Here is a 144,179-nt window from a genome sequence, read left to right on the forward strand (position 1 = left end):
CATTTATATGTATTTAGTTACATACATTTAAAGTGTTTTGTAATGCATTTGTCAACAACTAAACTCCTCTCATATCTTCCTGACACTGTATAACATAAATCTATGAGTTGACACATGATCACAATTGATTTATTAACTGTTTACACACATGTGTCTCTATAGGCTATTTTTATTTTATGTACAGCACTTTGGCTCGACCAAAAATCGTTTATAAATGTGCTATATAAATAAAACTTGATTTGATTGATTTGATTTGATGTACACAAATGTAACTAGATTGTAAACACTCATTAAAGTCTATATACTGGGTATCATTACCACTGTTGTATAATGTTACCAACTATTTTTCCAGTTATGAAGTGTTTACAGGAGGAATTGTAGAGCTCATACCTTACATTAAATAATGATAATTTTCAAATACATCATCAACCTGCTCTCAATTAAGTTGTTGTGTGCTTTATTTGTTTATGTGAGGAGCTGATAATTGGTGCAATATCACAACAACTATAAGAAATTGTTATCTAAATCTTCTGATTTGGTTTCAGATAGACAGTAACATGTCACACATTCTCTATTTGTGTAATGAACACAATCATTTACTCTATAATAAGCAGTACATTCAAATTGCAGACTAACAAATCACGCTTGCCATCGCTGACAGATGTAGTGTCACATACTGTAGTTGTAATTTGCAAATCTATCAAAAGCAAAGTATAAAACTTTGGATTTTATCAACATGTAATGTTTTTTCTTTATATTTTAAAGGCACTATAAGGCAAACATTGTTCAACTCAAATTGGATTTGAGTGAATAGGAGGTGATTCAAGACAAAGGTATGTTTGGGAATCAGTGATTTTAGTTGCCAATTCTGGCAGCCAATTAAAGTAGCAACTCAGTACGATATGTTATATACCCCAAACACTTATTTTTAATTAAGATTTGTGAATTATTACACTGTTGTGTTTTTGTAACCTTGTTTATTTTCCCCAAACAGCCAACTGCCCAGATGTTTACCGTAACAAGCTCATTTACCGTGTGTGTGTAAAGTGTGGAAGTGCTGTGTTAGTGACACCAGACCGTTTCCTCTTAAAAAAACACAACAGTTTTCTGTAATCAAGCTCGTACTTTCAATGAAGGTGCCATAAAAGAGATTTGTATGTTAATAAGCAAATGTATGCACGCATATGTCTGTGTTTGTACATCACAAACAAAGTGAGGAGCTACATGTAAATGCAGTGCTAACAAGCATGAGTATTTTCCTTAAATCTAAACAACTTGAGCAGACTTGTCTCTGTCTATCCAAACAAGCAGTCTTTTATCACCCTCTCTCTTTCCATCTCTCTATCTTATCACTTTCTTGGCTTTGCACATACAGCAACAGATCCAGAACAGCTCTTTGCAGTCACCCAATCATATAACTAGAAATAGATTTGACTCTTTCACACAGAGAGCTCACAATACAAGCTTCTCCACTCTGACATGGGCTCTAGACACAGCCATTTTCATTTCTGCCCGTGTCTAGTTCCATTGAATCCATATCTGTTCTCACAGTTCTGCACCATAAGTGGCATGTGCACACACAAACCCCCCCCCCCACACACACACACACACACACACACACACACACACACACACACACACACACACACACACACACACACACACACACACAGACGGACACACATGGTCAAGCACGTGCAATTCACCTACATGAGACAACAGTGCATTATTTCCCCTGTGACTTTGAATGGCAGGGTTGAGTAGGAACATTGAACCAGATGCTCTTTAATCCTGTAATGAGAAAACCAGCCAACCACACACGCACGCACACGCACGCACACGCACGCACACGCACGCACACGCACGCGCGCACACACACACACACACACACACACACAGGCCCAATAATCTGTTAGACACAATGAAACAACACAGTCTTTTAATCCTGATCCCTCTCTCCCTCTTAATGATGACACTAAGACTCCCTCTTCTCTATTGCAACTAATCATTTATCTGTTTATCTCACTACGCACACGGAAACACAGATTGCCTTTGTGTTGCAGTCTGTTCCATTCCAACAGGCTGAGAGCAGGACTGACAAGCTGGTTAGCAGAGTGACAGACAGATGTGCAGAGAGACAGCTGCACCCTGATCTGGAGTCGGATTGCGCCAGGGCGACCATGGGTACTTAGCATTCAGGATTAAGTTTGGCAAAGTAAATTGGGTATGTTTTACACAATGTCCATGCCATCGGAACATGAGAGATGTTTGTATGAGCATGTAAGTGTTCATACATTTATAAGGATGGGGTTATATGTCTAAAATGGTATGCATGCAAACTCCAGTAACCAGGCAACTGATTCACTTCTAAATCTTTTTAAACCTCAGATACGATTGTCATTGTTTTAGAAAGTGAGCACACAAATAAACACAATCCCTATGTGGCAGGTGTGTTTCACTTAGAATAAAAACACACCATTTCTAAACTGCAAAGCATTTGAAAGATATTTTCTCATAGACATGCTGGCATCCAGAACTAAACGACAGTGAGAGCACATCACATGCTTTGTTTAGGCCTATAACGATTGAGACGGGTGAGATGATGGACGATGGATAGATACTGCATGTATGCTAAGTGAAAGGGTAAGGGGGGAGAGAGAGAGAGAGAGAGATGGGTGAGAAAGGGTGGCAATCACAGTTCCACCCAAACAGATCTTTCTCTAGCATGGCTGGGCTAAAAATCAATAGCACTTCTCCTTCTCCCTCGCTCTGTCACCAATGCTGCCCAGAACAAACTTCAACCACACACATGCAATCGCACGCACAAACATGCACTCACACACACATTGTTGACAGAAAGAGATTAAGCATGCATGCACTTAGACAAATGCACACGTGCATACGCAGCAGATGATACACAGATCACTTTAACACGCTCACACACACAGTCACGCCTGTGGGCCATCTAACTGCCACCAGATATGAGGGTTTGATCAATACAGTAATATCAGTGTTTACCCCAGTCACACTCTGCTCCAGCTTCTCTTTCCTTTTCACCTCTTTTTTCAGAGCCAGAAATAAAAAATTAAAAATCATACACCCACATTTATCATAAATTGCTGTTTAGTTGACACACGCGTAGTTAGCCTTGTTGCATGTGTATGTACCAAACACACACATCTATATATATATATATGCACATACAGAAGTAGTGGAGAGAGTCGGTGTGAATAGGAATGGGTTGTTTTCTGTTCTGCCAATTGCATACAATCATGCACATTAATGCTCAGTTTGTATTATACATTTACGAAAAGCGAGCCTTTGTGCATCTGTCTTTGCATTTATCCTGATGTGTCTGCATCTCTGTGTGTGTATGTGTGTCAGGATAATGGCTTGTTTGTTTATTTGCCGTTTGACACCGGTCCGCCCTCTCCTATTGATTAGTGCTCCTGCCTCTCTCTTTAGAACTCCTCCCAGTTGGCTGGTTATGAAAACACTATTGTTGGGCAGACAAGTACTTTGCCTAAAGGCTCCAAACGCTCTGCGCTGTGATTTCACAGGTGGTCATAGCAAGGCATATCCAATATCCATGGGTGGAATCGACCACCAATCCCTAGTTGTGATTTCACTAAACCAGTACTTAAAGGTTAAGTCAGTCGTTCACGAGAATTACTGTTGATATTTGAACTCATCACCCAAACAGATATCCCTCTGTATGAACGCCACCTGTTTGACTGGAATAGGGTTCTGTGGCATGGTCTGATCCTCTGTGCATGTTTCCCATTTACAGAGCCAGGGCTGAGTGTGATTACCAGATTTATTTTTCAGCACACAACGGACAGCTGGTTGACCATGTGTAGATATTTGATGAATTTGACAACAAATGTATTGGATTACAATTGCTAATTCCACCTTAAATGTCTTCCTGCGACTCACATTAGTCAACCTTTTTTGTTTCAATACCCTGGCTTTGTCATTACCATTCTTCTCCTGCACACATCACATCCAGAAAGCCATTCATACAGATCTGGTTTTAGGTCTGATGTCTGTAGGCTGGTTGAGTAGGTGACATATTGCGACTTGTCTCGTGAGTCTAAAACAAAGTACCCCCTGGTGCTGCCAATAAATCTATGAAAACCATTAGCTGGTGGCTTGGTACTCAACCTCATCATTTAAAGACACACATACACACTCACACTCACTCACTTACTCAAACACACTCCAGCCCAGCACAATCCAAATTCTGCAGACTTCCATTGTGCTTTAGCTTGATGTTTCTGAAAGCCCCCTGCTTTTAGCAATAGATTATAGCTAATCTCTTTATAGCCTTACATTTGTTTCATCAATACCTGCCATCGAAACCTAGGTGTTCACCCTGTGGCCCACAATGCAACTGAAACACAAAGATTGCTGTGAGCGCAGAGGTCTTCCTTTATCCACCTTGTGTATTAAATGCTCCATCTATTTGAGTGAACATTTGAATGTAAACAAATATAGTCAGAGCTAATGGAAAACAAGTCTTGCTTGTGTTTATATTCCTAATATTTCCCTTCTCCCATCAGAGGAATAAACACCCTTTTTGGCATTCTCTCCCCCCGTTAATCCATCTATCTCTACCTTCCCTGCATCCCCCACTCTATGGTATCTCCCCACCACTCACTCCTATCTCCATCCCTCCATCTTTCCATTTCCTCAACATGGTTACCTCTCTATCCCCTCAGCCTCCCTCCAACCCTTGAGGAGAGAGATACTATCTGTTCAGCCCTCCCTCCGACACCCCTGTCCTCTTGACCCATCTGAAGGACAAAACAGCCCAAGCCAGCAAACTTAATGTAGCTAAGGCCTAAACGCTTTAGAAAAATCTCCTTTTTTTCTTTGTCCTTCCTTGAAACATGCCTGCAGGACAATTTTTCCTGTCGCCCAAAGTCTTTGTGCACCTCTAGGGCCTAATTTTTTCGAGTCATTAGCACGTATTACTGTCTCCTTTGCTTCTAACTTCAAGTGAAACTCATCTCCTGAACTCCCTATCTATCTGTCACAGCTCCATTAAAAAAAAAAAACATCGTCAGAGGGTCATGTTAACATACAACGAAAGACTGAAAAACCTATCCAATGACCCACTAATTTGTGAGAGAGGAATAGAGACAAAGTGAGGACTTAAGAAAGGACAATCGCGAGCCAGAGAACTCAGCCAGCAGTGAAACCCAAAGTGATGGTTTACTAAATGCGACAAAATGAGGAGAGACCGTGATTAATCAAACTGATGAATGACAACCTCTGGGCTCATGAATCTTTAAGGGAACAAGGGACGGAGATTAGAAGAGAACTGTAAATGAATATGTGCATGTTTCCAATGTAAACAAAAATAAATAAATCCATCATCCTGCATCTATCATAACAAGCTATGTTTTGACCGTTTTACGTGTCTCTGTTTGCTTGTTCCAAGAGCATACTGATATGTACACTAACTACCCGCTCTGCAGTGCCAAATTAAATTAATCTGGAGGCAGCACAAACACAAAAAGATTTAAAAAGTGTGCAGGTTGTTTTGGCAAGCGAGTGCTGTGCATAGCAGCTAGGCTGCCTGCTACTTTGTCAGCTGACATCTAACAATCTGTGGGCAATGTAGGCCTGGTTGTTTAAAAAATAAACACATCACTGCCAGGCTGGCCTAAGTACAAAGCTTTCTCATTCATACTTGCATATCTCAAGAAAAGAGGAGTATTACCCACACACAAAGAAAGTCAGATGCACAAAATAATACCTCCCGTGAAATCAGGAACACCTGCATCGTCCATTGAAACAAAACTGTGGGACCGCATTACCTCACCTCTGACTACAGTAGGTCAACTGCATCTTTATTCCAGAAATCAGCCCGATTAATAATTCACCCAACTCCATCAATATTTTAGTCATAAGCAGTCATATTTCTGTCCTGCCTGTAAGACTAAATCATTAATGGCCAACGTAACTCTAAGAAATAAGAGAGCAGCAGAGAGTTGGTGTACGGGTGTTTCTGTCTGTCTATCTGCACGTGAGCTTCTGACCCGAGAATGTCAGCACGCTCTCATCACTATATCTCATCCGCCATCCTCAAATCACTTCTGCAACAGTGATTTAACACTCTGGGCGGCGCAGTCTATGCTGCTGATTAAAAGGAAATTAGTCTTTATTTTTAAACCGCATCATCAGTTCAGACTTATCTCCAGGCCTCACTGGGAAGTACCGTGATTTCATGCTGAAATTGCTTTTTTTGTGCAGCTATCAAGTTTTCAAAGCAATTTACTGGAAGTGTAATGGCTTTCACATTGTTGTGTAGTTCATAAAGTATGTCAGGCCTGACTTAGGGCTGCAGTGACCACGCAGCGTTGGAGCAATAAACAACACCAATATCCCCAACTGCTTCTAAGATGAGGAGTCAGAAGGAATTGTTCTCCTTGTATTTCAGCAGACGCACTACACTCAAGCAATTAACCTGTATAAAGATTTGAAATGTCTGCATCGTTTAACAAAGACCTACAAAAGGATAAAGATGCTGCATATCATTTAAAAAAAACATTTTAGAGGTGAATGGGGCAGGACTGCCAACACATGAAAGCCATACCAGCGTCACTAACACGAGAGCTTGCAAAAAATCTTCACAGCTCCCTGGTTTCATTGTCATCAGTATTCACTGACCAGAATGGATGAGAGTAATGGCTGCTAAAATGGTCTGACTGTCACAGAGCAAATTACTTTCATTTTAACGCGGCACCATCAAGCAGTGAAAGCCACTGACATGTAAATAGGAGACGAAAAAAGAGAAAGGCACTTACACAGAAGTCATTGGCATGTAAATACCGTCGGAGTGAGATGAGAGATGAAGGAGAGAGAGAGGGGGGAGACTCAGAGAGGGGGAGCAAAAGCGACACAAGGCTGTTGAATTGTGAAGTGCAGTAATGGTTCTCATTCTCATTCAGGTATAATTTAAACGAATAGGTGGGCAATTTGATTGATAGAATCTTGGATGAGGCTTTCAGTTCTGAATGTAACCCATGAAGAATGGAAATAACACTCTGCTCTTTATGAGCATCCCTCTCCCTCATGCTATCTCTCCTCTCCAGCCAAGTGCAGCGCCACCCATGTGAGACAGAGTTGTACATGAGTCACATAATATCCTCTCTTTGGACCGAAATGGCTTCCTCAGCGCGTCAAGCTCTGTGCTCCATTGGCTGTCTCTGTTGCATCTCAGGCCTATGCTGTATGAGTGATGACAGGGAGCAACTGGCTTCCATTGGGATCTAATCAAATGTGAGGGCCCATGCGGCTGCAGCCTGATAGAGAGGCGCTTTAACAGAGCTGCTGAAGGGAGACTCATCCATCAACCTGCAACCAACCAAAGAGCACCGGGCTACCGCTGGCAATGATGGAGAGTTCGCTGACTGACTCAATGGAGGTGTGTGTGAGTGTCTGTCTGCACGTGCATGCATAAATATGAAGGGGCAACAGATATACAGTAAGAGCGAAGATAACCATGTCATCCCCTGCTTTAACCCAGACTTTAAAATTAGCTATGTTTGATGTATATCTGATATCTGACAAGATCAGATAAGGCCTTCAAGAACAGCAAAGCAGCATGGCTCGTGAAATGTAGTGTCAGTATCACTGTCATATCATTGAAGGAAAGTTATCAGCCAATACAGATAGGGGTCTTTTGTTGTTCCTCAAACGCAGCACGTTTTTACGATGCCCCCCCATCATTGATTTATTTCAGTCTGTGTCTTAGGTGAATCAGCAAAATGGCATCAGCAAAATCCAGATACGGCAAGTTTACCTTGTTTGAACTTAGTTTTTAACTTAAAAAACATTCCCAGTGGAGTGGAGAAAATGAACATGCATGAACAATAGATTATGAGAACAGATCATGACAAGATTATCTTTTTTCTTAGCTTTTGGAAGAACAGATAGAAAAATGAAAAGCTGGATAACCCGGAGCGAAAGAGAGAAATGAAATGAATGAACATCTGATAAGAATCAAATGGTTTACTGGGTTCAAGATATGGCATGGAGTAGAGTGTGTGTGTATGTGTCTTGCTGTTTCTTTATCAGTGGAGACAGCAGGCCCATGAGGTCAGTACCTAATCACAGTGGAGGTTAGATTTATATCCCCCCCATTCTCTATCTTTCCATCTCACTATTGGCCTCTCTCTCAGCTCCTGTCTGGGATCCGCTATGGGGCAAAGGATTCAGATAATATTACTGATTAGGTTTCCAGGTAGTAGCACACAAATATAAATAGAGTGGAAAGCATTTGGATTGTTTTGGCTAAAGTAAGTAAGCAGAGGAGGTTTAGCCAGGGCAGCAGCAGGGGTTGTGTTTCTAATCAAGCATATCATGGGCGTTATGTTTATTTATTGTTTACTTAGTCACATTACCTCTCTGCTGTGTCCCTTCAGCGACACAGCGATAATTCACTCCTATAATTAAATATCTGGCTGAAAACTCAAAAGCCTGATTTTCTCCAATTGAATTCCCAATTCCTCACAGATACGCTGCATCAGCTCACTGAGACCCTGGGTTGGAAGATGTTTGGAGGCAGGGAACGAAAGTGAAAATTGAGAGGGAGGGGAAGATTGAAAAGGAAGTGGGAAGAAAAGTTCAGGAAGGGGGATAGGAAAAGAAGTGGATAGAGAAGGAATAGGAATTCCGACAGGAGCGGAAAGTAAATTAGAGAGAGAGATTTAGACCAGAGAGAAGCTGAGAGATGTAGACTTGTGTGGCAGAACAACATTTGGCCAACTCTATCAATCTGGCAGTGGTCCAGGCACTTAGGGATGAGTGACAGACACCATCGTGTGTGTGTGTGTGTGTGTGTGTGTGTGTGTGTGTGTGTGTGTGTGTGTGTGGTGTGTGTGTGTGTGTGTGTGTGTGTGTGTGTGTGTGTGTGTGTGTGTGTGTGTGTGTGTGTGTGTGTGTGTGTGTGTGTGTGTGTGTGTGTGTGTGTGTGTGTGTGTGTGTGTGTGTGTGTGTGTGTGTGTGTGTGTGTGTGTGTGTGTGTGTGTGTGTTGGTCACTGGAGTTTAGAGATTACCGCGAGAGGTGATGCCAAACTGAACAGCTGTTGACATACAAACCGTATGACATTGATTTATTTTTTGATTCCATCTTAAAACCCTTTCCTCACCCCTTAACTAACACACTCTCTCACACACGCAGTTATAAGTCAGTATGATTGATATAAAAGCTGTCATCCTCACTCCCTTGCTGTCAGGCTTCTCTTATCTCCATGTTGACACAGTGACAGGGCTCCATCTATCCAAAACACTATGACATACACTCACACACACATACATATTGGTTCACGCAAACACACACATCAATACTCATGTAAACAAATGTGCACATATAAGGCCTGCATGCAAAAATATAGCACATTTATATTTGTTCGTTGCAATTATTTATTTCCTCCGTTCAACTCTTTTTTGCCTTCGTCTTATCTTTGAGGCTGCCAAAGGGACCCTGTTTCTCCACACGGATCATTTAACTTTCTTTTGAAATCTTACTCACACACACACTCATGCCACACTTGAAGGCCTGTGATGTTTGAGCTGATTCTACCAAGGCTTCCACCAGGGCACATCTGTCATGCAGAGTCTGGGAGCAGAGATTTTGAGGGAGATTTAATAGGAGTTACAGCTAGATACTGGGCCAGACTGACAATAGCAGCCTGCCTCCACACAGGAAACTTCAGGAAGCCACACACACACACACACACACACACACACACACACACACCACACACACACACACACACACACACACACACACACACACACACACACACACACACACACACACACACACACACACACATTTGATATTGCAAGATCTTTGCATCAGAGCTTTTTAAAGTTGAAACTTTAGTCAACAGGTCCATCAGCTGTTAGTGGAGGCAGAAAAGCTAGAGTAGGGGTCTTCACATTTGTCATGCCATGGAACAGAAAGATAGACTGAGCTGGAACCCAAAGTCTTCTAGAAATGTATAAAACTAAGTAGCATATTATGGACTACAATGGGCATGTTTAAACACTCCTTTTCATGTTGCATGCAACACTAAACTATTAAAATAATATTACATTACCACTATTTTTGCCAATATGGATAGGTGCCACAAAGTGATTCAGTACATGTTGGCTAGCTCACATGATTCCATGAGAATGAATGAGTAAGGCTAAGGCTATCAATGCTGTTTGAATAAAGTGGGATGGATTTGATTTATAATTTGTTTCGCCATTTTACTTTAATCCGTGATTTTACATTTACAAAGCAAAGAAAATAACTAACATTTGTTTAGAGGTCCCCCAGCAATTAATCTGAGGACCCCCTTGGTATCATGGATCGAGATTTAAAAAAATGAGAGAAGCATGGGGTGACCAGAGCCATTCATTATGGATTACTACTACCCTCTAGTGGCCATATGAGTAACCTGCAATATAATTCTGTCTTCACTTCTATGTGCTTACTCTCGTAAACACATGGCATGGTAATAGTTACTAACATCCTAATATGTAAGGTAACACAACAGCACCAAGTTCAGGGCTTCCGGAAAAAAAGCATAAATTGTTGGCTTTAAGAGCAAAATAGCCTACATACTGCACTCACTGAAGCACCTTGCTCTGCTGTTAAAGGACAAGCCAAATCCCCACATAATTAGAATCTAGGCTATTTTTGTCCAAGGGAACAGGGCTGTTTTTTCACCTCGTTTTACAAGACAATCAAACAACGCATCAGGAAAATCTCACTCGAGATACATTTGATTATTTTCCATTTTGTACTGCACTGTTAGTGTACAGTTTTACTATTATGCTGCTGTGTTTATTGTATTTTTGTAACTCTGGCACAACAACTTCCTTTGGCATAAATAAAATCTTATCTTATCTTAGGAAAGTCTTTCAATCCTCACAAACATGTTGCAAAGAAATATGATATCCCTCTCTCCATAGGTAGAGCTCTTATATATTTGCCGTGACAGAGATGAATGGAAGGCCATCGCTCATTTATGGTTATATAAGCTAAGTCAACAATTTCAAAACTGGTACACACCCTTGGGCATTGCTCACACACACTACCACGCACAAGCTTGGTCAACAACGTGGTTAAGTCCACACATGCAATCCCCACTATATCCTTTTAGCCTAACCCACACATGAAAGAGTGTGGATGTCAGTTAGGAAGATTAGACCAAACCCTGTTGTCAAACATTTGACAAATCCATCACTTAGATCTTGTGCAGAGAGGCAGGACTTTTAGTCCATGAAGTAAGCCCACTTAGTCCAACACAAAGTGGTTAATTGCTCCAGATGATTGTCTGCTGAGGTGGAGAGGAAAGGTAGATAATAGGCACTTACAAGGTCTGAGGAGGGAGGGATGGCTGAGAATGAATGGAGGATGTCATGAATGATGCCTGTGCTTTCTATGATATCAGATTCCTCATCAGCAGAGGCCTGTCCTCTATTCCTTCCCCCTTCCTGTCTCAGTTAACAGAACGGTGCCTGATTTGGCAACCAGCGACAACAAAGAAAACAACTTCAGGAATGTAAATTAAACATACCTGCTGATGCTTCTGTCTGACTGTGTGTGTGTGTGTGTGTGTGTGTGTGTGTGTGTGTGTGTGTGTGTGTGTGTGTGTGTGTGTGTGTGTGTGTGTGTGTGTGTGTGTGTGTGTGTGTGTGTGTGTGTGTGTGTGTGTGTGTGTGTGTGTGTGTGTGTGTGTGTGGACAGCGGGCCCCTGCAGGCGGTGTGAATAATTAACAGGGCCGGTGAGCGAGGCCGGTGAGCCTAGCCTCACTCAGCACGAGCATTCAGCATTAGATAACCTTATCTATCCACCCGTCTTGTGTGCATGCGTCTGTGCAGTTGGCTACTTTAGATGATCCTACCATCTGATACCTACAAAACCTCTTTGCTGCCTGGTAACAGATTCCCGACAGAAAGCCTATACATCCCCTATCAAACTGAGACTGTCAGCATCAAATGCTTCACCATCTGTCAGGACTCAAAAGTATGCACTGTATGCCCTTATCTGTTCAATAAGGTATACTGATAAAATGCAACAGTAAATAGGAGAAGCAAAATATTGATCGACCATACATCAGAAACTACAGTACAACTTCTCCCCTGCTTTTCATTTACTATTTCATCAGTGTTCTTTAACTTTATTTTCTCAAAACTAAGGACAATTGAAATACCTTGGCCACTTTTTTGAGGAAAAGAAGTATCAATCATCTCTGCAAACAAAATATGTAATTTTTATTCAGCATTAGTATTTTGTTTACACTGTTCTATTTACAACATGGACACACATGACAGGGAAATTGAGGACTTTGTCATTTGAAAATAAAATTGAAAAGGTTTTTGAAAAATAAGCGGAGACATCTGATATTTAAGGCGTGAGAGGAGGAATGACACAAGAATACAATGACACCAGGAAGTGAAAAAGTAGGACAAAGAAGTGGACAAATGGAACAGGCAGTGCACTATTGAAGACAGAACAAAGAGAAATTCAAGCTGATGAAATGCAAACGCCACAAGAACAGAGACATGTCGGACTGCAGGGAACAGACGAGTAAAGAATGGGCATGGGTGGACATTTAATCAGAGCTTTAACATTTATACTGAAAATAATGAAAAATTATGTATATTCACAATTTGTGTTTTTCTCTCTCCAGACCCTGTTCATAGCTTGTGCAGCACTTGCAGGCCCACCTTGCAAACCCATCAGTTGAACTTTAATAGAAGATGATTATAATGACAATGATTCAAGTATAATGGCTTGTTTTCAGCAGGGCTGGGTTGGGTTGGGTTGGGTTGGGTTGGGTTGGGCTTTGCAAGTGTAGTCGTAGCTCACAGAGAAAGGAACACTTTGATTTATTATCATACAGGATATGTGAATACACATGTGGTTTCAATTATGATTGCATCTCTCAGTCTTTGTTTTGTATGTTCCACTTTTAGGACGCACACAATATTGTAAAGAGGGAGTGTACAATTAACATAATGCTCTAACACCATTGATACATGTCATACATTAAAAATAAGAATAAGAGGTTAAAAAGGTCCTTCATTAAAAAGCTTTTTTACAGTAATAAATAGATGTTTTCTCTATTTACAGTTCACCAGACATTTGAAGAAGGAGAGTTTTCAGTTAAAGACATTAAATCTAACTATTTCAAAAGTTATCTATTTGTTTTCTAAGGAGTTGTTGGCGCTCAGGATTTCTCCTCTTCATCATCCTTTCACTGGTAATGAAGGCAGGAAGACAACAGAGATCATGTAGGAGAGACAATTTCCTGCTAATGTGTCTTTCCTGTGTTTCATTCTTAATCACTTTCCTATTTGGTGTTGTATTGCTGTAGCTGCTTTTGTTAAGAGTTTTTGTTAAATTTGCCTCAGTGCACACATGCACATACAAACACACAAACACAGATTTTGAGCACCCGATGCATTGTGTATCCTCTTTCACGCTTTGAGTAGCAGTTGCCATTCGACACAGAACTAAGAAACTCTTTCCTTCAAAGCTTTTATAAAATCACTTAACAAAACCTAGAGCTGAGTCCTTGGGGCAACTTCCTCCTCGTCCTTCTTGGCCATTTGAAACATTAGTTAATCTTCTTCTCGTTTTTCAAGGAGCCGTTGCGTTTGTGCTTCCCATTGGCCAGGCTCTCGCTATGACAATGTCCGTTGGCCATGTTACCGTCATCGTTGGAGACGCCATCTCCTCTTCTCTTGTCATCGGTCTTCCCCCTCAGCATTCGTACCAACCGTCGCAGTGCAAAGACAAACAGAGCCAGGGCCGCTCCTACAGTGAACATCACATCCAGCAGGAAGTACTGGTAGGGGGACACGTCGTACACAGCGGAGCGAAGGTGGTCGGCACCGTTGTGACGCAGGATGTAGCTGATCCAGTAGACGGCCCTGGTCACTGGATGGCCTGGCTGGTCTTTGTGAATGTTGGAAAGAGTTTGTGCTTGCTGGCGGTACCTAGGTAGGAAGAAATGTGGAAACAACCTTTATCTGCAATCATTCAGCAAGCTAAAGGGCTCTATATCTGGTCAACAGATGGCACTAATGAACCATGACACTCATATACAAAGCATTTGTGTGTGACAGTGCATACAAGACTTCGAAATCTAACCTGCTGTCTTTGATGACGCTGTTCAGGGCTGTATAAAGGTCTTCCTCGGTCATGTACTTCCAGTGTAGCATGATACCCATACCTTTGGCTGCCACACGAGTCATGGTGTCATAGTGGTCTCCAAACAGGGGCACACCTACCACCGGCACCCCGTGATACATGGCCTCGTAGATGCTGTTCAGACCACCGTGACTCAGGAAGGCCTTTGTGTTAGCGTGGCCTGGACGAAAGGAGGGATGAAGGATGTTCATTTGCATGTTAGGTGTTAAGTTCACAAGTCATTTTTCGGTGCATATTTTGCTAGGTTATTTACAGTTTAAAGAGTAAAGCCCAAAAATGTCTGCACACTCTGCAGTACTTCACTGTTGCTCTGCACACGGAGATCGGGGTAGGATGGTTTACAGTTACGGCCCGTCCACACAGCAGCTTGTACTGTCACATTTGCATAAACGGGATTTGATTGGCTGACGCTTCCACCTCAGCTTCAAAAGTTGAACATTGCTCAACTTTTGAATCCTGAAAATCCTGGAAATCTTTGCTTTGCTTCCCCACAATGCAGTTCGGCGAAAAGCGAGGCAAAGTGACGTCACCCCAGAAGCCCATTGACCATTTTTAACGCTGCTGTGTGGACGGCCCGTTAGAGGAGTACAGACTGTATGTGTGTGTATGAGTGTTTATTTTCTAACAGTATATTTAATCAAATATTGTTTATAGTTTTTATAAAGAAATACATTTCAAAGTAAATGCCCTTCATTCTTTAATAAAAATGTCACCATAAACACGGCCCAACTTATTTTCCGTCTTAATCTGGGCCCTTTATGTTTACTTGCATGGTTTAAGGTAATTTAGCACCTAAATTGATATATAGACAGACTGGTGTATTTTGAAGGCTTGGCTAACCACAGTTCTATAGCACCAATTCATAATATAATGCTTACTGTCAATATCTGATTGTTGTGCATCCCTGACTTGCACAAAGATAGCAAATGTGGCTTACACATTCACATTATACCATCCACAATGGTTCATAAGTAGGTAAGGGAGGAACCCAACCATGAAAAACAGTACACAACACCATGAGTTAAAGCATGTTGTATAAAACACCAAGCATCAGATGTGTGTTAAGAAACACCTTGAAGCAATTCAGTTGCTCAGTAAGTCAAATTGACTGTTGATAATATACACATGATGGGTGGACTACACGTTACAGTAAGTGGTGTTTTTCCTTGAGGTGTACTTACCTAATAGGTCATTCTGAGGCATCCAATCAACAAGCTTGGTGTTATTGCCAAGGTTACTGGGTGGAACTCCAGAGAATCTAAGAAAGCAAAAAAGACAATAATGGTTTAGTTCACCATCACAATGTGTGAACACCAATTAAAATCCCCTAGACGCTATTCACATTGTGTGGCTGGCTTCATTGCGAAATGTGCTCCTGCAAACACCTACTGAAGCGTGAACCACTACGGAGGAGAGCTAGGTGTTTATATGTCTATCTGTTGGTCTGCCTGCGGGTAGATTTCTGCAACACAATATTGTGTTGCAGAAATTTACCCGCATAACTGTTGCTTCAAGGTGTGTCAAAACTGTGCAAGACACAGTTACTGGTGTGTAGTTGAGATCAAAACCATGGGCGAGTTTGAAGATAGGTGCGGTCAGAGCAGGGTGTGGGAGAAAGAGTGTAAGGGGCCATTGTCATTAAGACTGGTGTTATTTTCAGGAGACACTTCGAGCCAGACCTTAAATCTATTTTTTCTGAGATTAGTTTAGTATTTCCTAAACTAGCCATTTTACTAGCTGTCTGAGGGTAATGTGTTTTTAATACAATATTAAAATACTGTTGGGCTAACTAGTTACTGTATTTCACTTAATGTTGATCTTTCACTGGTGATACTTGAGGGACATAGCGAGGGCAGAGGATGTACAGTATGTATAATTGGTCCTAGAGATACTGCAGAAGGCTAAATGCGGAGTCTAACAGTTACATGATGCAGAAAGTGAACAAAGGGGAAAACAAGAGTTGATCTATTTTCCTCAGAACAAAATGAAACGGATGGTAGAGAATGTGTACAACATTGTGTATGTTTGAAAGTGTCTGTGTTTGCATGTGCGGAAGCAATTTCCACCAAATGCAGCACACAATACATTTACATGGAGCATTACGACCCCATCCGTCCATCTCTGTCTCCTTCCCTCCCTAACCCAAAGTCTTTCATCTCTCTTTCTCTTTTCAACAAAGCACCAATTCACTGTCCTGCCAATCAAAGCCTACATTCATGCAATTATCAATGACTTGATTCATTTGACTTGGTTCCTGTCACTTTGATTTGCCCTCTTCCCTTTTCCATCAGTTTGGAAGGACCGAAAGCCAAATTACCATTGAATACCAAATACTAAATCTTGGGGCTTAAGAGGCTCCTGCCTTTAGCAACAGATAACTACATGTGGAGTACCATTTTCTGCTACCTCAGTGTAAAAGGTCGGTGCCTGATGTTGCCTTTGTAGTTTTTTAGACACAAATTAGAAATGATCAAACATTCCTAACGCATGTTGCATGCAAAGTTAAATATATCACCTCACATTCCAACACACAACACCCTTTAACTATAACGTAGGGTTACATATGGTAACCCATGTTATATAAGCACAGCAGAGCCCTCTACTGGACTCTAAGGGCACTCCCCTCGATCCTATCTATGCACGCATTCTTTCACTGAGACTCATACCCGTAGCCGGCCCCCTGGGCGGGCCTCCCTTTACTTTCTCTTTTAGTTGAGTAGCATAGGCAGCAGTGCTCCATAAGTAGAGGGCTCCGCTGTCCTATATAACATGGGTTACCATACATAACCCTACGTTATATCTCTCACAGGCCCGACGTATACCCGCTCTGCTGTCCCGTGAGAATACCGCTCCATCCCCCTGTTTCAGACCGGTTTTCTGTTTAGCAGCCGCTGCGCATCCCTCACCTCTCCCTCGGCCATAGCCAGGGAGAGAAGAAAAAAACAACTGTTTCTTGTTCTTTCTATCCTGTTTATCTCTCGCTCAGTTACTCAATAGCTGCTTAGCTGAAAGAGAAAGGGATAGCAGTGAGCGGGCGAGGCCGCCTCTTATGCAGTGGATGCGCGCGCATTCAGGTAGGCCTGCCCAGGGGACCGGCTACGGGGTTGCGTTCCAATAGTCCATTTAGCTTAGGAACCTTCCTAACGGAGTGAAATGACCCGGAAGTACGTCACTGGCAGCCATGATAAGTGCCGTTCCAATTCTCCAAATGAAAGGAAAGGAGGTTTCAAACTTCCTTTATAATCTCCTTTAGCTTAGGAACCACTGGACCTCCCTAACCGAAAGGAGAGGAGAAAATGCTGCCCCACAATGTCACTCAACAGTCGGCCGTTCACGGAAACAACCGATTATGACCGAGAAATTATATCATGAAAGTTACGGTGCTTATTAAGCATTTTAAAACGTATGTGGTAAGTTGCCAAAGTGCTTTGTTCTGAACGTTAATCAGTATTATAATCAAAAAGAGAAATATGAACGTTAGTTTTTACTGAAATGATCAGATAAAGTCAACATCTCACAGTCTTTACTGAGCTGTGTGGAGTTTGTTCAACTTTTAAAAGATGTTTGAATGGTGATATACACAGTGATAGATGGTAAGGACTAACATTTATAATAAAACATTTGTATTTATTTTAAGATCTTTTCATAGTTCATACAATCATACGTATTGGGATCATTTGTATTAATGTGGACCGGAGGGAGAGGGTGACGAGCATAAGTTTCACTTTCCTTTTTTATTTCAATTCCAACTTTGGTCATGAAGAATATGTTTCTCTGTTGTCCACGTTCATAAAGCAAAGCAACAGCATCAGAGCACGGTGCAGAGTCTCTAGATGAGTTTACAGTAGTCCCTCCTTCTTATTATACATCCATGTTGTAGTCCGCTGTATAGAAAACTGTAGTTTCCATAGTTTCCCCACAGCAGCAGACGCACATTCATGACGTCCGCTGGCGCATCATAAACACGTCAGATAGTGAAAGTGCATTCGGATTCTCTAAAGTACCGCAGTCTCTTCTCCTAAGTCCTTTTGAATTCTCCTATCCACTATCCCTTAACCCCGTGACGTTTCACTCAGAGGTCAAGGAATAGGAGATAGGGTTAGAACTTAGGAGCTGATTTTTGGATAATCGGAACCAGTGGCGGATTTAGGATTGTAGGAGACCCGGGGCTTAGCCCAGTAGTTGTTGGGGGGGGGGGGGGGGTGCAGGGGTAAAGTGCTATTTTTTTACAAGTGGGGGGTGGACCGAACATCCTTTAGGGGGGTCCGGGAAGATTTTTTTTTAAATATTGAAGTTAAAAGCATCAATCTGGTGCACTTTGAGAGCAACATTAACCCTACCTTAATAATACCTTAAAGGGGACATATCATGCTATATTTGAACAATATATTGTAGGGCCATACCTATATAAAGTATATAAATAGTTTTTTTTTCAAAATACCAAACAGATCCTGCATTTTAGCCATGCCTCATTTCGCTCTATTTGCTCTTTCCACCTCTGTTTTTGCAAGGGCTGATTCTGTGAGCTGCACCACGCCCCCCAGCAGGAGAGCGTGAGTTTCACCGCGGCTGCCAGCTGTGTTTACTCGCATCATTCAAAGAAGACGCGCTGGCTCGGGAGCAACTACAACATAATGAACATATTTTACCGTGATTAAATTGTAATACACGTTTCGAAATAATGCCGACGTAACAACATACTAATACTGGTTAGTAAAAACCATGAATTAATGCTTTGACAAGTCTGCAGACAAGACGGCAGGCGGAACACCTTTTAAAATGCTTGTTTTCTGAATGGAGATTGGGTCGACCAGGCTAAGCTAACATTGTATATGCTCACTCCACACTCATAACAACGGCCTACAGACATAAATAAACCAGCGACTGTATTCACCATGACACAGACAGTCTGTGGTTTGTACTTGTTTAACTTTTGTACAGTTTCTGAACAGATATGAGGAGCTGTGATCTCTGTGTGCTCACTGCTAACAGCTAATGGCTGATGTTTTCTGGTTGAACGTCAGTAACGGCAGGCTGAGATCCTCACCGCTGATTGGCTTCCGCGAGAACGCGTCACGTGAATTTGACGCTCGAGTTGAAAAAATTGAACTCTCGCGTTTGACACGGCACAGTTCAATTGCCTCAATCGCGTGATTCGCGCCGTGTCCACCACTTCATGCTCGCCGTCGGAGTGAATTTGCATCTGTCCGCGTCTCTGCATTGACTTTACATGTAATCGCGCCGCCCCAAAACATCGCATCGCGTCCGGTCTGAACGCAGCATAAGAGTCACGTTTCTGACTGTTGCCTGTCAGTTCCGTTGCTATGGTTCCGTTGTTATGTGTACTGAAACGAGAGCCGGTATAATTCCACGCGCGAAAACAAGATAAAAATTGGAATACGTTATTTTAGTGTCTTAAAAGTAAACTGAGGTATGAAGGGTTAACGTTACATCTTAGAATAATTTGTAGTCATGTTCTGTATACATACCAACATATAACGGCCCGTCTACACTACAGGCATCGACAAATGCTTTCAACGCTTCGCCCATTCACTTGAATGGGGCGACGTAGTTGATTTTGAATCTTCGCCGAACTGCATTGTGGGGAGCGGAGCGTGGCTTTGCAAGCATCGCGAGCATCAAAAGTTGAGCAATGTTCAACTTTTGAGGCTCGATGCTTGGCATCAGCCAATCAAATCATGCGTTTGCAAATCTGACAGTACAAGCGCTAGCCAATCAAACCGCGTGTATGCTGGGAGAGAGTACGCAGGTCATTTCCTCATATTCAAAAAAATGGAGCGGTAGTGAATCACCCCGTGCTGTATGATCAGTCTCTGTTCATCTACCGGGATACAAACCGGAGGAGCGAGGCATGGAGGGAGGTGGCAGAGACAGTGGATGAAACTGGTAGGTTTTCGCCTGTTTGGGGACTTTATATCCAGTTTACTTCGTTTTAACATTGCTATTGCTTTGTATGCCGGGGGCGGGCGCGAGATTCCTGATTGGTTGTTGGTCGCGAGAAATAGCCAAGCCTCAGACACGCCCAGCTTCAAGATTTTTTGTTGCCTGTAGTGTAGACGGGCGGTAAGGGTATTGACTTAGTGTGGTTTATCTTTTTGTCGCTGCTTTTAATTGAAACTGAGCTGTTGTGTTCATCAGTAAAGTGGAACTTCTGTGTGAACTTTTCATATCTTAAACTGCACTGTAACTTTTTATTCATGTATTTTTTCTTTTAATGTTTCTTTTATTATCTTTTACTGTTTTTAAATGCCTTTGTCTGAATGTCTTTCATTTTTGTAAAGCACCTTGAATTGCCTTGTGTTGAAAGGTGCTATATAAATAAACTTGCCTTGCCTTGCCTTGGTTACTCCATTTTTACTAGCTATAAGATTAACGTTACATCACTCTTTTTCACTTCTTACTCAGTCAGCCAGAGTGCAGATATCACCATTAGATTTACAAACCTGAAACATCATCCATTTCTTCACTGCTGGTGATGACATTGTTGTCAGCTGCTGATACTGCTGCTGCTGCTGCAGCTTGTGGTGCCTGCTTCGATGAAAATAACTTTCTAATATCCATAACTGTATAGGCTATTAGCTTAAAACTCGTCAGACACTAGGAAGGATCACTTCTTCTTCAGGGCAGCGAAGGCTACGCAGTACGCAGGCTAATGTCGCGCAGCGGCTGCCTCTCTGGTGGACTCCGGTACTGCACATTACTCCCGAGAAATTTATTAAAAAAAAAAAAACATCCGGGGCTTGAGCCCAAGTAGCCACCCCTTAGCGCCGCCACTGATCGGAACGCAACCCGGGTATGAGTCTCAGTGAAATAATGCGTGCATAGATAGGATCGAGGGGAGTACCCATATAGTCCAAGCTTACTGGACCCTGGCAAGCTTACTGACAACCACAAACTGATCCTCCTAAATCACAACAGTGACTCTGCCCAGCCCCAGCTACTAAAAGGCACTGGCTTCACAAACCTGTTTATTCCATGCCACAGAATGCTGCTTTTCATATTCTCTTTTCCATGTGGTTAAATTGAAATGATTGCAGGCACTTACTAGAGAAGCAGTCCCACACCTTATCAACTGTGTTAATGAAGGCATGGTCAAGAGCCAGTAGGATGCTTTACTTAATACATATATACAAATGTGAGCAGTAGGGTCATAATTATCTCCTATTTTTCACCCACATTCTTATCTCCTTTTATTCCTCCAACTTACATGATCCCTCTTCGTAGTAGTAAAATACTGCACCTATTTGCATATCATACTGTGAGACAGGATGCCAGAAAGAAGTTTAATTTGACAATTAAATGTGATATTGCAATATGTTCCGTATATTTTTTATTCATGTACAGCACTTTGGCGCGACCGAAAGTTGTTTTAAAATGTGCTTTATAAATAAACTTGATTTGATTTGATTTAATAAGAATTATTTAAGTAAAGTTTTTACTAAGTAAAAGGAGAACTTTTTTTTAAAGAAAATTCAGAGTTTAGTTATCCATAACACAGTTTGGACTTTGAACAGCAGTGCTGATGGTCATTTGAAAAATGTGAGCTAAATAGAAACAGAATTGAAATTAAAATCAAACAAAAAAAGCTAAAAACATTAACTACAGCAAAACTGGAGTTCAATGCTATGAACTAAATAAATGTTTTTATTGTAGAACATTTAATCTAATTGTATCATCCCTGGTGTCAGTCGTGACATCATTGTAAATTGTGAGTTTCTACAAGTGAAGACCTGTGCACATGTATATATGAACTAGAATCAAGGCTTTGTTCCTGCAGTCTACATAAGTAATGCCTACATGGACATCCTAGGATAGATTGACCTAAATAAACACATTCTATTGTTTATAAAGGTTTTGCAACTTCAAGCCAGACCGTTTTGATCTCTAATTAACTTTTCTTTAGTCATCTATGGGATACAAATTACACAGAAACCATATACGTGATTGTGGTAAATTATTCACCAACTCTAAACACACAAATATGAGAGTTAAGGTTCAACAGGTTAATGAATAACATTTGAAAACATTCCTCAATCAGCCCAACTTGCCCTCTTCTTATTTGTTGTGTTTTCATATTCAGGTCATAGTCAGTAGATCATACCCATGAGACTCTATGTAAATGATAACCACAGATTAGATTATAATCAAATCTTTGTTCCCTTTCTTGGCAAGCACAAACATTATAGATAAGGTTTGCCATGGCTCAGGAGGTAGAGCGGTCGTTTTGTTATCAGAAAGGATCCTGGTTAGATAGAGTCAAATCCATAACCAAAGTCACTTATGTCAGCATATCAATGGGTGAATTGGTTGGTTGGTATGTTTTGCTAAGCACTTTGAGTGGTGGGTAAACTAGAAAAGACCATTATAGATGCCGTCCATTTTAGATAACTCTGAAGGCCCTTTGATGTAGTGATGGGAATTCCGGCTCTTTTTAGTGAGCCAGATCATTTGGCTCGGCTCACCAAGAAGAGCTGGCTCTTTCGGCTCCCAAACGGCTCTTCATTTTACCACATATACCTTTTATAATTCAGTCAAATGTAGCCTGTTTTGACTAATGATGTATATGTGTACACATATATCACTTTATTCAATACATCCTTTGTTATTAAGTATTCAAAAGTAAAAATTACATTTGTAATATAAATGGTTTGCTGTGGCCAATTGTTTTCATTGCATTTACAGACCCTTGTAACTCTGATGATACCACCCAAGTGATTGCACTGACCACTGCTACACAAAGCAGATAGCAACACCTATAAAACTTAAGCATAGACATTTAAAAAAAGGATAGCTACTGTATCGACATTTAAAATTGTATTTAAAGAAAAAGCCCTAAAAAAACAGCAGGGCTCTATTTCAGTATAACTAAGAAAAAAAGACAGCGACAGCTGACATCAAATCTTTGCTGAGCCTAAAGATAATCATTTCAAAACGGGAGAGACGTGATGTAAGGGAATACATATTTATTGTTACACGTCATATGAATGAAATGATTGCCATATAATACAACAGGAGAATGGATGGTGTTTGGCAATTAGGCCCCGGTTTGCAGGATATCATTCAGGAGGGGAAAGCACCGCTCCGATGAATCCCCGGGGTCTAGACACTGGTGGTGGTGCTGAGTAGGGTAGGTGGGACCGGTCTGAAGAAGGAAGGTTTTAGCTTTGTCCTGGAGGAGACGGGAGGCGTGAGGGGTGGAGCGGGTTTGCGTGTGGTCACCTGAAATGACAACTGACAGGGAGGAAGAGCAGGCATTAAGGAGTTAGCATGTGCAGCAATTGGCTGCTGAGGGGTGACGCCCCTCGTATTAATGAGGGGGGAGGGAGTCAATAGAGTTGACGTGTAGTGACTCATTGTTAGGTCTTCCTTATTGATCTTGCGCTTAAAGCTTTCATTTCAAACTGGAGAGACGTGATGTAGGAATACATATTTATTGTTACACGTCATATGAATGAAATGATTGCCATATAATACAAACAGGAGAATGGAATGGTGTTTGGCGATTAGGCCCCGGTTTGCAGGATAATCATTCAGGAGAGAAAGCACCGCTCCGATGAAATCCCCAAACCCAGTGAAGTATGAAATGACTGAGATGAACTGAGTTTCTTACCTTGTAGGGTGACTGTGGTGATCTGGGGATGAAATAATAGATTAACATATATATGCGGCAGGAGGCCGGAATCACTGCCGGAGCTTACGGGTCATGCTGAGACTCTGACGGCCGAAATCAGTGCCGGTCTTGTCTGAAAACGACCTGAGGGTCGCCTGCCTGGCTAGCAGGGCTTGACTACGCCGCCCGAAGGTCGAACCTCCTGCCGAAGTAGGGATCTTGTTTTTTAACTGAGACCGAAGTCTACGGTGGCCCACAGTGCACGAGACCGAAGTCTACGGTGGTCCACGAGACCGAAGTCTGCTGGGACCAGCAGTCCACGAGACCGAAGTCTACGGGGACCCCCAGTCCACACCCGACGTCGCAAGGTATACATTTTATACAGACACATTTGAGCAAGGGCCTGGGATTTAGATACCTGCGTGCAGGAGAATGTAGCCCGTTACATGTAGATGCAGCGTGAGATGAGACATTGTTCCCTGTGGGCGGGGCCCGCGGACTAGGACAGGAATGCAGTTTGAAATCCGGTACCATAATGAGATACGTGTAAATGTGTTCTGAACCACCACCAGTTATATGCATAAATACCATAGTTAGGGTCCGAGAGATCTTTGGGAAGCCAGTACGGTGCTGATGTCCGGGCGAATGTAGGTTGTGAAGGCGGAGGAGGACCACCGTCCTAGTTGTTGTAGGGATGAGAGACCTTGATTAGCAGCAGAGGTGGCTGCACCTATCCTGAAGGAATGTCCCGAGTATGATGTAGGACTTGCTTGAGGTAGAAATTGAACAGGCGCAGCGTTAAGGGAGCATTTCCTTTGATGAGAAAAGTGGTGAGGACGGATTGGTGGGGGGTCTGCAGCGCAGGAATTTAATCATGGAATTAAAAGGGCAGAACGGGGAATCGATACGAGCTGCGATAATTGAGGCAGGCTCCTCCGCATTTGGAGTGTTTGAGGCTGAGACTAAAGTGGTTGGCGTTGAAGACTAGGTCGGAGAGGCAGACGTCTTGACTGGGGTCGAACGTGAGGGAAGCTGTGGTGAATTCGCCAGGTCGGAGGAACGCATAGAAGGCTAATAGAAATAGGGCGTCGAGCAGCGCGTTGATATAGGGGGAGAATAATCCTTTCCTGAGTGTGGACAGCATGAGGCGCAGGACGGGGAGCGTGATGGGGAGCCTCGGGTCTTCAGCGCGGGGAAACGTTTTATACAGCCTTTTAAGAATAAGTTTAACTGTAGGGTTTGAGAATAGGCTGGGAAAGCTAGGATCGGAGCAGCGAACATTACATTAAATGCCTGCTAAGAGGCTCCGGATATACTGGGGTTTGAGGTGTCGATCAGTGGTGCAGTAGCCCATGAAGGCGCACACGGTAGAGATGAGGACAGGTTTGAGTGAGACACCTACCGAGCAGCAGAAAAAAGCGAACGTTCTCCATGCGAAATCGTAGGATTTGAGGGACCGCGTGATGCTTCTCATGAATGGCATGATGTCGCTGCACTGGGAGCGCGCCTTGTTGATGATTTCAACCACTGATTGGTTGTCGCACAGCACCGAGATGCATTTACGGAACCACAGGTGACCCCATACGTGGCATGCAACGGCGATCGGAAAGATCTCGTGCAGAGCGGAGGATGAAGCATGATTAGGAAATGACGGGGGCCATGACCCTGCGAACCACTCTCCCTGAAAGAAACCCCCAAAACCCACGGATGGGGCAGCATCCGTGAAAAACCTCATTGAGTCAGAGGAACGCACGAGGTCATCATAGAAGAAAGTAACTCCGTTCCAGTGGGCGAGCAGGAGAGACCAGAAACGTAGGTCTGAGCGGAAGCCTTCGTCTAAGAAAACGCAGTCATGGAGATTGTCGACCGCCGATGCTGTGTCCAGGAGGCGGGAGATGAACGAGCGCCCCTGGGGGATGACGCGCATGGCGAAGTTGAGGTGTCCGAGAAGGGAGAGCAGCTGTTGTTTTGTGATGACTTGTTGCTCGCAGTATGACTTGGTGATGTCCCGGATGCGCTGCAGTTTGTCTGAGGGGAGAAATGCCTTCATGTCTATGGAGTCGAGGATGATGCCTAAGAACTCTAAGCGTGTGTTGGGACCTAACGTTTTCTCTTTGGAGAGAGGGACACCTAACTCCTGGAAGCAGTGTTTCAGCTTGGCCAGTGAGATCCCTGAGCTGTCCTGTGGCAGATCTATGAGGAGGAAGTCGTCCAGTAGGTGAAGGACTGAGGGGATTCTGACGATGTTCAGCAGGATCCAGCAGAGCGCTTCCGAGAAGGAGTTGAAAATGCAGGGGCTGCTTCTGCACCCGAAGGTCAGGCGAACGGCGAAATAGAGTTTGGACTCCCACTTAATACCGAACAGATTCCACTGAGACGGATGAATGGGGTTGATTTTGAAGGCATCGGTAATGTCCGCTTTGGAGAGCCAAGCTCCGTGCCCTGTGAACTTAATCATCTGTATTGCATTGTCCACTGAGGCATAGTGAAGGGAAAACTGATCTGGAGGGATGATGCTGTTGACGCTGCAGAATGGGCCGGAACAGAGAGCGGAGCGGACAGATCGAAAATCAGCCTTTTTTTTCAGGAGTATTTGCGTGTGGCTATTACGATGGGATTTGAACGGAACACTGGGAAGGGGGAGGAGCTAAAAGGACCGATTATATATCCTTTGAGAAGTTCTTTGTCGATGAGCTGGGAAACTATGTTGGGTTCTTTAGCGGCTGACTGTAAATGTCTTGCTACGAAAGTAACTGTGGGAGATGAGAGGACCCTACCCTGAAGCCTTGGGAGAGCCCTGACAGGAATAGTCCACGAACACGGAATCTGGGTGAGTGGATAGCGCAGCTGCTAGCTGAGGGATGTTAATGGGAGTGGAGGGGTGATGTTTCAAAATGTTTTTCCACCACGAGGTTTCTGGCGCAGAGCTACTGTAAGGTTTCGGCTGCGCCTGGGGCACACGGACTTTGGGTGCGCATCCCTGCAGGAACTGCAGATATGGAGAAATGTACAGTAAGGGTGAGTGCAAACATTTTCGTTAAATCTAGTACAGATCTTATCTTCGTGTCTAATCTGCACCTGACGGCTTGGTCTATCGTTTCCAGCATACTGCATGTGGGAGGCTCTGGGCGCGGAGAAAGGCACTGAGGGGCAGAGGGGAGCGATGTGGCCCTGCGCTCCGCAGCTGTTGCATGAAATAGCGGATTGGCCACCGGTAGCCATCACGAGCAGCTCAATGTCCATCACTGACCAATCCAGGCGGATATTGCTATGCGCTAGGTGGAGCGCTGCTTTACTTGAAAAGCTTTTGTGGTACTGATAGAAGACGGATTTCCCGTATCTAATGTTGATGTCTCCAATAATGGCCAAGTACGCATCTAATTCTACTCTTCTCTCAGGGTAGACGGAGCAGAGAACGTCACGGAAGATGCCAAAAGCTACCATGAATTGCCCTAAGCTGATGTCTCTAATAAGCCTGGGGTCTGCGGGCCTTAAAGACGGCGGTGATATTTCCTCCTGTAGCGATGGCTTTAATCGCACTCCGGGGAGGGCAGAATAAGGCTAAGCAGATTAACATCCTTCCCTTCAAGAATTTTAGACCTAAGCCGTGAGGAGATGTTGGCGGCTTGGGAAATAAAAGGCCTACCTGAAGGGGGGGCTGGGAGGGCCGAAGCCAGAGAATAAGGAGGAGCTACTGCTGGAATGCGTGGAACACCCTGACCCGGCAACCCCGGCGGAACTGAGGCAGCAAGCTCTGCTCTGAGTGCAACAGAAGTTGACGCTCCTGTACCGGAGTCTTCCAGGGCCTGGAGGCGAGCATCGATAGCTCTCATGGAGCGAGCCAGGGATTGCAGGGCGCCGGCCACGCTACTCTCCATGGGGGGCGTGTGTAGTGCCACTCCCGGCCTGGCGAGCCTGGGAAGGGGTGGATTTGTGGAGGCGGAACAGGGTCCTGGAGGGCTCGACTTCCTGCCCTTTTTTCCTCCGCGGCTGCGGCCGCGTCCTCGCCCTGGTCTCTCTGGAGAGCTGCCTGGGGCTGCTGCCCCGGACTGGGGAGCTGTGCTGGAGACCTGATCCGAGAGCTCTCGGAGCTGAGAGAGAGTGAGGCCTGGGGCTGTGGGAATGACCTGCTGCAGGAGCCGGGCGATGAGGAAGTCTGCCTCTGGTGATGAGCCGCTGTGGGGAGCCGAACCGGGATCGAAGATTTCCATACCAGGTTCGTGATCCGAATTGTCCGAGTTGGACATCTTGAGCTAGTTCTTTCTTGTGTTTTTTCTCACCAGGAGGAGTCTTGTAGTACTACTACTGCGTATGGTCACCTGAATGACTACTGACAGGGAGGAAGAGCAGGCATTTATGAATTTATCATGTGCAGCAATTGGCTTGCTGAGGGGTGACGCCCTCGTATTTAATGAGGGGGGAGGGAGCAATAGAGTGACGTGTAAGTGACTCATTGTTAGGGGTCTTTCCTTATTGAACTTGCGCTAAAGCTTTCATAAATAAATAACAGTGAAAATAAATATATTGCAATGTTCAAAACAGCAGCATCCAACCGTCCTCTAATCATAAACAAAAACATAATAAAATAAATGTATTGCAATGTGCAAAACAGCAGCATCCAACAGTCTCTAATCCTGGATATTACATGTCACACATGCACGCATGCACGAAGCACCCGTAGCGCGGAGAGCATCATATCATTCTGTCCTTGTATTACTTAACAAAAAGAAAAAAACGTCCTCCTTTCGCGGGCGCGAGCTGGCTCCCGTTGTTCACTTAAAAGTCGTTTGCGACCGACACATCACTACTTTGATGGTATATAACACTATGAGAGACCACAAATGCGCAAATAAATGTACAAATTAATTCCCCCGTTAAAGACCATATTTCCCCATTCCCATGTCTGTAACAAATGACTGTCAATGTTATGTTGATAGAACACTGTGAAAAACTAACCAGCACATATTGGTACTCTGCAGGTTTTAAAAAGTGAGGCACTGAACTTTGTGTTTGACTTAGCAAATGAAACGTTTTTCTTGAGAAGAGAACAAAGGATTCCCACATCATATTGTTTGAACAAGTGGACGACATGAGATTATACCATGGAGCAAAGTAGGGTAGAAACATGAACTTTTGGTCCCATGTCAAAAATTATCACAAGAGAAACAACATAGTCGCTCAGATTCTATTAATGTGCCATTGCACAAGGGCTGAAGGATATGAGGAAAATATGCGATAAAGTTAATAATGATTATCCCAGTAACAATATGACTTGATAAATAAACAAATAAACGACGTTAAAATGATATTCCCACGCCTTGCTGCTGCGCTGAGTAAACCATATTGCAAGTCACGCAAATTGACAGTTCTGCTGTTTACCAGTAAGTGGCCGTGTCGACCTGACCTTTACCTCACCTACCTCTATTAAGCTTACCCAGTGGCGGCGCCAGAGTAGGTTGTTGGGTAATCTATGGTAGGGCTAACCCATACAGTGTGGGGCTCAAGTCAGTATTTGCAATGTAATTACATACACGCTATATCGCCCCCCGTGACAGTGAAACGCCACACGTGAGGATTCGATTATTTCCCTGTCTCAATCCAAATTGAAACTGTATGAAATAAAAAAGGCGACCTGGAGCCAATCCTGCAATTTCCCCACAGGTGAAAGAGTTGACATGCTGAAACAGGGCCGCCCCTGCCAACTTGGGGCCCAAGCAACATTGTGAGGTGAGGTGAGGTGAGATGAGGCCCCCCCAACCGACAGGAGTGCATTTTTTAATTTTGGAAACAAAGTAGGCAACTTTGCAAATATAATTCCTGTTTATTATTATTATCAACACAGTTACTTTTTATACAGTGAGGTAAATGGTAAATGTGCATGTATGTTGTTCAGTATGCGTTTACATGTGAATACGCCTGCATTCCTGCCAAATACTAGCCTCAAAAAGATTAAAATATATGAATGCAAATAAACTACTTCTACTACTAATAATAATAATCATAATCAATTCAAACAATATAATACTATATTATTTTATTAATATAGTTGTAATATAGTCAAGACAAAACATGCTTATGACATGCTCAAAAACTGATATTTCTTAAATCTGTATTCAAATGTAGTTCCCTCTCTGTCAGCAATGTATCAACAACTACACACACATTTCTATCAGTATTTCTCTGTGTTGTGGTTGACATGATGATGACTGTTAGGAGTTAAGAGGAGAGGCTGAACATCACCATGAAATGTGCAAATTGACATAAAAATGAATAAAAGGGGAAAAATGCTCCATGTTTTTTAGGCTGTAAACTTAACTGTTATGTAAGCCAACTAGACAGACAGTTTATCACTCTTCCTCCTGTACATTAGCAGATACAAGGCATAACATACTTGAATGAATGGTAAATAAAGAATGCTGGAAATAACTGCATCTCCATTAGCCTATATGCTATGCAGAGACTTGCCTTCTTCATGTCGTGAATTGCAGCTGATGTTTTAATATGGCAATTGGCAATTTGACTCATACAATAACCCACCTTCGAGTGATGCTCTAGTTTCTCCATGTTTTGTTTTTTTTTTCCCTCTTGCTGAAACTGTCTTTTCACAGACATCTCTTCACCTGCACTAGTGGCTGTATCAAAGCCGTGATTGGTCAGATGTCGATTCATTGCAACAGTGTCGGGTTTACAGACGTGCTCGCCTTGTCACCTCTCACTCTCACTCTCCGCGGGGGGGTTCGCGGAGAACTGAGCGCAAAGCAGCTGAGGCCCTCTGGGCGGGGCCCCCTGCGCAAGGCGGTGCCCCATGCAGCCTGCGTGATTGGCCTGTAGGGAGGGGCGGCCCTGTGCTGAAAACCCAACCCCTGCAGGAGGCCTAGCGGGATTCTCCCCCAGGAGATTTTTGAAATACTAACATCTGGTACTCTCTTGAGAAGAGAAATAAATACATCTATTACTACAAGACATATTTAAAAAAAATGAATGCCATTTTTGTTTTTGTTACTTTGTTCTGAAAGCTGAACCTGCTGCTCCTCACAGAGAGAAGAGGGAAGAGGCTGTGTGAATTACTTTATGTTGTGGATAAGGGTGGATAGCCCCCATTATTCTGTGTGTCAAAATGAAAAACAGCCCACCCACCTATCAATCATCAAACCGTGGGGTCTTATTTCATTACGTGTTGATTTCTATCAACACGTAATGTTTGTATCGATGTGTATAGAGATGTACTACAGCAAAAGTATTCTCCGTCGGGGCTTCCTGCAACAACACCATGTCGTTATCGTGATTCTGATTGGCCAGAAGACATTATCAAAGATGTTTTATTGAGAAGACGACAAAAGTTTTCAAAACCGTTTCTAGTCTTCGGTATTTCCAGACAAGTGGCTACTGAAATCAATCTCACTAACTGCTGTCTGTGCAATTCACTCCGCGCGAGTTGGCGGACTTTATTTTGCTTACTTTAACATCATTTTCATGGTGGGGCTAAGGTGGGGCTAAGACATTTCTTTGTATGGCTGTAGCCTACCCCAGCCATACCCTGGCACCGCCACTGAGCTTACCATTGATAAAAAGATGTCTAAATTGGCTGTAAATAGAAAGGATGTATGTTTCCATCATATCTTTCAGACGTATGCAACCAGGCACTTTTGACCTATGCGCATTAGGGGTCGACCGAGTATCGTCTCGCAGCAGAGAAACTGTGACGCTTTAACTTTCTGAGGCTTGATTCCGGGTCTTGGGTCCTGGGCTCTGGGCCTTGGGTCCTGGGCCTGGGCTTGGGCTCTTTAAGACTGCTTTAGGACATTTGACTTGTGAACCTGTTGCTTTTGTTCTTAGACCTTGTGTCTGTTATTTTTTGGATTCTTGTAAATCCTCCATTTTTGTTAAAACCTTAATAAAACCGGTTTGTACTTTGTACATTTCGACCCAATTTCTGGTCTCTCTCGTGGTCTCTGATGGTATCTGCTTGGTCAGTGAGGTAAAGAACACCCTTCCTTGGAAAGGCTGACATTAGTTGATAATTTGAATTTGAAATTGTTTAAGGGGAATAGAAACTCTGCTAAGGTTAAACTATAGTTTTACATTGGTTACCGTGTTTTTGATTGATGTTTGAAATATGACATATGCTCTGCTGATGTGGTAATATCACTGCTGTGATATTAATATTTAACTCTGGCTGTGTTTGATATTACATTTGCATTGTTTTTAATTGGTAATATCTGGGGATCAAAAATGGGGGTTTAGGGATGTGGGTCCTGAAGCTCTGCCCTAATACCAGGGAGGATCCCAACGACACGGGTTTCTTCTCCTCCAGGGGCGTTTTAGATACTGCTCTGGGGTTCTACCAGCCCACCAACACCTATTCCGCTACACACTCGTTTTGCTATCCAGGCGGTCGGAGATCAACGCTTTAGTGCCTGAAATAAGTGATACGATGGGCAGCATGGTGTTAGAGGCCATGCTGTAAGCGCCCCCCCTAAGCAGATTATGTGATCTTGCGTGTAGATTCTGGGGGGTTTAGTCTAAAAGGATTGGACGGACGTTTTTCTGGAGCCTTATCAGCACCGGATCTCGGTATCGGAGACGGCCTAGATATTTAACATCGGTTGTATCGAAGTTAGATTCCTTTTCAACAGCTCGATGACAATTTAAAAACCGATGTATTGTGCACAGTATAGCTGATAATGGGGGTTCATATAAAGCAATACATTTGCCCCTTGAGTGCTGATTGGAGGAGATACAGTAACTTGAAACCTTATTAGAAAATCATTTTCACATCTGTCACTGTGTAAGTGGTGTCCAGAGTGAGAGAAAAGGTACTTTACCTCCAGACGACACGCTGGGGAAGCCTGGCGAGGGCTCCAGCCAGTTTGTGAGCTATGTCATGGGAAAGGTACTTGACCCCAGCTCCAAACGAAACGACCACAAAGCCATGCTCCGCTGTGTCATTCACCCACGCCTCAAAAATCCTGTGGGAGAAATGAGAGAAAAAGCTATAAATGTTCATTGTGTAGAGGTTCATAAAAATGCAAACGCTTATAAATGTGTTGTTTTAGTGAATAACCCTTTGTTCATCTACATTTTTAACCTCACCAGTCACTTATTTTATAGTATACTTATTTATTTGTGTTACGACCCCCTCCACTCCACTAGGGGTCTCTGCCTTTGTGTTCTGGTGCTGGCTGGTTCTTGTTTGTGTTTCAGGTGATCAACCTGATGAACCACAACTGGGCCTTCGACATAAAAGGCCAACACTAACCCATACTGCTCTCTCATTCTTCTGTTGGACACGGCCGCGTCTTTGTTTCCCGCACATTTTCACACACCCATTCACGCATCATTACTGATAACTGACTTCCAAGTTTATTAGGTTTCTTTGAAGACCTTTGGTTATAGCTCTCACAGGCTCCGCCCTCTACTGGACTCTATGGGTACTCCCCTTGATCCTATCATGCAAGCATTCCTTCACTGAGACTTTCGAGGACGTAGCCGGCCCCTGGGCGGGCCTACCTGAATGTGCGCGCATCTCACCGCATAAGAGGAGGCCTCGCCTCATCACTGCCATCCCTTTCTCTTCAGCAGGCAGTGAGTAACTGAGTGAAGAGACGGACAATACATTTTGGAGGCCACGTGGCGGCAGCCCCCGCTGTCGCGTGACCGCGAGATGCTTGAATATCTGGATAAGATATTCAGGCTCGGGGCACGTCCGGCAGTGGCTCAGTCAGTAGGGGATTGGACTGTGAGCCGTAGGTCGCCGGTTCAAGTCCCTGACCAGACCTAAAAATGGAGTGTGGACTGCTACTTGGAGAGGTCCCAGTTCACCTCCTGTCCTGCCGTGGTGCCCTTGAGCAAGGCACCGGACAACCCCCTTCCCCCCTCACTCCCATTGCTCCCCGGGCGCTGTGCAATAGCTGCCCACTGCTCCTAGTACTAGACGGGTTAAAAGCAGAGAACAAATGTCACTGTGCTGTGTGCTCTGCATGTGTGACCATTAAAGAGGGTTTCATCCCTCCCAATATTATTATTATCATTATATAGATGGCAGCGGCGGCCAATAATCTAGGTGTGTTGGGAGTGTCGCTGATTTCCTCTCAGCAGGAAACACTCGCCTGAGGACGGGGAGTGATTATTTGGACCGCTGCGTGGGCCAGATGAATAATCTGGTCCACGGTATGGCTACTGCAGCCGGTCGAGTGAGGGCCCTGACCACCGTGGCGTTGCGTCACGTGTGGCTAGGTTTGACCGCACTGACCAGAAAAGACAGATGATCTCCTTGGGGCCGCCGTTGCCATGGAAGGGCTCTTCGGATCGATATCCTCGGTCACCCAGCGCTTCAGCCGCCTGGAGGGGGAGAGGGCGCAGCTCAGCCGCATGTTGCATGCTCGCTCTCAGGTCCCTCCGCATGGAGGAGTGCGCCCGGCGGTGGTAAGGCGGAGAGAAGAGAGAGGCGCCGGTTCAGAGCCCCTAGAGCTCCTGGCGCGGCCTCTGCCTCCTCTGCCCGTCCTGAGGTAAAACATCATGGCGGAACGTTGCGTGGTCAAGGACCTCAGTAGAGAGTCGGCCTTTCCTGTGTCGACCCCCCCATGGGCAGAGCTTCCCTTCATGGGATGTTTCGCAGCGGGACGGGTCGCCAGAGAATACCACGGCTTTATTGCTGGGGCCCCACAGTTGATTGCACATCCCCTAACACAGTGTTATGGGGAATGGAAACGCAGCTGCGTGTTAACGGAGTGGATGGACAGGGACGCTGAGACTGGGTTATACACTCCAGTTTTGCAGCATCCCTCCTCCGTCACAGGCATAAGAGAGGCAAAGCTATCATCCTAAGGTTTTCGCTCAGCAGAGGTTCAGGCCTTGGTGCAAAAACAGGCAGTGTCTGCTTTGCGCACGCAAGACAGAGAGGGGGGGGCATTATTCCCTGTACTTCTTGGTGCCCAAAAAGACCGGCGAATTCAGGCCCATTCTGGATCTTCGCAGTCTGAATCTCCACATTGCACGCAGAAAATTCCAGATGTTAACTATAAAACAGTTACTGGGACTGGTGCAGCCAGGCGATTGGTTTACAACGATCGACCTGAAGGACGCTTACCTTCATCTCGGGATTTGCTCCGAAACACAGAAAGTATTTGCGTTTTTTGCCTTCCAGGGGGTGGCCTACGAGTACAACAGGCTGCCGTTCGGCTACTCCCTGTCCCCGTGCACGTTCAGCAAGTGTGTGGCCGCAGCGCAGCCGGAGCATGAGTTTTCTTTATCTGGACGACCTCATAGTTATGGCCAGGTCCAGGGAACGGACAATGTTTTATACACTGATCCTACACCTAACCAAGTTGGGTTTTGCGATCTTATGCGGTGAAATTGCGGGAAGTTGCGAAATATGCGGAAAAAATAAATATTGGGGCCGTCTTATTTATTCTCTCTCACACACAACCTGCCACTAACGTTAAACCCCTTTACTATTCAATTAAACATATTCAATGTTTATTTATTGTAAAAGCAATGGGCTATTTTAATCTCTCATCCGATCAGAGGCTGGAGGACACCGCAATCGCGTTGAAAACAGAGCTGATGTCCATCACTCCAAGCGATGAACGTCAAGTTAAGTTAAAGCCTTTTATTGTCACTATACACAAAGTATAACGAGATGCAGAGTGCAACTCTGTCCCGGTGTGCAAAAAATATACAACAAATATATAACACCAAAAAAACACAGCAATAGGACATACAATCATACGGGGGAATAAATAGTTAAAAAATATTGACATAAAAAAAAAATAGTATATAAAGTGCATTAAAAGTGTGTGTATGTGTGAGAATGGTTACAGTTATTATTATGTGTGGTGGTTGAGCAGCCTGACGGCCCAGGGGTATAAACTGTTTTTGAGTCTGTTTGTCCGTGACTTGAAGCTCCTGTATCTCCTCCCAGAAGGCAGGAGAGAGAACAGTCTGTGACCCGGGTGAGAGCTGTCCTTTATGATTGTGTTAGCTCTGCTGAGGCAGCGGGAGGTGGAGATGTGTTCCAGAGAGGGTAGGGGGGCAGTCGATGGTTTTCTCTGCCATCCTGATCACTCTCTGCAGGGCTTTCTTGTCCGCAGCTGAGCATCCTGCATACCACCCCGAGATGGAGTATGACAGCACGCTCTCGATGGTCACCCGGTAGAAGGACACCAGCAGCTTCTTGTTAAGTCGGTTTCTCCGAAGCACCCTCAGGAAGTGTAGTCGCTGCTGGGCCTTCTTAACTGCTGCAGTGGTGTGTGCTGCCCAGCTGAGGCTCTCCGAAATGTGAACCCCCAGGAACTTAAAGGTGGAGACCCTCTCCACTCTCTCTCCATTGAGGTGAAGGGGGCGTGTTCTGGACGGTGCTTTCTGAAGTCTATGATGATTTATTTTGTTTTTACTTGTGTTCAGATACAGATTATTTGATGAACACCACACAGACAGCTTCAGGATCTCGTCTCTGTATGCCGACTCGTCGTCTCCCTTATGTATTTGGCCGACCACAGTGGTGTCATCTGCAAATTTGATAATGGAGTTAGAGGGGTGAATGGGAGAGCAGTCGTGTGTGTAGAGAGTGTAGAGTAGAGGGCTCAGCACGCAGCCCTGCGGGGAGCCAGTGCTGAGGGTGCGGGTGGAGGAGCAAAAAGGGCCTATTTTCACTGTCTGAGGACGGTCTGTAAGGAAATTATAAATCCAAGCGCATAAGATGGAAGGGAAACCTAGGCGTGACAGTTTTTCCACTAGTATGTCAGGTATGATGGTGTTAAAAGCTACAGATAACAGATAATATGATGCAGAGGTGTTCGTTCTCCTACCTTGTCACACACACACACACACACACACACACAGTTTCATTTACTTGTTCGTTATCTGACCAGCTTTCAATCTTGTCGGCTTCTCACCTCGTTTCTTGTAGCCCTCGAAAGGGTTTTGGAGGTGAACGAGAGTCGTTTGGCTTTCTTGTCCGCAGCAGCAGAAGCATTTTCGAATGTTTGAATGAATCAAAGTGGGTCCGTCACACCGTCGATGTTCTCTTATGCTCCAACACAGTTGCAGCACGGGTGGCAGAATAGTGTTTCCCCCCACTTTCGTGCAAGACATCGGGGTACTCCTTGCGTTTGCCCGGTCTTTAGCAGAAATGTTTGGTTGGTAAATGAGATGGATTAGATTTTTCATCTTGGTGTTTTCTCTCTCTCGTGGGAGCTCCACACGTTTCACTCTACGGTGGTCGGTACCACCTTCTGTGATGGCGCTGAGCTGATGACGTCGCTTCATCACATCATCACTATCACGTAAAGACCGAGTTCACTTTTTTATTTTCTCACAACTTTGGTGTGGAAAAATGCTGGGATTACGGCTCCTTTTCATAAATATGCGGCCTTTTTAAAAATCTGTCTGCGCCATTTTGCGATTATTGCGGTAAATTCTGCGATCGAGCGATAGCGTTTTTCTTCTGGAGGTTCTAACAAGGGTTACCATACTTAACCCCTCGTTTTGGTTATAGTAAATAAATACGCTTTTTCTTAGCACCTTCACTTGTCTGGTCTCCCATTCTTTGTTGTAGCCTATGAGCCAGGCCGTAAGATTTGTATTTTGCAATGGCAGTGAGGAGCCTCCTCACTGCCATACTTTACCTTCTCTTCAGCAAGCAGCATAGGACAGACAGGGCCCCAGAGATAGAGGGCTCCGCCTGTGTTATATATGGACTAGGGTTACCATACGTAACCCCTCAAAATCATCTTACCAAGATGGAGAAAAATAAGCTGATCACTACAATTAAACAGCTGAGGTCAATCTGAGGCTGAGCAGATAAATAGCTGACATCAATGGAACAGACCCTTTAAAATTAAACATTTATCACTGAAGCATGTTTCCACACATGACTTGAGGATGAATGAGTTATAGCTTTACAGACAATTGATAGAACAATGTCATTACACCTTACACAACTTTGCAGAAAAACTCCTATCAGTCATCAAAGGGTAACCATTTGAATAAGCAACGGGTAGATACAAGGAGACTCCCAAACTATAAACCGCTTAACAAGTGTAATCTCTTGTTATCATATTGTGTATAGTAGAGGTTGTATAAATGTCCCCTTCCTTATCTTTGTTAAAAAAAAAAAAACAGCCAAACAAAACAGCAGTGTAGATGTACAGCAATGATAGGAACATGTACAAAACAGGGAATAAATCAAAAATAATTAATCGTTTTTTACATTACATTTAGCTGACGCTTTTATCCAAAGCAACTTACAATAAGTGCGTTCGACCAACAAAATAAAAGCTTGAAGAAAACAGAATCATATAAGTACATCAGGTTTCATAGAGCAAAAACATTTCAAGTGCTACTCAACTGGCTTTAGGTAAGCCAGTCCTTTATTAGTATATAAGTGCTTTGTTAATAGTTCTATCGCTCGAAGTGGAGTCGAAAGAGATGAGTTTTCAGTCTGCGCCGGAAGGTGTGTAAGCTATCTGCTGTCCTGATGTCATGTTATTTAGAAGTATCAGCTATTCCTGTCAAAGCTTAAGATAGGTTACTAAACTTAATGGTAGAATTTTCTAATGATTTTACATCATTATAGACAGAGCCTAAGAACAAGAGTAAAATCTACACAGTATGCTTTCCTTTGTGCAAACATTATTCTTCATCTTCAGTAAATGTGACATACATTTAGATCTCTCCTGAATTGCTGCCTGTTGCACTTTGCTTCAAAATAAACATATAAATGAATCTGAGTGTAGCATATTTGCCATTTGGATATCATCCTCAAAGCACTCATTTGTACCCATTAAAATTATATTTCTGATCAATTAATATAAAATTAGGAATCAAACAAATGCTGGTTTCTTATGGGGACGTCAATAAAAAAAAAAAAAGTAAGCAAACCTGTCTTCAACTATCAGCAGCGCTGTTGAACATAATGTATATCCTGAATCTAAAGTCCATTCGAAAACATTCATACATTCACAATGCACTTACGTCCTTAAAGGGTCAGATCACATAAGTCCAAATGCATAAATACAACGGAGGTCAAATGCATTCATTCTTCTTCAAATTAAACAGCAGTATTTCTCTCCTGAAACCACATACTAGGCATTTTGGGTAATCCAAAACTATTTCCTGAAGAAGATAATAGCCCCAAATCGTGCAGTTGATGGGCTGAAGAGGAGCTATAAACTCATGACATTTCACCAAGTTAGCATTAAATTAGGGTATATCCATGGAAGTTATGTGTCCAGGTTTGTTTGTTTTTAGACACTTCTTAAATCCAGATTGATGTCTGATATATCAGAGCTCCAAGTCATGATTACAACTTGGACGTTGAGGTCAACATCTCTTTGCGGTAAACATCATTATCTCATTACTTTTGAGATGAATTCCCTGAAGGAAGTTGACTGACTCATTAGAAAACAAAGACCCCATTGACCTTGTTACATGATCACATGAATTCCATATTTAAGAAATTACATCTGACATCCATCCTACAGGGCAAATACTCACTAGTATACTGTAACTTTGGTCTATCAGTTAAAAGTTTCCGGAACATTTTAAATGTCAGCACGGTAGTTATATCAAATGAAAAAGGAATAAGTCCTGCGGCACTAATCGGTTTCTACCGACTGACAAGACTTCATGAGGAAGTGAAAACGATAGTCTTGACACGCCTTTGTAAAATGAGGCCAACAATATCCTCCTTCTCTGCTTTTCCTGATCTTAGTTTCATCCAAAGGTGTAACCCACATTACTCTGAAACTAGGTCTGGTGCGTGAAGATGTATGGTCTGACACTGGGGGATCAGGGAGCCTCCATGTTGGGAGTAATAGAAGTGAAGGACATGCAGATGGAGGGAGGCCTATGGTCCAGCTGCGACAGTTGGACCATACTGTGCTGGCACTGGCACGGAGCAACATCAGGGGCACACTGGACTCTGTGTCCCAGCAGTGCAGCCCTACTGTCCCTACAACGCAGTCTCAGTGTCCCCAAAGCTCTGCTCAGAACAATGGCCTCGTTCTCCCTCCACTTCCATTATAACTCCCTCTTCACAAAACGGCACAATGCTCCCCATTGGCTGGAGCGGCATTCCAACACCACCCACAGTAGATACCGACAGCCTGCGCTCTCGGCATCCGATCGCTGGACGAACGCTGGACTAACCCCCCCCCCCCCCATCACCACCCGCCTCTGCTCCCCATGACTCCCCTCGCTCTCTGCTCAAAATCAATCCTCAACCGAACATTGTCTATAAAGGATCGCATTGTAGCAGGATTGATAATACACGTTACCAATACAAGGGAAGACAAATGGAACAAGCAAAGGGTATATACAAAAGAATACTAAAACTCAAACTGACAAAGAACAAAATACAAAGAGAATCGTCTGTGTATTTTGTGTTTGGGTTTTTTGTAAGTGAACTTCATCATATACATTTGTAAACATCAAATATTTTTGCCCTATGGTTAACCATGCAGTAACATTACTTTACCTTATTAGAGTGATGTGGGATATGTTTCATAGCAATGATAATATATGAAAACATTGCATTTGATATGGTGTTTGAGTCCATAGCTTAATGTATTGGGTATGTTTGCTGGATTAGCGAAAAAACTACATTGTTTTCCAGTTATTTTATCCTAATAGTTTCTCACTTGATTTGATATTGATAATGTGATCTAAAAGTACTCTCAGAGTGAAACACTGCATAAACCGTCAACATTTTTCAGTCTCTGAATGTACTTTTTTTCCTGCCTGTGTGTCTCTCTGTACTGACCTGTGGCAGTGGGTTGGGGGGCTTGGTGAGGATGCCTCCTATGTACACCACGTGAGGCAGGGTGGGCCTGGGGAACTCCAAAGCCATGTCGGTGCACAGCATCCACAGCTGGCTGCCCTGTACCAGGTCAGACATGGCCACTTGAGGCGTCACTCCATGTTTCTTCATAATCCGGTCATACTTGGGTAATGCAATATAACGGACTCCAAAGCGCTGCACCAGGTAAACAGCTGTGTTGGCGATCCTCTGGGGCAGAGACATGCGGTCTGTCAACAATGAGTTGAATTCGGGAACATATGAAAGGGGGGCTGGGGCACCTGCCTCCGCGGGGTACCAGAGGCCTGTGCTGAACACCGCATATTTCACACCCAGGATATGAGCAATCACAAAACCACACATCTCATTAGGGTCCACCAGCAGCAGGTCAAACTTGGCCTCCTTGAGGCGGGTCATTACCTCAACACTGCCAACCACAGCATCACAGTTCTGGGAGTAGTGGTCAAGGATGTCAAAAAGTTCAAGAAATGTTAGTCGGCCTGAGAAAATGTTGCTGACTTTGGACTGAAGGAAATTGTCAGCTGTGGTGCTGTTAAAGATCCCTGGGTAGCGCTGTAAGTGGAAGTTAGGGGAAGAGGGTACACCACGACCCTCTGAAATTAAAAAATGGGTCTCATGGCCCTCCTGGTGTAGAGCCTCGGCCAGCGTCTTGAAGATATACAAGTGTGATTCAAACATGATGGGTGGAACCACGATCACTTTAGCAGCCCATGATGCACTGGGACTCCAAGGGAGGAGGCCAAGGACCAGTAGTAGTAACGAGGAAGTAAGCTGCATGGCTGAAACAATAAAACAATAGCAATTGTTACACAGAGACATTCATAAGAAAAAAGGTCATAATAATTAATGATGTCCAGCAGGTCTAGACACATAAATACATTGTATGTTTAATATTAATAATAGGTTTGGCAAATGGGCCAACAACTGTTTGTCTTTCATCTTCAATGAGAAGCCTGACATGACATCACAAGTCTCAGAGAAGGTAAAGAAAGAAGGGGAAGACTTATGTAATTAGTTTGTCATCTTAACTTTGTATCTACAAATGTTTTACATCTTACATTGTTTGCATCAAACTTCATGCAATCTGGTCTTTACTATTTTTTTGTCTGTTTAAGTTCTGGGATGAAATTCTTGGAGCAAAGAACAGGAAAACAAAGAGTACACCAGAGAGCTTTAAAGTTATCTCGGATTTATTGGAAGTTACGGCCAGAGCATTGACATATGCCCCTTTCACACCAGCGCCTTTTCAGCTCCGGCTCGGAGCTAGAGCCTGAAAAGCGCCGGGTTTTCCTGTTCACACCGCAGTGGCGCCGGCTCTTAGCTCCGGAATCCGCTTCATTTCCAGCTCCAAAAAATTGTCGGTGCAGAGGCAAGAGCTTTGGAGCTAAGAGGCGACGTCGCTTACGTCTCTCTTACGTCGAGGCGTGCAGGAAACTAAACCCACCTCTCCTGAACACTGTTATGCCTGCCTACAAGCAGTAGTGCTTATAAACACACTTTATAAAGTCAGGCAACACTAACCAGGCTTCGTGTGATTCTGTTTATTTGTGCCTTACTTTGACCATCCGTTCGCTGTTATCGATCATTGTGGAGAGAGGCAGACGTGTTGTTTTGTATTATTGCAGCTATCGGATGCAAGTAGTCAGTTTAGCTTCGGTTGCTATGCTAACATCACCCGTTTATACCAGAGAAACTTTCATAACAGCGTTGTGATACCAAACAGTGTCAATTCAGACTGACACACATTCACTTAGGCTAAGGGGAACTGGGGATATGCATCAGCTGCTTGTGTGAGTCGGACAGTGAATACTTTAGAGCGGCCGCTGCAGTGTGAGCTAACCACCGGGAGCTAACAGGAGAATAAACTCCCGTGGAAGAGCAGCCAGCACTGCAGCGGTCGGTAAATGCTGCAGAAACACATTAATAAACAATGAACCACGGCACTCTGGAGCAAAGTATAAAGGTTTGAAATGAAATGAAATGAAATAAAGTTGGAGAAGTCGTTATTCCATTTATTCTGGCTTCGTGTGATTAAAAGCAACACGATCATCGACCCGACGCAGTTGTTGTTGTTGTGAGCGCCGTAATGGGTGCCGTTGGGGAGCAAATCAGCGATGTAAACGGTGACGTCATGACGCAGCAGGGGCAGCTCTGGGGGCGCCAGTGGGCGGTGTGAACAGAGCGGGAGCTGAAAAGGGAAACCGGAGCTGAACCAGAAAAGCTCCCGCTCGGAGCTAGAAACTGAAAAGCGCTGGTGTGAAAGCCGCAATAGAGATTTCTGAGACACAGTAGTGACACAGCCTCTGCCTTAACCAACTCTGAAGTTCTCTCCCCTGTCACTGATACTTCACCAATTCTTAGATCATTATCACCATTATACTACAAGATGTTGGAAATCCTGTCCCTGGCAGGGTCAAACATTTTCTTGTTATTGTCTAAAGAAGAGATGTTCTAGATCCTAGAGACAGCTATTGTTGAATCCCAAGCGTAGAGAAAGGGCCAGCTATTTGATACCGGTAGAAATCCAGAGGCTGTTATGGAGGGCCCTATGAGTAATTCCCTATTACAACGTCTCAGTATATGTTTGGTTGCATTGGTTTCTTATCTCAAGTGTACCTTTGCTAATTATCCTTTGCCTTTTTTATCTGCATTCCACCCCTTCATCCCTCCTCTCTGAGCACAGCCATCACTGACTTGGTGTGGGCAGTACCAACGTCATTCTAAACCTTCGGCCTCGCTATTCACAAACACAAACACAAAGAACTATTATCAGGCCACACTGTCAGAGCCTCTGCCCTATGCCTACACTCCCCCTCTCACTTGGATTAATCATTAACAATTGAAACCTCTTTTGATTAATAATTTCTTGACCCATTTACATATTTGTAGCCCACCATGTCCTTTCAAAGCTTACCTTTTGGCGCACTGGAGATAAGAAAATATCTATTTGAATATGCTGTTCCAAATATTCAATTAAAGGCCAAAAGAAAATAATGAATAATGCCTTGTGAACAATTGTTACACATGTGTTGAGTATTAAATCAGCATTAAAATGTGCTACACTTAGTTAAGTAAATATACAAAATTGAAGAGATCCTTGTTAACCTGCGTGTTATCTGTGTGGAGTGTGATTCCACAGTCCAAAGACAGAATATTAGGGGAATAGGAGATTGTAAAGTGCCTGGAGGTGTGGATTTCATTCTGCGTCTGTATGTTTCAGACTGGCAACCTGACAAGTAATATCTCCTGATGTCATTACCGTTACACCTCAATCTATATCAAATGGCACAGCCCATATTGTTTCTGGGGATCACCAGATAGCATCCTAAGTGGATTATATAGTGTATCTGCCACCTGTCTGTCACCAATATGAAGTTTATGTCCGGAAACGGTAGGAAAAGCACTTAAGGTGGCCACCATTTTGTTTAGCAATGTCCTGAAGATAACGTTACAAACACTTCTCAGCCCAGACTGTTGATGGTAACTATAGAAACCAACCACTGTCTATGGAGGACTGCGATGCGTCATGACTTAAATTACTAACAATGGAGTCTGGTTACCCTGCGCAAAGGGAGGGCCGAGGAAATTATCTGATTAAGAGATTTAAAGAATAGAAAATGACACCGACGAGATGAATAAGGCACAAAAGTTCAAAGGAGGGAAACGCATGCTGTTTATGAAGGCATAATATTGTATAGTAAACAGATAAGAGCTGGAGCTACGTAGCCTACGGTATTGTGAAATAATAATTATTTTCTACAGCTACATTAATGTTATGTTACAACACTGTCATATTGTGATGATTTAATCACAATTACCCATTTAGACTTGATTATTATTACCAGTAAACAATACATGTGGACCATATAACAATGTTACACAAGACATTGCCTTGAACATCAAATACATTATTTTATATGATTATGCAAACAGGTACTATACAGATAACTGAATCTATTAAAAACGACATCACAGAAGAGTTTATTGTGCAAAACAAACTACAGTTAAGGCCTCAACAAACAACATTTTAAATGATGGCATAAATAATTAGAAATTCCCACCATATTTCTGCTATCATCTCAAATGAAGTGCCTTGTATTGCAGCTTTCAATTTTTTAACAGAAAGCTATTTTCATCTATTGAGAGTGAGACAAGAAAGTAATTTTACAGTGATTATCATTCTCCAATACCATCATCTGGACTAACATTTTTTAGATTTAGCTCAGCGGGAGGAACACCCTTGCTGTTTCCACAGTGGGGGTCCATTAGCTCAAAGCATCCCGTTGAGAGGGGAGATGTGACTTCCAAGAACTGATATTAAGTCAAACACAAGGCAGTCATGCAAATGATGATGCCTCATATATATAATTGAGTACAGTATGTTACACTGATCTTGGGTTTGTTTGCTGCAATGTTATCCAAATGTGGGCCCTGAGGCCAACTGGCAAGACTAGAATAGTAAAGCTTTGTGTTTGGGAAAAAATGAAAGAAAAAAACAGTACACAGACAAAATGAGATTAGACACAGGGTGTACTTCATGATTCAGGTCAAATTTGAGATGCCAAAAGCTTTAACATCTAATTAATAATTGCATGCATGCATCAATGTTATCATACCACAAACAGATTATGATAATCTAATCTAAGATGCAGTCAAATGTAGCCTGTTTTGACTAATGATGTATATGTGTACACATATATCACTTTTATTCAATACATCCTTTGTTATTAAGTATTCAAAAGTAAAAATTACATTTGTAATATAAATGGTTTGCTGTGGCCAATTGTTTTCATTGCATTTACAGACCCTTGTAACTCTGTGATACCACCCAATGATTGCACTGACCACGCTACACAAAGCAGATAGCAACACCTATAAAAACTTAAGCATAGACATTTAAAAAAAGGATAGCTACTGTATCGACATTTTAAAATTGTATTTAAAGAAAAAGCCCTAAAAAAACAGCAGGGCTCTATTTCAGTATTAACTAAAGAAAAAAAGACAGCGACAGCTGACATCAAATCTTTGCTGAGCCTAAAGATAATCATTTCAAACCGGAGAGACGTGATGTAAGGAATACATATTTATTGTTACACGTCATATGAATGAAATGATTGCCATATAATACAACAGGAGAATGGAATGGTGTTTGGCAATTAGGCCCCGGTTTGCAGGATAATCATTCAGGAGGGAAAGCACCGCTCCGATGAAATCCCCGGGGTCTAGACACTGGTGGTGGTGCTGAGTAGGTGGGACCGGTCTGAAGAAGGAAGGTTTAGCTTTGTCCTGGAGGAGACGGGAGGCGTGAGGGGTGGAGCGGGTTGCGTGTGGTCACCTGAAATGACAACTGACAGGGAGGAAGAGCAGGCATTTAAGGAATTTAGCATGTGCAGCAATTGGCTGCTGAGGGGTGACGCCCTCGTATTTAATGAGGGGGGAGGGAGCAATAGAGTGACGTGTAAGTGACTCATTGTTAGGTCTTCCTTATTGATCTTGCGCTAAAGCTTTCATTTCAAACTGGAGAGACGTGATGTAAGGAATACATATTTATTGTTACACGTCATATGAATGAAATGATTGCCATATAATACAACAGGAGAATGGAATGGTGTTTGGCGATTAGGCCCCGGTTTGCAGGATAATCATTCAGGAGAGAAAGCACCGCTCCGATGAAATCCCCAAACCCAGTGAAGTATGAAATACTGAGATGAACTGAGTTTCTTACCTTGTAGGGTGACTGTGGTGATCTGGGGATGAAATAATAGATTAACATATATATGCGGCAGGAGGCCGGAATCACTGCCGGAGCTTACGGGTCATGCTGAGACTCTGACGGCCGAAATCAGTGCCGGTCTTGTCTGAAAACGACCTGAGGGTCGCCTGCCTGGCTAGCAGGGCTTGACTACGCCGCCCGAAGGTCGAACCTCCTGCCGAAGTAGGGATCTTGTTTTTTAACTGAGACCGAAGTCTACGGTGGCCCACAGTGCACGAGACCGAAGTCTACGGTGGTCCACGAGACCGAAGTCTGCTGGGACCAGCAGTCCACGAGACCGAAGTCTACGGGGACCCCCAGTCCACACCCGACGTCGCAAGGTATACATTTTATACAGACACATTTGAGCAAGGGCCTGGGATTTAGATACCTGCGTGCAGGAGAATGTAGCCCGTTACATGTAGATGCAGCGTGAGATGAGACATTGTTCCCTGTGGGCGGGGCCCGCGGACTAGGACAGGAATGCAGTTTGAAATCCGGTACCATAATGAGATACGTGTAAATGTGTTCTGAACCACCACCAGTTATATGCATAAATACCATAGTTAGGGTCCGAGAGATCTTTGGGAAGCCAGTACGGTGCTGATGTCCGGGCGAATGTAGGTTGTGAAGGCGGAGGAGGACCACCGTCCTAGTTGTTGTAGGGATGAGAGACCTTGATTAGCAGCAGAGGTGGCTGCACCTATCCTGAAGGAATGTCCCGAGTATGATGTAGGACTTGCTTGAGGTAGAAATTGAACAGGCGCAGCGTTAAGGGAGCATTTCCTTTGATGAGAAAAAGTGGTGAGGACGGATTGGTGGGGGGGTCTGCAGCGCAGGAATTTAATCATGGAATTAAAAGGGCAGAACGGGGAATCGATACGAGCTGCGATAATTGAGCAGGCTCCTCCGCATTTGGAGTGTTTGAGGCTGAGACTAAAGTGGTTGGCGTTGAAGACTAGGTCGGAGAGGCAGACGTCTTGACTGGGGTCGAACGTGAGGGAAGCTGTGGTGAATTCGCCAGGTCGGAGGAACGCATAGAAGGCTAATAGAAATAGGGCGTCGAGCAGCGCGTTGATATAGGGGGAGAATAATCCTTTCCTGAGTGTGGACAGCATGAGGCGCAGGACGGGGAGCGTGATGGGGAGCCTCGGGTCTTCAGCGCGGGGAAACGTTTTATACAGCCTTTTAAGAATAAGTTTAACTGTAGGGTTTGAGAATAGGCTGGGAAAGCTAGGATCGGAGCAGCGAACATTACATTAAATGCCTGCTAAGAGGCTCCGGATATACTGGGGTTTGAGGTGTCGATCAGTGGTGCAGTAGCCCATGAAGGCGCACACGGTAGAGATGAGGACAGGTTTGAGTGAGACACCTACCGAGCAGCAGAAAAAAGCGAACGTTCTCCATGCGAAATCGTAGGATTTGAGGGACCGCGTGATGCTTCTCATGAATGGCATGATGTCGCTGCACTGGGAGCGCGACTTGTTGATGATTTCAACCACTGATTGGTTGTCGCACAGCACCGAGATGCATTTACGGAACCACAGGTGACCCCATACGTGGCATGCAACGGCGATCGGAAAGATCTCGTGCAGAGCGGAGGATGAAGCATGATTAGGAAATGACGGGGGCCATGACCCTGCGAACCACTCTCCCTGAAAGAAACCCCCAAAACCCACGGATGGGGCAGCATCCGTGAAAAACCTCATTGAGTCAGAGGAACGCACGAGGTCATCATAGAAGAAGTAACTCCGTTCCAGTGGGCGAGCAGGAGAGACCAGAAACGTAGGTCTGAGCGGAAGCCTTCGTCTAAGAAAACGCAGTCATGGAGATTGTCGACCGCCGATGCTGTGTCCAGGAGGCGGGAGATGAACGAGCGCCCCTGGGGGATGACGCGCATGGCGAAGTTGAGGTGTCCGAGAAGGGAGAGCAGCTGTTGTTTTGTGATGACTTGTTGCTCGCAGTATGACTTGGTGATGTCCCGGATGCGCTGCAGTTTGTCTGAGGGGAGAAATGCCTTCATGTCTATGGAGTCGAGGATGATGCCTAAGAACTCTAAGCGTGTGTTGGGACCTAACGTTTTCTCTTTGGAGAGAGGGACACCTAACTCCTGGAAGCAGTGTTTCAGCTTGGCCAGTGAGATCCCTGAGCTGTCCTGTGGCAGATCTATGAGGAGGAAGTCGTCCAGTAGGTGAAGGACTGAGGGGATTCTGACGATGTTCAGCAGGATCCAGCAGAGCGCTTCCGAGAAGGAGTTGAAAATGCAGGGGCTGCTTCTGCACCCGAAGGTCAGGCGAACGGCGAAATAGAGTTTGGACTCCCACTTAATACCGAACAGATTCCACTGAGACGGATGAATGGGGTTGATTTTGAAGGCATCGGTAATGTCCGCTTTGGAGAGCCAAGCTCCGTGCCCTGTGAACTTAATCATCTGTATTGCATTGTCCACTGAGGCATAGTGAAGGGAAAACTGATCTGGAGGGATGATGCTGTTGACGCTGCAGAATGGGCCGGAACAGAGAGCGGAGCGGACAGATCGAAAATCAGCCTTTTTTTTCAGGAGTATTTGCGTGTGGCTATTACGATGGGATTTGAACGGAACACTGGGAAGGGGGAGGAGCTAAAAGGACCGATTATATATCCTTTGAGAAGTTCTTTGTCGATGAGCTGGGAAACTATGTTGGGTTCTTTAGCGGCTGACTGTAAATGTCTTGCTACGAAAGTAACTGTGGGAGATGAGAGGACCCCTACCCTGAAGCCTTGGGAGAGCCCTGACAGGAAATAGTCCACGAACACGGAATCTGGGTGAGTGGATAGCGCAGCTGCTAGCTGAGGGATGTTAATGGGAGTGGAGGGGTGATGTTTCAAAATGTTTTTCCACCACGAGGTTTCTGGCGCAGAGCTACTGTAAGGTTTCGGCTGCGCCTGGGGCACACGGACTTTGGGTGCGCATCCCTGCAGGAACTGCAGATATGGAGAAATGTACAGTAAGGGTGAGTGCAAACATTTTCGTTAAATCTAGTACAGATCTTATCTTCGTGTCTAATCTGCACCTGACGGCTTGGTCTATCGTTTCCAGCATACTGCATGTGGGAGGCTCTGGGCGCGGAGAAAGGCACTGAGGGGCAGAGGGGAGCGATGTGGCCCTGCGCTCCGCAGCTGTTGCATGAAATAGCGGATTGGCCACCGGTAGCCATCACGAGCAGCTCAATGTCCATCACTGACCAATCCAGGCGGATATTGCTATGCGCTAGGTGGAGCGCTGCTTTACTTGAAAAGCTTTTGTGGTACTGATAGAAGACGGATTTCCCGTATCTAATGTTGATGTCTCCAATAATGGCCAAGTACGCATCTAATTCTACTCTTCTCTCAGGGTAGACGGAGCAGAGAACGTCACGGAAGATGCCAAAAGCTACCATGAATTGCCCTAAGCTGATGTCTCTAATAAGCCTGGGGTCTGCGGCCTTAAAGACGGCGGTGATATTTCCTCCTGTAGCGATGGCTTTATCGCACTCCGGGGAGGGCAGAATAAGGCTAAGCAGATTAACATCCTTCCCTTCAAGAATTTTAGACCTAAGCCGTGAGGAGATGTTGGCGGCTTGGGAAATAAAAGGCCTACCTGAAGGGGGGGCTGGGAGGGCCGAAGCCAGAGAATAAGGAGGAGCTACTGCTGGAATGCGTGGAACACCCTGACCCGGCAACCCCGGCGGAACTGAGGCAGCAAGCTCTGCTCTGAGTGCAACAGAAGTTGACGCTCCTGTACCGGAGTCTTCCAGGGCCTGGAGGCGAGCATCGATAGCTCTCATGGAGCGAGCCAGGGATTGCAGGGCGCCGGCCACGCTACTCTCCATGGGGGGCGTGTTAGTGCCACTCCCGGCCTGGCGAGCCTGGGAAGGGGTGGATTTGGGAGGCGGACAGGGTCCTGGAGGGCTCGACTTCCTGCCCTTTTTTCCTCCGCGGCTGCGGCCGCGTCCTCGCCCTGGTCTCTCTGGAGAGCTGCCTGGGGCTGCTGCCCCGGACTGGGGAGCTGTGCTGGAGACCTGATCCGAGAGCTCTCGGAGCTGAGAGAGAGTGAGGCCTGGGGCTGTGGGAATGACCTGCTGCAGGAGCCGGGCGATGAGGAAGTCTGCCTCTGGTGATGAGCCGCTGTGGGGAGCCGAACCGGGATCGAAGATTTCCATACCAGGTTCGTGATCCGAATTGTCCGAGTTGGACATCTTGAGCTAGTTCTTTCTTGTGTTTTTCTCACCAGGAGGAGTCTTGTAGTACTACTACTGCGTATGGTCACCTGAAATGACTACTGACAGGGAGGAAGAGCAGGCATTTAATGAATTTATCATGTGCAGCAATTGGCTGCTGAGGGGTGACGCCCTCGTATTTAATGAGGGGGAGGGAGCAATGAGTGACGTGTAAGTGACTCATTGTTAGGTCTTCCTTATTGAACTTGCGCTAAAGCTTTCATAAATAAATAACAGTGAAAATAAATATATTGCAATGTTCAAAACAGCAGCATCCAACCGTCTCTAATCATAAACAAAACATAATAAAAATAAATGTATTGCAATGTGCAAAACAGCAGCATCCAACAGTCTCTAATCCTTGGATATTACATGTCACAACATGCACGCATGCACGAAGCACCCGTAGCGCGGAGAGCATCATATCATTCTGTCTTGTATTACTTAACAAAAAGAAAAAAACGTCTCTTTCGCGGGCGCGAGCTGGCTCCCGTTGTTCACTTAAAAGTCGTTTGCGACCGACACATCACTACTTTGATGGTATATAACACTATGAGAGACACACAAATGCGCAAATAAATGTACAAATTATTCCCCCGTTAAAGACCATATTTCCCCATTCCCATGTCTGTAACAAATGACTGTCAATGTTATGTTGATAGAACACTGTGAAAAACTAACCAGCACATATGTGGTACTCTGCAGGTTTAAAAGTGAGGCACTGAACTTTGTGTTTGACTTAGCAAATGAAACGTTTTTCCTTGAGAAGAGAACAAAGGATTCCCCACTCAATATTGTTTGAACAAGTGGACGACATGAGATTATACCATGGAGCAAAGTAGGGTAGAAACATGAACTTTGGTCCCATGTCAAAAATTATCACAGAGAAACAACATAGTCGCCTCAATTCTATTAATGTGCCATTGCACAAGGGCTGAAGGATATGAGGAAAATATGCGATAAAGTTAATGAATATCCCAGTAACAATATGACTTGATAAATAAACAAATAAACAGACGTTAAAATGATATTCCCACGCCTTGCTGCTGCGCTGAGTAAACCAATATTGCAAGTCACGCAAATTGACAGTTCTGCTGTTTACAGTAAGTGGCCGTGTCAGACCTGACCTTTACCTCACCTACCTCTATTAAGCTTACCCAGTGGCGGCGCCAGAGTATTTTTGTTGGGTAATCTATGGTAGGGCTAACCCATACAGTGGTGGGGCTCAAGTCAGTATTTGCAATGTAATTACATACACGCTATATCGCCCCCCGTGACAGTGAAACGCCACACGTGAGGATTCGATTATTTCCCTGTCTCAATCCAAATTGAACTGTATGAAATAAAAAGGCGACCTGGAGCCAATCCTGCAATTTCCCCACAGGTGAAAGAGTTGACATGCTGAAACAGGGCCGCCCCTGGCCAACTTGGGGCCCCAAGCAACATTGTGAGGTGAGGTGAGGTGAGATGAGGCCCCCCCAACCGACAGGAGTGCATTTTTTTATTTTGGAAACAAAGTAGGCAACTTTGCAAATATAATTCCTGTATTATTATTATCAACACAGTTACTTTTTTATACAGTGAGGTAAATGGTAAATGTGCATGTATGTTGTTCAGTATGCGTTTACATGTGAATACGCCTGCATTTCCTGCCAAATACTAGCCTCAAAAAGATTAAAATATAATGAATGCAAATAAACTACTTCTACTACTAATAATAATAATCATAATCAATTCAACAATATAAATACTATATTATTTTATTATAATATAGTTGTAATATAGTCAAGACAAAACATGCTTATGACATGCTCAAAAACTGATATTTCTTAAATCTGTATTCAAATGTAGTTCCCTCTGTCAGCAATGTATCAACAACTACACACACATTTCTATCAGTATTTCTCTGTGTTGTGGTTGACATGATGATGACTGTTAGGAGTTAAGAGGAGAGGCTGAACATCACCATGAAATGTGCAAATTGACATAAAAATGAATAAAAGGGGAAAAAATGCTCCATGTTTTTTAGGCTGTAAACTTTAACTGTTATGTAAGCCAACTAGACAGACAGTTTATCACTCTTCCTCCTGTACATTAGCAGATACAAGGCATAACATACTTGAATGAATGGTAAATAAAGAATGCTGGAAATAACTGCATCTCCATTAGCCTATATGCTATGCAGAGACTGCCTTCTTCATGTCGTGAATTGCAGCTGATGTTTTAATATGGCAATTGGCAATTTGACTCATACAATAACCCACCTTCGAGTGATGCTCTAGTTTCTCCATGTTTTGTTTTTTTTCCCTCTTGCTGAAACTGTCTTTTCACAGACATCTCTTCACCTGCACTAGTGGCTGTATCAAAGCCGTGATTGGTCAGATGTCGATTCATTGCAACAGTGTCGGGTTACAGACGTGCTCGCCTTGTCACCTCTCACTCTCACTCTCGCGGGGGGGTTCGCGGAGAACTGAGCGCAAAGCAGCTGAGGCCCTCTGGGCGGGGCCCCCTGCGCAAGGCGGTGCCCCATGCAGCCTGCGTGATTGGCCTGTAGGGAGGGGCGGCCCTGTGCTGAAAACCCAACCCCTGCAGGGAGGCCTAGCGGGATTCTCCCCCAGGAGATTTTTTGAAATACTAACATCTGGTACTCTCTTGAGAAGAGAAATAAATACATCTATTACTACACGACATATTTAAAAAAAATGAATGCCATTTTTGTTTTTTGTTACTTTGTTCTGAAAGCTGAACCTGCTGCTCCTCACAGAGAGAAGAGGGAAGAGGCTGTGTGAATTACTTTATGTTGTGGATAAGGGTGGATAGCCCCCATTATTCTGTGTGTCAAAATGAAAAACAGCCCACCCACCTATCAATCATCAAACCGTGGGGTCTTATTTCATTACGTGTTGATTTCTATCAACACGTAATGTTGTATCGATGTGTATAGAGATGTACTACAGCAAAAGTATTCTCCGTCGGGGCTTCCTGCAACAACACCATGTCGTTATCGTGATTCTGATTGGCCAGAAGACATTATCAAAGATGTTTTATTGAGAAGACGACAAAAGTTTTCAAAACCATTTCTGGTCTTCGGTATTTCCAGACAAGTGGCTGCTGAAATCAATCTTACTAACTGCTGTCTGTGCAATTTACTCCGCGCGAGTTGGCGGACTTTATTTTGCTTACTTTAACATCATTTTTCATGGTGGGGCTAAGCCATTTCTTGGTATGGCTGTAGCCTACCCCAGCCATACCCTGGCACCGCCACTGAGCTTACCATTGATAAAAAGATGCTAAATTGGCTGTAAATAGAAAGGATGTATGTTTCCATCATATCTTTTCAGACGTATGCAACCAGGCACTTTTGACCTATGCGCATTAGGGGTCGACCGAGTATCGTCTCGCAGCAGAGAAACTGTGACGCTTTAACTTTCTGAGGCTTGATTCCGGGTCTTGGGTCCTGGGCTCTGGGCCTTGGGTCCTGGGCCTGGGCTTGGGCTCTTTAAGACTGCTTTAGGACATTTGACTTGTGAACCTGTTGCTTTTGTTCTTAGACCTTGTGTCTGTTATTTTTTGGATTCTTGTAAATCCTCCATTTTTGTTAAAACCTTAATAAAACCGGTTTGTACTTTGTACATTTCGACCCAATTTCTGGTCTCTCTCGTGGTCTCTGATGGTATCTGCTTGGTCAGTGAGGTAAGAACACCCTTCCTTGGAAAAGGCTGACATTAGTTGATAATTTGAATTTGAAATTGTTTAAGGGGAATAGAAACTCTGCTAAGGTTAAACTATAGTTTTACATTGGTTACCGTGTTTTTGATTGATGTTGAAATATGACATATGCTCTGCTGATGTGGTAATATCACTGCTGTGATATTAATATTTAACTCTGGCTGTGTTTGATATTACATTTGCATTGTTTTAATTGGTATATCTGGGGATCAAAATGGGGGTTTAGGGATTGTGGGTCCTGAAGCTGCCCTAATTACCAGGGAGTATCCCAACGACACAGGGTTTCTCCTCCAGGGGCAGTTTAGATACTGCTCTGGGGTTCTACCAGCCCACCAACACCTATTCCGCTACACACTCCGTTTTGCTATCCAGGCGGTCGGAGATCAACGCTTTAGTGCCTGAAATAAGTGATACGATGGGCAGCATGGTGTTAGAGGCCATGCTGTAAGCGCCCCCCCTAAGCAGATTATGTTGATCTTGCGTGTAGATTCTGGGGGGTTTAGTCCTAAAAGGATTGGACGGACGTTTTCTGGAGCCTTATCAGCACCGGATCTCGGTATCGGAGACGGCCTAGATATTAACATCGGTTGTATCGAAGTTAGATTCCTTTTCAACAGCTCGATGACAATTTAAAAACCGATGTATTGTGCACAGTATAGCTGATAATGGGGGTTCATATAAAGCAATACATTTGCCCCTTGAGTGCTGATTGGAGGAGATACAGTAACTTGAACCTTATTAGAAAATCATTTTCACATCTGTCACTGTGTAAGTGGTGTCCAGAGTGAGAGAAAAGGTACTTTACCTCCAGACGACACGCTGGGGAAGCCTGGCGAGGGCTCCAGCCAGTTTGTGAGCTATGTCATGGGAAAGGTACTTGACCCCAGCTCCAAACGAAACGACCACAAAGCCATGCTCCGCTGTGTCATTCACCCACGCCTCAAAATCCTGTGGGAGAAATGAGAGAAAAAGCTATAAATGTTCATTGTGTAGAGGTTCATAAAAATGCAAACGCTTATAAATGTGTTGTTTTAGTGAATAACCCTTTGTTCATCTAACATTTTTAACCTCACCAGTCACTTATTTTATAGTATACTTATTTATTTGTGTTACGACCCCCTCCACTCCACTAGGGGTCTCTGCCTTTGTGTTCTGGTGCTGGCTGGTTCTTGTTTGTGTTTCAGGTGATCAACCTGATGAACCACAACTGGGCCGTCGACATAAAAGGCCAACACTAACCCATACTGCTCTCTCATTCTTCTGTTGGACACGGCCGCGTCTTTGTTTCCGCACATTTTCACACACCCATTCACGCATCATTACTGATAACTGACTTCCAAGTTTATTAGGTTTCTTTGAAGACCTTTGGTTATAGCTCTCACAGGCTCCGCCCTCTACTGGACTCTATGGGTACTCCCCTTGATCCTATCATGCAAGCATTCCTTCACTGAGACTTTCGAGACGTAGCCGGCCCCTGGGCGGGCCTACCTGAATGTGCGCGCATCTCACCGCATAAGAGGAGGCCTCGCCTCATCACTGCCATCCCTTTCTCTTCAGCAAGGCAGTGAGTAACTGAGTGAAGAGACGGACAAATACATTTTGGAGGCCACGTGGCGGCAGCCCCCGCTGTCGCGTGACCGCGAGATGCTTGAATATCTGGATAAGATATTCAGGCTCGGGGCACGTCCGGCAGTGGCTCAGTCAGTAGGGGATTGGACTGTGAGCCGTAGGGTCGCCGGTTCAAGTCCCTGACCAGACCTAAAAATGGAGTGTGGACTGCTACTTGGAGAGGTCCCAGTTCACCTCCTGTCCTGCCGTGGTGCCCTTGAGCAAGGCACCGGACAACCCCCTTCCCCCCTCACTCCCATTGCTCCCCGGGCGCTGTGCAATAGCTGCCCACTGCTCCTAGTACTAGACGGGTTAAAAGCAGAGAACAAATGTCACTGTGCTGTGTGCTCTGCATGTGTGACCATTAAAGAGGGTTTCATCCCTCCCAATATTATTATTATCATTATATAGATGGCAGCGGCGGCCAATAATCTAGGTGTGTTGGGAGTGTCGCTGATTTCCTCTCAGCAGGAAACACTCGCCTGAGGACGGGAGTGATTATTTGGACCGCTGCGTGGGCCAGATGAATAATCTGGTCCACGGTATGGCTACTGCAGCCGGTCGAGTGAGGGCCCTGACCACCGTGGCGTTGCGTCACGTGTGGCTAGGTTTGACCGCACTGACCAGAAAAGACAGATGATCTCCTTGGGGCCGCCGTTGCCATGGAAGGGCTCTTCGGATCGATATCCTCGGTCACCCAGCGCTTCAGCCGCCTGGAGGGGGAGAGGGCGCAGCTCAGCCGCATGTTGCATGCTCGCTCTCAGGTCCCTCCGCATGGAGGAGTGCGCCCGGCGGTGGTAAGGCGGAGAGAGAGAGGCGCCGGGTCAGAGCCCCTAGAGCTCCTGGCGCGGCCTCTGCCTCCGCTGCCCGTCCTGAGGTAAAACATCATGGCGGAACGTGCGTGGTCAAGGACCTCAGTAGAGAGTCGGCCTTTCCTGTGTCGACCCCCCATGGGCAGAGCTTCCCTTCATGGGATGTTTCGCAGCGGGACGGGTCGCCAGAGAATACCACGGCTTTATTGCTGGGGCCCCACAGTTGATTGCACATCCCCTAACACAGTGTTATGGGGAATGGAAACGCAGCTGCGTGTTAACGGAGTGGATGGACAGGACGCTGAGACTGGGTTATACACTCCAGTTTTGCAGCATCCCTCCTCCGTTCACAGGCATAAGAGAGGCAAAGCTATCATCCTAAGGTTTTCGCTCAGCAGAGGTTCAGGCCTTGGTGCAAAAACAGGCAGTGTCTGCTTTGCGCACGCAAGACAGAGAGGGGGGGGCATTATTCCCTGTACTTCTTGGTGCCCAAAAAGACCGGCGAATTCAGGCCCATTCTGGATCTTCGCAGTCTGAATCTCCACATTGCACGCAGAAAATTCCAGATGTTAACTATAAAACAGTTACTGGGACTGGTGCAGCCAGGCGATTGGTTTACAACGATCGACCTGAAGGACGCTTACCTTCATCTCGGGATTGCTCCGAAACACAGAAAGTATTTGCGTTTTTTGCCTTCCAGGGGGTGGCCTACGAGTACAACAGGCTGCCGTTCGGCTACTCCCTGTCCCCGTGCACGTTCAGCAAGTGTGTGGCCGCAGCGCAGCCGGAGCATGAGTTTTCTTTTATCTGGACGACCTCATAGTTATGGCCAGGTCCAGGGAACGGACAATGTTTTATACACTGATCCTACACCTAACCAAGTTGGGTTTTGCGATCTTATGCGGTGAAATTGCGGGAAGTTGCGAAATATGCGGAAAAAATAAATATTGGGCCGTCTTATTTATTCTCTCTCACACACAACCTGCCACTAACGTTAAACCCCTTTACTATTCAATTAAACATATTCAATGTTTATTTATTGTAAAAGCAATTGGGCTATTTTAATCTCTCATCCGATCAGGCTGGAGGACACCGCAATCGCGTTGAAAACAGAGGCTGATGTCCATCACTCCAGCGATGAACGTCAAGTTAAGTTAAAGCCTTTTATTGTCACTATACACAAAGTATAACGAGATGCAGAGTGCAACTCTGTCCCGGTGTGCAAAAAATATACAAACAAATATATAACACCAAAAAACACAGCAATAGGACATACAATCATACGGGGGAATAAATAGTTAAAAATATTGACATAAAAAAAAAATAGTATATAAAGTGCATTAAAAGTGTGTGTATGTGTGAGAATGGTTACAGTTATTATTATGTGTGGTGGTTGAGCAGCCTGACGGCCCAGGGGTATAAACTGTTTTTGAGTCTGTTTGTCCGTGACTTGAAGCTCCTGTATCTCCTCCCAGAAGGCAGGAGAGAGAACAGTCTGTGACCGGGTGAGAGCTGTCCTTTATGATTGTGTTAGCTCTGCTGAGGCAGCGGGAGGTGGAGATGTGTTCCAGAGAGGGTAGGGGGCAGTCGATGGTTTTCTCTGCCATCCTGATCACTCTCTGCAGGGCTTTCTTGTCCGCAGCTGAGCATCCTGCATACCACCCCGAGATGGAGTATGACAGCACGCTCTCGATGGTCGCCCGGTAGAAGGACACCAGCAGCTTCTTGTTAAGTCGGTTTCTCCGAAGCACCCTCAGGAAGTGTAGTCGCTGCTGGGCCTTCTTAACTGCTGCAGTGGTGTGTGCCCAGCTGAGGCTCTCCGAAATGTGAACCCCCAGGAACTTAAAGGTGGAGACCCTCTCCACTCTCTCTCCATTGAGGTGAAGGGGGCGTGTTCTGGACGGTGCTTTCTGAAGTCTATGATGATTTATTTTGTTTTACTTGTGTTCAGATACAGATTATTTGATGAACACCACACAGACAGCTTCAGGATCTCGTCTCTGTATGCCGACTCGTCGTCTCCCTTATGTATTTGGCCGACCACAGTGGTGTCATCTGCAAATTTGATAATGGAGTTAGAGGGGTGAATGGGAGAGCAGTCGTGTGTGTAGAGAGTGTAGAGTAGAGGGCTCAGCACGCAGCCCTGCGGGGAGCCAGTGCTGAGGGTGCGGGTGGAGGAGCAAAAAGGGCCTATTTTCACTGTCTGAGGACGGTCTGTAAGGAAATTATAAATCCAAGCGCATAAGATGGAAGGGAAACCTAGGCGTGACAGTTTTTCCACTAGTATGTCAGGTATGATGGTGTTAAAAGCTACAGATAACAGATAATATGATGCAGAGGTGTTCGTTCTCCTACCTTGTCACACACACACACACACACACACACACAGTTTTCATTTACTTGTTCGTTATCTGACCAGCTTCAATCTTGTCGGCTTCTCACCTCGTTTCTTGTAGCCCTCGAAAGGGTTTTGGAGGTGAACGAGAGTCGTTTGGCTTTCTTGTCCGCAGCAGCAGAAAGCATTTTCGAATGTTTGAATGAATCAAAGTGGGTCGTCACCGTCGATGTTCTCTTATGCTCCAACACAGTTGCACGGGGTGCAGAATAGTTTCCCCCCACTTTCGTGCAAGACATCGGGGTACTGCTTTGCCCGGTCTTTAGCAGAAATGTTTGTTGGTAAATGAGATGGATTAGATTTTTTCATCTTGGTGTTTTCTCTCTCGTGTGAGCTCCACACGTTCACTCTACGGTGTCGTTTACCTTCTGTGATGCGCGAGCTGATGACGTCGCGTCATCATCATCATCACTTCACGTAAAGACGAGTTCACTTTTTTTTTTCTCAACTTTGTGTGGAAAAATGCGGGGATTATGCGGCCTTTTCATAAATATGCGGCCTTTTAAAAATCTGCGCCATTTTGCTGATTTTGCGGTAAATTCTGCGATCGCAGAATCGCGTTTTTCTGGAGGTTCTAACAAGGGTTACCATACGTAACCCCTCGTTTTGGTTATAGTAAATAAATACGCTTTTTCTTACACTTCACTTGTCTGGTCTCCCATCTTTGTTGTAGCCTATGAGCCAGGCCGTAAGATTTGTATTTTGCAATGGCAGTGAGGAGCCTCCTCACTGCCATACTTTACTTCTCTTCAGCAAGCAGCATAGGACAGACAGGGCCCCAGAGATAGAGGGCTCCGCCTGTGTTTATATGACTAGGGTTACCATACGTAACCCCTCAAAATCATCTTACCAAGATGGGAAAAATAAGCTGATCACTACAATTAAACAGCTGAGGTCAATCTGAGGCTGAGCAGATAAATAGCTGACATCAATGGAACAGACCCTTTAAATAAACATTTATCACTGAAGCATGTTTCCCACACATGACTTGAGGATGAATGAGTTATAGCTTTACAGACAATTGATAGAAAATGTCATACACCTTACACAACTTTGCAGAAAAACTCTATCAGTCATCAAAGGGTACCATTTGATAAGCAACGGGTAGATACAAGGAGACTCCCAAACTATAAACCGCTTAACAAGTGTAATCTCTTGTTATCATATTGTGTATAGTAGAGGTTGTATAAATGTCCCCTTCCTTATCTTTGTTAAAAAAAAAAAAACAGCCAAACAAAACAGCAGTGTAGATGTACAGCAATGATAGGAACATGTACAAAACAGGGAATAAATCAAAAATAATTAATCGTTTTTTACATTACATTTAGCTGACGCTTTTATCCAAAGCAACTTACAATAAGTGCGTTCGACCAACAAAATAAAAGCTTGAAGAAAACAGAATCATATAAGTACATCAGGTTTCATAGAGCAAAAACATTTCAAGTGCTACTCAACTGGCTTTAGGTAAGCCAGTCCTTTATTAGTATATAAGTGCTTTGTTAATAGTTCTATCGCTCGAAGTGGAGTCGAAAGAGATGAGTTTTCAGTCTGCGCCGGAAGGTGTGTAAGCTATCTGCTGTCCTGATGTCATGTTATTTAGAAGTATCAGCTATTCCTGTCAAAGCTTAAGATAGGTTACTAAACTTAATGGGTAGAATTTTCTAATGATTTTACATCATTATAGACAGAGCCTAAGAACAAGAGTAAAATCTACACAGTATGCTTTCCTTTGTGCAAACATTATTCTTCATCTTCAGTAAATGTGACATACATTTAGATCTCTCCTGAATTGCTGCCTGTTGCACTTTGCTTCAAAATAAACATATAAATGAATCTGAGTGTAGCATATTTGCCATTTGGATATCATCCTCAAAGCACTCATTTGTACCCATTAAAATTATATTTCTGATCAATTAATATAAAATTAGGAATCAAACAAATGCTGGTTTCTTATGGGGACGTCAATAAAAAAAAAAAAAGTAAGCAAACCTGTCTTCAACTATCAGCAGCGCTGTTGAACATAATGTATATCCTGAATCTAAAGTCCATTCGAAAACATTCATACATTCACAATGCACTTACGTCCTTAAAGGGTCAGATCACATAAGTCCAAATGCATAAATACAACGGAGGTCAAATGCATTCATTCTTCTTCAAATTAAACAGCAGTATTTCTCTCCTGAAACCACATACTAGGCATTTTGGGTAATCCAAAACTATTTCCTGAAGAAGATAATAGCCCCAAATCGTGCAGTTGATGGGCTGAAGAGGAGCTATAAACTCATGACATTTCACCAAGTTAGCATTAAAATTAGGGTATATCCATGGAAGTTATGTGTCCAGGTTTGTTTGTTTTTAGACACTTCTTAAATCCAGATTGATGTCTGATATATCAGAGCTCCAAGTCATGATTACAACTTGGACGTTGAGGTCAACATCTCTTTGCGGTAAACATCATTATCTCATTACTTTTGAGATGAATTCCCTGAAGGAAGTTGACTGACTCATTAGAAAACAAAGACCCCAATTGACCTTGTTACATGATCACATGAATTCCATATTTAAGAAATTACATCTGACATCCATCCTACAGGGCAAATACTCACTAGTATACTGTAACTTTGGTCTATCAGTTAAAAGTTTCCGGAACATTTTAAATGTCAGCACGGTAGTTATATCAAATGAAAAAGGAATAAGTCCTGCGGCACTAATCGGTTTCTACCGACTGACAAGACTTCATGAGGAAGTGAAAACGATAGTCTTGACACGCCTTTGTAAAATGAGGCCAACAATATCCTCCTTCTCTGCTTTTCCTGATCTTAGTTTCATCCAAAGGTGTAACCCACATTACTCTGAAACTAGGTCTGGTGCGTGAAGATGTATGGTCTGACACTGGGGGATCAGGGAGCCTCCATGTTGGGAGTAATAGAAGTGAAGGACATGCAGATGGAGGGAGGCCTATGGTCCAGCTGCGACAGTTGGACCATACTGTGCTGGCACTGGCACGGAGCAACATCAGGGGCACACTGGACTCTGTGTCCCAGCAGTGCAGCCCTACTGTCCCTACAACGCAGTCTCAGTGTCCCCAAAGCTCTGCTCAGAACAATGGCCTCGTTCTCCCTCCACTTCCATTATAACTCCCTCTTCACAAAACGGCACAATGCTCCCCATTGGCTGGAGCGGCATTCCAACACCACCCACAGTAGATACCGACAGCCTGCGCTCTCGGCATCCGATCGCTGGACGAACGCTGGACTAACCCCCCCCCCCCCCCCCATCACCACCCGCCTCTGCTCCCCATGACTCCCCTCGCTCTCTGCTCAAAATCAATCCTCAACCGAACATTGTCTATAAAGGATCGCATTGTAGCAGGATTGATAATACACGTTACCAATACAAGGGAAGACAAATGGAACAAGCAAAGGGGTATATACAAAAGAATACTAAAACTCAAACTGACAAAGAACAAAATACAAAGAGAATCGTCTGTGTATTTTGTGTTTGGGTTTTTTGTAAGTGAACTTCATCATATACATTTGTAAACATCAAATATTTTTGCCCTATGGTTAACCATGCAGTAACATTACTTTACCTTATTAGAGTGATGTGGGATATGTTTCATAGCAATGATAATATATGAAAACATTGCATTTGATATGGTGTTTGAGTCCATAGCTTAATGTATTGGGTATGTTTGCTGGATTAGCGAAAAAACTACATTGTTTTCCAGTTATTTTATCCTAATAGTTTCTCACTTGATTTGATATTGATAATGTGATCTAAAAGTACTCTCAGAGTGAAACACTGCATAAACCGTCAACATTTTTCAGTCTCTGAATGTACTTTTTTCCTGCCTGTGTGTCTCTCTGTACTGACCTGTGGCAGTGGGTTGGGGGGCTTGGTGAGGATGCCTCCTATGTACACCACGTGAGGCAGGGTGGGCCTGGGGAACTCCAAAGCCATGTCGGTGCACAGCATCCACAGCTGGCTGCCCTGTACCAGGTCAGACATGGCCACTTGAGGCGTCACTCCATGTTTCTTCATAATCCGGTCATACTTGGGTAATGCAATATAACGGACTCCAAAGCGCTGCACCAGGTAAACAGCTGTGTTGGCGATCCTCTGGGGCAGAGACATGCGGTTCTGTCAACAATGAGTTGAATTCGGGAACATATGAAAGGGGGGCTGGGGCACCTGCCTCCGCGGGGGTACCAGAGGCCTGTGCTGAACACCGCATATTTCACACCCAGGATATGAGCAATCACAAAACCACACATCTCATTAGGGTCCACCAGCAGCAGGTCAAACTTGGCCTCCTTGAGGCGGGTCATTACCTCAACACTGCCAACCACAGCATCACAGTTCTGGGAGTAGTGGTCAAGGATGTCAAAAAGTTCCAAGAAATGTTAGTCGGCCTGAGAAAATGTTTGCTGACTTTGGACTGAAGGAAATTGTCAGCTGTGGTGCTGTTAAAGATCCCTGGGTAGCGCTGTAAGTGGAAAGTTAGGGGAAGAGGGTACACCACGACCCTCTGAAATTAAAAATGGGTCTCATGGCCCTCCTGGTGTAGAGCCTCGGCCAGCGTCTTGAAGATATACAAGTGTGATTCACACATGATGGGTGGAACCCACGATCACTTTAGCAGCCCATGATGCACTGGGACTCCAAGGGAGGAGGCCAAGGACCAGTAGTAGTAACGAGGGAAGTAGCATGGCTGAAACAATAAAAACAAATAGCAATTGTTACACAGAGACATTCATAAGAAAAAAGGTCATAATAATTAATGATGTCCAGCAGGTCTAGACACATAAATACATTGTATGTTTAATATTAATAATAGGTTTGGCAAATGGGCCAACAACTGTTTGTCTTTCATCTTCAATGAGAAGCCTGACATGACATCACAAGTCTCAGAGAAGGTAAAGAAAGAAGGGGAAGACTTATGTAATTAGTTTGTCATCTTAACTTTGTATCTACAAATGTTTTACATCTTACATTGTTTGCATCAAACTTCATGCAATCTGGTCTTTACTATTTTTTGTCTGTTTAAGTTCTGGGATGAAATTCTTGGAGCAAAGAACAGGAAAACAAAGAGTACACCAGAGAGCTTTAAAGTTATCTCGGATTTATTGGAAGTTACGGCCAGAGCATTGACATATGCCCCTTTCACACCAGCGCCTTTTCAGCTCCGGCTCGGAGCTAGAGCCTGAAAAGCGCCGGGTTTTCCTGTTCACACCGCAGTGGCGCCGGCTCTTAGCTCCGGAATCCGCTTCATTTCCAGCTCCAAAAAATTGTCGGTGCAGAGGCAAGAGCTTTGGAGCTAAGAGGCGACGTCGCTTACGTCTCTCTTACGTCGAGGCGTGCAGGAAACTAAACCCACCTCTCCTGAACACTGTTATGCCTGCCTACAAGCAGTAGTGCTTATAAACACACTTTATAAAGTCAGGCAACACTAACCAGGCTTCGTGTGATTCTGTTTATTTGTGCCTTACTTTGACCATCCGTTCGCTGTTATCGATCATTGTGGAGAGAGGCAGACGTGTTGTTTTGTATTATTGCAGCTATCGGATGCAAGTAGTCAGTTTAGCTTCGGTTGCTATGCTAACATCACCCGTTTTATACCAGAGAAACTTTCATAACAGCGTTGTGATACCAAACAGTGTCAATTCAGACTGACACACATTCACTTAGGCTAAGGGGAACTGGGGATATGCATCAGCTGCTTGTGTGAGTCGGACAGTGAATACTTTAGAGCGGCCGCTGCAGTGTGAGCTAACCACCGGGAGCTAACAGGAGAATAAACTCCCGTGGAAGAGCAGCCAGCACTGCAGCGGTCGGTAAATGCTGCAGAAACACATTAATAAACAATGAACCACGGCACTCTGGAGCAAAGTATAAAGGTTTGAAATGAAATGAAATGAAATAAGTTGGAGAAGTCGTTATTCCATTATTCTGGCTTCGTGTGATTAAAAGCAACACGATCATCGACCCGACGCAGTTGTTGTTGTTGTGAGCGCCGTAATGGGTGCCGTTGGGGAGCAAATCAGCGATGTAAACGGTGACGTCATGACGCAGCAGGGGCAGCTCTGGGGGCGCCAGTGGGCGGTGTGAACAGAGCGGGAGCTGAAAAGGGAAACCGGAGCTGAACCAGAAAAGCTCCCGCTCGGAGCTAGAAACTGAAAAGCGCTGGTGTGAAAGCCGCAATAGAGATTTTCTGAGACACAGTAGTGACACAGCCTCTGCCTTAACCAACTCTGAAGTTCTCTCCCCTGTCACTGATACTTCACCAATTCTTAGATCATTATCACCATTATACTACAAGATGTTGGAAATCCTGTCCCTGGCAGGGTCAAACATTTTCTTGTTATTGTCTAAAGAAGAGATTGTTCTAGATCCTAGAGACAGCTATTGTTGAATCCCAAGCGTAGAGAAAGGGCCAGCTATTTGATACCGGTAGAAATCCAGAGGCTGTTATGGAGGGCCCTATGAGTAATTCCCTATTACAACGTCTCAGTATATGTTTGGTTGCATTGGTTTCTTATCCTCAAGTGTACCTTTGCTAATTATCCTTTGCCTTTCTTTATCTGCATTCCACCCCTTCATCCCTCCTCTCTGAGCACAGCCATCACTGACTTGGTGTGGGCAGTACCAACGTCATTCTAAACCTTCGGCCTCGCTATTCACAAACACAAACACAAAGAACTATTATCAGGCCACACTGTCAGAGCCTCTGCCCTATGCCTACACTCCCCCTCTCACTTGGATTAATCATTAACAATTGAAACCTCTTTTGATTAATAATTTCTTGACCCATTTACATATTTGTAGCCCACCATGTCCTTTCAAAGCTTACCTTTTGGCGCACTGGAGATAAGAAAATATCTATTTGAATATGCTGTTCCAAATATTCAATTAAAGGCCAAAAGAAAATAATGAATAATGCCTTGTGAACAATTGTTACACATGTGTTGAGTATTAAATCAGCATTAAAATGTGCTACACTTAGTTAAGTAAATATACAAAATTGAAGAGATCCTTGTTAACCTGCGTGTTATCTGTGTGGAGTGTGATTCCACAGTCCAAAGACAGAATATTAGGGGAATAGGAGATTGTAAAGTGCCTGGAGGTGTGGATTTCATTCTGCGTCTGTATGTTTCAGACTGGCAACCTGACAAGTAATATCTCCTGATGTCATTACCGTTACACCTCAATCTATATCAAATGGCACAGCCCATATTGTTTCTGGGGATCACCAGATAGCATCCTAAGTGGATTATATAGTGTATCTGCCACCTGTCTGTCACCAATATGAAGTTTATGTCCGGAAACGGTAGGAAAAGCACTTAAGGTGGCCACCATTTTGTTTAGCAATGTCCTGAAGATAACGTTACAAACACTTCTCAGCCCAGACTGTTGATGGTAACTATAGAAACCAACCACTGTCTATGGAGGACTGCGATGCGTCATGACTTAAATTACTAACAATGGAGTCTGGTTACCCTGCGCAAAGGGAGGGGCCGAGGAAATTATCTGATTAAGAGATTTAAAGAATAGAAAATGACACCGACGAGATGAATAAGGCACAAAAGTTCAAAGGAGGGAAACGCATGCTGTTTATGAAGGCATAATATTGTATAGTAAACAGATAAGAGCTGAGCTACGTAGCCTACGGTATTGTGAAATATAATTTATTTTCTACAGCTACATTAATGTTATGTTAGGTACACACTGTCATATTGTTATGATTTAATCACAATTACCCATTTAGACTTGATTATTATTACCAGTAAACAATACATGTGGACCATATAACAATGTTACACAAGACATTGCCTTGAACATCAAATACATTATTTTATATGATTATGCAAACAGGTACTATACAGATAACTGAATCTATTTAAAAACGACAATCACAGAAGAGTTATTGTGCAAAACAAACTACAGTTAAGGCCTCAACAAACAACATTTTAAATGATGGCATAATAATTAGAAATTCCCACCATATTTCTGCTATCATCATCAAATGAAGTGCCTGTATTGCAGCTTTCAATTTTTTAACAGAAAGCTATTTTCATCTATTGAGAGTGAGACAAGAAAGTAATTTTACAGTGATTATCATTCTCCAATACCATCATCTGACTAACATTTTTTAGATTTAGCTCAGCGGGAGGAACACCCTTGCTGTTTCCACAGTGGGGGTCCATTAGCTCAAAGCATCCCGTTGAGAGGGGAGATGTGACTTCCAAGAACTGATATTAAGTCAAACACAAGGCAGTCATGCAAATGATGATGCCTCATATATATAATTGAGTACAGTATGTTACACTGATCTTGGGTTTGTTTGCTGCAATGTTATCCAAATGTGGGCCCTGAGGCCAACTGGCAAGACTAGAATAGTAAAGCTTTGTGTTTTGGGAAAAAATGAAAGAAAAAAACAGTACACAGACAAAATGAGATTAGACACAGGGTGTACTTCATGATTCAGGTCAAATTTGAGATGCCAAAAGCTTTAACATCTAATTTAATAATTGCATGCAATCAATGTTTATCATACCACAAAACAGATTATGATAATCTAATCTAAGATGCCAACATAAATTGTCTGGTCTACAGTAGGTCAATAAAACGGTCATGTCTGGAAGATAAAGGATATAAACAAGCCTGAATGTAATATCCTCTGTAAAGTGTACTCCTTATACATACAAGCTACGTAATTAATTATCCCAGCCTACTAGGCATTCAGCATAAGAAACCCAACTGCCCATATTACCTCAGTCAGTCCAAGGCTGTTTTCAATGTAACTCTGAAGATCAGACAGACATTTAATGTCATATTAAACGTCATTCCTTCCAACAGTCTCCTTCCTCATGTCTGTAATGTTTCTTTACATGCCACTGCTGATTGTTACTTTAAAAATGTTATTCTACCTCCACCAAACCCCAACCATTGGCACACAAGAACAGGTCTGACAGGCCAAGATTGAAAGCAGAGGGTTTCCAATAACCATCAGCAGTATCTCATTAACATAATGTACTTCAAATAAAGAAGCACTGGTGAATGTGAAATATGGTTGCAAACAAGGATGCACAGTTAAAAGGTAGTTAAACAACATATATTTAACCAATGGTAATAGCTTGGATAACTTTAAGCCTATTATGACATTACAATTAAAAACCGTAATATTATTAATACTTTATCTAACAATTTCTAAAGTAGCCTGTCTTGCTCTTGATATATTTATAATGTTTCACTTATTACCAAGCTCTAGGTAAAGGCAAGCAATACCACAATGTATTCATGGAGGATGTCAACTTATTCAACATTGTTCAATCATGAGCTGATCGTTTTGACATAGTTATGGCAGGAAATATCCACTGCATTCAGGCCAAATAAGCTTTGAATGTTTTCAGGCCATACAGTAGCGGTTTCAGATCGAGCTCTTACCTTCTAAGAACAGTAACTGCACCATAAAGTGACGTGTGCAATTTTGATATCTCAAATAAAACTCTGATAATAACTCGTAAAATGTCAAGCCAACACAGCTTGTCAGGCTGACCGTGTTTGCTCTTCTGGAGTTAAACAGGGTCCAACATAAAATCCTGAAGTCTGATAACCTGATGACCTAAAGCAAGCAAACAATTATGCTTTTAAGGTAAAACTGAAATAGCAAAAATAAAAGTAAATCTTTCATTGTGATGCTACTGAAAAAAAGAATACCAGAATCAATCTACTGGTGAGTTTACAAATACTTCATGACAATTCAGTAATCGCCTACGGCGGCATTATTGTAAGGGAGAATTTGCAAAGCACTTGACCACAGCAACCTGGCTACACCTGCTTCTCAGGAGGCTTTCACCGTCGCACCTGATCTTCCAGTAAAAGCAGTCAAACAATACGGTAAAGTCACACCTGTCAACTTAAGCAATATCAGATCACTTGTTTGAACTATAAGCGTGGAAAAAAATAAAGACAAAAGTGGAGTTTTGTCGAATAAAGTTCGGAGTTTACGATACACCTGTTTTGTAAGTGCTCGCCTGTGTCGGCCTTACCTTGTGGTTTGAAAGTTGCCCAGTAGATGTGGAGGAGTGAAACTGTGGAAGATGTTATATCAATTTAAAGTTTTAGAGAGGTCAAATGTGAGGAAAAATGGCAGTTAAGTAAAATGGGTCCCCGGGTATCGAAGACGGGCAGAGGGAACATTTGACTCCCAGTCCCTCTCTCAGGGGCGGGGCTAGCGCGGTTTCAAGATGGAGAGGAAGGGAGCGGCGCAGGGGAAAACCTGTGGTTGGTGGAGTGAGGCACAAAGAAGGTGGAGTGGGGAGTATCGGTCCACACAGGTGACTGTATCTGTGTTGATACTCTCAACACATGGGATGATGTAGCTCATGGGCCATAGGTTTGTGAGTTTTGATAAAAGAGACCATCAGGGCCAGCTTTCTTTCCTCTGGCTGACATCATTTTTGTTAGATTAAATATATTATTGATCAGTTGTGATTCGATTACAGAAAGATATTGCCTTTGAAGGCGAGATAAAACGTGAACTGTTATGTGAAATGTTGAATTATTAGTGAGTTGTGCTGTAGTTGTATTAGGCAGGCTAAGTATAATAGCAATGTACAATTTTTCTAATAAGGTATTTTTAAATGGTTTGTAAATTGTAGTATGTATTGTATTTTGCATTCATTGATTGTTAAATTGCTTCATTGGTCCAAGGAACACAATCCAAATACATCATTTTTTCCTAAAGCAGCATAGAGATATTTAGATTTATGTAAAACCGAAAAAAGACAATCCGTTAACAATAATATAAAATTGAGAAAACAACATATCTAAAAATATAGGAGACAGGAACCAGAGAATATATGCAATATTTGTTTGATAAATGACTTAAAAAATGTATCAAAAAATAAACTAACTTTTAGTTTGAATACTTGTTTCAGCTCTAATCATTTAAAAGTTATTGTTATTTGGTTAATAAATCATAAACCATTATTTTTACATCAGATAGTAGATAATGGCTTTTAATATATTAATTCCGCAGTTGTACATGGTGTCAATAAATAGATTTATGTTCAAGTAAATGGTAAACGCTCTAACCACTCCACCCACACAGGGAATTTTCACAACCTAGCTAAAGAAAAGTGTGTGTGTGTGTGTGTGTGTGTGTGTGTGTGTGTGTGTGTGTGTGTGTGTGTGTGTGTGTGTGTGTGTGTGTGTGTGTGTGTGTGTGTGTGTGTGTGTGTGTGTGTGTGTGTGTGTGTGTGTGTGTGTGTGCGTGTGCGTGTGCGCGTGCGCGTGCGTGTGTCATTTCTATAGGTTGACAAAAATGCCATTAGTATAGTATTAAATAGGGTACCAGCTTATGATTTTGAAGATTGTGTCTTAGTCTTGATTGATCCACCAACTCATTTATTTTCATTCGATACAGCACATTACGCATGATACGCCCTCCTGAACTGTAGAAGTAGAGGAAAGCTGTTGTGTCACAGTTTACCTGCAGGGAACATTTGGAAAGGGGCTTGGTCAAACTCCCAACAAGCAATAAGTCAAGAGAGGACAGATGCTTATCAGGCAGAAAAGAGGCAGAGATAAAGGATTGAGGTATTGAGGTCTTTGTAATAATGCTGACAAATGGACTTGACTGTCACACAAACAGGTAGGTCTGTTTACATGTTAAACACACACAAAACAACTGGAGGGACTGTACATCATTTTGGAGGGTGGGGGTTAGAGAGCATAGCCATGGTGTGTCTTCTCTAACAGTGATCCATTTGTTTTGCATCAGCTCTCCAAACACACACACACACACACACACACACATTGATGCTGTTAATCTCTTGCGATACATTCACTGCCCTCTGAATCTCATTTCCTCAGCTATGCCCTGACTCATCACAATATGCCACTCTGCTGTTGACTATTGCCCACTTCGCCCTCCCCTCCAAAAAGGGTCTGTATAGGATTGCAGTTTATTCGACAGTTAACCACTTTTCTTTATCTCTCTCACCATGTGTCCCTTTCCCACTTTGCCAACATACCACATTTCTCTCTGTTTCACTCTACCGCATCATTCTCATCCTCTTTCTCACTGCCCCCTCTCCCTCTGTACTGCCCCCTCCCTTTCTCCCCCTCCCTCCTTTTCTCCCTGTACCCAGATATCAGGTGCGTTACCTGAGCTCCATATCAATAGTTAATCACCCTGGGACACCCAATCTACAGAGCATGACAGAACTCTCCCGTGGAGAGTTGTGTGTGTCATTGTGTTACTGTGTGTGTGACAAGACAGCGGAGAGAGTGTGGGTGCTAAGAGTCTAAGACTTGCATATTTCGACAGTATGGACAAAGAGAGAGAGAGGAAAGAAAAATGGGCAAAGATGAGGCAGCACAGGGACTATAGATTGTGCAGGACTCTGCAATAAAATTAACACACAATGCAAATGTTCTGATGTATGCCTTAGTTCCGGGGAAACTGCTAATTCATCATGAACTTACTAAATAAATAAATAGTCTGTGCCATTATAAAGTTGCTGATTAAAAAACTGAATTAGACTGGGAATGTAAAGCATTGGAATAAACACAAAAAAACAATAACAAAAAATAGAATATTGGAGAATATAGTGTCAATACATCTAAATGATTTGTTATTGTGTGCACTCAATTTGTGAGGGCTCTGGTCCAGACATGTTCTGTTCTGCTCCCTAGTGTACAAACTATGGTATTACATGTGAAGTAACACAAAGTCAGCTCCTAACCATCAACTTGGAAACATTTGATAGATGTCATTTTTACCATTTTAAAAAAAAACTTTATTTTTCTCTTATTTGCAGCACTGCTGATGAAATGTGATCAGCGTATGCGGTCTTCTGAGAAGAGATTCCAAGGTTATTGGATATTGGGCTGAATACATATGTTACTTACTAACCCTCTACCAGATAATTAATTTATAAGATAGCTCCAACAGCAGTTACAAAAAATGCATATGTTCTGTTTACATGGAATGGTCAAGTCAAAATATACATCAAACCCTCGCATACCTAAAATCTACATGTTGTTCAAGGGGCTTGAAAATATATATAGCATATGACTCCCTCCATCCTCAAACCATCTGGTAAAGAAAAACTCCCTGGAAGAACACTTACAGAAAAACAGTAAGCTTGGAAAGAGCAACAGAAAAGGATTCCCATTTGTGCAGAACAACCTTACTGGTATACCTTATGAATAAAGTTGACGAATATATAAATATATAAATAAAATATATAACATGTTGCTACTTTATTTAAATAAATAAAAAATGAAGCCACTAATATAGTAAGATGAGCTGTGTGAAATGCATACCTAAGTAAAGGAACTGTACAAAACTCGCAGTTGCCAGTTTATTAGATACAGCGAGGTCACACTAATGCAGTCCAATACAACCGTCCTGCCTTAAGGTTTTAATGGGCAGTCTTTATTCCACTGTTTAGTTAGCCGTTAATTAAACTGTATGAACATTTTGGAGGCTGCAGTTGGCTGAATTGTTTTGCGTTATAATCAGATTTGATTGTATCCTTGGTGATATAACTTGGTTGGGAATAATATTTGCCCCGTTGTATTAGACTGAATTTATCAAACCACTAAATGTAACGTTTACAAACCGAGTGAGTGCCTGGAAAAACACTTTTTTTATTAGAGAGTTAGTCATAGTAAAGAAGGAAAATACATTCTGTCAGAAGGCGTACTTGTGATAAGATATAGAACAATTAGTTTTCTCTCACAGAAGGCAAGGAATGAATGATCTGTTCTGCATGGACTTGTTTGTCAGTAAAGTTGCCAGAAGTCTGCAGTAGTCAGATCTGTCTGAAGTGATGACCTGGTCAGCTCAGGGAAAGGACAGCCAAGGGTTTGGTGGCAGCAGAATATTAATAAACTGGCTTATGTGTAGATGCTTGAGAACAGTCTGGAGTTCTGTCTGGGCAGACAACATTTTACAAGTGCTCTGGCATGCACAGCGGACCACTCTTGGAGTAGAAGAGGTTGACATGGGAGAAACTGGGAACAGAATTAGCATTTGAAGAAGTAGCTGGTTTGAGGATAAGGGAGGGTGGTAGAGTAATGCAGAGAGAGGGAACAACTTCCTTTTTCTATTTGAAGGGTTCAACTTGATTCTTAATAAAGGTGTTTCTGATCCATTGGATGTGAGGTGTAAACATGCAGGGAGGCGTGTGGCGCAGTGGATAGAGCCTTGGTGTTGGGATAAGGGGGTCACAGGTTCAAACCCCACTGCAGTCAGCATGTCGTTGTGCAAGACACTTCACCCGAATTACTCCTGTGGGGATTGCCCACAGTATTGAGTATGTAAGTCGCTTTGGATAAAAGCGTCTAACAAGTGACATGTAATGTAATGCAGGATCAGCTTTGAGTTGCAGAGATGCTTCTGTGAGAGTTAATTTAGTATATAAGGAAGAAGGATTTTCTTATCTTACCTCAAATTATTCACTCAAAAGAGTCTCACATGTGTCCCGTAGTCCAACATTTTCAAGGTGAAAAAATGTATTATTCACAAAAACCCAATGAATCCTGGAATTGGAACATATAATTCCTAGGATGTAAAAATATTACTGAAACAGCATGTTTTGTCAAATTGTTCACACATGAATTTCTCCAATTAAAGTCCTCAACATTGCTTTGTTTTAATAAATCAGCAGCCTCGATAAACTCATTTTTCACGAGACCTGACATCTGTAAGAAAACAGTTCTGGAAGTGAGATAATGGTACATGCTTCACAGTTCAAATTGAGTCTAGGACTTGGTGGATAATACCATACTTACATGGCTAAGAATGCATTCTGCTAACCTTCTTTGGGTTTTAAAGTTATGTTGTTTTATAGATGTAAAAAGGCAATAGTTGTTGCTGTCTTCTACAGATTATTCTTGCAAGTATGCAAAGAGATTTGATTAATTATTGAAGGGGGAGCTGTAATGCAAATATTTTAATCTTTTTCAGATGAGTGTCCAATGTGAATTTTACACCGTCAGTATTGTACCAGCCGTAAGTTATCAATGTGCATCGAGTAAGCAGCAGTAATTAGGTGCAGTGGTAATGAAATCCATTACAACAACCAGTGATAACGCTTTGTCAATCTGATGAAATATTTTTGTTTTAACTCAGTTGTCATTTTCCAATGAATTTTTACAGTTTTAGCATAAGATCATATTGAGAAGTTTATCATAATTCTTTGGCAAAACAGAAGAAACATATTTTAATATATACTATAGTCCACTAACACAAGTGCTTATTTGTTTGTGCTAATACACTGCTTAATGAGTGTATGCAAATCAGGTTTGTCCAATAATGAATTAATTGTTGGTTAAACAACTCTTTGTATAGATTAATTTGATTTGGAGCCCAACTTTACATTGTGCACTAAAATCGTCCTGTTTCAGCTTCACAATAAAAGTGCTGTTCTTTTCTGTTTGGTGTAATGTGTAATGATCCCCACAAGGGGGAGAACCATCACCATAACCAATACATCTACAGTATGTTGTTATCATTACATTCATAATATTCCAGGGACTGTGAGGAAATTCTCATCTGCATACTTTTTACCACTCTTTTCTTAATTGTATGCATGTTTATTTCCTGATCACAAATCAAAAAGGCTCTGTGTGTGTTAACCACCTGAACATGTTGCATGTGACTCTGGCTCGCCCAGCTGCAGATCAAAGACATCCTGTTGATCATTTAACTGGAAAATTGTGACTGTAGATACATATCCGATGGGGAGGGCAAACTGATGCAATAATAATTAAATGCTAACTAATATAAAATGTACACCTGGGTGCATTTACAAAAGTCATTCACGTATCATACCACTTTAGAGAGGCAGCTACATTACTCTCTATTTCTAAATCATAATGAAAGTGACTTTTGTGCTTTTTGGGTTGCAGAAAGACAGGGTCACCTTGTCAAATGTCAATGGGAGTAATTTAAATGTGACTAACAGGGAGGAGTCTAGGGTCAGAACATCCATCCATTTTCTACATCGCTCATCCTGCATTGTCTCCCATATACCCTCTAAATCTCTCCCTCGTTCTCTCTTCCTCTTTTGTTTCTTTTCCTCTCATACGCTTGCTTGCTGACTCTCAGCGATGGCCATTTTGTTTCTGCCGGCCTTATCTCATGTTTGCAGTTTACCTCTCTGTCATTACTCTGCTATTAGCTTTTCATCCTGGGGCTAAAACACAGGACTCACACTGACCTCGTAGTCACAGCTATGCTCCAAAACGTCTGCTTTGCAAGATAACACACTCGCCCCCCACACCTCCCCTCTCTCTCTCTATATATCTCTCTGTCTCTCTCAAACACACACATATGTACAGCATGTTCAAGATAAATCTAGTCACATACACCTACATATCAATGTGTACACACCTACATATACTAAGCACCAGAGGAAAATCCTCTTCACACACATCGGTTTTTTCCACTTTGCTAAAACGGCATAAAGCAGTTACTAAAAATGGGGTGAATCTAACCAACCCCAGAATGTTTCATTTCACTAAAGAACAGCGATTGCAAGAAGTCCAGGAACACCTGAGTCTCTCTATTTCAGTACCTCTCATTTCACATGATGGAAAAAGACAGAGGCGGCGAGGGACAGGGAGATTATTATTATTATGATACCCAATTATTTACAACGTTGTAATTTAATCTCCCGCAATACTGTTTGATTGACACTCATATCATTAAAGTATATTAAATCGAGCTACATTGAATGAGGGCAAGAGAGGGAAAGCTTTTCTTCAAGACCTAGTGTTTGTGGAAACCTTGCTGCATTATGTACCTCTAGTCTGAGACTGCTTTTCAGGGATGAAGCCCCTTAATTCCAATTGGGGAAATCTTAATGCATTGACATACAGTGCCCAAGGACCCGTTTTTCTTAAAGGAAGTTTTAATATGTCATCGTAGAAAACACATATATGTTTTTAAAACGCCTGAATGAGGGTTGAATGAATTGCATTTAGCTGCTCCAGTAGACCTCTTTCATGGCAGACCCCTTTGACATGCCAAGCAAAAAAAGAGCAGGTATAATTGACAACATAAATGGTGGGTGTTCAGTCAGTTTTATCAATCAATCAATCAATCAATCAATCAATCAATCAATCAATCAATCAATCAATCAATCAATCAATGTTTATTTATATAGCCCAATATCACAAATGTTACATTTGTCTCAGTGGTCTTCACAGTTTGTACAGAATATCAGTATGACAATACGACACCCTCTGTCCTTAAACCCTCACATCGTACAAGGAAAAACTTCCGGAGAAAACCCAGTTTAAAGGGAACATGGGAGAAACCTCAGGGAGAGCAACAGAGGAGGGATCCCTCTCCCAGGACGGACAGACGTGCAATAGATGCCGTGTGTAAATTGAAAAGATAATACATTTGCAACATAGGTAGTCCAAATGTTTGGAAATGCTATTTGCTGTCTTCTTGGAGTATACTAATACTTTACATGTCTTTATTGAACAAGGATCAATGCGTTAAATACAAAATGACTGTTATGCAAAAGGTCTGTTTCAGTGTCGTGGTAATGTGAACACTTGTGTGCCTCAACTGAACAGACACCTTATTGGGATGAACAGCAATACTTCAATCTTCATGTCAAACCTTCCTGATGCTCTTGTGGCTGAATGGAAGTACATATCTGTAGCCAGGTTTGAAACTCATGTGGAAAATGTCCTCAGAAAAGTAGAGGTTTGTATAGTGACATAGGGCCAATTGATGTGGAAAGAGGTGTTGAACAATATAAAGTGTCATCATAATGTAAGCCATATGTTAATATATATTCTTGTATGGTATAGTAGAGAGTGGCACTGACTTAGTGAACTGCGATGATGAGGTGCACAGTGAGCTATTCCGTTAAGTGTTTCAAAATTCTGCCTGATGAATAAATTATTTCGTTATACACTCACCCTAATTCTCTCGTGATGGATTTTAAACTCCCTTTCACCCCAAACCCCCTCGCCTCACCTCCCTATTTTTTCTAATTTCTTCCCCCACACCGTCTTAGTGAGCAGGTGCACGGTGACAGAGTCACTGGGCTGTGAAATCTCAGCTCCTTGAACCACGCTCCATGCCTCTCCCGTCCTAACACACACACACACACACACACACACACACACACACACACACACACACACACACACACACACACACACACACACACACACACACACACACACACACACACACACACACACAGGCACACTTTTTGTCCTATTTTTCTTAAACTCCTTCCTTTCTCCATCTCTTCTCTCTCATCTTTTCTCTCTGCTCTTGTAGAGATTAAGTCAACATTGTGCGATTCTGGATTTACTCAAAGCAGATAAAAAAGAAACGAAAAATCAAATTACAGTGGAATGAAAAATCTATAAAGAGTTTCATTAGGCAACAACAGAAGTCTGTGTGGGCATGCTTGTGCGGATTTGTGTGTGTGTGTGTGTGTGTGTGTGTGTGTGTGTGTGTGTGTGTGTGTGTGTGTGTGTGTGTGTGTGTGTGTGTGTGTGTGTGTGTGTGTGTGTGTGTGTGTGTGTGTGTGTGTGTGTGTGTGTGTGTGTGTGTGTGTGTGTGTGTGTGTGTGTGTGTGTGTGTGTGTGTGTGTGTGTGTGTGTGTGTGTGCATGAGCACTCTGTGTGTCTCTCCTGCATATGTCTCTGACCACATCTACATCTTTAATGTCTGTGACTGAATAATGTATGAACCCCTGGGCTGGAAGACACACACATACACACAAAACACCTCTTTTACTGCATCCATCTGCGGAAATGTCATGAACTACAAGTTAGCAGAGCTATAAAAGAATGCCACATCATCTGCAGTCCTGTACACCGCCGTCTACACAACTATCTTTCCATAGATGATCACCTTGTGTTGTTTTGAGAGAAAAGCGTAAAATAAGATCCGTGTCTCCAACCACAACGGTGTCTCTCTACCACCAATTTCCTGTTTACATGTTGCACACTTCCTGCTGGAGGGAACATAGAACTAACAACACTTTTTTTGTAATTGTCTTCACCTTTTGTGTGCCTATGCAGTTCACCAGTTTGCACCTAAGTTGCACTCCCCCCTATGATACACTCTTGTGCATCACTTTTATGCAGTCATGCATGCTTCATAGTTCTAATTTGACTTTCAAATAGCTGAACCCTTTCATCTTTTCCACATGCCCACACACACACACACTTTTTCCTCTGCCTCTTATGAAGATGAAGATGTGAAGCTGAGGTCAAGGTTGGTTTCTACAGCAACTGTGCATAATAATGCCATGACCCAACTGACCATCAGGCTTCTCTGAAGAGCCTCAAATAATATTAATTATCTCTAACTTGCTCCCCCTCTCCATGTTTGCAAGATGTATGCTGTTTTATTTCAAAAGCATGCTCCATTTTCTTCTCTGTCCATTGCTTTTAACACAAAAAAAACTGAAGAAACTGAGTGTACAATCATCGCAGTGAATGCAGATGCATGAAGGCTCACTGAACGGTTTGACAACTATGAAAATACAGTCACAGTCACCAGATTCCAATGTAGTTTAACATCTTTAGATGATATTGACCAGACGTGTTGGACAGCGCTACAGTACCAGATAACTTTTGAAAGAAAATATTAATTCCTCAAGTAGAGTTCAGAAACTTGTAGAATAACAAAACATAATAAAGAGGATCTGATACCTCTCGATGGCCTGACACTTTTTTGTTTTTTCCTTTAATTGTTGTTGTCTGTATATCTATCCATATGTTGTCAGCAGTTGCTGTGGCATCCTGTTGTGGCCTAACACCACAGCAGCAACTACACATTTCCCTCCTTGAAACACCTTCAATAACACAGAGTGAGACATTTAGGTGCATTTATTATGGAGACTGTCTCATCTTGTGGCATCATTTTACAGTCCTGCCAGGAATGTGAGCAGAACTCTCTCATGAATCACTACTGTAAAAACAAGCTGGAGCGGCTCCCATGTGATGGCACAGAGGAGACACATGGGAGAAGTAAAGGGCATAAACACTACAGTAGGCTAATTATTTTTAGGAAACGATCCTTTAATTGTATTTTAAGTTATATAATAGTTAAGATATAAATAGTTGTATACAGTATCATTTTGTGTTAGTTTGTGTAGTGTTCATGCCATCAGTGAAACACTACAACCGTCTATATGTGTCTTGATTTTCTAAACGTTATCATAAGATTGCCTAATGTTTTTTTCATAGGTCGTAATCAGTGGAAGACACTCTTGCGGTGGCCCACAGTGAGCCATCATGACCGTTTCCTCCGCACTGAGGAGAGGCAGAGCTGAAAAGAGGGACAGAGCGAAGGGGCCGCGCACGGTGCCATGCGCATTCCCGTTTCTGCTGCGCACACAGAGAGAGAGAGAGAGAGAGAGAGAGAGAGAGGAGAGAGAGAGAGAGAGAGAGAGAGAGAGAGAGAGAGAGAGAGAGAGAGAGAGAGAGAGAGAGAGAGAGAGAGAGAGAGAGAGAGAGAGAGAGACTAGTGACAGAAAACGGCAGCGAGCACATACAGACTGGAAAGCAGCTGAGCCTGATGCGACAAGGTAGGAGAACGAACACCTCTGCATCATATTATTATCTATTGACGTTCATCGCTGAAGTGATGGACATCAGCCTCTGTTTTCAACGCGATTGCGGTGTCCTCCAGTCTGATCGGATGTCCTCTCTCCGTGCTGTTGTTGTGTTTCCGCAGATGCTGAGCGTCGCCTTGCTGTGTGTGTGCGCCGTCGCCTTCGGACAGGTCTCCGCTCGCTCAGACAGCGGTAATTTTTTAGATGATAAGTGGCTCGCCGGAAGATGGGATAAATTCAGAGATGTAAGTCATATTCCCGGTTTATATCATTAGCGCCGTTTCCCTCCTCATTATCTCATTAACAGCACCCCCCCCCCCACACCCCCCTTTTCTCCCTCATTGGTTTGTGATCATGCGCTGCTCGTTTTCTAGTTGTGTCCAAGCGACGCGTCACGGGGATCGTTTGTGTTGTGTGTCACAAGTGCATGACTCGTGCCACCGAGACAGTAAATACACTAGCGATACTAAGTGGGATGGTCGTTGCCCGTGAGTGTGTTTTTCTCGATTGCAGCTCTTTGCTTTGCAGAGGTAGTCGAGGCCTCTGTGAAACACAAGTGCACATAGCCTAGCTGGCCGAGAGGCACCTCAGAGTCCCCGAAAAAAGGGCCTAATTATGGGCAGGTATGATCGAGGGAGTCCGCAGCAATGAGACTGATTAACACCTGCTAAAGGGATAGGCTAGTGGCAAAAACAGAGTGAGATAAAATAGTGACACTCCCCCTTCTCCAAAATGCTAGCGTGTGTCGCCAGATAACACAGTCCGGCATGTGTGTCCGTCCAAGTACTAAACATTATCCAGTTTGTTCATTCAGTGGCAGCTGACAGTAACCTTTCATTTGTTAGATTTTATTTCAAATACAGAGCGACTGGAGTGATTGTTCAAAACTGGATGGAGCATTGTATGCTTGCCATAAAATGTTGTTATTCAAGTGTAGGCTTTTGTGGCTCTTTAATTACATTTGTATTGCATTTATATGTATGTTCCCATAAAATACAAAACCTAAAATATTTGACTATAGTGGAATGAATTGTAAATTCATTGCAGGCTACAATGGGTTTGTTAACAGTGTTTTTAAAATAGTGTGTTGGTTTGTCCTTAATGTCATAGAAGGCCAGCTGTGTTTTATTTTGTGTTTGATATAATGATCCTTTTTAGCTTGTTTAATGTGCAGTAGTGCACACCCCTGGCCAGCTTAGAATAACTGCATTCATGATGTTCATATTATACAACTGGGCATCAATCCTTTAGTGAAGATACATCATTTTTACTGTAGCGAGACACATTTATACATTATAATACATCAGATTTAGATTATGGATAAAATACTGTGAAAATCACTACTTTTATTTGAAAATGAATCTCTCAAATCACAGAAATCGGTCAAATGTAAGGAAAACAAGTCTGATTGTGCCTTCCAGTATTACAACGTAATTAAGCTTTTCAGGTGGAGTATTTGTTAGAAGAATATCTTGCCTCTAACCACAGATTACTGGGTCGACACCAGCAGACATGATTTGTACATGCTTGCACTCATTTTCACAAAAACACCAACATTAAGCATGTATGCACAAACTGTTAATGCACCCAAACATAAATTATAATAAACAGGCTTTTTGCTCAGGAGCTATGGTAAAAAAATAACATGGTCAACGCATTGCACCATAAAAAATACACTTTTTTATGCAAACTAGCTTTGACAAGTGGTTTTACCAGCATGCTGCACACCCTCTTTCAGAGAGGTAGACCAAAGCAAGGTCACAGTTGTTTTCAATTTACATTACAAATTGACTTTTACATGTCATTTGTTAGACGCTTTTATCCAAAGCGACTTACATACGTTCAGTACTGTGGACAATCCCCACAGGAGCAATTTGGGGTGAATGTTCATGTTTTGAACGTGTAACATGTATTTTAAGCCGCACTTTTCAATGCCCATCTCAATTACTGTGAGCGTGTGAACCCAGGGGCTCAGGTGGTCCCATGTCACTCACCACAGGTCCAGAACCCAGGGGCTCAGGTGGTCCCATGTCACTCACCACAGGTCCAACTACTGATAAGGATTTTGGATTATGCAAATAGGGTTTCATGATTGGCCATGTGCTGTGCTATTTACTGTTAGATTATTTTAACTCTTTGAGAAACATACCGCGCGCATGTGTGTGTGTGTGTGTGTGTGTGTGTGTGTGTGTGTGTGTGTGTGTGTGTGTGTGTGTGTGTGTGTGTGTGTGTGTGTGTGTGTGTGTGTGTGTGTGTGTGTGTGTGTGTGTGTGTGTGTGTGTGTGTGTGTGTGTGTGTGTGTGTGTGTGTGTGTGTGTGTGTGTGTGTGTGTGTGTGTAGTTAACTCATTTAGAACGGAACACAAAGTATAGATAGAAAGAGGAGGTACAGGGTAATGAGAGTGGAAAGGAAAGATGACAGAGAGCAGAGTGGACTGAAGGCTGTGTGTGCATTCACAACTGTGTGTTAACCTTGAGGCTCAGGCATTAGAGATAGAGGTGTCATTTCCTGTATTAGTGCTGTGTCCCAGGTTCTATGTGTGTGACTGTGTGTTTCTACATTCTTTCACTAAGGAAATTATTGTACACACAGTCATTCAACTGAATAACTGAAGAAGCAGTGACAGATAGTCTTGAGAAACTTACGAAGCTTTCTCTTTGTATTTGTGTTGCCATTTAAACATGTGAAACAGCTATGTTCTCAGTGTTAAAAATATCATAGCCCCTGTACAAACATATACCCATATATAAACTAAATAGTGCTTTGCTCGAGATGGTGGTGAATATGTAGAACGTGCAAAATGTACTTCTGAGATACATATCCTACTAAAACAAGTGTATGAAAAAACATAGATTGCCTGATTGCATCTACAATATGAACTTTTTAACAACTGGAGCTTGTACACCTGCCCTTTCTAAGCTATTTGTGTTTGGTGTTTAACCATGCTAACTCTCATGTTCAGCCCAACTGCTGCATAGCTAATTAGCAATTGACAAAGCTAACATAAGCTTGCTACATAAAACCCCTAAGTGCTGATTTAAAGATGTTATTTAATATGATTTACACATCAAGGCTTGACTGGAAAGATGTAAAACAGGGTATTTTTTACATTATTTTAACATTCCATCTAACCTAAACAGATATTTTCTTCTCACTATGAACTGTGAAATTATTAATCCTGAAACATGTTGTTCTATGTATGCACACTGTATATAACTAAAACAAACGCACACCTATTTTTGGAAGTTATGTTGCAGCTTGTGATGTTGCAGCTACTTCCTGTTTGATTGAGCAGAGCTACAAATGTCACCTTTAGCAACACATTATAAGAATGTCATTGCATTTAAATGTTGTAACGCAACTGACGTTAATCACAAGTTTGAAGTTTGCGAGTATTAAGGAAAGATTGTACACACAAACTAAGTAATGGTTTTACAAACAGATGTTTCTGTCTCCCAGAAATGCAGGAACCCCTCCAACACAGCTATATTCTTTTTAACTCATGCACTGGTATTCTATGCAACACTTTGCTCTACTGTGATTTACATTTTACATGTTAGGCATGTACTTTAGCTTTCATCTTTCACCAAGAGTCATAAGTAGGTCTCCTGCTAAGTGCACTAGATACGATCTTGGCCACTGATTTACTGTACGTCCTGTTAGGATGGCTGGAGAGCCTGGGGCCTTTTGTGCAGCTCTGGTGCCATCTCAGATTTTTTAGAATTTTTGCTCAGCTGTTATGGACTTTGGCCAGCCTACAGCCACTGCCTGAGTCAGGAGATAAGCTGAGGAGAAAGATAGGTTTTAGAATGTAAGAAATGAAGGAAAAACAAAATATAGGACATGTGATGAAGAGCATGACGCTAAATTGCAGTTTAGGAGGAAATTGTTTGGACCAGCCTAATTAGATCAGAATACTCCTTTTCATCATCATCCTCTCCTCTCCTCTCTTCTTCTGTCCTCTCGTCTCACGTTGTGTGTTTTACTGTGCACGGATGTCCTGTGTAGTTTGTGTTTCGGAGGGAAGGTACAGAGCTTGAGGCCTTTTCCACTTCAAAGCACCTAAGTGTGTATTCGTGTGTTTTTGTGCGTGCATGCATGCGACAAGCTTGAGCAAGACAAGCAGAGCCAGTACAGTGAAAACATGCACATATTTCTCCTGTTGGAAGTTAGCGGGAGGCAGCAAGGATCCAATGAAGCCACTAGGCCACAATTAATAGGGTTGATTTGTGAAAATCTGATGTAAATGTAAATAAAGTTTGGGAGCACTTTATCTTGATAGCAGTATTAGTTTGCACACAAGCACATTAGGATGTTTGCCAACAGAGATAACAAACACACAGTGATGTGTCTGTGTGTGTTTCTGCACGTGGGGAAAAAACGGTTGAAGCTGCAAGGAGAGAGAGCAGGTGGAAAGAGATGGAAAGATAAATTGAAAAGTTGCTATTTTTAGCGCACACTCAGGAGGCCATTAGACCTATTGTTGAATTTGAGGTTTTCTGTGGGTTATTGGAAGGTGGGTGGCTGGTTGCATGTGCAGTGGAGTGCATGCATCCAGTTATTTGATGCTTTGTAGTGCTGACACATTCTGGCACTACAGTCAAGTTTATTTTCTGAGTAAGCATGTATACATGCACATACATATATATATGTATGTGCATATGCTCTGTGTATTTGCGTGTGTGTGCGCTTGTGTGCGTGTGTCAGTTGACTCCATTAAGGAATCAGGCCGCAAGCACTATTGTTGTCTTGACTGATCCAGAGGGCCCGGCTTCTTATAATGCAATGTTCTCATTATTCAGTTTCAATGGTCAGCAGTGCCAGAGGGAAACAGAAACAAAAGTACCTTTCTATTAGGCTTTATCTTTGCTAATCTTTCTGTATGCATGTTTTCTTTATATTAAGATGTACTGTGCGTAATTCTAAATAAAAAAACAGACAGAGCCAATGGCCACTGTTGAACTCTTTCGTAACAGGGGCCATTTTATAAGGTGGAAGGTCGAGAGGTAGAAGTGATACAGATGCGAGGCCATAGTGGAGATACAGAGGGTCAGAATGTGGCAGCAATGACGGACGAGAGGGATAACTTCATTAGAGCTGAGAAAAAGCCAGAGTTGACCCTCACCTTATAGAGTGCAAGGAAGTGAGACAGACAGAGACTCTCTGACTCAGTGAGTGTTCTGCTTTTTCAAAAAATAACTAACCCTATGGCAAAAAGTGTCAAAGTATAAGGTGTCTTAATATTCAGGTCTCATTTCTGACCATCAGTAACCAGTTTAGGCCTGCTGTATGTGATTAAGCCTACTGTGTAATATTCATCATTTCCAATGTGGCGGCATGTATTGATAGAACAATGTATACATTGTATTGATTATAAATCCTGCAGAATCAATGTCAATGATATACTTATATATAATATAAAATATTCAATCAAGTCAATATTATATAATGAAGGTCAGTAACTCTGCCATTGTCATTGCCTCTATGGGTGAAATTAAAGGAAACATACTGCACATTACTGAAACTGCATCTCAGTCCAGGAGAACATATCGTACTTGTTAACAAAACTGAACTGAAAACCTGTAGGAAGTTAACAACCACATTTCACCCAGCCCTGAAAATACATGATGCGTTGCTAATATGTCAAACCAGAAACAAAACATGCGCTCCAATATGAAGTAGTAGAGTATATCACACTTTACTGGAACTTTAAAAAAAAAAAATACACATTACACACCAATTCACTCAACTCCACTCAGACCCTTTAACTACTACTACTATTACAAATGCAATTGTTGTGCAGGGCAATAGTGTCTTATACAGGAGTAGGTACATCATTTTTTTGTTGCATTTTTAAAGCTGAAAGAAGGGGCATTGTCACTGTTCCTCACTTTCTTACAGCATCATAATTGATCACTGTCTATACTTTACTATTGCGTCACTCATCCCTCACTGCTGTTGAGGAGCAAGGTGTGAATTTTACTTTTTACTGTTATTGAATTTGAAACATCCTGCTGAAGATTTGCTCAACATTAAATGTACACATGTACAAAAGAGGGCTTTACTGTGTGGATAACACACACGTCTCATCTTGGCCACACTGTGGGATTTATGCTGATAAGATGTTATTTTTCTCGCCTCTTTCCCTCCCTTTCTATTTGTTCTGGCATATAGAATTGAATGAGTCACACACACACACCGTCATCTTTCCTTTCCACTCTCATTACCCTGTACCTCCTCTTTCTATCTATACTTTGTGTTCCGTTCTAAATGAGTTAACTACACACACACACACACACACACACACACACACACACACACACACACACACACACACACACACACACACACACACACACACACACACACACACACACACATTCATTTGTTCAGAAGAGGTTATCGTTGTGACAGAATGAGAGAGAACATGCCCAGAGAGAGAACCGGAGATTGAGAGTAAACCAGTGAATGAGATCTAAGGACTGAGTTAAAAAGGCACACGGCTCACTATTTCTTAACATCGTTTCATTTGCATCATGAGCCAGAAGCCCCTGGGTGTGTCTCATCCGTGTGCTATTAAAAGCAGGCAAATCATTCACCTTCATGCAATCCTTATTTAGACTGTTGAAACTCATCCACTGGCAACAGATTGAACCGTTTGACTTCACTGTGTCTAACAAGGTTTTAAAAAACACTTTACTTTTAAAACATTATGGGAGGAAACGCAATTTATGTGAGAAATAACAATTTTAATATGATTATTGTTCTATAATTGGACAATGCAGTATTTTAAGTATAGAGAAGGAAAACAAACTATTGATTACATTTGCTTTATTATTGGACTTTTATATTTAAGGTCAATTGTGTAACTGCAATGTCAGTGGCCTCATTTACAACTTCATTGATTACAAAACGTGACAAAAGGTTTGCTTTGATGTCACTGAAGACTCAATCTGATGCATATTCAACAATGCTAAATCTATATTCATGTTTTTCTGCTGTGTAATGTAATGCTAATCTTACTGGCTTATCATTATTTAGATTGCCCCAATTTCATTTTATGAAATGTTCTTGCTTCCCTTATCTTTAAATAGCTAAAAGCATTTATGTTCTTTCTCAAAGCTTTTCATAATCAGTTAATTGAAAACCAAAATATTCAAGTTTAATATTCCTTTCACATTTTTAAACAGCTCTTCCTGTTTTGTTGATGTGATGTTCTGACTTTATTGTATGTGTATATGGTCTAACAAATGATGAGCACATTGTGCACGTATCGGCTCACACACGGGTGCCTTGCTTTGCACAAAGCTGCTGTCATAATATCAATATGTCATTGACCATTAAGAAATATTAACCTAATCAAAGTGTATTTCTTATTTTCTTTCTCTCCGTAATGCTTTCTCCTAAAGGAAGTGGAGGTTTGTATGATTGCTCAACAATCTTGTGTTTGTCATGTTTTATTCACTTTAGATGTCACCGGGACTATGTTTTTATGATTTTGTTTTTACCCTGTTTCAGGAGCCTGGAACATGGACTCCATCCAAGCCCTTCGATCAAGGTGGGTGTGAGGAAAAGAGCCTCGAGTGCTTGTGCTGTTGGCTTTGTGATAAAACCAGAAAACACTGGAAAGGACAAAGATAATTCATACCTCTAACGCAGCCAATCAAACCTTTGACATGTATTTATAGAGTTTTGTTAAAAAAAATGTATCTGCATATGGATATGTATCTGGAGGTTTTTCTGGAGAATGTCGACATAAAATTGAAAAGGAATATATAAGGGTTAAAATGTCATATACCACTGAGTTATGCCTACTTTTATTTGTTATATTAGTGTGATGCCTATCATTAGTAAAATGCCACCTTAAGTAGCAGAATTGCTCAAAGTCATTTAATGGCAGTTTATGTCAAGGCCGTTTATAAGAAAAAATAAAATGGAATATTGAAACAAAAAGAAAACAATGTTTGCTCAAGGTAACCCGATGTAACATGGAGGCTAAATGACAAAAGATGATCTTGAAAATGTTTGCAAACATCTCAGCTGAAAAAGAGCCCATGCTGATTTAATTAGTCCATTGGACTGACCTTCTAAAACATTTAGTTTCTCTGTTGTCTCTTTGGGTTAACTTTCAAAAACATTGTGTTGCTGGAGACTTGTTACCAATATGACTTCTGATAAACAGTGGCAGACATAGTGTTACAATTAATAGTAGCAGTAAGGAAAGGATGGGTAACATCTCATTCCCTTCTCCAAAACAACCAGTTGATACAGTATAGCTAACAATTTTCCTTACACTCATACACACATTCAGGCAAACCAGGACATTCACACATTCACTCTCACTTATTACTGTGTCTCTCACTCTCACACACACACACACACACACACACACACACACACACACACACACACACACACACACACACACACACACACACACACACACACACACACACACACACACACACACACACACACATCAACACGCACACACATCATGGAAACAATAGCATTAGGAACTGCGTTGGAGGATGGAGGCAGGATAATCTGCCAAAGCTGCTCAGGGATTACAGAGGGGTTCTTTCGACCAGAGGTTATTCAGAAACTGTTCTGAGATCAGCCGAGGGATTTAGATCTTGCACCATAGGTGTAAGGCTGAAGGCTGACAAGCGGTTAGAAACTGCTAGCTTGTCTTTACCAACAGAGCCTGAGACACAGATCTAAAATCAGCTCTTCAGCCAAATATGGCCCTTAGCTGTGAGATCTGATACCAGATCAGTTAGAGGATTGCTGCAAGAGCACCCATGAGACTCAGTGCAGAGTAAGGTCAGAAGTGGCTCTCTTAACAGTTCCATCTGTTTTTAGCTGTAAGGATACTTAATGGCATTATAGCTTCAGTTATTTGTGATAGAGACATTGCCAGTATGTGATGACACAGGGCCAACAACAACAACCATGAAAACACACACATAGATCTCTTACACCCATGCACACAGCGTGGACCTGTACAAATGAAAAGGAAGACCATGGTTTAGTAATGAACTATTGATCTATGATTTTTTTTTAAACTAGAGGAAAATGTAACCCTGGAAGATTTCCTCTCTGATTATGCTTATGGGCTTAGTCTCTCTAGGAATCTGTTTTAATAAAGACACTGTGGTTTGGTTGCAAACATATAAACAAAACACACTGAAAGGACTTATGAACCTGTATCTCTGTTTGTGTTCTTTATAGGCCTTGATCCAGCCAAAGACCCATGTCTTAAGATCAAATGCAGTCGCCACAAGGTGTGTGTGGCTGAGGATTATAAGACTGCCACTTGTGTCAGCCAGAGGAGAGTTAGGTAAGACCATGCTTACAGTCACTCACACTAACACACACGCCAACACACACACTTTCTTTTTAATACAGACCTGAGTTGTATCCGCGCCAAAAATGAAACACAAATACCAGTGGATTAGGATCAAATCAAAATTAAAATGTTGTATCACTCCCTCCCTCATTTATTTATTTGTGCTTAATTATTCATGCAGCATGATGAGTAACAGCACCAGAGGGGTGGTTTTCTTTTTTTCCAGCTGGTCCACCGGTTGCCTGCCTCTCTTGTGACTGTTGTGCGACAATACTGTTAAGCCCAATCACCCCAGGCCTGGCACTACCTTACAACGGACACAAAGTCCTGCCAAGTGATATGAATGGGCCTGTGTGTGTGTGTGTGTGTGTGTGTGTGTGTGTGTGTGTGTGTGTGTGTGTGTGTGTGTGTGTGTGTGTGTGTGTGTGTGTGTGTGTGTGTGTGTGTGTGTGTGTGTGTGTGTGTGTGTGTGTGTGTGTGTGTGTGTGTGTGTGTGTGTGTGTGTGTGTGTGTGTGTGTGTGTGTGTGTGTGTGTGTGTGTGTGTGTGTGTGTGTGTGTATGTGCGTATGTGTGTGTCTGTCTGTCTGTCTGTCTGTCTTTCTGTCTGTCTGTCTGGGACACTGCAGACTGGGCAGAGGACAGTAATGTCATACTGACCTCATTTTCCATTCTCAGCAGCAACACCATTACCACTAGACATTGCCAGCATATCACAAAATAATCACAAATACATCCTGATTCTCGTTTCTGAAATTGATGTACATTGAACAAGAAAATCCACTGTGGATGCAGAATGCTTAGACTAAAATGGTTTTTGAATAAAAGACAGATAAACAGTACATTGTGATGGAGAGCAGGTCAACTGCATTGTTTGAAATATTTTCATTTGCATAGTCAGATTTTAAGTGTGTGTGGGTGTAAATCAAATCCTTTGAATCTCCTCTCTAGTTTCAAAGATGCCAGCTTGTTCCAGAGTCCAGGGTCAAAGTGCACACCCTGCCCTGTGGTTCACCCCTCTCCTGTTTGTGGAACCGACGGCCACTCCTACTCCACAAAGGTACCCCCACACCCTAATTCTTTCCCATAATAGAGACATCTGAGCACTTGTGTTTTCATTTCCTCTTGAAGAGACACACATCCTGATTTTACTTCCTCTTCTGTCTGGTCCCATCTGTCCTTGTCTCTTTCGCTCCGGCTCAGTGTAAGTTAGACTACCAGGCATGCATCACAGGAAAGAAGATCGCTGTGAAGTGTCCTGGCATGTGTCCTTGCCCAGCTCAGCCTGAACAGAGCTCTGCAGAGAAGAAAGGTACAAATGTCTGCACACACGACTGCATACTGCAAGATAGGACACTTTGCAGAAGAAACAGGAAATTCTCCTCAATTAAAAAGTCTTTACTGGTGTCCAAGCCGACATTAAAGCCCCTTCCAGACACGCTGAAGCCCTTCCGTCCTGATAAAGTGATACTGAATCCCTACAAGTTTATTATGTACTGTATTTGACCATGACTTATGGGTACAAAGAACATCAATTCATCATTATTAATCATGAGTGTTATTGTTTCTCAGTGTGCAGTGAGTCGGACCTGAAGGAGGTCGTGAGTCGTCTGAGAGACTGGTTCAGAGTGCTGCATGATAATGGCATGCCTAAGAGAGTCAGGATCCAGAAGCCAGAGAAGAACAGTAAGTGAAGTGGCACTAACAAAGAGAGAGACATTAGAGAAAACCCAATAATCCATGAGATACCTGGCTGCATCTACACTCTCTTATTTTGTAACCTTTCCCCCCGCAGAGTTCGAGGTCGGGGCTTCCCCTATTTGTAAGGACCCTCTGGGCTGGATGTTCTCCCGACTGGACACAAACTTTGACGTCCAGCTAGACCAATCGGAGATTAAGAGCCTCTACCTGGACAGGAATGAGCCGTGCTCTGACGCCTTCTTCAAATCCTGCGATACACATGCCAACAAAGTTATAACCAGCTCTGAGTGGTGCACGTGCTTCCAGAGGTTCACAGGTACGGCAGCTCCAAGCACTCACATGCAAATACAATTTCAAAGTTAAATGAATTCAAACCTGGAGAAACATGCAAATACAGAGTCAGCTTCTGTCTTCCTCTTGTGATGTAAACATGGAAAGTGAAGTTCTCATTTTATCCAAATATTTGGTCCTACTTTCTTTTTTGGATAACAAAATACAGGTAACATGAGCAGACAACGATACAGGCCTTAAACAAAACCCCAAGTAAGCCAAACCCTATTTAGAAAATAACAAAGACAAAAGCAAAACAAATAAAAAGTATGACCCACTTAAGCCAATGCTTTAAGCCTCTGAGGATCCGCTATGTTGGCGTAATTGACGCACGCAAAGTTTGCTAGGTGAATAAAAGTTTGATACAAAGTTTCCAGTTAAATACAGTCCATTTATTTCCTGTTCACTGGTGTCCATTTAACTTGCTTCATTTTTTCATTCACCATACACAATATTACGGTTCACACAATACCTTTTGCAAATGTTTGTAATCCTGTGTTTGTGTGTGTGCTCCGTCTGTGTGTGTTCTCCGTGTGTGGTCAAAAACGGTATGGCCTTCCGGCGGATAGGTTCCTACCTTTATACCCACAGTGTTAATTGGCTCCTATACCTACTATAATGATCGCAATTGTGCAGACACACTGTCTGTGCAATAAAGGATTTAGTTTTAATTCCAAATGAAATATTTTAAAGTAATTAGCCTTCATTTTGGCCGTTTCGCCTGTCTGATTGTCTCATGTCTATTGCCCTTTCATACTTCTTGTTTACCATTGCAGCAGTAACTTAGTTACATTGCACATTGTTTTGATAACCAAAAGAAGTGAAGGCCAAAACAAACAAAAGACAAAGACCCAAGTTTTAATGAGACAAAGCTTTTCTTCAACGGATATAAATATTACAGAGATCTTCCATTCAATCAGAACGACTTTCCCTTGAAGCAATTCAATAAAACGGAACACAAACATTCTAATATATTGTGTTAGAATGCAATTGGATAAGACGAAGGACAAAGATGATGGTTTTTGGTCATATCAAATGTATCATAGATGAATCACTAGGCTGCACTTGTAAAAGCTTAGGCAGCAGGAAAACAAACAGAATATTTCAAAGGGAGAAGACGTTCACTCAAACAGATGCGTTCCTGGAAAAGCAGACTTCTGCAGTTTGTAACCAGCGTCCTGTGTCTCTCTTTTTCAGATTCCCCTTGTAAAGCAGAACTGTCCAGCATCAACAAAAAGCAAGCGGGGAAGAAACTGCTTGGTAAGACACACACACTGAAACACACACAGAAGCCCTAACAACACACACTGTGGGTTACCCTAACTGGTGGTGTACACCTGTGTGCTTTGGCTTGAATGTGTAGGTCAGTACCTGCCATCCTGCGATGAGGAGGGTTACTACAGGTCCCACCAGTGTCACAGCAGCAGCGGCCAGTGCTGGTGTGTGGATCGCTATGGCAACGAGGTGGCCAGCTCACGCATCCATGGCCCTGCAAACTGCGGTAGGCAAAACTCTGAGGAAAATACAGTGTCATATTTCTGGGCTTGTGTGAGAGAACAAAGCCAGACGGTAGGATTAGCAGTGAAGGCATCATGGAGGAAATACTTTATAGATATTTATGTCAACACCATTTTCTAACTTCTGAAATCTGTCACTTAGCACAGTGTATTTATTGCATAAACTGTTGTTGGATCAGATTATATTTATTTGCTTGATTGCAGAGAGTTAGATTGATATCACTCTCATATCAGTCTGTTCATATTGAAGCTACTGTCAGCAGCCAGTGAGTTTATCTAAGCGTAAAGAATGGAACAGAATCCACCTACCATCCGTGTTTATGTATTTATTGGCCTGGGAATTCTAAGTGAACCTCGTCTTTAATGTGCGGTTGCTTTATGCTAAGCTAAACCTACTGGCTCATATTCAAAGTGCAGATATAAAAGTGTTTTGAATCTTCTCATACTAACTAATCTCTGCTCCTAGGCGTGATTTTGGAGTCTTCTGGCGACCTGGGCAGCGGAGACTCGCTGTTCACCGATGATGATGAAGATTCTCTTGTCCTCGAATACCAGACTGGGATGGACAATGAGGACGACGAAGATGAGGATGACGACGATGACAACGACGAATATCTGTCGTAATTTCAAAAAACTAAAACAAAAAAAGATAAAAGAGAAAACTGTTTGTTTGGTCAAACTGCACGTTTCTAGGTGACTCCCCAGGCAGATACTTAATCGTACTAACAGCCTATGGACTACTCTCTGTGTATTGTTTGTTCATAAGTTAAAAGAAAAGACAAAAAAACAATATTCCTGGCAAACGTTTATCATTTCTCTTCTTCTCGTATAAAATATGATTGGTTAATGACACTTGTTCACTTGTGTGTCAGCAAACCAGAGAACATGACAAGGACTTTATCAACAACCAATCCGATCCTTTGGATTTGGTCACATGTGCAAATACCTCTCCCTTCATTGGACAGTCTGTGTCTTCTAGTGTGTCCTGTCCTTGTGCAGCACTCTAATGCCTGAGTGTGTTGATGCTTGAGGCACATTGTTAAAGAGATTTTCCCTTTTGTATTCCTTCATCCTGTCCCCCCCAGCCCCCCACCCAATTACTCCTTATCAAATGTTCCTGTGTATAGGTGGGATGTTGATGATGTAGATAAGAGAATATTGCACTCTTTAGGTTTCTTTTGATCTTGATTTGTAACTGTGACTGTAACTGTGTGGAAAAACAAGATAAGCGTTAGACATGCTTCATTAGGAGAATTAAGGCTACAAAAAAACCCAGTGTGAGTTGGATAACAATCAGAACCGACATGCTAGCTGTTTTCACAGAGACACAAATCAAGTCAAATCATCTCAACGGCTCAGCAAAGAGGAAAGACAGATTACTGCTTGGCCGGTGGTGTAATGGGGGAAATATTATTAATATCTATTTTTCTAATCCATTGTTGGATGAATACAGAAGATGAAACAGATTTGTCGTAGCATGTCTAATACTGCGTGATGTTGTTTCAGTCTGTAGAGCCAGAGGCTAAACCTTTACAGAACTCAAATCATAATGGTGCTTGAGGGGGAAACAAATCTCACCTCAAGTGTGTACAGATGAAACTGCACTTGCATAGTTATAAACTGCTTGAGCTACAAGTCTGTGTGATTTAAAAAAAGAAACATGTTGTTGACCTTTAATATGTCTTTGAGCTTGAAATCAACCTCATCACAGCTCCGAAGAAGAAAACATTATGTTTGAAATGTTCATTTATGAGTCTTAACGTGATTTGAGCGTGGTATTAAAAAACACAGCCATGCAGACCTCTAGAAAATGTCTGGCAGGGGATAAAGGGTAAGGTGTGCCTTTTTCCGGTAAGGACAGATGGTGGTGATTGTGGGAGAGGCATGCTTACTGGACTGAATTAAGCTCACCATTAAACTGCACAAGAGTGGCTTCACTGTCAAGCTCGGATACTACTTGGGTTTTGGTATGGCTTGTGTTTGGGTCTCTCTTACAATAGTGTTACATAGGCCATATTTCAGATCTTTTCATTTGTTACATGATAGATAGAATGTAGAAAAGCACAGATATACTTAGCAGATAAGACATAAAAACACACTTAGATTCTGCCGGATTTGAAAACGTTTTATATATTAGTACACTGGCTAGAGGAAGCTTTGATTTAGAAAGCTTTATATGAAGAAAAAATTATCACCTTTCATTGTTTTGCTTTCACTTTGTTTCAAAAGCTTGATTTGTAATTTATCTACTCTGACAACTTATATTGTTTATCTGTCTGGGCTGAAAACTGATCCCAGATGTGCGTGTTCTGTGACTGTTTATGCAGAGCTATGAATAGCTGAGCTCCTATGTTGATTTTCAATTATTAATCTGCCGTTGGGCTTCATTTTGAATCCATCCATTGTTGAAATTCCATGTTAAGATCTGAAAAGTGCCATCTTACTGTCCAATTGATTTTAGATTTTTGTTTTGCTCCCTTCATTCCTTTTAACTTGGAATTTCAATTCACTTATAGGAATAGGAAAACATTTCCATCTTAAAGTGTGCTGTTTCATGAGTTTAATGATGACATGCAAATCATTTTGATGACCTCAGACACTGTAGCCACTCCCAACCAATCAAACACGGTCATCACAGCCCAGATAGTGTAAAGGTTATGATACAGATGCATTTTTTACAGTGTATGTATGATTTGCTGAAATAAAAGCTATATTGACCAATGTTAGCTTGACTGTATCATTGAAAAATACTTTGCGGACAGACTGAATGCATGCAGCAAACTCTTGTTTCCCTATTTTGTGAAATTTCAGTTCCATGTTTTGTTTCAGTTCTGTATTTATGGTCTGCATTTGAGAAAAAGCGTGGTGAAAAAACTGGGGATATGTGATATGAAAAGTTACCAATGTATATTTTTGGGAACTGAGAAAGCACGAGTTCATCATTTCTCATTTTCTTAGGGTGTGCAGCTGCTATTGAAGTGTGAGAATTCCTAGATGAAATGGCACAACACCTGTCATAAGTGGAAGTTCAAAGTGTGCATCAACATTCAGAGTTAATTTAAAAGAAGGCGTCAGGAGTTTATAACTCTGCTTTTTTGTAGGCAAAGAGTTCTGTGTGCAGGAACATTACTGCATTATGTAGGAGAACAGGTGAATATTTTATGAATCACCACCACACCCTCAACATACATGCAGTTAAACATGCAGCACAGAGAAGCACATGTAAACACATTTAGAGAAAAAAAGAATACACTAAATGAATTAGTACAGGACAAAGACACATTTATTGACCTGGAATTTTTTTTTCTCTTTACTTGCAGGTTGCAGGAAGTCACACGTTGTGTGTGTGTGTGTGTGTGTGTGTGTGTGTGTGTGTGTGTGTGTGTGTGTGTGTGTGTGTGTGTGTGTGTGTGTGTGTGTGTGTGTGTGTGTGTGTGTGTGTGTGTGTGTGTGTGTGTGTGTGTGTGTGTGTGTGTGTGTGTGTGTGTGTGTGTGTGTGTGTGTGTGTGTGTGTGTGTGTGTGTGTGTGGCAACAGGAATGCTCAGCAGCCAGGGAGGGAAGTCACTGGGTAAATATGTAAGGTTCATTTTCACGCACATTTCCTCCGACTGTATGTGCTGCGGACCAAAGAAATGTGAAGCGATACCATCTCATGTGGCTAATTTCCACACAGTGCAGCCTGTTGTTGGAGGCTGTCCAACAATACAAAGGGGAGACAGTATGACTGAGTGTGATGGGAAATGCCTCAAATTGCAGGAAGCACTTATGATGCTCGGAAATCAGGTTTCTTGGATAAGCAATAGTCTGTGACGCAGGTTATTTTTATCGCTTCCACTCTCTGGTGTATGATGAGGTACTGTTACTTTATAAAGTGTGATCACCTACTTAATTTGTGTTATTACTTAGACATCATATATTTATATGGAACAATGCAAACAACAATGTCCATGTAGTGGTTAGATTTACACTTAGTATTCATATTATTATCTTCATCAGCAAGTAGAGTTTGCAATGAGCACTTAAAGACCTTATTAAACAATAATTATCTTTGATCCTTAGCTTTGGTTTTTTCAATATTGTGTTAGTTTTAATGTCCCTTTGCCTTATCATGGGAAAACAGTATATATGTTCATAAGACATACGGCATATGGGTGTGTTCCTACTTACCCCCCTATTCTAATAAACATGTTTACAGTCATTTCGTCCTCTTGTTATAAAAGGTTTACTCTCTGTTTGCATGTCTATAGCTCCACTGTGAGCTCTTTTCATCGTTGAATTCTTGTTTGTGTACTAAAACTAAGCACCGTTGAGAAGGACTGATCTTCCAGAGCTAAGCTGCTGAGCGGGCAGAATGGCTCATCTTAATGGTGAAGTCACTGTTTGGTCAATACTCTCCGACACAAACACACATACACTTAGCAGGCTCATGTTACAGCACCTGAGTCAGCGCAAACAATAGACATCCATATGGGACGGGGCAGGTGTAATGGTTGTAAACTATTTACCAGTGGAATCAAGGCTTTATAGATGTTTTCAAAAACCAAATGATTATTTAATATACTGCTTGTGCAGACAACTATAAAGGATGATATACAGTGTCTGCCATGCAATGTGAATAAATAAAATGCACTTTCTTCAGAATGTGTTAAAATAGGTTTTAAAACAAGGGCAAAAGGGAAAACAACTCCATATGATTAATTTGAAATGCATTCTAAAATCTTGAATCAGCATGCCTGCATTTTTTTTATATATGATGTTATATGTTATATTACAAAGTGTCCAAAATTCAGTATAATTAAATACATCTGATCTCTGTATTAGGAGGTTCAATACATTCCTTTAACCCACACACATGTCCAAGCCTGCTTTGTGCCCAACAACAAGTGAACATAATCACCATCATGATTACTCAAGTGAAACGATCAAATATATATGTATGAACATTCAGTCTGTCAGATATTGCTGCTTGCTGCTGAGGTGGCCTCCAGCAGAACGTGTTTTCCTGTCGTTCTATTCAATGACAAAAGGCTTCCAGGAATGGTTAGCGTTCTGTAAGTACTACTGAGATCACTTAGGTGTGACTCACTACTAGCCATCGAGCTGTTTTCCTCTGGATTCCTGTGTTTTATGGAGCAGCAGTGAGCAGAGAGCTTTCACATCAATAACCTCGAAGCGCTTAGAGGTTTGATTGTTGCCTGGTCAATGGTGGATTGGAAAGGAACTGGAGGGGATGAGGCCGTAATCTATACATCAGTAGATTGTGGATACACTCATGGGGTTTCAGATGTATGGTCGGTCAGTCTACCTTCATGGTTAACATAAATATAACCTTCCAATTGTACACTTTTAAATTCTAGGAGGGAAAACAAATAATCACACACTTCATTTTGTATTTACCTATTACAATAGGTTGTTCAATACTTAACATGTAGATAACATACATTTGCAAGATATGTTTGAGATACCTGCAAAAAGTACAGCTAAAGTCAAAACTGGAGAAGATACGTGGAGGATATTCAGATACATTTAATCCCCCCAGAAGTAACCAACTGCTTTACATAGGTTTCATCTTTTTAAAGAACATTTGATTAGGTAATGAAATAATAAAAATGGCAAAACCATTAATTCTGATAATGTATTTTTGCTTAAATGGATTCAGAGAACTTTAAACGTGTTAGGCCTGGTATGAGGTTAACATGTAATTGTGTTCTCATTATGTTTGAAGGGAATGATGAGGATTCACAATGGAAGGGTCATTCATTTGAGAGGATTTGCTGCCCTCAGGTGGTGTATGTTAGACCTCACAGTTTCGTTGTCTAACTCTAATACAATGGTTTCTGTGTTGAACTTGAGAAAGATAGTGAGCAGATTAAATACAGCCTCTGATGGAAGAACAATCTAAATTGACATCATTCATTTTGTTAACACAACCTGTAACCTCTTCAGGAACCTGTGCTGCATTGTGCACATCAGATGGAGAGTCCGAACATTGGATGCATTCTGCTGCAGCTTCCCCTCTGTAACTTCACATCCAATATATTTACTTTCAATTAAATATTTCTGTCCAGCACCCCACCTTTTACACTTTATGTCAGCTGTCCTTAAGATTCAGGAACTTGTCAGTGACATCTTCAACAAATGTCAGAAGAATATTATAAACTCCACCTGAAAAAAATATCAAATTGGTTGTTCATATTTCTTATATTGCATTTGCACACCCTGTTAAAGCTGAATTCCTCAAATTAAAACCTTGATATGTGTATGTCTAAACTAGTTGGCTGCTCCCGACTGCCTCATTGTATAATTGCCAGGATAACTCTGTTAGACTTATGCAGGGTTTTAAAGATATGGCCAAAAGATCAAACACACTTTTGTTTTTGTTTAATGTATAAAATTGAGAAGTTAAAACAACTTGAATAGCCTTTGACAAAACACAGTTTTTCATTTCAAAATGTACACCACACCACTCAAACTAAAGCTGACATGAATTATGTAACGAAGAAAAACAAACATGTTAAACCATGTCAAATCGCTCATATCATTCAAATCTTATAAAAACAAAAACTCTGTTATAGGGAAAAATTACAATGTGAAGCAAACCTATCTAATAACACACACCTAAAAGAGCTTTAACATTATAGCCATTAGTGTCAAACTTAATATGTTATCATATAAAATTCAATAAAACCCAATGCAGCTTTTGCTCCGTGTAGCTTCTTTTTAAAGATTATTGTTATCTTATTGTTGTCCCCGGAGTGGTAAGCTGGTTATCTCTGAGTTAATATTTGGCATCTTTTTTAGTGTTTTTTTGCTGTCTTTCTGATGCTTGGTCAAGCAGAAGTCCCTCCACGTGCCTGTAAGACATTTTTAGAAAGAAATATTAACTCACTTTTAACCCACAAAACTCAAAGTATTACAATCACATACGCAGTGTGCTCAACTTATTTACTTGCTTGAATGAGACATGGTCCTAGTTTAATGTGTTGTTTTTGTTTGAATTTCACAAGGAGCTGTTTGCTTTTTACCGGACTCGGACAGCTTCCATAAAGCAAAATGCGAAGAAGACTACAAAACATTTCCAACTCACCATTGACTTCAGTTCCTGTCCATGTCCATCCCCAGGCTTGTACAAGCCACTTTTCTTACTGTTCTCAACATATTCCTGAGAAAGGAAAGAAAGAGTTGTAGATAAGATATTGTACCCTCATGTTAATTATAAGAATGTTATTCTTGTATTTTGAAAAGAAAAAAAAGTTCATAAATGTCAAAGATATAAAAAATGGTAATACCCTTTTTGGATTTCAATCAGTTTTTTTTAATATTCTAAAAGATTTTTTTTCTGTTTTCAAAGTCAGATTCAGCAACTCTGAAGCAAAACATTTTCTAAATCGCTTATTTTAGCCCAATGAGGGGAGATTTGATCATTAGCATCCACCTTTCAGAAGTGCTGTTTTAAACTAGCTATTAACTATTTTTCCATTATTGGACAAGGGCTGAGACAACTAGAGGGTTTTAGATACGTTTTCTAAATATTATTGAAATTTAAAAAAAGCTGTGGCAAAATGTGCCTATTATAAACTGATGAGTGACAAGAATTCTTCCTAATGCTCTTTTACGTACCACTTCAGAACTAATCTGCTAATAAAGGTGGTTCCTTCATGAGACTCATTGAGCCCGAAAACACAAAATGCTTCTCTCACACAAAAAGTGCCTTAATCTAGAAGTAATTATTGTTACTTCATTAGTTGTCAGCCTTTGTATCCCCTTTATGCCCTCACCATTAAGGCTTTGTCCATGTAGTACTCGCGTCCAGGACTACCATCATTGTACTTTGAGTCCACAGCAAAGCAGAGGAAGAGAACGTCCACCACATTCTCAAAGACCGAGAGGAAGCAGTGAGCCACCAGGAAGGCAAACACAGAGACGATGAGGAGGGGCAGGACCCACACGGTGTATTCCCGCTGGTAGTTCAGAGCCAGGACGCCGGCGAAGGCAGTACAGGCGACTACAAGCACCTGACAGAGTAGATATCCGACAAGTTAGAAAACAATAAGTTCAGTTCGATGTGGGCAATATCACAGAATATGTCGCTGTGCGGTACCTTTCCCAAAAAGAGGACAAAGTCGCCGACAGTGTTGATGGCGGCCACTCGGAGGGCATTCTCCACCAGGATGAGGAAGGCATCTTTGGCAGAGGTGCAGAAATTTGTGCTGTTGATGGCTGTCGCAGTGTAGGCGTTCTGAAATTAAGCGATGCAGACGTGTACACTGTAAATACTTTGGATCTTGTTTCTATTTTACAGTATAATAGAATACTTTCCTTCACCAACCTGAAATTACTTACTTGATTCAAGTACGCGAGACATTTCTCAAGACACCACAGACAGCAAATACAGCCTTTCAGCATGCAGCGGGCACAGGCGTTTTCCTATGAACAAAGAAGGAACAAACTTGATTAAAATGTATGTATTTTAAAGTTCAGATGATTGCCACTTACACACTCAACATAAAGTCATAGTACCGTTTTTTGCATTTTTAAATAGTCTTTGCATAATTTAACAGCTCACCTTTCCCTTGAGCTGGCTGTGTATATACATTAGGATGAGGCGAGGGATCTTAACAAGCGTGATGATGAAGGAGCCTTTGGCCAGAGTACCCAAATGGTATCGGAAGGTGCGTGCCATGGAGGAGAGGATGGGAGTTGCAGGCATCTGGGACTTATTCCTTAAGCAAATTAAAAAGAGAGAAATACATTATTGAAATTATACAGCCTAAAAACGGAATGAGCAAATAAACATGACAGCAGAGACAATAAAAACACTATAATAAATGTCTTCCTGTGGCTTCTTTCGTACCTTGTGAAGTAGTAGGTGACCACAGCTCCAGAGATGGTCATCTGCTGGAAGGCAAGTATGAACTCACTGATCCAGATGAGACCCACAGCGTGATACCACACCAAGTACTGGTAAGGCCCCTGCATCTGATATTCCACCAAGCCCGTAGAGTTGTTCTTCACTGCTGTCCCTGTGGAGGAAAACGAGCGGGAATATGGGATTGAGTCATTAAACAAAATATATAAATAGTTTTAATTGACTGTCCCTATGTCCTTTTGAGAATCCTACCTGGAATCATGGGCAACAAAATGGTATCTTTCTGATATACACAGTCTATGACTCTTAACGCATGAAAGACTACTTTGTCAACATTCTTCTTTATAAACTATTTCAACAACTAGTTCAACTCCGTTAAGAGAAAAAAGGTCAAACAAGCCAAGAATAAAATGTAAATAGTGTAAGCAATTTCTATCTATTTTAATTATTAATATAATATCCTACGTTTGTATATTAACAAAAAAGAAGGTTAGTAAAAATGAGCTGTAGAAAAGAGAAGTGGGAGATGAAGAGAGAAGTTATTTGACTCCATCCTCCCACATCACGAGACAGGCACAAGATTCCAAATGTGGGAGTTGAGTCATGCCACAAAAACAAGACAAAATGTCACAAGTGACCATTTAGTATTCTACTCGTTTGGGAATGTTACGAGCAACAGATCCGGGTGGTCTGTGTGCTTTGTACTTTTCGCAAGCATGTATACACCAATCCACATAAATCCGGGTACTGGAGCTCTCTGAAAGCTTTTGCTCTCACCTGAAGTCCCGAGAGTGAGAAGCACAGCGATCCAGTAGACCCAGAAGAGCATGAGGCAGAGGAAGGTCCAGAAAGGCTGCAGGGCCAGCAGAGGAAGATGGATGAACACTTTCCCAGCCACGTGGAACAGGGAGATGGTAAGAGCAACACGCTTCCTCATGAAGAACATCACAAGCAAGAGGACTACCTGGAGGTTCACACAAAGAAAGGATAGAAATATGGCAGAGGAAACAAATCTAAATATATCTTTAATGTTGAGAGGTATACATGTATTACTCCTGTTACGGTGTTTGAATCCCACTGACTGCTTAGCAATAAATAATGTATGAACCCTGTGTAATGTAACAAAGAGAGCAACTCTCGAATAATAATATTGTATATATAATATAATATATACTGTATCACCAAATACACCCATAAATAAAGTTCCTGTGCACCCAGTCATACCGTGAATATTGTAGCACCAATTGAATACACAAGCAGGGCTTTAACATTGTCTGATGCAACTTCTTTCCCAAATACTGATAGGGTGTTATTTTCAAGAGCCTTCCTGTGGTCCGCATAGAGCCACCAGAGGACGCCGGTCCCACCTGCAACCAATAGGAACGTGTTTAAATAAAACATGAATGTGCTAGCTGTCATCTTGTGTCGGCATAAGGTAATTGAGAGAGCCAAGATAAAACATAAACAGTGTTCAAATAATGATGAGGGTTCTGAAAATTACCTATGGAGCCGATGATTACTAGAATGGTTAGAATCCACATCAGTACTTTGGAAATGTAACGAATGACAACCATCATGATCAGGGACAGAACTGAAAAAACAAAAAACAGTGTTGATCAGGAGTAAACAACATTCCACGCATGGAAAACTTCAAATGTAAGAAATGTGCAGATTTTAGGGTACCTGTTTGTTGAAGTTACAATTTTGCTTAAACATGAATTAAACACACTTTTCAATTCAATATAGCTATGTGTTTGCATTTCATTTGAACAGTTACTAAATGAAAATCCCAGATGGTTGAATTTCTGTTCGGCTATAAATGATGTTGCCTTGACAATCAATCCAAACTAGAAAGATCAAATGATTAAAATAAAGGGAAATACAATTCACATGGGATCAGCTCTGTCTTTTTGCTTTTGGGAGGACTTAGACCTCAAATGAATGACTGTGGGCTAAACTTCAGTGGATACCATGGCAGCAACCACTCAGACATTTCCTGTTATTTCCATGACAAAAATAGCTTCACTTCCGAAGTAGTCTTCCTACTGAACCCTCATGAGCAATTGTGCAGGGAGAGCAGCAGAGTTATTATTTGTTTAATTCATTGGATGAAAATAATTCATGCTATGCCTTAAAACATTCTAGATGTAATCATTTGTAATACCTAAAGCCAGTAGACAGAGGCCCATGATGATCTCCTTGCTGGCCATCACCCCGGCGACGACCCGGCGCAGCACGCTGTTGTCACTGACGAATGTGACGAAGGCCTGGGCGAATTCAGCATAGCAGCCGATATCCGTAGGAATACAGCGGTGTAACAGGGGGACAGACTTACTACAAACATGAAGGAAAACATTGGTTAATTTATTTTTAATGGATAGTCGTTGAACCTTATCTTTTAATGCATTATTAATTTGGTCCTTTTTTGTATTGGAATGAGAGTATGTTTCTAAATAGCAATGCTAAAAAGATAGACTACTGCAACTCCCTCCTGGCTGGTCTACCTGCATGTGTCATCCGACCTCTGCAGCTCATCCAGAATGCAGCGGCTCGTCTGGTCTTCAAACTTCCTAAATTCTCCCAACCCCACGCCGCTCCTCCGCTCCCTCCACTGGCTTCCGATAACTGCTAGAATCCACTTCAAAAAACTGGTACTTGCGTACCATGCTGCGAATGGATCTGGCCCTTCCTACATCCAGGACATGGTTAAACCGTACACCCCAGCACGTGCTCTACACTCTGCATCAGCCAAACGACTCGCTGCACCCTCGCTGCGAGGGGGACCCAAGTTCCCATCAGCAAAAACACGTGGGTTTGCTATCCTGGCTCCAAAATGGTGGAATGAGCTCCCCATTGAAATCAGGACGGCAGAAAGCTTACACACCTTCCGGCGCAGACTGAAAACTCATCTCTTTCGACTTCACCTGGAGCGATAGAATGACTAACAAATCAATCAATCAATCAATGTTTATTTATATAGCCCAATATCACAAATGTTACATTTGTCTCAGTGGTCTTCACAGTGTGTACAGAATATCAGTATGACAATACGACACCCTCTGTTCTTAGACCCTCACATCGTACAAGGAAAAACTTCCAAAGAAAACCCAGTTTAAAGGGAAAAATGGGAGAAACCTCAGGGAGAGCAACAGAGGAGGGATCCCTCTCCCAGGACGGACAGACAAACAAAGAACTGCTAACAGAGCACTTATATACTAATAAAGGACTGGCTTATCTACAGCCAGTTGAGTAGCACTTGAAATACTTGGCTCTTTGAAACCTGATGTTCTTATATGATTCTGTTTTCTTCAAGGTTGTGTCTTCCTGGTCGAATGCACTTATTGTAAGTCACTTTGGATAAAAGCGTCAGCTAAATGCAATGTAATGTAATGATACCACAAATCAACATTTAAAAAGACAATACCCACATCGACCTTACTGGATGTGCCCTTTTATCTTAAAAATAACAATATTGGAACAACACCAATTTATTGTAATAAAGGAAACAATTGGTGTTTGTAGGAACGCTATCTTGTCCAGTAATAAGTAAAGGACTTGTTGGTGAATAGATATTTAATCAAAACCTAAAAAGAAATGCTTGATTACCTTGGCAGGACAGGAAGTTTGGGACATTTAGTCGATCTATCTGCATGGCTTGTGTATCTTGTTGGAGATATATCATAGGAGCAGAGATGAGATCCTATAAACCGAAAAAAAGAAGTTAGATTATGTTCAGTTTTATGAAAGTATTTGAGACTGGTTTGCAATGATTCATAATGGTATTGAATGTTTATCCCATTTATTCAGAGAATTATTCATAAATAAATATATATGTGTAAATAAATGTAATACACTGGACAACCCTTTCCCAAAAACAGTTGTTTTTTCCTCACCGTTATTCAGAGCAAAAAGCTTTACATCATTGTAACTTTGCAGTTCAGCAGCAGGACATTTGGAGACACACAGGGCAAGCGACTTGATCTTCCTGTTGATTAAATCAAGGTTGCAAGGGTCTAGAAAGAAAACATACCTGATGAGAAGGGGGAAAAAATCAGGTTAGTTAACAGGTCAAAACTAATTGCTGCCACATCCAATAACAAACACTTCCCATATGAACAAAATATAAGTATATTTGGTTATTAGTATGCCAGTTGGGACTGTTTTCCTCTTTGCAGAAAATGAAAGATGGTGACATTTACTATCCTGTCGCACAGATCTGTCTTTGTGGCCAAAACGCCTTTTTGCCAAAGCCTCCATGGGCAATCAGCCCATCAATAAAGCATGACCCATTGTTCGAGTAAAACTGGGCCTACAGGCTGCATGCTGATGGAAAGCAACTGCCCAAAAGGAAAAATAAAATCAAAGACTTTCACATAAACAATGACTAGAGAAAGATTTGGAACAATTCTGTTTGGGCGATACAAAAAAACACATTAACCTTGTCTGTCTAATTGAGAAATTATTAAAAGAATGAAGAAATGCCCCTAAAGTATGCTATTCAATCACATATTGTATATCAGAAATGTAAGCAGCAGAGCACAGTGTGACCATATGTCAGTGAAGTTCGGTGTTCCTGATATTAACCTACAATAACCTTCAAACTTTTCTGGACGCAAGAAAAACCATGTATTTTACTTAATGTCAACTTTTGTCTAAGAGAGAATCTTACTGCTATTTGGAAATGTAATTGTTAAGTGAATATATGTAGGTCGTTGTCTGGATAGCTCAAAGATATCAGCTATGTAAGCAAGAACGGAAGATAAACTGTTTACAAATGCAGTAACCGATTGTTTGTGGAAAATTAGATTAGGATTATGTGATGCAATCCTTGCATGCAAACATGTAATACTGAACGCCTTCTTATGTGCCACCAACACTAAACTGCAGGGCAAAAGAGGTCACAACATTTCTCTTGAATATGTAAACAAATGTTCCGTCACTGTAGGGGATCTAATAAGGAAAAGAGATCAAATAAAATTACTTGAGGGACAGCATGAGGTTGATGCAACATATTTAAAGGAACATATTTGATGAGACTAACTTGTTTTCAGTCATGTCCCGGCCACTGAGAGGTACTCCCTCTATCTTGGTGTTATTCTTTCCACAGGTGTTTCCATAACTGTCATATCCTCGGACCAGTCTGCTGGCAGCTCCTGTGGCGATGGGGTAGCCACAAATAAACGCCTGCAGATGAAACAGATTTCAACAGCTAATGTTAACTATGCAGGATAACATGAAATACACCAATTTAGTATTTTAATTACAAAATTGCACAATGCAGCAGGTTACTTTGACAACATTTAAAATCTAAATGATATGGGTTTTCATTTGCCAAAAATGGAGATGTTTGTATGAGATTAACGTTAAAGTAATGCCCTATAATGTAACAGCCCTGAGATCAATCATAGCCCCATGAAGGTTAACCTGATCAGTTTTTATTGAGACTGTTTTAGGGAGTTGTTGACTCGATTTTGTATATTAAATCATATATACATCTCATCCACAATTATGATAACATTGAGTCAACAATCAAGTAGTACAAATGTTCAATAAAAACTGAAAACAATAATGGATACAGCATCTACTGCTGTGATTTGGCTTTGCTGTTTTGTTAAAAAAAATCACGCGTTGAGTTAACGTAATTAAATGGCGTCTCAATGTAAATGCACATAGCTAAAAACTTACCATGCCAGCACCAAACAGTATGAATATGAGGAGCCATGGGATGTCCGTGCAGCTGCGCTCCTCCAGCGGTTTCCAGTCTCGTTTAATCTGCCAAGGCATAAATAAAAGACAACAAAAGATTAAACAAGATATAATTAATGCTGTTTAGTTGTAGCTCCTGCGATGCAGTTGCCTCCCAGCTGCACCGAGATCTGCAGACAAATCAATGAGTTGTTGTTGCTGCTGCTGTAAAACAAGCTGCTGCACTGCTGAAGTGACGCTATTGTTCACACGTTGTCTACACAAAATCCTCTGCGGTTTGGAGTAAGGATGTTAAGGTTCAAAGCAGAAATAAGTTTCATTGTATTGTAGCTAACTTACCTCGGTGCTGCTGCAGCATCCCATTGTAAACAACTTGAGCTAACTTTGACGAAAACAAAACTTTAAGTGCCTTTTTCGGTAAACGTGTTCACCTCATTTCTCTTTTGCTTTCTTTTTTCTATTTCTAACAATATACCGCTCGCAAAAAATATACAGCTTTGTTGGTGACCTCTTCAATTCAGAAACTAACGCCCATAAAATAAACTCCGTTGTTTCAGGTAAACGCGGAAGAAGCCAAAATTCTCACGTTGCGTTCAAGGGCTTTCAGAACTATTTGAATCATATTTAAAGAAATACTGCGATATCGCGACTAATTTAATTTAGGTTCTTGTTGTTTTCAATGGTTCACGTTGCATTTTTGTTTTAGTTTATTTTCCACTTGACTAGCGTTGTGAAAACATTGACAATTATACACCTTTTAAAACAGAACAGCTTAATTTTAATGCAGGATTTAGGAAGTTACAAGTTACAGTGAAAGCAGCATAGCTTTAGATTGGAGGCATGTTGACAGCACACACGTGTTGAATGTGGCGCCGTTTGCTGGAGTAATGAAGTAATGAATGCTAACTGCGAAGTAATGTGGATGAACATACCGGTAAATAGTGTCCGGACTCCAGAATTGTTTCAAGAAAAAGCAGGAAATGTTCTTAAAATACACATAAGGCTTAATTAACTAAAATGAACAACAATTAAGGAGATTATAAATGTGCAAGCTTAACTGCCTGCCACACTACAGTTGCAATGTCACCCACAAAGGTGAGTAAGATTCAGTTTAAGACTGTCTTTGCCCAAGTTGTAAAATGTGTTTGTAACAGTTTGTTAGCCTACGTTATTCTCAATCCGTCATGTTGGAAGTGCTTATTCCTTTGTATAAATCGAAACTCAAAGTTTAGCAACATCCCTGCTAACTTATTGCTAGCCGTTAAATTAGTTTCACATTGAAATAGCAAAGGAGAGGCTTGACAATACGTTTGAGTGTCACTAACAATGACCACCACACAATACACTTAACCTTACAACTATACATGTCCTAACAACTGAACTAACGTGCATACGATAAGCTAGCCACAGTGCTTAGGCTAGCCTATACAAATGTAGAATTAAACATAAACTACCAGATAGTTGCTTCTTTACATGTCTCTCCCTATCGCCCCACATGTATTCATATAAGGTTTTTTGTCGCCATCTGCAGTCTGAGTCATGTTATTACAGTCCGTTTCTTAATCACATGCTTATTATTTGATTTATTACAGACTCTCAGACATAGTCCTGCTGCTGGGGAACTACAGGGCTTCTTCTTTGCTCAGAGACATTTGAGTAGGGATACCTGCTGGAAAACAGACTGCACTGCATGTGATGAGAGCTTTAGGGAGGCACGTCTATTCAAAAGCAAAGGTCAGTGATCTGCTAGTTGAATCTTGTCTCTGTGTTGTATCTTTAAACACCTTTTTATATTTGTGGAATCATCATAATTTTTGTCTCAGAAAAAGCAGTTTCTGCCCTGACACATTTGATTGGTGTTCCATGCTTGAAGTTGTTTCGAATTACTATTTTAAAAGAATGTAACTATTTGTGACTCTGCAGCTTGTAGTACCATATTTTTCAAGAAAACAACACCCCCTGCCTTCTGCTTTTCAAGACGTTTCTTCTCCTCATAGTGAAAGTTTCCTGAGCTGTACACTTCCTGAGTGGGCTGAATGTCAAACAGTTTCCTGAAGAAGACGTGTCTTGCGTATTATTGTCCTTTTTGCCCATTTGACACTATATAGATTTCTACTGCATATTTACCTACCAGAAGGGAAGGTAAATATTTAACTTCGGAAGTCTTATTGGGAGTCCTCAGTGTTTCCCCACACAGAATTTGATTCTATTTGTGGGGGCACCGCACCGCACCGCAACCGCACCGGCAAGAAAAGCCAAAGGCCCCTTAACCTATTCGGGTGGCCCACGCATCCACCCCCCCCCTCAAATAACAAAATACAAGCGAGGTCATGGCTACTGTAGCAGACAAAGTTCTTGTTGCTCTGTGTTGCGTTGTTAATGAGTGAGACACACCAAAGTTGAGGATCTGTGGGGTTGATTCTCCCAAAAATATAATTTACAATTTAGGCATTTAGCAGACGCCTTATTCCAAAGCTACTTACAATGACCAATTACAGGGACATTCTCCCTAACTGAGGGATAAGTGCCTTACTCAAGGGCACACTAGTGGTGGTGTTCCAGGCGGGATTTGAACTCACAACCTTCTGATCATCAGCCTCACTATCGATTAGACCACCAAAAGAAAAAGAATACTCTTTATGAGATCTATTTGTCGTGGACGATATTTAATTGTGGCGGCCCGCCACAAATGAATCAATGTATGGGAAACATTGGTCCGTATTCTCTGACAAGTGCAACCTTTTTGCAGGATTGGCTCCTAATAATAATCCCAATTAAAACAATCAAATGTTCAGACAGATATATGCACATTCTCCTCATATAATACAATGGCTGTTATTGTGTCAATGAGTGTATAGTGAACTCTGCACTGTGACAATATCTGAGTGAACAAGGGCAGATGTTTGGCAATTACATTTGGAACCAAAATGCAAGCTGACATGGAGGGGAAACGTAAGTGTTCAGAGGTCTCTCTCATCATATGATGAAACAGCTCCTTCTGGCCCCTCATCTACTGACTCTTCATCTCAAGTATTTCCTGCTGATGCTGCTTTGGCAACGGTGTCCAAGGACAACACGTTTTCCTGGATCCCTACTGGAAGAGTCAATGCCAACAGAGCATATGTTCAGCAGAATCCCAGCTGGGCGGGGGTTTAGTGCGTCACCATCTTGGCCTCAAAAGGTCTGGTCCACTCTCAAGAATCATTCCTCATAAACAACAAGACAAGAGGATAAACATTGTTTGTCTGTCCTCAGATGCTTTTAAGATGCAAACTGTTAGAATATGTTGAACTTTGGAGGATTTGATGAATTCCATAAGGCAAATCATTTGGAGTATCTACATTGCGCCTACATTTCTTTTAGTTTTAGTTTTCAAAAGAGATCGCAAGGTTGCCGATAAATTCAGTTTCACAATAGATTATCTTATATTTTTATACAAATTGTGCATCTTACAAGATTTTCCTTTGCATTACATTGCATTTAGCTGACGCTTTTATCCAAAGCGACTTACAATAAGTGCGTTCGACCAACAAAATACAAACTTGAAGAAAACAGAATCATATAAGTACATCAGGTTTCATAGAGCAAAAATATTTCAAGTGCTACTCAACTGGCTTTAGGTAAGCCAGTCCTTTATTAGTATATAAGTGCTTTGTTAATAGTTCTATTGCTCGAAGTGGAGTCGAAAGAGATGAGTTTTCAGTCTGCGCCGGAAGGTGTGTAAGCTATCTGCTGTCCTGATGTCAATGGGGAGCTCATTCCACCATTTTGGAGCCAGGATAGCAAACCCACGTGTTTTTGCTGATGAGAACTTGAGTCCCCTTCGCAGCGAGGGTGCAGCGAGCCATTTGGTTGATGCAGAGCGGAGTGCACGTGCTGGGGTGTACGGTTTAACCATGTCCTGGATGTAGGAAGGGCCAGATCCATTCACAGCATGGTACGCAAGTACCATTATCTTGAAGTGGATTCTAGCAGTTACCGGAAGCCAGTGGAGGGAGCGGAGGAGCGGCGTGGTGTGGGAGAATTTAGGAAGGTTGAAGACCAGACGAGCCGCTGCATTCTGGATGAGCTGCAGAGGTCGGATGGCACATGCAGGTAGACCAGCCAGGAGGGAGTTGCAGTAGTCTAGGCGTGATATGATGAGAGCCTGGACCAGAACCTGCGTCGCTTTCTGGGTCAGCTGGGGACGTATCCTCCTGATGTTGTAAAGCGTGTATCTGCAGCAGCGGGTTGTAGCAGCTATGTTTGCAGTGAAGGACAGTTTTTTATCTAGGATCACACCCAGATTCCTTGCAGCCTGAGTCGGGGAAACAACAGACGTGCCGATGTTGATTGTTAGGTCAAGAGTGGGACAATCTTTTCCCGGAAAGAAAAGCAGTTCAGTCTTGTCAAGGTTGAGCTTGAGGTGATGAGCAGACATCCACTGAGAGATGTCAGCTAGACAAGCAGAGATGCGTGCGACGACCTGGGTCTCTGAGCGGGGAAAGGACATGATTAATTGGGTGTCGTCAGCGTAGCAGTGGTATGAAAAACCATGCGGGCTTATTATGACAGATCCGAGCGAGTTTGTGTACAAGGAGAAGAGGAGGGGACCAAGAACAGAGCCCTGAGGGACCCCTGTAGTTAATTGACAAGGGTCGGACTCCGACCCTCTCCAAGTAACCCTGTAGGTGCGGTCTTTGAGGTATGAGGTGATGAGGGAAAGTGCAGAGCCTGAAACTCCAAGTTATTGGAGAGTGCGAAGGAGGATATGATGGTTCACCGTGTCGAATGCAGCAGACAGGTCCAAAAGGATGATGACAGAGGAGAGGGAGGCTGCTTTAGCAGTGTGCAGTTCCTCAGTGACAGCAAGGAGGGCCGTTTCTGTGGAGTGACCTGCCTTGAAACCAGACTGGTGCGGATCCAGAAGGTTGTTCTGATGGAGATAACAGTGCGTGGTACATTTGTTCCTTAAAATTTAAGGAGGTCAAAAGCAAAGTTAAACATCTGCTAGGTAAACCAATTGAAGAATAGCAGAGGGCCACATGTTTTGAATATCAGCCTGTGAATCACTTACTGCCACATTCAATGCTAATGTGCATGCGAGTGTTATGTCTATGCCTGTTTGCATTCCTTCACACTTTTTAGGGCTGCAGAAATGTGGTTGTAGGGTTACGAGGCATTTGTTTGAGTCAGAGTCCACAGATGAAATCCAGCTGTTGTTGCTAACTAGCCCTGCCATAATTCATATAGGACTGTCTGTTTGAGATGCAGGTAGATTGTTTTAGCAGAAGTAGTAATATCTTTATTTGGATATAATGACTGCTTAAATAGGATGTAAGGATGTTGCATTTCTCAATTCCAAAGCACCCAATATGATATGTTTTAAAGAAGATAAGGATTTGGAAGGAGAATCAAGGCATTTTTTCTTTATAAAGCCCGCAATTACAAGTCACAAATTTGCCTCAAGGGATTTGAAATCTGTACAGCATATGGCATCCTCTATCCTAAGTTGTTTGGTAACATAAAATAAAACTTCCAACCAAAAAAACGTTTTAATGTTTAGACAAAATGAAAGGAACTTTAGTAGGAGCGACATACTGTAATAGGGATGTATAGATGTCTTTACATGGTAAACATAAAACCTTGTGTCCATGTGTCTTAAAAGCAGGATACAAAAAAATTGGATATTTTAATCAACCAAGTATTTACAGGAATTTGGTGTCTTGAATATAGTAAATAAAGGCAAAATAATTGGAACTTTACCAGACAAGGATGCCCCCCCTAGAGAATTGAGTTGGATGTTAAGATACTGCACAACATGTTACAGTATTAAACAGCGGACACACATACGAGGACACACACACACACACACACACACACACACACACACACACACACACACACACACACACACACACACACACACACACACACACACACACACACACACACACACACACACACACACACACACACACACACACACACACACACACACACACACACACACACACACACACACACACATCCTCTCACAAGAAGATACATTTGATTATTTCAGCCTGGAGATTATTATGGTCTGTATCCTCAATAACTCTTACTTCCTGTTCCCACGGTACCAGTCCCACTATAACCCTCGGCCAGTAGCCAAGACCCCCTCGGTTTCTCCCACGACTACTTCTTGCATTTAGACCCAGATGATTGAAAAACATTTCTTAATTTAGACACCATTGGAGCCCTGAACTGTCTGTTTAAACTGTCTTTTATAGCATCATCTGCAATGCGATGTTTCATTCAGGTATATTGCAATTGCTCAAGTTCCCACCCAGGCCTCGAATGCTGTCAGTTAAACATGCATGACTCTTTTCAAAAGGAGTTGTAAACCACAGGGTACAGCAAGTGACAGGAAAGGCTTGCAATGATCTTGGTGTGGTTGGTTGATGTTCATTTTTAGATCTTCAGATGAGATTCTGGCATTTTGATTAGTTTTTCCTTTAGTGTAAATGAATCGAAGATCCGTTTTTACAACTTTGCATAACCAGTAGGCAAGTACAGTAGAAAGAAGTTATTTAAAGAAGCCTAAAAATGGGTTTAACATCTTCTAAAAACATCTTCTCAAAGCAGTCTTTGTGTATGCAGGACTTAAAATGACTCAGTTATGGGAGGGATACGTTTTTCTTCCTATAAGCGTCACCTACATTTTCCTACATGGGCAAAGAGTCTGTTCTTCAATGCCCATGATTTAGACTGGCTTATTTTTCCAATAATAAACTATATCAGTGAGGAATGTGAGGCTGTTTCCTTTGGACCCTCACTGCTCTACTTAAGAAGCCGAGTGGTCGAACAGTGGGGGATTATAGGGTGAATCATGAATGGGTCTTTCTTAACCATGGATGTAACTGCTCTAAACATGTGAGCAAGGATGCTGCATGCCTGTTCATGCTCGCCCTCTGTGATGCGGGCCTAGACAGAGTCTGGACTGTAGCGATGACTCTTAAAGGAAAATAAATATTCTGAACTGACTTTCACATACAGGACATCGTCATTAACATTCCAAAATAGAAAGCACACACATTATCAAAAAAATAACAATTCAGATAAAATTGCTCCTCTATTATCCAATGAGGTTTTGTGAAATGTTGTGGGAGTAAGGCACAGTGGGAAAAGACAAGTATACTATAAAACCAAATGACCCCCTGTGATATCTTTTTTTTTTGTATAACTTTAACGTAATTTCAACGTCAAGTATCCATAAAATCACAACTGAAGGGTTTGCAATCTTTGCATGGTTGCATTCCCTCAAAGCCCTGCTCTGCCTCACATGGATGTATAGAATGAAGGCATTTTTCAAGCTACATTTTGTTTTAATGTTCCAATTATAATGCTTCAGTTACTCTTGCAGCTCACGCACAACCGCAGCTAGGGACATTGCTGATGGGCATTTAGTCTAACACATGTTGTTGATTGAACATGTGTTTGCACAGTGTCACTGAAGGATCAGATAGTGACGTAGACCAGTTGCCCTGTGGCTGCGCACAGTGATTGTAAGTGCGTAGAGCCTAGCATTTTAGATTACAGGCCTGTGTTGGATGTCCACAGGAGGTAATGAGTGGATAGCCTGAGTCATGCTCTGTGTCGCCCTCTGCACTTCAATCACCAGCCATATCCACATAGAAGCTACTGTGACCAAAGAGATCTGCACTTCGTTAAACTGCACTCGGCATAACCACAGAGCGCATCATGTGACGCGCTACAGAGGAGGCTTGTTGAACTTGGATCCTTCTCCTTGAGTACGACCATCTGTGTCCCTTGAGAGCCAACATTGACGACGGAGTACATTTTCCCAGCTAGGCCCCTAAGAAAAGACTCATCCAGAGCCTCACCTCACATCTGGACGACCCAGAGGTTAGAGGCCAGGGTTGCAGGGATAGTGGAAGGGGGCTTCATTTCGGTTCTCTTGTGCTCGTATTGTCCCTGTTGCTTTGCAGCATTCCTCTTTTTGTGCAACTGACCCTAGGGAAAAAATAGTCTTCATACATTTGGTCTTAGCTTGAGTTTGTAAACATTAGGTGACAATATGGAAATCTAGAGTTAAGGTTTTCAACTGGTTAACGGGCTCTGCAAAAGGAAGTCTGTGAAATATTAAATTGTTTTACAACCCTGCTTCAATCTAACAACAAAAACAAAATTAGCCGATTACGTTTGTCTTGAATTGTATTAGTGTCATTTTGTGTAAATATCCTTGCCTTTGCCTTTTATCTCACGAGGCTCAAAAAAATGATTACATGAGGAAACACAATTCTGACATTCGGGTCCCTTAATGTTTTTTTGGTTTCTAATAAAACAAAGGTATCATATAGGACCTTTTGAGAAACACATTTTTAAAAAGGGATTTAGAATATATTGTAACTTTATATTTATAAAATGCTTTCTCAAAGCATATCTGTAAAGATAACATATTTTTTTACTTTTTATTAGCACTAGTGTATTTTGTTAAGAGTGTTACAAGATGACCAAAATTAAATAAATTAGGCATGCCTCAAAAATAACTGCCAAACATTAGAGCAATCTCTCTTGGCCCGCAGCCAGAGATCTTGCGAGGCAGCCTGTCTGTTACTAATCCAAACCAACTGTTGCTAGCCTTGCACAGCTTAATGAAATAGCATGCTGAGGGCAATGCAAGAAAAGTCCACTGAGTAGAGCAAAGGGACAAGTTGTGAGCAACCAAGCAGAGTGGTTCTAAAATAGTGAAGCGCGAGAGTACATTAGAGGCGGCCGAAGTGAATAAATGCGCATAGTGTACTGGGGGAGTTGTGAGACGGGGGATGGGACTCCAAGGATGTGAGTCAGATTCCCTGTCAAACCAGCGGGGAGGAGACCTGATGAGAAAGGGATAGAACCAAGGAGAGCAGGGGTGGAGTGGGGGAAAGAAAACCCGGCCCCTCTTACACTAGCCGACTCTTCGGCATTCAGCGTCAGCAAAAACCCTAATGTGATCAAGATGGAAGTTGTCTTTGGACTTTTCACTGCTCCCCGGCTTTCTGCCTGCATTTGGGGGCTTTACTGTTTTTCCGACAGCTTTACAGCCAAGATTCTGACTGGAGTCCAGAAAACGTCTTGCATAAACTTAGACTAAGGACTACTTACAAAATAAAACGGATGTCGAGTCACTTGGAAAGCGATGGATTCATATTTCCCAAATAAAACCTTGCTCGTTTTCAACGGATGAATGAAAAGCCAACTTGCGACACATCTCTAGATAACTGTACTGGAAGCAAATAGTGGATCTATAATCTATTTGCTGGATTATCACCTGTTTTTAATTTCTCAATACAAAGCTACTGGATTATATTTTACAACACTGAGTCATTTACAAGGAGTAAATACCTTTGCTCGAGAATTAAATATTTGAAATGTATTGAAGTGTCAGTTTGGCAGTTCGACAGCAAGCTGAACAGTTTTGGGACATTTGATGGAACCTTCCTTACTTACCTAATAACCCGGAGCAGGTTCATGACAGATGTTGCAGATGGGAGTTGGTGTTATCCGACTCTTTTCCTGAGGAAACAAAAGGTGAAAAGATTACTTTTATGGCTAAAGAAAGTTTTAGACATATTAAAAAAATGTTATTAATGATAAATAATCTATATTAAAACTAGATTAGATATATATATATATATATATATATATGTTTAATCACTTCCTGTACAATACTCTTTATTCTTATTTTTCTTTGATGATGTTATGAATGAACATTTTGCAAATGTTAAGCTTGAATTGAGTACACCCTGCTTGTTAAATCCACGTGTTCTTTAATTTCTGTACATTCTGACCTAGAACAGCAGAAAGAAAACGAGCGCAGAGCTTGGTTTGATTCATGTTGTTATAAGAGCCACAGTATGCATTATGATTCTATAGGCTTGTTGAGACCCAGCTGTTGAGGGACAATAACTGTCATTTCGAGTTTTAGCTCCTTTTAGTGACTTCACTCTCATTTTTGTGGGTGTATGGATGGATGAAGATTGACAGTTAACAAACACCCAAGAAGTTACAGACCACCTAACAGTGTAAACAGACACCTAATAGTGTGAATTTAAACTGGTTTGGTTACGGTTTACGGGGTGAAAGCTGTTGACAAGTAAACAGGGGGTGTTTGCGCTTATCCTGATGATTATCATGATGTTTCAGAATCCAGGTAGCTTTGTTATCTTTATTCTTGGGTGCTTCAAAAAACTTCAGACTAAAACAACTGTTCCAGATCAAGTACATTCAATGAAGTGTGCATTCTGTAATGTGAAATTGGAACAGCTTTGCTTGAAAAGATTAACTCATGGTAGATTAGCATTACTAGGAATCATGTAGATCCAGCAAAGTTTATACTTTCCAGGGAATTGTGAATGCAGTATAATAACACCCCTTTTGAACTTTGATTCACTACTCCCTGGCTGTTTACTTGAAAAGTGAAATGTTATTTACCACATTGTCATCTGCACATTCAGTTTCTGTAAACTCATAACTTGCCCCATTTCTCTTCTCAATTTCATCAGATCTGGTTCTTGATTTTTGCCTGGCATCAAAAGCAACTCTATGGGATAGCACTGGCTGTTCACAATGCCAGTAGCCATACGGAAAAGAAGTTGGGAGGAGCATGTGACTCACGCTTCAGGATTACAATACAGTTATGATGATCTGGACCTGGTCTGCTGTCATGGGGTGGACAGCGAGGGGCCATGGTTGGGAGCAGGGGCTTCCAAACAAGGTCGACGGACGAGGTGCGCCTCCATGCCAGAGGGCTGCCACCAACTGTCCGCAGAAGACCATGTCCAGGCACTCAAGTTGACAGCTCCTGTTGTAAATGATAAAGCTGGATCACAACAGTTAACGCTAATGGAAAGCGATGCAAAGGTTTCTCTGGAATATCAGGAAGAGTCCGTTCATGGCCTTTATGAGTTGGTGGACGTTAATATTCACCAAAGGGCTTCTGAACCAAAGCATCTCAATATAGCAAACATTGGAAAGTCTGGAGAATTTCACTGTAACTGTGGGATGTCCAGTGAAAATATTTATTGTGCAACCGTTAGCAGCAGTCACAGTGTGAAAACTATCAATGGTGAATGTGAAGTTGCCAAAGAGAGTAGCCAAAGACACGACATCTGCAATGACAATAATATCTCACGTGAAGAGCAACAATGCATCTCTATCTCTTCAAACAATGGGCCTCCACTGCCTGTATCTGCTAGTGAGCAGCCTGGCAAATGTCCAATTCATCAGGAAACAAGGGAGAGCCATACAGAGGGTAACAGCCGACCTCCTGAAATCTCTGAGGCCACATTAAACCAGTCCTCTGCTGCTGAACTGGAACCTCAAAAGGGCCTTCCAGATGTCGAGGAAGAGAAGCTTTCCACCTCTGGCCATGCCGATGTAAGTTTGACCTTACCTGTTGGTGTGCTGCCTAGTTTAGTTCATATGATGGATAGTGGGGATGTGATGTCACAGGCTTGCAAATCTATGGAACCAATTGTGACTTTAGTGGTAGAGGATTTTTGTGACAAAGGAGTTATTGAAAGCCGGAGTTCAGAGTCTACCAACACGCTGGATGAAGAAATGACGCTGAATGAAAATACTGGACTTAAACATTACTCGAGGGACATTCAACAAGGAGAGCAGGATCATCATGACTGCAGTCGGGTATTGGATCAGGCTCATGCTTGTGAAACCTCCCACCAGACATCGTTGAAACAACATCATGTTGAAATTAAAGCAATGAACGGGCCTCAGGGAGAGAAAAGTGCACAAGAAGAAGACAGCAAGAAAGCAGCAGAATTCAGGGATGAGCCAATCACTTCATCAGATATTTGTTTCAAAGGTCAGTGTTGCTCTTTGACAGTTAACAGAATAGTTTCAACTGAAAAACTGGATACTGGTGACCCCATAAAGTCCTCAGTAAATCAACCGATGGACAACAGTGATGAAAACTCAGTGTCCAAAGAATTGGCTTGTTGTGAGAATCAAACCATAGCCCAGCAGTTGGAAAATAGCTGTTCAAAACTGGATGCTATCCCAGAAGTTAGCCACGTTGAGCCACATGACATCCCTTTACTAGATCCTCAAAAGATCATTGCCTCAGATTTCATCCAAAATGTTCAGCAATCCCATATGGATGATAAACATGCAGCTCCTGATCAGCACAACGAAAACCCGTCGCCATGCCCTGCAGAGGTCAATGAAGAGCTCTCACCAGAGGGACTCCATGGCAACCAAGCTTCTGGTTGTTACCTCAGTGAGTCACCTGCTCTTGAGGTGGCAGATGGCCGGAGGGAACACCACAGGCTAGGAGCCACAGTCTCTACAATGGACGAGCCAGACGAGGCCGCTCACACAGATCTTTACAGTGACACACAACTTGCCAGTCCTGGTTTAGATGAAACAAATGACCCTGGAGATCAAAAAGAGGACGTGGTAAAAGTGCGCATGAGAAAGGTAAGGCTGTATTTAATATAGATTTAAGAATGCAGGGGATTTGATTGTTATCTTGTTTCTTTGTAGTAATTGAGATTCTGGTACATCTCTGCCTAAAAATTAAGTACATTTTTTTGAAAATAAACTGACACATACGAGGCATTTATGGCCTTCAAATTATTTTTGTCCCACACTCTGGCAAGCGTTTCGGAAAACAATGACTTCACTCTCACATGCTCACAGATCTGTGAGTGGGGGGATCTGTGAAATGTTTTACTCTTTCTCAACCGCTCATTGCAAAACAAGGTCGTATAAGGGCATGGAGACTATGAACACAGAGAGGACTGGAAGCTCAAGTAATCTCTGGTGTGAAAGGCTTAAACAGCTCTCCAGAAAATACTGTATGTTGTACTATTTGAACACTGTTACCTAACATGGTTGTTAGGGACAGTATATTGCCAAAAACGTAGGAATACGTTTAAAAGATTTGGGCACATTGGAAAAAGCAATGGCCCGAGAATGGGCACAGTATGTATTAACTTTTAGTAGTTGCAGTGTTGGCCTTTTTGGTACAAGAAAGGCATAAGAAAGGCATGTTGTTTAGACAAGTACCATATTGTGGAAAGTCTGATTCTTGTGATGGCTTCTAGCTGAAGACGATTACCCGCTTGTGAACAGCGAGAAGTGAAAGAGTTCATTGTGAAAATCGAATGCTGTTTTCAACTTTCTTTCTATTTTGCATTTGGAAGCCCTACAAAAACATTTATTAAGACAATTGTTCTGACTTTTAAATTGATACTATGCATTTCTTCTGTGTAGAAAAAAAACAAGATAATCTGCACTGAAGCGTGCAGGATGCCATGTAGAAGTGGCGAGTTGGTGTGTGTTACCCTTACTCAAATATATTTCAAAGTAGTTGTTCTGTATGTATCATGAAAGATAACTTATGATGTCATGTTAGTGATAATACACACTCCCGCAACCCCCTTACAAAGTAGAATAAGATCATGTTTTTCAACCTTAAATGGTGTGTGTGGCATGAGCTATGAGCTATGATGCTGACTGAGTAACACTCTGGGTTTGAGTTCCTGCAAAGTATATTAGTTGTGTAATCCCTGATATTTTCATATATAATAAGATTTTAGTGAGCAAAGAAAACTTGGATGCCTTTTCAGTAATGACGAAAGTTGACATCATTACCTTAAGCTGCCACAGACGAGAGATCGCAGTCCACTGCACGGACATGGAAAACCATTTATAACCACTGGCTCTAGTTTCAATTTTAGGATGATTTTCAACCTTTTGATTAAATAACCCAAAGAGTTGGCACCTGGTACTTACAGTATGTGGGGAAATTCGACCATTACACTGGAAAGCGCCAACGCAATTCATCCACCATATGGTGATGGCTGCCTCCTCTTCCACAGCACCACATGGTTATCGCCATGGGATGGATTTACATTCTTTATGAGGCCAGTTTACTAAGAAGATGTGATTTAGTGAAATAAACGTCCCTAAGGGAGTTTAGGACATAAGATAGTTAGTATAAAGAGCAGTAAAAGTAAAAGCTTATTATGAAGGTCATTACTTAGCTGATGTTAATATCTGTAAGTGGACAATAGCAACAGTAACCTCGAATTATCTCTGATAAGAAATTGTACTAACAAATGATTATGTCCCTCTTGAGACATGTTGTTGCAGATTTAGTTTGTGAAATGAAACCATCTGGTTTGCATAATGGCTTCAGATGAACCTGATATTGGGCTTTGTTACTGTGTTTATTTGTTTTAGCAACAAGGCTTTATCCTGACCCAGGGCCAAACTGGCTCAACTGTCGCTTATCTGACAGCAGACTACTTGGCAACATCAGCATCTCAGTGCTCTCTTTGTCTGCTTTTTCTCTTCTTTTCTCTCCATATTTCATAAATCAAACCCTCATGCTTTTGGTCACTGTTTATGAATGACAAACCTACATTAAACAGAGTGTTTGCACATAGTAGTTTGATGCATAATCTTCTATATTTAGCTCAACAGAGATAAAGACCCTCAGTTTAATGGACAGGTCTGAAAAATGGGATGCAGGCCACCGGGTGTAAGGGGGTTTGAAAAAGAGAGCAAGGGAAGGGGAAGGAGGGGTCTAAGAGTTCAAACAGTGTGGGAACTGTCTCCCATCTCAAAAAACAGGAAGTGAAGAGGAATGTAACAGAAACCTCAAAAGATGGGAAAGAGAGAAAAGAAACCTTCTGAGAACACCCAAACCGCCAGAATGCCCCCCAAAGAAAACGTTGCCTCACTGAGGCGCCTGACATTGCACTGCACTTGTTTTCTACTCTGCTGTTTTGTGGTTGTTATTGCCATCTCGAGCCAGATGCTTTTGTTCATTCAGTGAGGCCTCGTAAAGATGTCATTGTTTTACCACGATACAATGTTTCATTGTGATACTTTGCCAAGGAGACGAAACGTAACAATGTGCGCTGCCACTAGCTAGGATTGCCAATGAAGGCATCAATTTGAGACACATTTCCATGACACACGTGGCCCCCGATGACTATTTGTTCTCGGCAAACCCAATAGGAACTGCTTTTGATAGGGTAATTTCGCACTAACTGGAAAATAAATGTAAGCCCAAGTCATTGGACGTTATTAGGGATGGAGCAGGAAGCCGGACGCAGAGCTCGAGCTGGAGCTTGTTTATCGTGATGCAGATTCTATCTAGGATCCATAAAACTGTCAGCCTCACACACATTAGCGTTAGTCACAGCTTGTATGAATGTTGTCATCTGCACACACCCATTGTAAACTTAACTTAAACAAGATTGAGCTACATGAGCTGTGTCACAGGTTTTGTTTAGTACTTACTTTAGCCTACATTAAACAATAATATGCCTTGCTAATGTATCACGTCTTAGAACAGACAAATGCTGTCTTTTTCTGCATGTCATTCTCTCTCTCATTCTTTTCCCTTTCTTGTCTCTTCATGGCTATCCATGAAGGAATCATATTAACATGTTAATAAGCACCAACAATTACGGTGGCTGTGTCCCATGAGCTCACCCTTATAAAGTATTTTACAGGCTGTTTTTGCGGAGATTGTAACAAGATTTGTTTGGAACTAATGAGCCGGCTGTGTGATGTAATTGGTTCTTCTTGCTCGAGAAGCTTAGACAGGGAGCCACACCCAGAGCCAGGATAAATAACAGGCAGAAGGAAAATAAAACATATACAGTACTTTGTTGAGAACTCCAGAAAGGGAATAAACAAGTGTTTGAACTTCAGCAAAGAGTTTATATATTTAATCAAACTATTCACGATTGAGGCATAGCAAACAAAGACAGAGTGGACGTTGGAGTGTGGAGATGGGCTAGTTGTCTTGCAGCTTGTCTTACCAGAGACACACCACCTGAGGTCAGTGTGAGACTTGTGTTTGCAGCTTTAGAATGCTAATTAAAAACCTCTTTCAACACAGAATAAAAGACTATGGGCGGAATGTTTTAAGGCTGAAAGTCATATGTTTAAGAGATAAACACTGTATGCAAAGGATGTTGGAAAAGCAGGGGAAACAACCTGGACTATTTTAAGACGGATCGGTGTATTTGTAATATGTTGATACATCCTGGATCAAGGTCACTTTGGAGTCCTTTCCTTTGTAAGGAAAGTAAAGCCAATAAAGGGACTTGGTTAAGATTGTAATGCCTTTACGCCAACTAGACTGGATCCTTTATTTTTTACGTTAAAAGCAATACTGTCCAACAGGCACGGAAGCAGATACATCTATTACATTCATTAAAGTATAGACATGTTTTAAAAAAATGTAGGGGACCGCTATCTCTGAGGTTTCTCAACAAAGTGTAGCCTAAACCGAAAATGCATATATTATCTTAATTACTGATTTATCTAAATATAAGTGCTCAGATAACGGCTACATTCAACACAACACCCAAAGTAATACATTGTTTTTTAGATTATGTTGAGGTACTTTCCCGTTCAGTTGAAAGTAAGCACTTAATCAGAACGTCAGAAGGCAGGAAAAGAAAAGTAACCTTGTGCATGGGGGCAGAGTCGCAATGCAAGGCTCTTACTTATTGATCAGGATGACTTAAGATGTTTCGTATCTCTACACGTTTATGACATACAATCACATACAATGCTATGTTCATATTTGTTTCTTGTGATTTTTCTGTTTATTCAGCTTGAGCATGCTCGTTTGGACTCAATGGTGTTGCTGCTGATGAAGCTGGACCAGTTGGACCAGGAAATTGAGAATGCCCTCTGCGCCACCTCCTCCATGGGCAGCACGCCGACCCTCCATCGCAGACAGCTGCTGGTACACACCTGCATGTTACCCTGCTGTTACTCTTTATACAATTATTTTACATTTCCTATGTTTATTCAATATTTTATGTTGTCCTTTATCTAGAGTATTTTCTCCTTTATTGGCCATTTTGAGGCTTAGCAATGCCTATAGACACTCTATATTAGGGATGGGAATTTGAAAGCAAATGTCTATTCGAATATTGGACCCCCCAAAAAAACGGTTAACCGATTAACCAAAATGTACATATCCTATATAAAAAAAAAAAAAAAAATACATGTTCAAATAAGTATAGAAACCAAGTTGAATTTGTCAAATGTATTGAACTAGTGATCACAGTTTGAACAGGTGACAGCTATAGGCCTACAGCTTTCATGCTTAAAACATAACTTGGTTTTCTGATGGATTTGGACATAAACGCGAGTGAATTATAACCGGACGCGAGAGAGAGAGATCAGCACCTGCAGCTTTGCCCGCTGTGAGGGACCGGTGAGCGGAGCAAAACACACCTTTAGACCTAGCACATTTAGCTATGGCACTGTCGTATACATTGAATTATTCCATTTGATAATATGTAATCAACTTAGGCACCCCTCCCAAAAAAAATTACAATACAAATATTCATAACTCATATTCGAATACCTGAATAATTTTGAATAGTAGATTAATCATTCCCATCCCTACTCTATATCAATGACCTCCTGATGCACTGTGTAGTGTACTCTACATTTATAAAACTATGCTCTTGATCCTCTTTGAAGCAATACTTGAATAAAAGGGATACAACTGTTTTTTGCAATGTAATGCCTACATTGTAATCTTTATCTTTCAAAGGCGCAGGAGTTTGAGGCTGGATCTGTCCCAGCAGCATCACGAAGCCCGCCCCATCCATACCTTCCTGCTGCCTCCACCTCAGAATATACCCCAGCCCTTGGAGCAATACCTAAAAGTGGGGTGAGTCAGATCTCTAAGATATACCAATATACTGTATATCTAAACATTAATCATCAGGTCATGAGATGACGCATTTGGAAAGATTGCACATTGCATATCTTAACTATGAACAGCTTGATAGAGACACATTAAGACATCATAACTCACCTTTGTTCTTTAATCCCTTTTTGGCTTTCTTTCCTTCCCTTTTCTTTGTATTTTATCGAAAAAAAACGTTTTTAAAGTTGAAATAAATCAGCAAACTTAGAGGGAGCACACACACACAGACTTGTAGTGAAACACCCAGTTGTAGGAATGTCCTCGGGCACTCAGGGCTTAGCCAAGCAGACGTTTAAACTCTATAATTACCTGGTTCCAAAGATCTAGACCTCTTCGCCTCAACAAAGGGGTCAGAAAGGGACTCTAAGGGTGAAAAGCCAGGGCAAGGGGGAGTGAGGGGGGACACGCTTCAAGTGAGACGTGCGTCTTCAAACCGCCTTCTTGCTCACTTAATGACTTTGTCAGCTTCCTTTGCTCTTGCCTTCAGACACAGGGCAAAGCAAACAAGGCCGGTAGCCAGTGGACTGAAACCTCAAGGAAGCTTACAATTAAAAAACAACTGTATTCACCTGTTTTTATCTTATGATGTGGTGATGCATAATAAGATATCCCTAAACCGGGAACAGGATGTTTCAGATCCACAACAATTCTCTTATCTAGCTAGAACAAAACATTGCAACCTGTGGAAATATCAGTGTTCCTTGATGAAATTCTTGACTTATCTCTCGCAATTCCTTGTTGACATTGCTTTGTCTTGTTGAACGTCACAACTCTTATGCTGTCTCGAAGGAAAGCAATATTTCATGCATGTGTGACGGTTACTTTTAGGGAAACAGAGCACTGTGTTCTGTGATGTGTGATGTCTGTGGTCAACTGTTAGCACATCCTTCAGTCCATGCAGTAACCCAAGGTAACTCACTAAGCTTGGGTAAACAGTGCTTTCACTGCGCCTAATAGGAGGCTTTTTACAGTGGAGGCTCTGCGGGGTGATTGATTGTGGCTAAAGTGATGATGACTCCATGAAGGGGATTCGCAGTGGTTAATTGTTGAAGGGACTGTTGAGTCCTTTCAATCTTAAAGTGTTGGGACGCCCACCTAATCTTTTTAGCGAGACAATACAAATCCTTTAAATGATGTAAACACAAGGCGTTTTGTGGAAGAACCGGGGTTGAGGTTTTCATTCAATCAGACATCAAGGTTGTGTTCTACAAGATGATAATATAATACATTATTCAAACACAGAATAATAATTAATTCATGCACAAAATAGTACTTTGTTTTCAAAAAAATAAACTTTAACACATTTCTTTTTAAAACAATTATTACATTTTAAATGTCCCACACAATCCAGTTATTAAACACAATAAATACTTTATAATTTAGTGAAAACAAAGCTTTTGCTATGAACAGAATGTAATCCAATATACTGAGTGCTACATATAAAGACAGTCTTGAAAATAGAAGAAAAATCACTGGCTCTGTGCTACCTACATTTCTCACAAGCATTAGCATATGTTGCATTGAACGTGTCTTGACATCCATCATTACAAGAGGTATTTGCAAGTTTACACAGGACAGCAAACAACATGTATCTTTTTGGCAAGACAATGGTAAGGGCAACCCGTTTTATAGGAAACATCAACACTGATCAACGCTACTCTAGAAACTTCTGTAATTTATTAGGAGAGATACAAGAAGTAAAACTAAATTAATAGTATGTGGACCTTTTTTACAGTGTAACCAACAACATTTAGGATAGTGCGTGTGTGTGTTCTTACTGTCCCCAACACATCCTGGCACTCGCTGTCACTTTGGTGTGATCGTACTGAGCACACACTTGTGGTGTTCTGTCCTTTCTGTCCCACCGATACAAAATGAAGTGGTGGTATGTGACTGTTTACGTTTTTGACGAGTGGACACTCACTAGGTAGTGTTGTGCCCTCTCTGCAGTGGAGAAGGCATTGGGTTCAAGTGAATAGATTCCTGGCTCTGGTGGCTATTGTTAGCTTTCAGCAGGTGGCTGTTATTCTTGCATCGAATGTGGGGCTAACATCTAGCGGATGTTGTGCCACAGCAGGTGTTTTTTCTCTTGGTGGAACGGCTATTCTTTGCCCCAGAGTGTTTTTGTTGGCAGGTTCTTATTACTTGCTTAGTGTAGCAGGTGTCTTGCACTTTTATTTTACGTGCATTGTTGTGTTGCAACAGGTGGCTTTTATTCGGTTTATAGACTCATTGTTGTCTATTGATTTGGCTTTATATCATATTTAGGGTTGAAACTAACTCTTTATTGATTTGTCTATAAAATGTGAAACAAAAGACAAACTTGCTCAGGTTAAAGGTAAGGTTGTCAAATGTTTTGTTTTGTCCCATGTCCTACTGGTTTGTGTCCAGTCAATTTACAATCACATCAAACAATGAAAAATAGAAAAATAAACATATTTAAGAATCTGAAACAATACATATCTATAATGTTTTTTTGGTGTTGCCGAAAACTGTTGAGTTTTGATAAGCTCAACAGTTTCAATAAATAGTTTCAACTGTAATTATATTTTTTCACTGACAGATTCCATTCTGTGATGTAATTATTTCCCATCTTTTGTAGTGGCTTTGTTATAATTGTTTAAGGCTTTGTATAATTGCCCTTCATAGCAGTATTAGCGATCATTAATGTGTCTTTGAGTATAATCTTTAGCGCCTAAGGTATGCGTGGAGTCAAAACCATTTGTTATGCGACTCTATTTTTAGAGCTCCATAGCTGCAAAGGATGTGCCAAGCCACAGAGGCGGGTGGAGGCTGCTGACCCCTGACCACCTTCCTCTAAATGTTACAGTCGGAAACAACATATCAGTCACCCTCAGCGCGGAGGGTTCCCACCAGAAAGACAGACCCTGAGTCCCCTCATGGTCACAGACCATGGCAGTCTGTCATACACTGTATGGTGTCCAGGAAGGCTCTGCCCTCATCTTCTTTGGTAAACATTCCAGGGTGTCCTTTGACCCCATTTTTGGATCTGTATTATGTCTCTATGACAACAGCGTTCCAAACACAACCTGTGTCATCTCCATAAGTTGTTTTGCCGCTGTTTGACAGGGAATTCTGAAAGTACCAGATTACCAATGTCCGGAGTTTCCATGTCTGGATTCAAGAGATATTTTTGTGAGATGATTGATTGAGAGATATTTTTATTTTATGTCAGAAATACTTTATTCCCTATCAGCTGATGATGAACGTTCGTCGCTCTTTATCTGTCTGTAGTTGGGCAGACAATAGAAGTGCTGTGGTTTGCGTGCTAAGGTTACTAAAAGATCTCTGCTCTGTCCTTCCTCTTTGTTCCGGTTTGGCAGCCTCAGAGTCCCCAAACATCCTTTATTCAAACCACACCTTCCCAATGTCCCACAGAGATAAAAGACTCAACATTGTTCTACTTTCACTGGTTTTTATTTATCATTAAATTGGCTTCCAGACTCTCTGTCTGACCCGTCCTAGGTCAATAGTCAACACCATGTGCAGCAGGCATTATTATGTTTGCCTACATTCCACTAACTTATTTGGCTAAAAGATTGTTGAGGGCCATAATGAGTTGGTGAACTATGGAGCCAACCTCCATTCAGTCCGACAAGGGCTGCCAGTAGTGGCTCTAGTCATGGCCACGCAATCCGCTTTGTGTGGTGTAATTGTCCCCAAGGTCACTCCTCTGCTGAGCACAGCTGTAACAAGGAGACAAACACAGACCTGCTGGGGTTTGAAAAAAGAGGGTATGAAAAAATAAAATGCTTGTGTTTGGAACAGGATGTGCAAAATTAACTTCTCATCAACCCCCACAAGGAAGTCTTGTTTTTCGTGTAGATTCAAGGCTATAGCCATTCCATAAAACTTTCAAGGAACAGTATAAAGAAGGGAATACAGAATACATACATATATTTGTTTATTATAGCTGGCAAAGTCTCATAAAACAACAAAGTTAAACACAAAGCCAAAACATGGCATCATGAAAAGTGTGTGTACATGTTTCAGCCTGCATCAGTGTCATTTCTCAAATTGATTTGAAATATGCTTAATTGTTTGACAAAGTTCAAGCATCTTCTGTGGAAGTCAAACTTCAAATACATTTGTTGACACCACTGTACTCAGTGGCAGCTCTTTCTGTTTGTATGTTTGACAACATACTCTTCATCCCCATTTATGGTTCCATGTGTTTTTTGAACTCTAACTTAAATGAATCCTAGTACTTCATCCAACATGAAAACATCACTGTGCTGTGTTCGTTGCTAATGAGTAAATGTTGGTAGTGTAAAAGGCACGCACTGAGTCTACTACGTAAGTACAGAGAATAGTTGCAGGATGATGTTAGTTGTTGACAGTACATCTTAAGGGTGACTGAATAATGCAGGCATCTGGAAACACCCATGCAGCCCAATGATAATGAACCTCCATAAATCACAAAAGGAACATACAAACCAAATGTACTCTGAAAAGCCTGCACACACACACACACACACACACACACACACACACACACACACACACACACACACACACACACACACACACACACACACACACACACACACACACACACACACACACACACACACACACACACCAACACGTTCTCACTCCCATCCCGTCACATATTGACGGACGGTCAGGGCCCCTCCCCGTCGCTATATTACGTACAGGGTACCACTTTCCCGTCATTTTCTACGGGCAGGGCGTCCCATAGACCTTCATTGCGGACAGCGGACCCCTTGACCGTCAGGTTTCTACGGGAAGGGCGTCCCATGGACCTTCATTGCGGACAGCGGACCCCTTGACCGTCAGGCTTCTACGGGAAGGGCGTCCCATAGACCTTCATAATGCCTATTTTAAGGTTCATTTGGCCATTAAAATGCGTTTTGATGTCATTGTATACGAGTAATGAGTTTTTATTTCTGATTATTTGTGCAGTACATGTACATGATGTTTAGTTTGCTAGTTATGACGAAGATTACTTCATGAATGTGTACACATTCATGGTTGCTAAGGTGGTTGCTATGGACGCTGCAACAGCTCCCAGACCACGTGATCAACAACAATGGCTGTCCTTCGTGTTATTCTCGGTGGAAAAATGCCTATTTTATGGTTCATTTGGCCATTAAAATGCGTTTTGATGTCATTGTATGCGAGTAATGAGTTTTTATTTCTGATTATTTGTGCAGTACATGTACATGATGTTTAGTTTGCTAGTTATGACGAAGATTACCTTACGTCTGTGAGGAAAATGCATGGGGCTCAGAGCCTCGTATTTTTAAATATTTTTTTCCTTCTAATTTGTTATTCTTTTCAAAATAACACACTGTTATTTACTCACCAATAACATACAATTATCCTTGCTTTTATTTATTGGTTTAATTCCATAATCTCGGTCTTTTTTGGCGTTCGTCAGGAACTGAATATAAAAATAACCGGAAACAGACGTGGGCATTTCGAGCGATTACCCAAGTTTCTCAGCTACGCTGATTGGATGTTTTAGCCGCAATGCATGCTGGGATTTGGTGTTTACATTATATGAAATCCGGAAAACATTTGAAAAGACTAAAATAATACTTAATTCCGAGTGCTCTTGCTTTTCTCTTTGAAAGTCATCACATAACGGCATTGTAATACACGGCTCGGCTGCATTAAATATTACAGATCTGCCGTAGTTCTTTATTTATAGCGCCCTGATGATGAGACCTATGGAAAAACTGAAGAAATGCCGCCGAAACGGAATACTTGACGTGGATCATAAATATATCAACAATTAAAAAACTTCTCAATTTCTCTTCACACAATACGTCTCCTTGCAGTATCAACACTAATTCGGCTGACTTTTACATTTGATGTAATTCATAGATAGGTTATATTTACACCATAACGGTGCACAGCTGATAAAAAAGGACTGTAGTTTTTAAAGATATTACTGATTTGAATTGGATTGCATTTTGAATGTAAGAATGTAAATACTGATTCTGAAATAGTATAGCAATATGCTGTAAAATTATGTGAAAGCATGAATAAAACTACACATCTTCAGATGTTGTACATAAGTGTCTGTGTGTACCTTGTGTGCCTAGTGGTTAAAGCACGTTATTGAATTATTGTTTTTATGTGTTATATTTGATTAAAAAAATATTAAGAGTACATATACTTTCATAGGGGGAAAGTAGAAGGTCTGTGATAGAAATATAGAATATAAAAAATCAAGAAGATACTATAAGTGATCTCTTCAATAAAACAGTTTAGTGCAGGATGTACAAAGATATTAATAGGAGGAGGTGCAAAACAGAAAAACGAATTAACCTTTATTTAAACATTAAATAACAGATTACGGTCTTCTTTTAAATAAGAAAAAAACGTTGGGGGTATCTATCTACAGATAAATACAAAGTACTTAACGTCTAATATATTGCTTTCCTGCAATGTTAACTGTGTTGAAGCACTTATTTTAACTGATATTATACATATGGATTATACTCTTATGTATGTAGATAGAATAAGAAATGTGCAGAATATGACAGTTTAATGGTGGAGGTACACACATATTGATAGATATCTTGTACTGCACTGTTGAGGGACCTGTGACCCACGTTTTTCATTCATTTCATAACTACACCGTAAGTTGTGTAAATGATATGTCAATACACCTTTAAAATCTTGAAATCTTGAAAGGGATGTGCAAAATAGCCATAATATATAGTCTTTAATTAACTATTAGTAGAGAATAACGAGTAATTAATATACTTTATTACTCGTTTCCATTAATGTCAATTGCAGATACATGTTTAGTCTTCTCAAGCACAAGTATCAAATATCTCTCCTGATTGTTGGCACTTGACAATCACCTTATCTGAATTTTACTCAGGTGTAACTAAAGTCTGATTTAAGGGTTGTTTATATTTCACATCATTAATCAGAATCTGCAAAGTAACTCAAATAAATGCAGTGGAGTAAAAATACCAGGTTAACCTCTGAATTGTAGTGGAGTAGAATTACAAAGTAACAATGAGCTTTCATGTGGGTATATTAATGCTATATATTGATGCTGCGCATTATGGACAGCGATTTTTATCCATTTATTAATTATATGTTTTACATTTGATAACACCAATGTGTTTAATACTGGCAACTTCTAATTGTGGGAAAACGAAAAAGTTCAGTAGAGACGTCCCATAGAACATTTTGCGAAACACAATAGTGTAGTGTGTAGTTCTGGGGGGGCGTTCGATTCCAGTTTTGGATAGTCTGGCGTGGTTTCGTTCCATTTCACACAGCTGTTTGACGCTGTAACCTTGGCGCACTGCCACTCCAACATCCAATCCCAGACCTAGAAGAGTAATCACGGGGACTGTAGTCCTCAACGATAGCTGGGGATTCTGGGTAGTGTAGTGTCTTCGGCCGTCCTAAACTCAAACATTTTGACAATCGCAATGATGCTCGAATTGTCCCTTATAGGCCTACGTCTGTTTCCGGTTATTTTTATTTTGAAATTCAGTTCCTGACGAACACCAAAAAAGACCGAGATTATGGAATTAAACCAATAAATAAAAGCAAGGATAATTGTATGTTATTGGTGAGTAAATAACAGTGTGTTATTTTGAAAAGAATAACAAATTAGAAGGAAAAAAATATTTTAAAAATACGAGGCTCTGAGCCCCGTGTATTTTCCTCACAGACGTAAGGTAATCTTCGTCATAACTAGCAAACTAAACATCATGTACATGTACTGCACAACTAATCAGAAATAAAAACTCATTACTCGCATACAATGACATCAAAACGCATTTTAACGGCCAAATTAACCTTAAAATAGGCATTTTTCCACCGAGAATAACACGAAGGACAGCCATTGTTGTTGATCACGTGGTCTGGGAGCTGTTGCAGCGTCCATAGCAACCACCTTAGCAACCATGAATGTGTACACATTCATGAAGTAATCTTCGTCATAACTAGCAAACTAAACATCATGTACATGTACTGCACAAATAATCCGAAATAAAAACTCATTACTCGCATAAAATGAGATCAAAACGCATTTTAATGGCCAAATGAACCTTAAAATAGGCATTATGAAGGTCTATGGACGCCCTGCCCGTAGAAGCCTGACGGGCAAGGGGTCCGCTGTGTCCGCAATGAAGGTCTATGGACGCCCTGCCCGTAGAAGCCTGACGGGCAAGGGGTCCGCTGTGTCCGCAATGAAGGTCTATGGGACGCCCTGCCCGTAGAAAATGACGGGAAAGGGGTACCCTGTACGTAATATAGCGACGGGGAGGGGCCCTGACCGTCCGTCAATATGTGACGGGATGAGAGTGAGAACGTGTTGCACACACACACACACACACACACACACACACACACACACACACACACACACACACACACACACACACACACACACACACACACACACACACACACACACACACACACACACACACACACACACACACACACACACACACCAACACGTTCTCACTCCCATCCCGTCACATATTGACGGACGGTCAGGGCCCCTCCCCGTCGCTATATTACGTACAGGGTACCACTTTCCCGTCATTTTCTACGGGCAGGGCGTCCCATAGACCTTCATTGCGGACAGCGGACCCCTTGACCGTCAGGTTTCTACGGGAAGGGCGTCCCATGGACCTTCATTGCGGACAGCGGACCCCTTGACCGTCAGGCTTCTACGGGAAGGGCGTCCCATAGACCTTCATAATGCCTATTTTAAGGTTCATTTGGCCATTAAAATGCGTTTTGATGTCATTGTATACGAGTAATGAGTTTTTATTTCTGATTATTTGTGCAGTACATGTACATGATGTTTAGTTTGCTAGTTATGACGAAGATTACTTCATGAATGTGTACACATTCATGGTTGCTAAGGTGGTTGCTATGGACGCTGCAACAGCTCCCAGACCACGTGATCAACAACAATGGCTGTCCTTCGTGTTATTCTCGGTGGAAAAATGCCTATTTTATGGTTCATTTGGCCATTAAAATGCGTTTTGATGTCATTGTATGCGAGTAATGAGTTTTTATTTCTGATTATTTGTGCAGTACATGTACATGATGTTTAGTTTGCTAGTTATGACGAAGATTACCTTACGTCTGTGAGGAAAATGCATGGGGCTCAGAGCCTCGTATTTTTAAATATTTTTTTCCTTCTAATTTGTTATTCTTTTCAAAATAACACACTGTTATTTACTCACCAATAACATACAATTATCCTTGCTTTTATTTATTGGTTTAATTCCATAATCTCGGTCTTTTTTGGCGTTCGTCAGGAACTGAATATAAAAATAACCGGAAACAGACGTGGGCATTTCGAGCGATTACCCAAGTTTCTCAGCTACGCTGATTGGATGTTTTAGCCGCAATGCATGCTGGGATTTGGTGTTTACATTATATGAAATCCGGAAAACATTTGAAAAGACTAAAATAATACTTAATTCCGAGTGCTCTTGCTTTTCTCTTTGAAAGTCATCACATAACGGCATTGTAATACACGGCTCGGCTGCATTAAATATTACAGATCTGCCGTAGTTCTTTATTTATAGCGCCCTGATGATGAGACCTATGGAAAAACTGAAGAAATGCCGCCGAAACGGAATACTTGACGTGGATCATAAATATATCAACAATTAAAAAACTTCTCAATTTCTCTTCACACAATACGTCTCCTTGCAGTATCAACACTAATTCGGCTGACTTTTACATTTGATGTAATTCATAGATAGGTTATATTTACACCATAACGGTGCACAGCTGATAAAAAAGGACTGTAGTTTTTAAAGATATTACTGATTTGAATTGGATTGCATTTTGAATGTAAGAATGTAAATACTGATTCTGAAATAGTATAGCAATATGCTGTAAAATTATGTGAAAGCATGAATAAAACTACACATCTTCAGATGTTGTACATAAGTGTCTGTGTGTACCTTGTGTGCCTAGTGGTTAAAGCACGTTATTGAATTATTGTTTTTATGTGTTATATTTGATTAAAAAAATATTAAGAGTACATATACTTTCATAGGGGGAAAGTAGAAGGTCTGTGATAGAAATATAGAATATAAAAAATCAAGAAGATACTATAAGTGATCTCTTCAATAAAACAGTTTAGTGCAGGATGTACAAAGATATTAATAGGAGGAGGTGCAAAACAGAAAAACGAATTAACCTTTATTTAAACATTAAATAACAGATTACGGTCTTCTTTTAAATAAGAAAAAAACGTTGGGGGTATCTATCTACAGATAAATACAAAGTACTTAACGTCTAATATATTGCTTTCCTGCAATGTTAACTGTGTTGAAGCACTTATTTTAACTGATATTATACATATGGATTATACTCTTATGTATGTAGATAGAATAAGAAATGTGCAGAATATGACAGTTTAATGGTGGAGGTACACACATATTGATAGATATCTTGTACTGCACTGTTGAGGGACCTGTGACCCACGTTTTTCATTCATTTCATAACTACACCGTAAGTTGTGTAAATGATATGTCAATACACCTTTAAAATCTTGAAATCTTGAAAGGGATGTGCAAAATAGCCATAATATATAGTCTTTAATTAACTATTAGTAGAGAATAACGAGTAATTAATATACTTTATTACTCGTTTCCATTAATGTCAATTGCAGATACATGTTTAGTCTTCTCAAGCACAAGTATCAAATATCTCTCCTGATTGTTGGCACTTGACAATCACCTTATCTGAATTTTACTCAGGTGTAACTAAAGTCTGATTTAAGGGTTGTTTATATTTCACATCATTAATCAGAATCTGCAAAGTAACTCAAATAAATGCAGTGGAGTAAAAATACCAGGTTAACCTCTGAATTGTAGTGGAGTAGAATTACAAAGTAACAATGAGCTTTCATGTGGGTATATTAATGCTATATATTGATGCTGCGCATTATGGACAGCGATTTTTATCCATTTATTAATTATATGTTTTACATTTGATAACACCAATGTGTTTAATACTGGCAACTTCTAATTGTGGGAAAACGAAAAAGTTCAGTAGAGACGTCCCATAGAACATTTTGCGAAACACAATAGTGTAGTGTGTAGTTGCGCACACACACACACACACACACACACACACACACACACACACACACACACACACACACACACACACACACACACAAATTCATAGATGCTGAAACATGCACACAGGAATTTATTGTAAATCCAGGGGCCTGAGTGTCTCAATCCAATCGATCAGCTTTGCCTTCAGTGTAAGGAATAATTATGGAAGGAATTTTTCAATTTTATTTAGCTTAATATCTTTATTGTGGCACGTGAAACTGTTCATGTCCAGAAAGTGTGTTTCTAGTAATGTTTAGCCAACATTCAGTGTTTAGCTTAGCAGCCGATGCAGTGCCCTGTAAAGCAGATGGTCAAGAGTGTGCATTCTTTAGTATATCTCACAACATTATAACCCTGCAAGGTCTCAACCACCGGTCCTTCTCGTAAGTCAGTAAGCTCGGTGTCTGCTATGGGCCTCCACCGTCTTCTGCAGAGGACAGTTTAATCCCTCTGTGTTGTTAACCCACTCTCTGCTTTCGCCCAAAAATGTCAGCGGCTAATCCACAGGCTAGCATTGTTGGTGCAGTAGGGATCATAAGACTTATCCCTGTTAACTCTGCTCCATAAGCCACACATTTAACTTGGAGGAAACAGGTGACACATGTTGTCCTTTAATCAGAGTAATGAGACGAGAATAGAACAACAGTAATACAACAGTCCCATTTGTTTTGGCATCTATTTTTAAACTTTTGACTCGATGTGTTTAAAACCACTTGTGGAGCTTCTTGGTAACATAATAAAGAAAAGCTTGTTTCTGAAGGATAAACCTATAGTGGACAATAGATTGATGAGGATTGGATTCTATATTTTACATTCAGTGTTAATGAGGTTGTTTTCTGGATTTAACTATCGTGTGTATAGAGAATTAAAACAAAAGGAGAGACTTCAGAATAACACATATTATAACACATATTATATCATGGCATTATGTAGTGGTTTACCTTTTTTAGTATTGGTAATGCATGAATTATTAATAGATATACAAAATATCAACCAAATGTTTGGGGTGGTTATGCAGATACAGCTATTGTTAGGTAAGCTTTGATCTAAAGTTAGACATTATAAAGATGAACATTTCTATGTATGCACAAGGGCAAGCTTTACTACCTTCACAGATGACCTAAGGGGTAAAGTGTGAGGATGACCGGTTGGTTTCCCTTTTGGGCGGAAGACTCTTTTGGTCGGACAAGTTAAGTGTTTTTCTCTTCCGGTGATGGATTCCAATGGCCAGTCCACAGTGTATGCTCCAGGGGCTCAGCACTAAACCCCACCAGACACTGCCCGAAACCAGAAGCCTGTTGCTTTGGCTTACTCTTGTAAACAAAGACCAATATGTGTCTATCTGTGTGCATATCCACTTTTCTCACTCTTTTTAAGCCAACCTTGCCCCACACAGAACATATCTCACAACTCAAGGTCGAGCGGAAGAACCTGGCCTCAGCTGACGTTCTCTGTGTGGGTGATTGAGTACACAGTGCGTATGGTAAAATCATTAACCTCCTCACAACTTACTCCAACAGACCAAAAGTGCACCAATTCAAAAAGATTTTCTCCTTGGCGTCAAGCATTACACAAGACGTCAGTACATGTTACAGAGACATTTCACCATATTTCCTAGAAAGTTGTTTTCTTTTGAAATATCGGTTAAAACCAACATCTGGACACTAATATACATCTTCTACAGGAAATGTTCCAACGCATCATTACACCAAGTCATCACATCACTTCCTGTTGACACACTTCAAGTTTGACATATGGAAACTATTAAAATGTGGATAGGGCGTGCGCCGTGCGGGGAGAAAGTATAAGGTGGGGGGGGTTGAACTTCTCCTGAAGGGGAAGGCTACAGTGACATTTTTTCCCACGTTTCTCTGCACACGTGCACTCGGGGGTCGACAGAGCATGGAGAATACATTCTTGTATAAGTGCAGGGCAGAAAGAGCATATTCATGCCAGTCAAAAACAGAAATGAGCTCCAGATAACATCTCCAAAGGCCCTGGACAGGCGTGCACATGCACTCTCTCACAAACACACACACACACACACACACACACACACACACACACACACACACACACACACACACACACACACACACACACACACACACACACACACACACACACACACACACACACACACACACACACACACACACACACACACACACAATGTCTGTCCTCCCGCTATCACACACAGTTACCTTATACGTCTAGTGCCGGGGCCGCCAGCTTACCTGACCATAAGCCATCCGCACCAATTTAGCCATTTGCTTTAAGTGGTGGAGAAAAAGGTTTGGGTTAGCCTGAGCCCCCTAATCCTTGGCCAGGACAGACCATGGGTGGTCACACACACACACACACACACACACACACACACACACACACACACACACACACACACACACACACACACACACACACACACACACACACACACACACACACACACACACACACACACACACACACACACACACACACACACACACACACACATACACCTACTGCAGCTGTAGTGCATGAGGGAGGCCGGGGGTGAGAGGGTGGTGGGGGGTTGAGAGAGGCATGGTGGACTGCTGGGATTTGTTGTGCAAGAGCCACATGCCAATGGTTTGCTTAACATCTCTGACTAACTCACTCACACAGAACAACGTGTTCACACAGCTGTACACAACGTGTTCACACAGCTGTACACAATGTGTGCACTGGGTCCAGGACGGAAAACTAAAATCGTATTTGTTACAATGGCTCTGTATTGAACCTCAATCATTTTTATTTGTTAGTAGCCTCGAATACCAAAATCTATGACGGGTCAAAGTAAAGCTGTAGACAACATGGAGGCTTTGTTTTGTTATTTTCATGTAAACATGATGTAGCTTTAAAAGGGAATATTATGGGTTTAAAAATGTTGTCATTGTGTAACTTTAGACATAGTGATTCTCAAGTATTTAACGCTTCCAAACAACCCTCAGCCCTACTTGTTAGGTTCAACACTAATCAAAACCTAAAACATAACATCAATGTTTTGGTCCATGATTTTTGAAATAACTTTTTTTGATGGTAGTTGTGCAATTTATCATTACTCAAACTGAATGTTATAAAACCCACTTAACTGAACTTCCTGCTACAGCAATAATGAACCTATTGCATGCTTGCCGGCAACAACACACACACACACACACACACACACACACACACACACACACACACACACACACACACACACACACACACACACACACACACACACACACACACACACACACACACACACACACACACACACACACACACACACACACACACACACACACACACACACACACACACACACACACACACACACACACACTCAGACATGTGTAAAGCAAACACATACCATAGCCCCTGTGCCGCCCACGCAACCCACTTCCAGTAAATTAGTGGCAGTAAATGAGGCAGCTGACGCTCTGAGCTCTGCAGCCTACAGCTCCCCAGTGGACACCTGACACGGCCCGAACAACCCCACACTGGGACAACCTGCACTGTGGCATGTTAGGGGAAACACCGTTAACCATCGGGAAAATATGTGACCGTGGTGCTGTGAAAATACTGGTACTTGCTGGTACCCATTCATTCACATTCTTGTCAAGCTCTGTGGTCTCTCACTCACATTTATTCAGCTGTAATTGCTGTTATGAGGGAAAACAGACAATTATGTGAAGGTGAGATTTACACTGTGTAAGTGACTTCATGGGTCATTGACAGGAACCCGTGGTGTGGTGTTTACACAATAGGAAGGGCGCACACTGGTCAACTGAAATGTCTTGTTAGTGCTAAGCAGAAATGCAACACAGACCTCACATGTTGTTTCAAATATTCAAGACTATTCTTTTTGAGGGTTTTGCAAAAGTAGCTGATAATTAAAGTACAGAAAGGGTAGCCTACTATGTGAGGTTAAATCTCAATGTATCATAACATACTTAAAGGATAAAGCTGGTTATATCCGATAGTCTTATTATTTTAAAGAAATCCTACAAAAAGACTAAACCCGGGCACGATGTTAGTCCATCTGTCTTGTTACTCTCAGACTTCCCTACATTTTCTCTGGCACTCAGCCCAGAGCCTATTCCTAAATATAATCTAAGTATTTAAAATATTAAGTATTTAAGATATTTGGAAGTGACTATTCTCATCAGCGGATTAATACACTTTTTTTTTTTGAAAATACAGTGTTACCTGTTAGTATGCAGGAACTTATTATATGTAATTTGATAAATGTCAAAATCAAAAGAAGTTGTTAGTGTTGTCTTTACAGAATATCAAACTATCTTTTGTTTTGCACACATGTGTATGCAGCGAGGATACTGTGCTAGTATAACTTCAGTCCAACAGCTGAAACAGCACTGAATATAAATCAGTCTCTGATTTCGCCTCACTGTTGTTGTTCTGTTTGTGCTGGAGATTTAGTGACGGGGGAGTGAGTGGGAGTCTCTGGCCTCTCCTGGTGTCTTTTATAGGTCATTAATCAGCAATAAATGTTAAAGCTATTTGTCCAGAGGGGATATTTTACTCACCTTGTGTCTGTATGGTGACCAATGAAGTGATTAATGCTGTTTTTGCCCACACATTAAACACAAAGGCATGTTCACACACTTATAAAGGTACACGTAAAGACTAAGATGCACCACTTTAAGATTTAGATTTAAGATCAAGTTTGTATACGCAAAAAGCTCAACCTGGCTTCTATGAAATCTGAACGAGACAGATTCGGACCAAGACAACATTCTATCCAGCGGTAATCGCCCAACTTGGTAGCGAAAACAAACTTGCATATGAGAGAAGGCATTGTGTTCAATGTCAGCAGACTGTTCATGCCTGTGGTGGTTCATCATAAACTATAAGAACTCTCTTGATCTTAAAGAGATAAAGGGCCTGGAGACAAATATTTGCCTTTTAATAATGAACTCATGCTCAACAGTCTTATTCTGTACTAATCTAAATGATTTATAATGGATGTAACACTCTTTATAACTTAATTTTGATCTGTTTATCAACCCCAGAAATTAAAGGAGAAATTCCAGAGAGCTACAGTAGTCAACGTTAATTAGATTTCTAAAGTTTAATGTGTACTCACTAACTCATTTTGGGAAATAAATATTGTTTGGAATAAGTCAATCGAAAAAGCTTATATTAATCAAAAATGCTAAGGAACATAAGAACAGCTTCAGCTCACAGAGAGATCAATGAACTCAATCCCAGCTGCTTCAAGTTTCAAGGCTTTATTGTCATTTGCACATTAGCTACATTGTAGATATGGCAATGACAAACGTTGGTCACAGGCTCCTCCAACAGCAACCCTGTCTCCTAAAAATTACGTTCCCACAGAACTAAACTGCATTCTCAATTACGTTTAGCGAGAAACGTATTTTCTCCCACGTTACGTTCGTTATGAACGTATCTCAAATACGTTTATTTTCTACATATCTTTGCCATTTATTGTCTTGCTTATAATAATGATAATAGTCATTTATAAATATCATTTTAGAGCACACATTTGAAATCAGTAGGCGAGGCTGTCATTTCGCCAGCTGTTACTCTCATGAGCGAGGCAGAAAATAATAGTTTTTAACATGCCAAAAAGCTGCCGTGTCGTTTATTGCACCTCAAACATTAAAACAAATCCAGAGTTACGTGTTTCTGTACTTCCTCTAAGAAGAAAGGACAGTAACAGAAGATCTCTGTGGCTTCAGGCTTGATCGCCGTTCAAATGACACCGTTGGTTTCCCCAAAACTGGGCGGGGCTGTAAAGTGATTTTACTCTCATCTATTATTCAAAACCATTCTATTTATTCTAACGTAAATTACATGCCAGTGTTTTATGTTTTTCATTTTAAATCGTATAATGTCGGACTTTTTTCCCGTCTGTGAGGAAAAGAAATGGGGCTTAGAGCCTCAAAATACTGAAAACTGTATTTTTGAAAATCTTTTTTCCTTATTTACTCAACAATAACACACAATTATCCTTGTTTTATTTATTCGTTTAATTCTATAATCTTGGGCTTTTTAGCATGCTTTTTAGCCGTAAATAAAGTCACCGGAAACAGACGTAGGCCTATAAGGGACATTTTGAGGATACACACAAACCCACTGAACAGATTACCCAAGATCCTCAGCTTGAGGCTTGTTGATTGGATGTTTAGCCGCAATGCATGTTGGGATATGATGTTAATGCGATATGATATCCCAAAAAAAAAATAAAAAAAATAATACTTTATTCCAAGTGTTCTTGCTTTTCTCTTTGAAAATCATCACATAACGGCATTGTAATACACAGTTCGGCTGCATTAAATATTACACATCTGCTGTAGTTCTTTATTTATAGAGCCCTGATGAGAAGACTTCTGGCCAAACAGGAGAACTGCCGCCAAAACTGAATATGTGACGTGGGTCATAAATATATCAACAATTAAACAACACCTTGCATTTATTTTCACAAAATACGTCTCCTTGCAGTATCATTACTAATTCGGCTGACTTTTATATTTGATCCAATTGGTATAGGTTATATTTACACCATAACGGTGCACAGCTGATAGAAAAGGACTTGTAGTTTTTAAAGATATTACTGATTTTCTTTGAATATAAGAATGTAAATACTGAGTTGAGAGAATAGTCAGGGGATTTGGGTGATGGGAGACACATCTATGGAATCACAATTTCAATAGCTGACCATTAAATGACGGATATGGCTTTCTGTCTGTGATGTTTTACAAATCAGATATTAATGTGTAAAAGTAAAGCATGAGAAATAGTATAGCAATATCCTGTAAAATTATGTAAAAACGTTATTTGTTGAAAAAATGTTATTTTTGTTGAATAATGTTATTTGATGAAAAAAATATTAAGAGTACATACTTTCATAGGAGGAAAGTAGAAGGTCAATGACAGAAGTATAGAATATAAAAAAATCAAGAAGATACTGTAAGTGATCTCTACAATAAAACAGTTTAGTGCACGATGCACAAATATATTAATATGAGGATGTGCAAAACAGACAAACTAATTAACCTTTATTAACACATTAAAGAATACTTTAGGTTAAGGTCTTCTTTCAAATAAGAAAAAAAACTTTGGGGGTATCTACAGATAAATATTAAGCCTGACAAAGTACTTAACGTCTAATGTATTGCTTTCCTGCAATGTTAACTATGTTGAAGCACTTATTTGAACTGATATTATACACATTAATTATACTCTTATGTATGTAGATAGAATAAGAAATGTGCAGAATATGACAGTGTAATGGTGGAGGTACACACATATTGATAGATGTCTTGTAATGCACTGTTGAGGAACCTGTGACCCAAGCTTTTCATTCATTGCATAACTACACCGTAGTTGTGTATATGATATGTCAATAAACCTTAGAAAATCTTGAAATCTTGAAAGGGATGTGCAAAATAGCAATTATATACAGTTAATCAACTATTAGTAGAGAATAACGAGTATATTAATATACTTTATAGAGATCTGCAGATACATGTTTAGTCTTCTCAAGCACCAACTATCAAATATCTCTCCTGATTGTTGGCACTTGACAATCACCTTCCCTGAATTTTACTCAGGTGTAACTAAAGTCTGCTTTAAGGGTTGTTTATATTTCACATCATTAATCAGAATCTGCAAATTAACTAAAATAAGTGTAGTGGAGTAAAAATACCAGGTTAACCTCTGAATTGTAGTGGAGTAGAATTACAAAGTAACAATGAGCTGTCATGTGGGTATATATTAATGCTGCCCATTATGGATACAAGCGATTTTCACCCATGTAGTAATTACATGTTTTAAATGTGAACACATCAATGTGTTTCCTATCGCCTAAACCTCCAGGGCTGTACACAGTTTAATACTGGCAACTTCTAATTTTTGGAAAAACGAAAACGTCTTTTAAAACTACAATTCCCAGTAGAGACGTGCCATAGAGAACATGTTGCGAAACACAATA

At 41.7% G+C, this 144,179-nt stretch overlaps 4 protein-coding genes and 1 pseudogene across 5 annotated transcripts in view; 2 read left to right on the forward strand and 3 right to left on the reverse strand.

Moving 5' to 3' along the window:
• Positions 1 to 12,264: 12,264 nt before the first annotated feature.
• Positions 12,265 to 41,462, reverse strand: ugt8 (UDP glycosyltransferase 8). The gene is made up of 6 exons (XM_034080008.2): positions 40,629 to 41,462; positions 35,171 to 35,175; positions 32,689 to 32,832; positions 15,414 to 15,490; positions 14,173 to 14,392; positions 12,265 to 14,018 (listed from the first exon to the last, which is right to left on the reverse strand). The coding sequence occupies exons 1-6, from the start codon at positions 41,460 to 41,462 to the stop codon at positions 13,637 to 13,639; spliced, it is 1,662 nt and encodes a 553-aa protein (XP_033935899.1). The 3' UTR covers positions 12,265 to 13,636.
• Positions 41,463 to 45,755: 4,293 nt separating this feature from the next.
• LOC117444269 (2-hydroxyacylsphingosine 1-beta-galactosyltransferase-like) lies at positions 45,756 to 69,476 on the reverse strand (annotated as a pseudogene).
• A 10,237-nt stretch (positions 69,477 to 79,713) lies between these two features.
• On the forward strand, positions 79,714 to 95,467 carry spock3 (SPARC (osteonectin), cwcv and kazal like domains proteoglycan 3). Its single transcript, XM_034080096.2, has 11 exons — positions 79,714 to 79,816; positions 79,966 to 80,088; positions 87,362 to 87,401; positions 89,078 to 89,186; positions 90,145 to 90,253; positions 90,397 to 90,505; positions 90,766 to 90,879; positions 90,989 to 91,210; positions 92,422 to 92,484; positions 92,588 to 92,725; positions 93,208 to 95,467. The coding sequence occupies exons 2-11, from the start codon at positions 79,966 to 79,968 to the stop codon at positions 93,363 to 93,365; spliced, it is 1,185 nt and encodes a 394-aa protein (XP_033935987.1). The 5' UTR covers positions 79,714 to 79,816; the 3' UTR covers positions 93,366 to 95,467.
• Positions 95,468 to 99,108: 3,641 nt separating this feature from the next.
• slc44a1a (solute carrier family 44 member 1a) lies at positions 99,109 to 107,893 on the reverse strand. The gene is made up of 16 exons (XM_034080176.2): positions 107,657 to 107,893; positions 107,297 to 107,383; positions 106,653 to 106,795; positions 105,505 to 105,641; positions 105,218 to 105,311; positions 103,776 to 103,945; positions 103,113 to 103,202; positions 102,836 to 102,978; positions 102,389 to 102,575; positions 101,597 to 101,765; positions 101,309 to 101,465; positions 101,086 to 101,169; positions 100,844 to 100,981; positions 100,521 to 100,757; positions 99,830 to 99,904; positions 99,109 to 99,596 (listed from the first exon to the last, which is right to left on the reverse strand). The coding sequence occupies exons 1-16, from the start codon at positions 107,678 to 107,680 to the stop codon at positions 99,573 to 99,575; spliced, it is 1,959 nt and encodes a 652-aa protein (XP_033936067.1). The 5' UTR covers positions 107,681 to 107,893; the 3' UTR covers positions 99,109 to 99,572.
• Positions 107,894 to 116,258: 8,365 nt separating this feature from the next.
• Positions 116,259 to 144,179, forward strand: part of dlc1 (DLC1 Rho GTPase activating protein) — a 90,432-nt gene continuing 62,511 nt past the window's right edge. For both annotated transcript variants that reach the window (XM_034080236.2, XM_034080306.2), the window contains exons 1-4: positions 116,259 to 116,872; positions 117,847 to 119,779; positions 123,948 to 124,082; positions 124,905 to 125,024. In XM_034080236.2, coding sequence (XP_033936127.1) covers positions 117,911 to 119,779; positions 123,948 to 124,082; positions 124,905 to 125,024 — 2,124 coding nt within the window. In that variant the 5' untranslated portion in view covers positions 116,259 to 116,872; positions 117,847 to 117,910. The remainder of the gene's footprint in view (positions 116,873 to 117,846; positions 119,780 to 123,947; positions 124,083 to 124,904; positions 125,025 to 144,179) is intronic.

Source organism: Pseudochaenichthys georgianus, chromosome 1 (genome assembly GCF_902827115.2).
Source record: "Pseudochaenichthys georgianus chromosome 1, fPseGeo1.2, whole genome shotgun sequence".
Taxonomy (NCBI): Eukaryota; Metazoa; Chordata; class Actinopteri; order Perciformes; family Channichthyidae; genus Pseudochaenichthys; species Pseudochaenichthys georgianus.

What these genes read in the sequence shown, in the direction of transcription:
- slc44a1a (XM_034080176.2), bottom strand. Translation starts at nt 107,680, where the DNA reads ATGGGATGCTGCAGCAGCACCGAG. An exon ending in TTGGTGCTACAATATTCACG is followed by an intron (nt 102,576 to 102,835) that starts GTATGACTGGGT and finishes GTGAACCTCCAG; the next exon opens with GTAGTCCTCTTGCTTGTGAT. An exon ending in GTCACCTACTACTTCACAAG is followed by an intron (nt 101,466 to 101,596) that starts GTACGAAAGAAG and finishes AATTTGCTTAAG; the next exon opens with GAATAAGTCCCAGATGCCTG.
- ugt8 (XM_034080008.2), bottom strand. Translation starts at nt 41,462, where the DNA reads ATGCAGCTTACTTCCTCGTTACTACTACTGGTCCTTGGCCTCCTCCCT. An exon ending in GCCTCAGAATGACCTATTAG is followed by an intron (nt 14,393 to 15,413) that starts GTAAGTACACCT and finishes CCTTTCGTCCAG; the next exon opens with GCCACGCTAACACAAAGGCC. An exon ending in AGCGTCATCAAAGACAGCAG is followed by an intron (nt 14,019 to 14,172) that starts GTTAGATTTCGA and finishes CTTCCTACCTAG; the next exon opens with GTACCGCCAGCAAGCACAAA.
- spock3 (XM_034080096.2), top strand. Translation starts at nt 79,966, where the DNA reads ATGCTGAGCGTCGCCTTGCTGTGTGTGTGCGCCGTCGCCTTCGGACAG. An exon ending in ATCCAAGCCCTTCGATCAAG is followed by an intron (nt 87,402 to 89,077) that starts GTGGGTGTGAGG and finishes TGTTCTTTATAG; the next exon opens with GCCTTGATCCAGCCAAAGAC. An exon ending in GTGCTTCCAGAGGTTCACAG is followed by an intron (nt 91,211 to 92,421) that starts GTACGGCAGCTC and finishes TCTCTTTTTCAG; the next exon opens with ATTCCCCTTGTAAAGCAGAA.